This window comes from Gossypium hirsutum, chromosome A09 (assembly GCF_007990345.1).
Source record: "Gossypium hirsutum isolate 1008001.06 chromosome A09, Gossypium_hirsutum_v2.1, whole genome shotgun sequence".
Classification (NCBI taxonomy): Eukaryota; Viridiplantae; Streptophyta; class Magnoliopsida; order Malvales; family Malvaceae; genus Gossypium; species Gossypium hirsutum.
In genome coordinates this window covers 78202966-78347144 of record NC_053432.1, presented here as the reverse complement: position 1 = coordinate 78347144, position 144179 = coordinate 78202966, and the positions used below count along the sequence as shown (strand labels likewise).

Genomic DNA, 144179 nt, shown 5'->3' with positions numbered 1-144179 from the left:
GAATTAGGATCAAATTAATAGAATATGTAAGTATTAAGGACTAAAGGTGTTATTATACCAATTAGAAAAAGGCTTTTCGTTATCAATTTAACGGCAAAGGACCAAAACAAGAACAAATTCAAATATTAGTACCTTAATTGAAAATTTTAAAGTTAGGTGACCAAAACAGAAATGTAGACATAATTGGATGACCATTTTTATAATTTATCCTAATATTTATGACAGGAGGTGTGATTTACGATAAATCCTATGCTTACAATTGTTATTTGACTATTTAAGAGTTCCACTCTTAGTGTGGATTTGGATGGATTTGGATGGGCGATTGGGTGCGGTGCGGTGCGTTTAGCTTACTTTTTGTCTCACGCTACAGTATCGCTACAGTATCTAATCTCACCGCCACCGCTGTTTTTACACTAACCGCAGGTAAACGCACCGCCCATCCAAACTCACCCTTAATAAATTGTTAAAAGTGTTGTGTAAAATATTCTAGTAATAATTTAAAAGATTATTATGCTTTTGAAATTTCATTGATAACTATTAATATTTATAATACAATATCATAAATAAACGTGAAATAAGTTTTATTATTACTTATAACATAATAAAATATTTATATTATAAAATTATTGGTATCAAACACATTATCCAAATGCAAATTAGTATGCATATGAAACAAAATCTAACATTTCATATTTGGTTGACTTGAAAACTCTTCAACTTTAAGCAAATCTTTGAAAATTTTTGGGAAGTTAAAACATGAAAAAAAAATTTAAATTTATCAATTATCTTTTTAAAACTTTTCAAGTGATAATGTTTCTTTATTTGAATAAATTTATTTTTATTCTTACTATTTAATCTGTAATTAAACTTTCAAAAGAAAAAAATTTTAGTGAGAAAAGTGATCTGATTTATATATTGGACCTCAATTTGATGAGTGAGTTAAACATCGATCATATCTTGTACAAACAAATTTATAGTGTATTACTCTTAAAGAAAAGCCCCCACATACATCGATTACAATAAAAATTATTAGGCTTTTGAAAATATCAATTATAAATATTATAATACAAATCATAAATAAATGTGAAATAAATTTTACTATTACTTATAAATAATACAATATTTAATAATTATAAAAACCTTATAAATTTGTATATCGAATATAAATTTGCTTGCTATATAAATACTAAAAATTGTATAAATATTTAAATTAATATAATATAATATAATATTTTTCCTTTTGATTTTTTTTGTTTAAAAGTTAATTCAATATAAATTCAATTATTTTTATTTATTTCTAAATAAATTCATTCAACGGTAGTATTTAAATGAATTAAAATTATTATTTATAAATGTGATAGATTTTATTGTCACATAAGTTCATTTGATCAAAGTCTTTTAGATTTTTATTTATAAATACGATAAATATTATTATTATTATTAAAATATTTAAAATGAAAAATGTACTATAGTAAATAGCTAAGACTATTTAGCTCAATATTCTCTATATTGTACTTTAGTATATATTAATTCTTACTTATGATTTTACGCATTTATTTTTTATTTCATTAAATAATGTATTTTTATTTCATTTAATTAATATAAATAATATTATTTAAGTAGTTAAATATAATTAAACTATATTAACTCTTTTAAAATTACAATAATAAAAAACCTTTAAACCATAATTAAACTTTGAATGAAAGTAATAACGAATTTTATTTTTAACTTTTTAAAGTTATTCATGTTTTTTAAAAAATATTAAATTGATTTGTTTGATAAGAAAAAAATATTCGAGAAGCATTGACACTTTTTTACGTTAAAAAAAAGATTGTTTAGATTTAGAAATTTTACTCTTCTTGAAGTAAAATCTTAGATCCGTCCCTAAATATATATGTCATAAATTTAATACAAAATATAAAATTGATAGATTTCATTCAGAATAGATAAAACAATTTTTTTATTTTTGTCTGTTTTCATTTTTTTTAATTTAATATTTATTGAGAAAAACGTGGTAGGCAGTATAAGATGACAAATACATGACATTCAAATTCTGGACCACAATAAGAAAAATAATTACTGAAATCAGAAAAAAAAATGTCTTGTAGCTCTGGATTGAAGAAGAATTTAATTTTAAATAAAATAAAATATTGGCCTTAGCTATCTTTGAGTTAAAATAAATTTGATAATTAGGCAACCTTGGCCTTTTCCGTTCATGGTTAACAACCAATCCAAAATAGCTACACATAATGTCCGGTTGGAATTGGAAGAGGTAGGTTAGTAGGATTTTGGAATTTACTAATTCAAGCACTACCTTATTATTATATAATACAAATTTACTAAATGATAATAGTGTAGTTAATCATTATATTTTTTGAAATTTAGTGTTCTCTTTTCTACATTTAGTCTACCCTTTTGATTTAATAATTAAAAGTCAATTGATAACATTATCAAAGGAATTTCGGTCAAATTGGATTATTTGTCATTTTTAAAATAAAATAAAATAAAATATACTCATGTGCCAATATTACATGCATGAAGGCTAAAAACCTAAATCTAGGTTGTAAGGTTTTCAATTTTGAATTCGAGGTTGTAAGGTTCTTCAACACTATTTCAAAAACAAAGTGGAAATAGATACTTTTTGTTATAATAATTAAGTTATACAAAATATTGGGTAGAAATAAGCAGGGGTTTAGTGCGAAGAACTGCTGAGAATGGAGGCTTTGAGGATGTATTTGAGCTGAGTGGGGTTGTATTATATATGTATTGTCTCCTTTATCTTGGTGCTAGAAGATGGTATTTATAAAAGGAGGTTAACGTAATATAAATCCCAGTTATTAAGTGCTCTTCTCCATGGGTGCAAGTGGTAGAATGGCAAATCGTCAACTAGGAGCACTGTTAGAGCCGATGAGAGGAGACTATGTAAGATGATAGGTTAGAGCATCGTCGTCAGATTTTGAAAGTGATGCATTAAAGGGTGCTAACACAAACTCTTTCCTATATATCTTTTAGGGTTATGCGAGTATAAAATTATGTTTCTGTAATGTCACAGGGCCAAATTTCGTTGATAGCGTCAAGTGGTTCAGTGAAAGGGGATATAATAAAGATATAACACATTCTTCTTTTTTTTACTTACATGACTTCCTAGTCTCTCTAAATTGGCTATATGAGCAATTTTTTAATTAAAAAATACAACATAATCTGCTTTAAAAGAATTATTTTGACGAAAAGGAATTAACTTTGGAATTAAGACATGGAGAGATAAAATTTTAAAAGTGCACAAAGTATAGGGATTGAGAACATAACTAGACCTAATGATTACTATACAAAACCATATAAACAAATATCAAAATGCATATGAAATTATATAATACGATTATAATACAAATATATGAAACCATATAATTTATTGAATATGATCGTAATACAATTGAAAAGAAATTCAAAATATGAAAATGATGGATACAATTAAGTTTTAATGTTAAGTAATTAATTATTGGTATAATAGTAAATGATTTATATCACTATAATATTAAAAGGAAACGAAAACAAAATGATAAAATTTGAACTCGTAATATCTTAAATGTTGCTTATAAAATTTTAAATTTTAATCCAAATAAATCTTCTTGAATTGCTATTTTTTTATTTTAATATTGAATCTAAAAAATAATTAAAAAAATATCCTCCACGTTAAACGTCCAAACTCGAGATGTTGAGAGCAAATCAGAGTGTCGTCGAGAAAGTTAAGGCTACACAGAGGAGTTGGGAAAAAAAAAAAGTTAGCAAACGTGGATGCGTTGGATTCAAAGTCTAGTCCCCAGCAACCTTATAAATACACATCCCACCACATCTTGTAATGTAAAGAGTTTGGAGCTTTGGGTTGCTCTCTAAAATCCTGGGATGATTGCTGGTTTCCAATTACCTGGAAATTTATGTGAAAGCAAGCTCCCAGGCTTGGGCTTTAATTTCATTTTGGTCATTTGTGTTAGGGGGAAAGATCTTTGCTGATATATAAATAGGACAGGAAATTTGTCAGTGTTTTTCCTCGGTAGTACTAGGTTTGCGAGTTCAATATAATCTCACGCACATACATTTGATTATACGGTAGGGTTGAAGTTTCGATGGTTTTCTCAATTCTTCCCATAAAAGAGGGCACACTACTGCCTCAGGTTGGGGTTTTGGTTTAGGTACAGAGGGCTTTATGGGTCCGACAGTGAGGACTTAGCAGGTGATATTAGTGTATCTATCGCCAAATAAAACGCCAAAAAACCATTGGAAACCGGTTTCCCTGGCAAACCATAAAAGACAAATATCCAAAATCTTAATTTGTTAAAGCACCAACACTGCAATTCCCCTTTCGAGTAGAGCCCTTGTATGCAAAAATAAATTCTTAGATTCCAGTTTTTGTTCACTGTTTTCCCCCATTTGGAGCGGCGTTGGCGTTTCTTTCATCACACCTCAAAGTTATGCCGCTCCCTCCTCTGTCTCAGTCCATGTCTTAAAGCCTTCAGCTACTTCCAATTTCACTCATAAATCTCTTTCTTAGACCATAAAACATTTGCTTTACTTTTCATGCAATGGCAATTGATTGCGTTTCCAAGATATCCTCCATGCCTCATCATCCTAAAGATGAAAAAAGAGAGGAGCAAAAACAACTGGTTTTTGATGCCTCGGTGCTTAAATACCAACCCGACATACCAAAACAATTTATATGGCCCGACAAGGAAAAGCCTAGTGTTAATGCACCAGAACTCCAAGTGCCATTCATTGACCTAGGAGGGTTCCTTTCCGGTGACCCTGTTTCTGCAATGGAAGCATCGAGGCTGGTGGGCGAGGCATGTCGGCAGCATGGTTTCTTCCTTGTGGTTAATCATGGAGTGGATGCAACACTGGTGGCTGATGCTCACAGTTATATGGGTAACTTCTTTGAATTGCCACTCAATGATAAGCAAAGGGCTCAGAGGAAACTTGGTGAGCACTGTGGATATGCTAGTAGCTTCACTGGTAGATTCTCCTCCAAGCTGCCATGGAAGGAAACGCTTTCCTTTCGGTATTCAGCTGACAAAAACTCATCCAAGATTGTTGAAGACTACCTTGTTGGCAAATTGGGAGATGAATTCAAGCATTTCGGGTAAGAAATTCGGATGTTAACATTTAAAATTATTTATAAAAAGAAAAAGAGAGAGAAAAATTGCTTAATCTTTGAGCGTTTGTTTGAATTAGGAGGGTTTACCAAGATTACTGCGAGGCAATGAGCAAGCTATCTCTAGGGATAATGGAGCTATTAGCCATTAGTCTTGGCGTAGGAAGATCACATTTCAGGGAATTTTTTGAGGAAAATGAATCAATAATGAGGCTCAATTACTACCCACCATGCCAAAAACCAGACCTCACCTTAGGAACAGGGCCTCATTGCGATCCAACGTCATTAACCATCCTTCACCAAGACCGAGTTGGTGGTCTTCAAGTGTTTGTAGACAATGAATGGCGTTCAATTAGCCCAAATCTCGAAGCATTTGTCGTTAACATTGGCGACACCTTCATGGTAAGATTTTTCAAATTTTTGGACCAGTTAACCCCGTACCATACCCCCATATAATCCATATAATTCTTAACAAAACGGCGGTTTCGCGTTTTCAGGCACTTTCAAATGGGCGATACAAGAGTTGCTTGCACCGGGCAGTGGTGAACCGCCACATCCCAAGAAAATCTCTGGCTTTCTTCCTATGTCCCAAGGGTGATAAAGTGGTAGCCCCACCAACAGAGTTGGTCGACGCCTATAATCCCAGAGTATATCCAGATTTTACTTGGCCTATGCTGCTTGAATTCACACAAAAGCATTATAGAGCTGATATGAACACACTCGAAGTCTTCTCAAACTGGGTTCAACAGAGAAACAGCTGAACCCGAGTTGTCTTTACTGTCTTGGTTAATGTTGTCATTACAAAAACAGGCCATTCCATGCCCATGTCTGCCAAGAAAATGACATCGATGGGAGCAGAGAAAATTGATTGAAAACTTGGGATTTTATTTGCTACGAGTTAAAAGGAAGACCAAAAAGGCAATGTTGGAGGAGATTTGCTTCTTTTTTATTTATCTATTTTCCTATCTTTTCTTTTTTTAAATGTTCATGGGGTCAGCTGGCAAGCCTTTTTTTAGTGATGAACGAAAGGCACGACAAGGGATACTATAAGGAAGAAAGGAACCCAATAAAGATATCAATCAGCTTTAACTTTTTCTTCATCTCCATTATTACAATCATCTCTCCTCATGTAAAAACAAAATTAGGGTATTTAATTACCAGTTTTCCTTTTTCTTCCCCAAGCAACTTCATTTATTCCCAAAGGTACTAAATTTGCCTCATTGTACCAAAACTAGACTCGACCCTATAAAACGCTCGACCTTTAAATTTTGCATAGGTTTTTAGTGCCTTTCAAACCTTTCGGCTCACTCCATCAGCCTATCACCATCTGATTGCATAATTTGGCGCAAGTTCTTAACACCTTTAATACTTCTTTAACTCAAAAATCTATTTGGAATGGGTAGGCGGGTAGCGACAAGGAACATGTTTCATAGATGAATATGGAAGAAACTTAGGCAACAAACCTTAGCCTAGGTTACATACTCATTTGATTTATATGAGTTAGGTAAACACTGCAACATAACCTTTCTCATGATTTACCTACCATATCTACGTTCAAGAAATCATTTTTATTAAATAAAATATATACCTTTAGAACTAAAGGTATTAAGACTCAAGTTACCCTCTTAAATTTAATGGCATCTTCAAATCCAAAATTTGAACAAAAATATTAAGTCTCAAAAATAAGTTTGAACCAAAAAAAATTTTATTTAAAGTATGGGTTAAGCTTAGATTTTAATATTTTATTTTCAAGTTCGGTTTTCGCTCAACCCATTTTGTACTTTATAATATGATATTTTCCATTTCTTTATATATTATAATTTTTATATCATATTAAATTAAATATATTACACTACAACATAAATAAAGTTATTTATGTTTAGAATTTTAATAGATATATATACATATAATGGTAGTAAATATATATAATTAATTAATTACTACGTACTAAATAAAAATAATATTTTTAAAAAAGAATACGAACAAATCTAAATAAATTTAAATAAAATTTGTTTGAGTTCATCAGAACTTAAGCAATTATATTTACAGGTACAAGGATAGTAATAGATTGGGACAAAGCAAGAATTGCTTCATTCACTTCCGCCTCATGTTTGTATGTATGTTGAAAACATCCACGTCCATGAATGTCATAACCATGCTTCAACTCATTTCTTTTACTAATAATTTCGTAATTTAATATTATAAAGTTATATATTTATAATATTTGGCATATTTTAACCTTTAGCATATAAAATTTTTAGTTTATGTACAATATAAATATATAACATATTTACATATGTACGATTTTAGTATATTAAAAACATAGAAAGGATATATAAAATATTTATAAAACTAAAAAAAGTAATTTTAAAAGTTGAGAAAGTGTAACAAACATTTACCATAAGTGCTCCACTCCATTGTACCATCCACCTTAAAAAGGAAAAAGCCTCCTCACTAAGAACAGATCTATGCTAAATTTACAGAGCAGCTAAATTTTTATATTAGAATTTAATCGATTAAGTATTAATTTGATTAATATTATTATTATTATTATTAAAAATATGTCTAAAACATATTTAAGCATGTTTTTCTTCCAATTTAAAGAAATTATAAATCTAGAAATAGACGAGGTATAAAAAAGTGAGTTGAGTAAAACTCATATTATAGCAGGTTCAAAATCAAGCTCAACGAAACTAAAATTAAATAATTAAATTAGCTTTATAATGGATTTCAGCTAAACTAGTTGAGTAATGTGAAATTGAAATTACAAGCCCATCCCAAATCTCTGCTTGGTACCAGAAACGAAAATCAATTAAAATTACATGAGGATTGATTTTGGATTCCATATTTGTTGATCCAAAGTTGTAGCAGCTAGGCATCATTTAATATGAATATGAAGTTGTTGGGTTTAGAGAGGTATGGGTGGCTAAGGGTATCAAATAAATCCAAAGGAGGAACTGGCCCACCCATTGAATGATTAAGAAGATCAGGGTGCTAGGATCCATCCACGACTGCAAGGCTTTCACTCAATTTTGTATTCTTCTACACATATTTTTATTAAAATGTATATATATTGTATATCGGGAGATTTAGGAGATTGTGCAGAATGGAAAGAAATAGTTTCAATCTCCATCTAACACCCTCCATATCTCCCTTTACATTCACATCTATATAATTCATCGAGAAGCTTCATAAGTCCATTTAGTCCCTTGTTTCCAACCTAAAGATAATTCTTCCTTGTACCATCACTGTTGACATCCGTACCCTCCAACATACCCTAACTCTTCTTAATTTTCTCCATCTTAGCTTCCATGAAAAAAGCCACATCAGGATTAGTCTCCCTCAACACATGCCAAAGGTGACGTCTCACCTAGAGGTTCTCCACTTATGTCCATCAGTAGTTTTCCCCGAATCCATTCCTCCAGAAACTGAAGAAAATCGAGAGCTATGAGGTCACTTCTTCCCTTCCCTAATCTCTATGGGGCAATCCTCCTTTATCAAATCCCTATTTGGATCAATATTCTCCGATCCACTAATATCATAGGCTAGTTTCCCACATATTCAGCCCGAGATTGGCCCCGCCTGACGTAGAAAATCTGCATTTCGAAACAAGCCTTATATATTCACTTGTTCCCCTTCTTTACCTTTACCCAGTGATTTCCTCAACTCACCCAGCCATGGTCCCTCCCTTTTCTCCCATAACTAAAGGCTGGACGCCACCATTGCTCTTTTGGGGATTGCTTTAATAGATAGATCCTATCCAAACTCCAATTCTTTTTTTCCCATGGACAATCCTAGTTGGACAAAATCTCTCTGAATGTCCCAATCGACCACAAAAAAAGCAAAACAATGATAGCTTTTCATATTGGAAACGCACATAGATGCAACTTTTGTTGCCCAAAATAAGTTTTTTCCTCCTCATTAATAGATTCCTCACATCAATTCGTACTCGGATCTGCATGTAACCCCCGTAGCCTTTATTTAACGACTTCGTATCGTATTCTAAAAGTTGCCCCAAAAAATCCCCAAACTGCCTAGCCATCGTTTCTGACATTAATCCCGTTTGAAGGTCATGAACTTGGACCCAAAAATTAGACCAAAACAACGGCACAACCATGGGATCTTCCCTTAATCTATGAAAAAGCAGCAAATGGTTGTTAAACATCCAAGGGCTCTCTTCCAAAAACCTATCAAGATCAACCTCATAGTAAAACTGAAAAAGAAATAGTTTTTCCCCCAGATATGTAATTGTAACACCCCCGTGCAGATACCATAGATTAGCTAAGTTGTAGTCATAGCCTGAAGCTTACAACACTAGACGTCAAGAAATTACCCACCACACTCAGATCTACCACATACTCTTTTGATTCCTCCTCCAAATCTAAGTGTCATACTGCCTCTTCCCCATTAATAAGCGATAACCCCTCCAAACCTTCTTCCATTTCTCAATCGTCGCCATCAAGATCAACCTCTCGTCCTATGCACCGTGAAAACCGCTACCAAAAGATCTATTTTGATTCAAAAATGTACTATTAGAAGCAGACTCAAAACATGTTATTAGAAGTAGACTTGCAATTTGTGTATTAAATATTATAAGATAATATATTTGTATGGTAAATTATATATTAAAAGTATAAAACTTGTGAAAGACAATTAGTATGAATGTAACGAATTAGTAAGATTGTGAAGATATTTTATATAGTACTTGATATAAAAACTAAATTTAAATTTTTAAAAATATATTTATTTAAAGTATACATTATATTTTTTAATAAATTTTTTATTACCAAAGCTATGCTCATCAAGGCAATTAGTAGATTTTTTTTAGAACAATCTTATTACAAGTTTTGATCATATCTGCTTTTTTTGACACAATACCTAGAACTACCCATATCCCTCCCCAACCCATAAGTAGGAGGATAATGCGCTTCAGAGTGCTCGAACCCACTTCCTCCTGCATTGACAACAATATTCATGCCAATCGAATTAATAATCAATCGATAATAGAGAAATTATTAGATATACCAAATTTTCATTGCATTAAGATACCAAAAAAATACTAAGGCAATTATTAGGCAAAATTCCTAAGGCTATTTCATTATATTAAAAATACCAAAATTAACTTACACATAAAAACTTGATACCAAAATTAATGTGATATACAATATTATATTAAGATGCCAATTTTGTTGCTAATATGATATCATCTGTGAATAGATTTGTTTTTCATACAATTACTTAATTCTACAAGTTCTTTTTAAATTTTTTGTGCTAGAAGATTTACTTATAAATAAAATAAAATATAGATATTTATCTAGTATTTAAAAAAAACTTACTTTGGAATAATGAATCGAAGTTGTAGAGATCGAAATAGGACAATACAAGCAACAACAATGTTTTTCTTTTCACTATGAATAAGTTAATTAATGCCCTAAACTCAAATAAAAGAATGATTAATTTTGTCTTAACAATTTGTTTTTACCTTCCATCTACAAGAGAAAGTAACTTTCCCACCAATTATTAAGGAAATCACTTTCCATTGCTTGTAAGAAAGTAACTCCCATGGAAAAGTTACATTTGAAGGAAAGTAAATTAAAATTTTCATACTAAACACTAGAATTACATTCTAAGCAACTAAATTCCTTGAAAAATGATAACTTTCCATCATACCAAACGCATTCTTAGTAAATGTATAGGACTGAGATTATAACTTGGTGAGTAAGTTCAACTTAAATAATAACTTGTACAGTTGATTCGAAATGAATTATTCTCTATGCAATACCTTATAAATGTAAAAAATGGTTTGAACTACGTAACCAATTATTCTTTTCATCTCTATAATTTACTATTTCAATTGCATCTTAAGTTGGAACTTAACGTAATGACTTAGATACTCCTCTATTAGGGTAACCAACGTGGTTAGGCAAGACAAAACTTTTTGAGAAATCTCATAAAATTGTGGAGTTTAAACCTTCGAAGTCCTTTTGTAATTCAACTTATGCTACATTTGATAAGAGTATTATTTTTTACATATGTTTTAGTATATAAATTAGCAATAACCAATTCAATTGATAATAATTAGCTACTCCCGTAACTTATTTTTAGCAAAGGGAAGAAAATTTTTCTTTCCTATTTCAAAGAGATTTTATTTTTTACAAGATTTTTTTACTTATTTTTTTAATTTCAATTTTAAATTTGTACTAAGGGCCAATTTATCCCAATACTATTTTTTGTCCCCAAAAATACTTCTTAGAAACAATGCTAAATTAATCTTAACTATTCTTTATTTTATATCACCATTATAATACATATATAACAAATATTTTTTCCAATCATTACGCTAATAACTAAACGAAACATTAGGATTACTAAAAAGTGTTTATACATTAGTTTCGTATTAAAAACTAAGGCTAAGAAGTTGAGCTATGTGATAATTTGCCCGTGAAGTGTTGAGAATTAATTCAAAGTAGTGGGTTGTTTAGTTGACCAAGTATATCGGTAGAATATTTGTTAGTTCCAGATTTTCAGTTTAATTGAATAAGTTGTTAACTATTTTTATGTTAAGGTAGTTTCTTTGTAAGCCTATAAATATAGGCATTTATGCTTTGTTTTAGCAATTCAGTGTTTATCAATAATAGAATAACTTTGATGCATATTGTAATTATCTCTTTCACGTTTCCTTCTTCAATAAATTTGGTATCAGAGCAAGGTTCGATCTCTTAGGCAATTGAGTGAAAGTTAGGTTTGGGTCCATTGGGTATTTGAGAGAAACACCTTTTTGGGTCTTTGGAAAATACGAGAGGAGAGAGTGTGTGTTCTTGGAATAGTATCAGCTGGTTTTTTTTCCTCTCAACCACTCATACCCATTTTCAATGGTGAGAAATATGAGTGGTGGAGCATCAAGGTGAAGACATTGCTCAAATTACAAGAGCTATGAGATTTGGTCGAGTACGGGTTCGCTGACATACTTGAACCTGATGAAGAAGAAGAAAAAAGATTGAGTGTTTATCAATAATAGAATAACTTTGATGCATATTATAATTGTCTCTTTCAAGTTTCCTTCTTCAATAAATTTGGTATCAGAGCAAGGTTCGATCTCTTAGGCAATTGAGTGAAAGTTAGGTTTGGGTCCATTAGGTATTTGAGAGAAACACCTTTTTGGGTCTTTGGGAAACACGAGAAAAGAGAGTGTGTGTTCTTGGAATAGCATCAACTGGTTTTTCTTCCTCTCAACCACTCATACCCATTTTTAATGGTGAGAAATATGAGTGGTGAAGCATCAAGGTGAAGACATTGCTCAAATTACAAGAGCTATGGGACTTGGTCGAGTACTGGTTCGCTGACATACTTGAACTTGATGAAGAAGAAGAAAAAAGATTGAAAGAAACCAAGAAAAATGATTCTAAGGCATTGTTTATTATCCAGCAAGCGGTTCGTGACTATTTTCTCACGAATTACTATAGCAACCACATCGAATAAAGCATGGTTAAATTTGCAGAAAGATTATCAAGGTGATTTAAAAATTATAGTGATGAAATTGTAATCACTACGATATAATTTTAAAACCTTGATGATGAAGAATGTTGAATCAATTGCTGACTTTTTGTCACGAACAAGGACAATAGTCGGCCAATTACGTTTTTACGGCGAAAAAATTTTAGATGAGATAATTGTAGCGAAAGTTTTACGAAGCTTGACGATAAAATTTGATCATGTTGTGGTTGTTATAGAAGAATCCAAAGACCTTTCAGTTCTCTCCGTTGATGAAATGATGGGGTCTCTTGATCATGTTGTGGCTGCTATAGAAGAATCCAAAGACCTTTCAGTTCTCTCCGTTGATGAACTGATGGGGTTTCTTTAATCTCATAAGGCAAAAATCAACACATCAGCAAAAAAGAGCGAAGAGCAGGTATTTCAAGTGAATGAGACATTCATAAATCAAGGCGACAATGATCGAGGAAGAGGAGGATTTTGTGGTGGTCGTAGCTTTGGTTATGGTAGAGGCAGAGGCAGAGTCAGAGGAAATAATGATGGACAGAGGCAATATAATGAGCAAAGTAATATAAAATATGGCATACAATGTTATCATTACAACAGATATAGGCATATAAAAGCTGATTGCTCGTATAAGGATAAAAAAATTAACTTTGCAGCAGAAAGTAACAAGGAAAACAAGCTTTTTATGGCTTGTATTAATGATTTGTAGTTTGTGGGCAACGACTGTTTGAATCAAGGCACCAAATCCTTGTTCAATGTGCTTAATGAGTCACAAGAGATAAAAGTGCAGTTTGAGAACAAAAGGGAGATGCAAGTTGAAGGAAAAGGTACGGTGAAATTTTTTACTAGCCATAGAGAAGGAAAAATTTTGGACAATGTTCAATTTGTTCCTGATTTAGGATACAATTTATTGAGTGTTGGAAAACTAATGGCTGGTGGATATTCTGTCATATTTGATGATGATGCATGGATCATCAAAAACAAAAAGTCAAACAAATAAGCCCATGTCCATATGATTCCAAATTGGATGTTTCAAACATTGAGAACTTTGTTCTTGTTGCAAGTGCAAAGGATGACTAGAAGCTATGGTATTTAAGGTATGGACATCTCAATATTAAAGGTCTAAAATTGCTAAGTGATAAAAGTATGCTTCTTGGACTACCAAAAATTGGCTCTTTTGATTTATGCGAGGGGTGCATTTATGGAAAGCAAACTACAAAGTCATTTCTTAATGGAAAAGCATGGAGAGCTACTAAATGTTTAGAATTAATTCATACTGATCTATGTGGTCCTACGCAAACCGAGTCCTTGGGTGGGAGCCTTTTTTGTTGTTCACTAATGATTATAACCGCATAAGTTGGGTGTATTTTCTGGAAAATAAGTCAGAAACTTATGAAAAGTTCAAGAAATCCAAGGCTATGGTGGAGAACCAAAGCGGCTGCCATATCAAAGTTCTTCGCACATAATGAGGATGAGAGTTCGTGTCTAAAAAGTTCAATCTATTTTGTGAAGACAATGGCATCCGTAAGGTGTTAACAATTTCTTACACTTTAGAGCAGAACGGTGTTGCTGAGCAAAAGAATCAAACTGTTGAAGAGATGCAAGAAGCATGTTACAAGTAAAGGGACTCTCAAATTAGTTCTGGACAGAAATTGTGGCGACATTAGTCTATCTACTGAATCTCTCTGTAACGCCCCAAATTTCTGTAGTTTCGGCTTTTGTAAGTGTTGGGCTTGGAAGTATCTGAATTTTTGTTTCGAATTATTTTTGGTTTTTTTATTATTAGTTAATAAAGCCTGACTTGAGGTCAGTGGGCTTATAATGAATTATGGGTAAAAACTTAACAGAATGGGCCTGTTGGTCTAGTGGTTAAGTGGCAAAGGAATACGCTTAGGGTTAGGGGTTCGATTCCTTGCAGTGGCGATGAGATTATTTTTGCTGCAAGTTGCAATTATGAGTTGGGTTTTATTAAAATTCTGAGTTGTAGGCTTTAGGGAAGAATTAGGGTTTTCTTATTTTTTTCTAGTTAACAAAATAGTTTCTTTGTCGTTTCTTCCTCTTTCAAACCCTTGCTGCCGAAATTTTTTTCTTTTTTTCTTTTTCTTTCTTCTCTACTTTTCTTCTCATTTGATTTCCCGTTCTCTTTCGTTTAGCTGTGACATTTGCTAGTGGTTCTGACGATTCGGGATTAATCAAGGTTCGATAGATCAGTAATCGAATTCTTAGCAGCGAGGAAACACCATTCTTCGTCGAAGGCTTTGGAGTGCTCGTGGTTGGATTAGCAACGAAAACGAATCAGGTGTGTACTCTGATCGTGTAGAAAATGAGTTTTAGCGAAAGTCGAAAAGTGGCCTGTCGACGCCACACGGGTGTATGGTCTGCCAGTGTGGTAGCCTACGAAGCGAGACACGGGCGTATGACTGATTAGCCAGGCCGTGCGCGCGCCACAGAGCGCGACAGACACGGGCATGTGAGGTTAGCGAGGCCGTTTATGAGGCACAAGCTCGACCAATTAGGCCGTGTAGGCCTCACGGACGTGTGGGACTTTGGGCCAGGCCGTGTGATCCACACGGGCAAAGCCATATTGGGTCGTGTAGGCCCACATGGGCAGACCACAGGGGGCGTATGAGCCCAATTAAATTGAAATGTCCTGTAAGGTTGCACGGGTTACCTAAGTCAACTGTGACCTGATTGTAGGGGCGGCAAGCGTTACTTAGATCCCATACTTTGATTGATTACTGAATTGTGTGCAAAAGCATGTTATTATATGCATGTGTATCTATCTGACTCTGTATATCCGTTTTGCCATGATTTTGATAAGATCTGATATTTGTATATAAGCATGTCATGGTATGTATGTTGCATTGCATTGGATTGGGATTGTTTTGAAGAGAAAAAAGTATGAGAGGCGATTAGCCTGTTATCTAGTAGCTACGCTGTGTATATCTATTCTATACTGTTTTACGGTACCTTTTGGGGTGTAGGGTTGGATGGGGTGATTATATCCCCATACTTGGTGTGTAAGGTTGGGTAGGTCGATTCTATCCCCACATGGTGTGTTGGTTTGGTCGGAGATAGTGTACAGGGTTGGTGGGCATGTTTTCTGATATTTGATTTGTTATGCATGCGATACTTGTATGGCTAAGGCTGAACTATCTGTATTCTGTTATCTGTTTATATGCATGTTGTTTGTGGGGATGTACACACTGAGTTTGCGAAAACTCACCTCTTTGTTTATTTGTCTGTTAGGTAATCCTCAGCAGTAGATGGATCGGTGCGACGGAGGGCTTAATGGTGACCACTGTTGGACATTTATGGATTTTTAAGTAACATTCTATTTGTCTGCTTTATTTTAAATATTTATTTTCAGGATTAAAATGTCTTTGAACTTGAACTATTTTTAAGTTTATTTCTAGATTTTAAACTATTAAGCTATTGATTAATGAATTAATGATATTTTAGCTTCCGCGATAATGAAATGTGTTCACCTAATAATCGGTTTGGAGATTTCATGACTTAAGTAACGACAATAAACTGAACATTTTTAAGTTGCTAAGATTTTCTAAAAACACTCTCATGTGACGCCAATAGATTCGGCCATAACGTCTAGGCCGAGTTTGGGGTGTTACACTCTCACCAGCAAGGGATGTCACACTCTCACCAGCAAGGAATGTCATGAACAAAACTCTATATGAAGCTTGGTTTGGTGGGAAACCCAATGTAAGTCATTTAAGAATTTTTGGGTGTGTTGCTTATGCTTTGGTAAATTCTCATGCTCGTAAAAAACTTGATGAAAAATCTGAAATATGTATTTTTATTGGTTATTGTACTCAATCTAAAGCATATAGGTTGTATAACCCTTATAGTGGAAAATTTTTAAGTAGAAGAGATACAGTGTTTGATGAAAATGCAAGCTACGATATGACTATAAAGCAGATACAACAGGAGATTTCTTTTCCCATTGAAGATCCTTCATATAAAAAATAAGAGTCGGCACCAACAACATCTACAACACTTGAAGAGTCTTTTGAAGAACCAATTTCACTAAGGTGATCAACAAGGGTCAGAAGCCCGAATCTGAAATATACTAATGACACTTATGCATCCTGTCAATTTGCTCTAGTTGTTTCGGATCCTTTGTATTATGAAGAAACTGCTGATAAGAAAGAATGGCAAAAGGTGATGATGGAGGAGATGAAATCTATCGAAAAGAATGGAACCTAGGAGATGGTCAACTTGCCGAAAGACAAAAATGCAATTAGTTTGAAGTGGGTGTTCAAGAAAAAATTTGGTGTAGATGGAAGTATCCAAAAGTACAAAGCTCGTCTTGTGGTGAAAGGTTATGCAAAGAAATATGGTGTTGATTTCGAAGAAACCTTCTCTCTGGTAGCTCGGTTCGAAACGGTAAGGCTTGTTCTAGCATTGGCTACACAATTGCAATGGCATGTTTATCAATTTGATGTCAAATTAGCATTCCTAAATAGAGATCTACAAGAGGAGGTTTATGTAGCACAACCAGAAGGTTTCATAGAGAAGGACAATAAAACAAAGGTGAACAACTTGAAAAAGGCATTGTACAGATTAAAGCAGGCCCTTCGAGCATGGTATAGCAAGATCGATGGGTATCTTCAGAAGAAATGGTACATAAGAAGTGAGAATGAACCCACATTGTATGTGAAAAAGGAAAGTAAAAATGATTTCATCATTGTTTGTCTTTATAGTAATGATATCATTTATGCTAGTTCCTCTAACTATCTTATTGATGAGTTTAAGTCTCAAATAATAAACGAATTAGAGATGTCGAATATGGGTTTATTGCATTATTTCCTTGGTCTTGAAGTTTATCAAACTGAAGATGGAATTTTTATCTCACAAAGAAAATATGCCAAGGATCTTCTCAGTAATTTTGGCATGCTTAATTGCAAGCTTGTAGCAACGCCCATGAATATCAATAAGAAATTGCAGCTAGAAGATGAAGAAGAAATGACAGATGCAAGGAGGTTTAAAAGCTTGGTTGGAGGTTTAATTCATTTAACTCACACTATGCTCGATATTGCATTTCCTATTGGTGTTATTTTTAGGTTTATGCAGCAACCTTCAGAGGTTCATTATGGAGCAGTAAAATGGGTCTTGCAGACATTGCTGGAATTTTGGATTATGGCATTTGGTACTCAAAGACTTCAATTTTTAGATTGTATGGGTTCACAAACAGTGATTGGACAAGTTCTTTAAATGATAGAAGAAGTGTATCAACAAATGTTTTCACTCTAGGTTCAGGGATGATCACTTGGAGTTCTAAGAAGCAAGCTACAACAGCATTGTCAACCTCAGAGGCTGAGTATGTAGCAGCAACTGCAGCAGGTTGTCAAGCTAGTTGGCTAAGGAGAGTGTTAGTCGATCTTCAATAAGAGCATAAATGTGTAACAGAGATATTTTGTGACAATAAATCAACTATTTCCATGACAAAAAATCCAACATTTCATAATATAACAAAGCACATCGATATTCGTTATCATTTCATTTGTGATTTGGTAGCAAAAGAGGAGATATCTTTGGAGTATTAAAGCACCCAAGAGCAGCTAGCAAATGTGTTAACAAATGCTTTATCAAAAGAGAAGTTCAGCTATTTTAGAAGTCTTGGTGTCTGCAACTTTGAATTAAGGGAGAGTGTTGAGAATTAATTCAAAGTAGTGGGTTGTTTAGTTGACCAAGTATCTAGGTAGAATTTTGTTAGTTCCAGATTTTCAGTTTAATTTAATATGTTTTTAGCTATTTTTGTGTTAAGATAGTTTCTTTATAAGCCTATAACTATAGGCATTTATGCTTTATTTTAACAATTCAGTATTTATCAATAATAGAATAATTTTGATGCATATTATAATTGTCTCTTTTACATTTCCTTCTTCAACATGAAGATTTAATGAAATTTTATTAGGCTGATGTAAGCTCCTTAGACATATTTTTTTTGTTGGGCTTATTGAACTGTTATTCATTTTTTTTATTTTTTATTTTTTTTCATTGGACTATTATTCACTTAATGTGCTATATGATTATGCTTGTCAATTAAGGAAAAAGAACATTTTCAAAATTAAAAAAAAGGGGGTAAAGAAAATTTAAAATAGTGCCATCAAAATCTAATTTCTTGAAAAGAGGGAATTCTAAAAAAAAGTGGCTAATGGCTGAGGAAGGCAGCAGCATCAAGGCAAAGATCTAAACAACGATACGGATTTCGGATAATTTTGGGAAAAATCTTTATTCAAAAAAATTTATGGGAAAAATCTTTATGTTGGGACAGCGGTCTATTAAGATTTTTGAAATTTAAAGTAGAAAGATTAGCTTAGCTGTTTCGTATATTTTTGCTCTCTAAATACATGAATGAGGAGTGGTTATCATTATTTTAAAAAAAAAACCTGATTTTGGTTTGTAATTTAGAAGATGGGCACTTGCAATATAATAGTATAGATTTGATCTCAAACTACCACCATTAAAATAATAATTCCATTGAGTTGTCATATGTTATATTCCTTACATTTCGTGTAGTCTCTTGTGTGTTCTTGTTTTCGATTTTTCTCAATCACATAGAGTATAATTTTATGAACACATCAAATCAAATTTGGGAAATGATATTGTTTTAATTAAATTTTATTATTACAACCAATTAATTACTATTATAGTAGCAAATTACTTCGGTTGTTTAACTTCTTATTCACCATTCTTGTGACTTTTTAAAACAATATTATTCCATAAATAATAATTCATACAAATTTTAAAATAACATTATTTTCATAGTAATAAAGGTTACACGATCTCTGTTGTAGGCCAATTTTGACCTGTTTACAATCAAACCCGAATGGCCCAATAATTAAATGACCCATTGCCCGGGCCCGAATACAAATACCCAAAACCCAATTACAACCAGACCCACTATCCAAACCTTAACCCATCAGACCCACTTAAACCCATTTATATCAAAACCCAAACTAACCTAAACACTTAAAACCCAAATACCCCAAGCCCAATACCTACACTAACCCAAACAAAAAAAACCCAAATAGCCTAACATTTGGAAACCCTAATCCTTGCCCCGACTGTCAGCCGTTGTGCCTAGGCCAGCATGCCCATCCTTCTGTCTGTTGCCACCACCTAACCCCGTCCCATCGCCCGTATCACTTGCAAAATGAAAGGAAACATGCAAAGCACAAAAGAAGCAGCAGACAACACAAAACAGTAGAAAAATGTTGTATTTCATTCGGCCATAAAAGCCAACAAAAAACGAATGTAAGGGGGGGCATTTTCTTTTTTTTTTCTTTCCGAATATTCAAAAAAGAACAAAACAATACAAACACAAACCAATATTGAGAAGCAATCGAACAAGAGAAAGGTGATTTCTATGTTTCTTTTCTCTTTTACCACTGTTATTCGTTGATAAATACATAAAAAAATATGAACTTTTACCGTTTTTGAGGAGGTGATCGGAGAGATTAGAACCGAGAGGTTTCTTTCGACTTCCAGCAGCATTCGTGAGGTTTTTGGGGGCTACAACTACGGACCTAGGTTAAGGGGAGCAAAAGGGTTAAAAGGGGACGATTTTACACTTCCGACCGCCGTATACGGTGGTCACCAGCGACAGAAGAACGGCGGTCCGATCACCGAAAATCGTCCATGCCCAGAGCCCCTAAACTCTTTCCTCTCTCTTTTTTTTTTTCTAAAACACAACTGAAATGAAAATTAGAAAAAAAAAAAACTTGACTTTTATACTATTATTGAAACGACGCCGTTTTATACTATGACCCGCTACAGCTGGGATCCGCGTGTTTTTTTAAGGGAGGGGTTATTTGCGCGTTTAACCCCTCCACTTTTGTGATGTTTTGTAATTAAATTTTTTTCACGTTTTTAATTTGGCCCTGAAGATTTTCGCGCTTTACAATCTAATCCCTGTTGATGCGCTGCGTTTTGAGGGAGAGGAAATATTTCTATTTCAGTCCCCCCACGTTTCAAGCGTGTTCAAAATAGTCCTTAGTCTTTATACTTATTTCAATTTCACCCCAAATATTTTGTTTTCAGCTCAATTTAATCCTGTTTTAGTTATTTTACTATTTAAGTTAATTATTTTAGTATTATTATTTTAATATCTATTATTAATGTCATCACTATTATTAGCCTTAGTATTTATTTTAATTAACATTCATATATATATGTTTTAATATAGTATTAAGTTATCTTTATTTAACCTTTATATATATATATTATATATTATTAGCTTCTATGTTTTATTATTACTATTATTATTTTATGTATTTCTATATTATGTTAATTTTATATATCACATTTTACTGTTAGATATACATATTATTATGTGCATTTTAGTATATATATTCATGAAGTGTTGTTAATAGTTGTTTTTTTCATGTTATTGTTATCTTATGCATATATCATGTAAATATTTTAATGCTATATTATGCATATGTTTTTATATATATTATGTGTATGTGTCTTTAAATATTGCATTTTTATATAAGTTATGTATATACCTTTAATACCATATTATTTGTATATTTTTTATATATTCTTAAATACCATTATATTTATATAATTCTTTTTAATACCACATCATATATATATTTCCAATGCTATGTGTACATTTTATAATGTTATTATTATGTATACATTTTAATATAATTAGTTACACAATTTTGTACTATTTCGTTTATATACTTTCTATATTATCCTTATATTTATACCTATTATTTTCACTATATCACTTATTATTTCATTTTAATATTATATGTATATTTTTTATACATCTTACGTACATACATTTTTAATATTTATTTCATATATACGTATTTATCATATATGTGTTATATATTATGTATATATTATTATTTTATTTATATTTAGTATTAATCTTAGTACATATATTTTATTATACGTATATATATACTTTTTATATAGTATTTTTTCGTATTATTCATTGTTATACTTATTTCCACTATTGCCACTTATTATATTTATGTATTATTTGGTGTACATACATCTTTTATTATTATTATTATTATTATTATTATTAGTAGTAGTAGTATATAAATATATTTTCTATGTTATTAGTATTCCTAATGTATATTGTATATGTTCATTTATACTATGTATATATATTTAGTATGTATATGTTTAGTATTATTATGCGTATACTTTTCATTCCTATTATCACTTATATATTTTAATATACATATATATAGCAATATTAGTATTTTTAATATTATGTTTACGTCACTTCATTTATTGTTTATATATATTCATGATTTTATTTCGTGTTTAATGCTATTACTATCATGTTTAATACCATATGCATTATTATTGTTCTATACTATTACTATCGCGCGTATATTGTTAATGTTTTATATATTGTCTGTTTCGTATTTTCTTAACCTTTTCTTATTTGTCTATCCCGAATCTAGCATAGTATTTCATACCATAGTGCAACATTAATGTTAGTTCTCTCTTACTTTTACTTGTTCTATCTAGAAATATTTTCGTTCATGTCTTTAAGTTAATTTTGATAAATAAGGCAACGTACCGATTCAACGTTTAGTCATCGATTTCATCGCTATGTTGGGTGAACATCAATCGACTTGTGTTAAAACAGTATGTCCTTCTCAAAAATCAAAAGAATTGAAAATTCTCGTGTTTCAACCAGATCACGACTAAATGTTACATTGAACTCGTATCTTTGAAAATTAAGACAATACGTGTTTTGTAATATACCAATTTTGGGCGTCGCGAGGGTGCTAATACCTTCCTCGTGCGTAACCGACTCCCGAACCCTAATTTTTCTCTGGCTTTTGACGTAGACCTAAACTCGGTCTTCTTTTTATTTAAAAAATGAATTTTCTTTCAAAAGAAGATGATTCATTAGGTGTCCGATCACACCTAAAAAAAAAAGAATCGGTGGCGACTCCCCTCTTTATTTTAAAATCAAATTTTAGTTTGTCAAGTTTTCACTAAATCGCCACAATTAGCGACCAAGCAAAAATTTTTACGTCGCGACAATCTCAAATTGAAATTATTATAGGAATCATCAGAACACACCACAATTGATTTCTTTCTCTTAACATTCTTTTATAACACAAATTATTTAACGATAGATGTTGTAACTTTTATTTTGTTTGGCTTAATACATCATTTAGTATTTGATTTTAACTTTTTTTTTAATATGTGATGAAATTCAGCCACTAGTCAATACCATTAAACTTCGATCAACTTTTTTTCTTTTTATTTTTAAAATTCCAAGATTTTTAATTTTTATATTTTTAGGAATTCTGTAATTTTTTAGAATTTATATATATATTTAATTGTCTTATCTAATTTATATATTAAGCCATTTCATTGAAAACATGTGAGCTTTATAAGTAGAGGACCCATTTATATATCATCTATTTTAATTCTATATATCTAGCAAGTAACCAAATCAACATATATAATTTAATTGGTACTAAAGTAAGTAATTTAATTACTTTAAATTAGGTTATTAATCAACTTAAAGTGAGGCACTTAATTTTAGTTACTTTGGCACATAATTTTGGCATCCTACATAAATAATTATATTAAACTTATTGTTTTATGATTTTACATGTTATCATAGCTATTATATTATTTTTATTTATTAAATGTTTTGATATTTTTCTTAATTTGACTAAGATAACTAATTAAATTAAATTAGTCCGATTGATTGAAGTGAGAATTGGTGATCTAACCAATATCATAAAATTGGAGGAAGATTAAACTAGTAAAAATATTATAAAAAATTGGGTAAAAAAAACTTAAAGCTAATTTAAATATTTAATCTTGTTATAATTTATGAAATGAATGTTTGAGGTTGTTATTATTATTTTTTTATGATTTTTTCTGGTTTATTAATCATTTTGATTTTTTAATTTTTTAATTTTAATGATGAATTAAATTAGTTATACCAAAAATTAATAATCTGACGTATTAAAACAGTGCTAAAATGATGGACTAGTGTCTCGCTCATGATAGGCAACGCCTTTATCATTTGAGGTTTTCTTCTTATTGAATAAAAAAATAAGAATAATTAGTAATTAGTGTGGAAGGGTGGACCGACCAAAATAGCAATAGTTCCTAATGCCCGATCACGAATAAAATCCGGGATCCTGTTAACTTATAAACTTTGGGTTAGGGCCTACATCTTGCTTTTGACCTATCTCTTACATAGATTGGAGGGCATCACCCTAAGTTGAAAATCCTATATTGGGCATTTTCCAGACTTGAGACTTTTTTATTTGTTCTTTTTTTAAGTTTGAAAGGTGAAAATGAGTTTAGGTCTGGATGCATGCAACCCTTTCCTAATGGACAGCTTTTGCTTTGACATATATCAAAAGGCTAAACAGATCACTTAACTTCTCTCTCAAGCCATTCTCTTTTTAGAAAGTAGAATTATAGATGAATAAATTAATCAGAATTTTTTTGTGTCTTTGATTATGATAGGAAGTCAACAAACACAGGGGCTACCATCCCTATAATATACCAACCCAATACTCAGGACTCATAGTTAACACAATTATAGCTTCTACATATGTTCAACATGAATCTTGGTTGCTTAAAATTCAAATTATCTTTATTTGGTTGGGTACAATGAATGAAATCAGATTTGATTCTTTAAATGGATATAAATTAATACATGAACCCAAATCATTTACGGTTTACTTTGCAAGCATTCCATGCAATCATTATCCCTTGTTTCGTGTAATCCATGGCGGCAGATACATAAAAAATTAGCTTCAAGCATTTTCTTTGTCATTTAGCGGTTTATCCTGTAGTTGATTTGCCAGAAATCCCAAGTCAAGGAAAAAAACAATCATTCTGCCACGTGATGAACGTGTATAAATAATTTTATAATCGTCAGAAGGTAAAATGTTTGTTTCCTTTTCAAAGGTTTCACACAGTGTGAAGCGATGGGTAAAGTTAAGAAACAAAAATCCCTCTTAATGCTTAAAATGTTTTTTTAATAGATGCATGCCTTGAATTTCAACTTTTTTCATTTTATTATAAATCTTTATCATTTTGATTTGGTGCCATTGATTATGACCCAAAAATGCAAACACTTAATACATTTCTTTTTTAAATATATTTCAACTAAAATTTTCATTAGAAACAAAGGAAGCATCATCATACGACATGTCGGAAAGCATTGCTATACCATTTTTAACGCATCCAACACATTTGGATATATATATATAAATTATATGATTTGTATATGTTTTATAAATATAATTGTTTCCATATAGACTTGGATACATATATTACCTAAAATTCAATTACTTTTTTATTCATTTTTATCAACAAAGATGTACAATATTATTTTACCATAAAAAAATATTACAAGTTAATGCCAAAAACTATATAATCTCATCTACTCATATCTTTTCTTTTTAACACAATGCATAAAATTATTCAGAGCTCATAAATAGGAGGATATTATACTTTAACGTACTCGAACTCACGTATTTTTATATTGGCAACAATACCTATGCCAATTGAGTTTGTTGACACCAAAATTTTGTTTTCCCAACAACTACATGGTTGAAACCCTTAGATAATTGCTTCCATTTAGGGGTTGATCTCATATGCTTTTGTAGTATTGCATTTGTGGTTTTGTTGTACTAACCTTTGGTTACCTTACCTTTTAATAAATTTTTACTTTGGCTGAGAAAAAATAAATAAAAATGGTTGATGTTCCGAATACCAAAACTCAAGCGGATTTCTTCCCTCAAAATTTGCAATGAATAAAGAAAAAAAAGAATCTTTTCTGTGTTTAGTTTACTATATTAAAGTACATCCTCAACAAGAAATGGTTTTGTACAACATTATAGTAACATGTTTCTATATTCATGACATAAACAACATAAAATTCATACAAACTTTTCTTCTCTGCTGTCGGGTCTGAGACATGAATTAAAACTAATAAATACAATGTGCTATCTTCAACCAGGAACCTTACAATAAGGATTTGGATATCCATGCCTAAATATAATTTGAACATGTGGGAAACTATATATTGATGGTTTGGACCCTTTCATCTTATCTCTAACATCAAAATCTCTTGCATGGTTTTTCATCCTAACTTTTCTTTCCACTTCAAATGTGTAACATACCTATATCAAATAACTGTAAGAATATGTCTGATCGGAAAGCCAAAAAGAGAAAAGACAAAAAGGGAAAAAGTAATCTAATAATATGCTGTTCTTTAGCTCAATCATTAGGTTAAAAATGTTTCCTCTCTCTCTCCTTTTTCCTTCTTACCTGTAACCATTTCCTCCCCAAACAACCACATGCATTCCAAATGCAGAAATTGCAATATCTGCTTTACTAATAGTCAGCTTTGATATGCAATCAAACCAATACTAAATCTTTCTTAGCTAGCAATCTTATATAAATATTAAATATAGCACAAGTAAAATAATTAGCCATATATGAATGGAAGTTTAGTTAATCTCAGCAAAGAAAACTATCAGTAAGGGTTAAGCTGAACAATGAATAGAAAGAAACTTGACTAAATTAATGTGAAGGATATAACATATGTATTTGTAAAGAGAGTAATGATGAAATGATATTAGAATCATGGTTTAACAATTTGATTTCACGCCAAGTATCCTAGTAGCTGTGGTTGGACAACTATGACCCAGTACGGAATATCCCTAAGGGTGGATGGGGGAATCTAAATGATGGGGAAACATATAACAGCGCCATCATGAGATTGAGTGGAAGACAATATCTATTTAATTAAATGAATATTTAGTGTGAAGTACTTATCTCATCAGATAAAAAATATATAACAATGTGTGCTATACATTCCATAACACATCTTTTAGGGTGGGGGGGGGTAGAAGGATCTGCATTTGATGCACTTAGTGTAAAATTAGTGAACCATTTGATGCACTATCTGCATTTGACCTACATGAGATTCACTATAAGTGCATATATAACTCTCGGCACACCTAACGTTTCCAATAGTAGTAGTTTTTTACTATTATTAGATATGAAAAAAATGGAATTTTACATAAACATATATATATATAACTCCATTTAAATAACTTGAAATCTTGAATATTCTGTCAACCAACTATACAACTTGTGAAGATAATGCAATTTCATTAAATACAAGCAGCTGGAATTATATATGTTTGAAGTTTGAACAGTTAATAAAATCAGCTAGTTTCCTATCCAAATTTTATTCTCATCTTTTGGTTGAATTTCATTTTATTGACCTTAAGAAGCTTGCGATATATATAAACTTTCTCATATAATTACTTGTATATAAAATGAATGATTATTATTATAACTTCTTGAGCAACATTTCCACTTGTCATTAACTATGAATAGAATTTGTCTACAATATTCACTGCATAATTTCCTTGGAATACATATATATAGAAGCTGGTAAATATTGATTCTCTAGAGAAACAAAACAGCTCTACCTAGTAAATCAAATCTCGATCCTAACATAATTAAACATATTATGTTGTAATCAATCAACTTGATTGGGATTATATTCCAGCATAAAAAAGTGGATTAACTATGAAATTAAATAATCTGTTTGTCATTAACGTGCAATGCATGGAAGACAATTAATGTGTGCCTAGATTATCATCAGTTCATCACTTCATTTATCTGAAAAAGAAAGAAGAGGATATATGTGATAATAAAAGAACCAGATTTAACTCCACTCCTCTGGTAATGTGTGATGACAGGAAAAATAAATGTGAAATACAAATGTAGACCAAGACCATTATCATTTATGGAGATGTTGAGAGATGATCTAATAACAATATTAAGCAAAAAAAACCTCACAGAAAATGGGAATGTGTCAGATATACATATCATAATGGGTCATAATAAGTAGAGAAGAAAGATCAACCTCACTCAAATCATAATCTAAACGTGGGAGCTTTGATGGGAAAAACTCCATTAAAGACGAAGATATGGTTTAATAGCTAGTAAGTTTGAGACAAGGATGAAATTACTTCATTTAGTTTCTGCTCCAGATAAGGTACATGAACGCCTCTCAGATTGCTAACCTGTAACAGCCAAATAAAGAAATATGCATTTGGAAAATTAGCAGCCTGATAACCATGCAAAACCCCTAATTTAATTAACCTAGTAATCAGTCAGAATACCTCAGATTTAATGGTGTGGATCAGTCCTCCATCAATTCTGGTAGTGATACAGTTAACAACATCAAGTCCTTCCTCAAGCAGCAATTGTAGCACCCTTGAGATGGTCAAAGCTTTAGGTCCAACACTGGTGCTGATCACAACTTCAACCCCATCCAAAGATTGGCGAACTACAGCACTGCTTGGGAAGGCCTCGTTACAGGTCATCCCTTGCTCAAAACCACTCCAATTATCCGATGCCTTCTTTAACTCATCTCTCTTGGCATTCAGTCCATCGATCCTCTTCTGCAGGTCCTTTATATAACTCACTGCTCCATTCATATGATCTGATATTGCACGCTTTCCCTGAAAACCCCATGAAAGGTAACCCTAACTCATAAGTATATATATGCCAAACCCAGACAGCAGTTTCTTCAATTGCAGAAGAAGTAAGCAGATACAGCAGTGCTGCTGGTAAAAAAAAAACAGAAATGAGGGGGGGTATCAATTGATTGGAATACAAGCTGTTTTCGTACCTTGATGTACTCAAGAGGGAGAAGAGTTCGAAGAGAAGCATAAAGGGTGGACATTTCTTGCCTTCTTTGCCTCTCAATATCCCTGTGCATAGACTTTTTCTTATCATCAGCGTTACTATTTTCTCTCTTCTCAGTCGACAATAATTTTCGTTGGCGGCCTCTACTGCTGCTGCCACCCATGGGAACATAATCCAAAATCTCATCTTGTGGGATCGTGTTTTGAGGGTCGGAACCGGAAGAAAAGTGGAAGAACATCTCATCCATAATGGTTAAGTGTGAATGGAAATTATGAAAATTAGTGGGAAGCGAGGGAGGGAGAGTATTCTATGCTGATTAACTTTGCCCGGAATGGGAGACAGGGTTTTCTGCAAATAAGAGTGCAGGCAAAAGCAATGGAAGGGATACGTTTGTTAGGGTGTGAGATCTTAGATGGGGCCGAAGATGTCAAGATTCCCTATAGTCCTTAATCGGCTATAATATAAGATCACAAGAGATATGAACTGATATCTCCAGCCATATTATGTATACTCCCTTTTCAACACCGTATTTTATGTTCTACACCTAACCCCATTTTTTTCCTTTTTCATTTTTTTTATATAATATATAACCACAAAATATGTTAATGGATTTAATATCATCTCTTATGGATGTGTATCTTCAATTTTTAATGTCTCAACTTTTTTTAAAATAAGAAGGTATTTTTGTTTTTTTAATAATTTAAACTTAACAGCTCATTTTTATTATCACAACCAAAACTTCTTTTATATCAGTTCTTTTAATAAATATAATTTTTTTTACATGTATAGTGGATGGATCTTTAACTAATTCGGTTAAGTTTTAAATTTATTTTATAGTTAATTAAGTTTTAACTCAATTGACATCGAATATTATTATCAATATAAAAGGAAATAAGTTTAATCAAGTTTATTTTCTATTTTAAGAATTATAAATAATTTTAAATATAGTATTCAAAAATCATTTTATAAGCCTTCCATTATTTCTATTAAAATAAGAATACAAAATAATCTTGATAGTGATATTTCTTAATTCTAAATATAAAATGTGTTATACCACATAAGTACATAACCAATATCATAATATCGTCCAAAAAGATAAAAGATTTTATGAATAATAAAGACTCAATGTTTGTATGTTTTGAACCAGTTTTGACTTTTGCTAGCCAGTTGGACCGTATAATGTGAGGTTATCTTTTTATATTTCATTAATTTATTCCAACATTTCTCATGTCTCGTTTTTAATTTAAGGCCTGAAAGGCTTGCAGTGTAGCTTTTTTTTTTAATTTATTCTTTAGAGGCAATTACTATTAATTTAAAAAAATTATTGATAAATTTAGCATTTAATGTTTACAATTTTTAAATTTAATTTTTATTTTATTTTAATTAAATTTGGTTATCTTTTAAAAAGAATTAAATCGTTTTTTAATAGAAATATTGATCAAAACATTATATTTTTAATGATGTTGGTGCGCAAATCCACATATATTTTATATTAATATGACACTATTTGTTTTATATTCTACATCAATAAATAATTTAATAATTATAAAAATATTCAATAACAATTTTAAAAAAAACTCCAAATTCAAAAAAAATATTAAAAAATTCGAAAACTAATATGAAGTATAAGTGGATTGCCATACAGGCCACTGTATTTAAAAATATAATCTTTTAGTTAGCATTTCCCTTAAAAAAACAACAATTTGATTCTTTTTTAAAGGTTTATGATCAAATTTGACTCTTTTAAAAAAGTTGAGGGTAAATTAAACTAAAAAAGGACTAATTTGATAAAAATGTAAATGTTAAATATACTTTTTTTTAAATTACTTTGAAGTAGTATATAAGTCATGTCATAATTCTAGCTTTGACAATTTTCTAATCCCTTAACCTATGTTTGGACAAATATTATTAAGGGAAAAGAAATGAATGGAAGGTTAAAGAAAAATGTTAATATTATTGGTTGAATAGTTAAAATTAATAAAAGGAAAAAGGCATAATGAATATTAATATTTCTTGTTTGGATAAACGGTGGAAAGAAAAGGGAATAGTTTAATTTAAATAAATTTTAAATTTTATCATTTTTATAAATAATAGATAATAATAATAAATAATAAATTATAAATTATAAGAAAATACTAATATTCTTCATAGAACCATAATTAAAATATTAATCAATAATTTTTTTAAAAACAAACTTATCTGTTCAAATTAAAAAAATTATTAACCAAAGTAGTTTATTTTAATAGATAAAATTAAAGAAAATCACTTAAAACTCACTAAAATAAGACAACTAAACCTCTTGAGTGCAACCATGATTAACAAGTGAACTTTAAAAAAGGTGATTACTCGATTTATATATTACGACAAATAAAATTAATAAAAAATTAATTACTTTAAAATAAAATTAAAATGTACTTTTGTACCAAAATTATAATTAAATTATATTGAAGTTGAAGTAAAATTAAATATTTTAAATTTATATTTAATTATATGTCGATCTTGACATAAACTTATCAAATTAAAATTACTTTAAAAAGTTGAATTTGCTTAATTAATTGATACATGATAGTATCTCCAATGAAGATTGAAGTCATTCAAGAATCGATCCCTTGTAAAGCATTAATTGCTTGCTCAAGTCTAGAGTCCATAAATTATTCATAGGCATTTCCTTAGGATAATGAGCTGCCTCATAATATTGCTACTATCTTCAATCTCAAAGCTAAAGGTATAATATTAAGTAGAGTGAAATATATTTTTCAAAATTTTATCTCAAATTTCAAAATTGTTTTTGATTTAAATATTAAAAGTAAAAGTTTTAAATGTATGATAAATTTGGTTGAAAGTTTATTATAAACATTTTTTTAATTTATAAAAATATTTAAATAAAAAAGCTTTTATAATGGCTTGTCTTTTGGAATTTCTTGAAAGCGTTCTTTGCTATATTGTATCTCTGTGGCTTGAATTATCGCAGTGATGGGATTTGAAGTTTTTTTTTTTTTTCAAAAATGGTTTTCATTGTTAAGAGTAGAAGCAGCCCTTAAATTTCTTTAACAAATCGATCAACTTTTCTTTAAAAAAAACGTATCTAACTAAAATTTTAAACATAAAAAATAATTTAATTAATTTTTTTCAGTGAATTATAAGAAAAGGACAAAACTCTAACAATAACGTAATTAGCACAATTAAAACTCAAATCATATTTGAGATGGTGAATACCTTAACTATCAAACCAATATACAAGATTCGGTTATTTAAATTATTTTTCTAATATTTTCGTTGTTAATAGTTATTGTACTAAAGTCAATTGTCATGATGCTTATGTGGCATTGTAGAACTAATAAAAAATTGAAAAGAAAAAAAAAGAAACAAATCCAAATACAAAATGACACTGAACAAAAGATGTCTAAGTTATGTAAATTTAAAATTTTATTTGTTTAAGTTGATTTTAGACGTAGTTTTGTAAGTTATGAAATACTTTTATGAGTTTTGACCGGATTTCAGCCATAAAAACCCTTAGGCAGCACGAACTGTGAAGGCTTCCTGGGTTGGTCATTGAATCGGAATAGAGGCTTTTCAACGAGGAGTGCTTACGAAGCAGTGGCTAATTTGCGAACTGATATGACAGGTAAATTATGGAAGGTTGTTTGGCAGTATCGGGGACCTTAAAAAGTGAGTTCTCTTATGGCTCGTCTATTGTAACAGTTTATTGACGAATGCCGAAGGGTGGAGGAGGCATCTTACAGGGGACCAACAGTGCCCACTATGTGGCTCGACCGTTAAGGAATCGACCATGTCCTCCGTCGATGCTTCAGGGTGAGCAGTGTCTAGTCTAGGCTGGTCAAACAGGATAAATTAACGGAGTTTCTAAGTCTAGACACAAAAAATTGGGTACTTGCTAGCCTTCAGCATCCGACATACTTTGCACATGATAGCTTTGATTGGGATGTGAATTTTGGATTGATCTCCTTGTTAGGATCGTCCCGATTAAGCAACGAACAAGTAAAAATAGTAGAAGAAATTGAGAAGATGAACACACAAATTTAACGTGGAAAAACCCCTCAAAAGAGGATAAAAAACCACGGGCAAAGATAATTTTACTATAATGGCAAAAGAATGAAGAGTACAAAAGATGGAGATAAAAACTAAACCCCGAAAACCCGAAAAACAAAGAACCCTCAAACGTAAACACAAAATTCTCTGAATGTGTTATGAGTTCTAATCTAATGGGTGTCTCTGAATTCTAAGATTGTAAAGGAGCCTATTTATAGGCTAAATTAGTAAGTCAAATAAACTATACTAATAAATGCTAAATATATTATACTAATAAATACTAAATCTTCTAGAAAGAAAATATATTTTTGTTTAACTTGACTTGCAAGCAATCTCTTAGAATTTGGGTCACACAATTCTAACAATCTCCACCTTGACACGAATTCTTTCAATGCCATCTTTGCCAAAACCCGCCACGGGCCTATCTTGAACTATGCAGGGAATTAACTGAGTCGAATCTATGCTTAGAAGCTGGAAGACTTCTAGCCTTCGACTTGTGCACTGCCAAATCAAAACTAACCCGGGTCTGATTTTCACGAATACAGTGCCCTAACTTTTCAAAACCTGCATCCAAAAGAGAACCTCTCTTCAACGAAACGGTCATACCTTTTTCCCTCATATGACCAAGTTGCCTCCGCTTCAAATGAGTTGACTTTGACTCCGTAACGGACGAGGGACGTCCGATTTCACCGGTCACTGTAGAACCTTCCAGAATATAAAGACTGCCGGTTCTTTTACCTTTTAACAAAACGAGAGCTCCACGAGATACTTTAATGTCGCTCGACTCGATGTTGATTCTGCATCCTTTCAATTCTAAAATACTCAAGGAGATGAGATTCTTTCGTAAATCAGGTACATACCTGACATCTGAGAGTGTCCTAATCGTCCCATCGTGTATCCTAATTTTAACAGTACCAATACCGATTATTTTACTAGATGAATCGTTTCCCATGTGCACAACTCCATCTTCAACTGAACTGTATGTGGAGAACCATTCTCTATTGGGACACATGTGGAAAGAACATCCTGAATCTAGGATCCACTCAGACGTAAGCTTGGAGTTATCGCTCGTTGACACTAACAAGAAATCATCACCGCCTTCATCGACCAAATTAGCACCAGCTACATCTTCCTCGTTACTCTCAGCAGCTCTTTTATTTCGCAGTTTATAACAATCTGCTTTGACGTGACCTAACTTTTTGCAATAGCGACACCTTTTGTCTCGTTTCTTTGATGCTACCAAAACGGAAGCTTGTCTATCTACTTTGCTATTCAAATCAAACTCATTGTCGAGTTTGTCTCTACTCAACAAATGACCTTTCACATCTTCGAACGAGAGTTTGTCTCTGCCATAAATCAGGGTCTCCCTGAAAGACTTGTATGAAGAGGGTAAAGAGCACAATAATAGCATAGCTTGATCTTCATCATCAATATGAACCTCAACGTTCTTTAAATCATTTAAAAGAGTAATGAATTGACTGATGTGATCTTTAAGAAGCTCACCTTCGTTCATGCGAAACGTAAATAGACGTTGTTTCAACACTAAACGGTTAGCCAGAGACTTAGTCGCATAAAGAGTTTCTAACCTTTTTCACAAGACGAATGAGGTCTTCTCCATCAATACCTCCTGCAATACTGTATTCGCGAGGCACAACTGGATTGCAGACAAGGCCTTTTCATCAAGCTCTTCCCATTCTGTTTGATTTAGATTCTCAGGCTTTTTCCCTGTAACAACCTTTTTCAAGCCATTTTGAACTAGAATTGCCATTATCCGAACTTGCCACAGATTGAAATTTGTCTCACCATCGAACTTCTCAATTTCAAACCTTGTTGCTGCCATCTCTGACCGGGCTAATCTATGAAAGTTAAACTAGCTCTGATACCACTTGTTAGGATCGTCCCGATTAAGCAACGAACAAGTAAAAATAGTAGAAGAAATTGAGAAGATGAACACACAAATTTAACGTGGAAAAACCCCTCAAAAGAGGATAAAAAACCACGGGCAAAGATAATTTTACTATAATGGCAAAAGAATGAAGAGTACAAAAGATGGAGATAAAAACTAAACCCCGAAAACCCGAAAAACAAAGAACCCTCAAACGTAAACACAAAATTCTCTGAATGTGTTATGAGTTCTAATCTAATGGGTGTCTCTGAATTCTAAGATTGTAAAGGAGCCTATTTATAGGCTAAATTAGTAAGTCAAATAAACTATACTAATAAATGCTAAATATGTAACACCCCTTACCCGAGACCGTTTCTGGAGTCGAGCACGAGGCATTACTTGGCTTATCTTACCAGTTCGGAGCATAAAAACTAGGTTTGAAAATTTATTTCATTATTCTCAGCAAATCTGTCTAGTCGCGCAGCAGTTACTAAATTAATTATAACTTGAGCTAAAGAACTCGAAATTTAATCCCGTAAATTTTCCCTGAAACTAGACTCATATATCTACTCACCATAAAATTTTTAGAATTTTTTTGTTCAGCAAATTAGTACAGTTTATTAGTTAAAGTCTCCCCTGTGTCACCACCAGACTGCCCTGACCTCTAGTCACTAAAAATAAGTTTTCTCGCTATAGGATTTTCATATGAAGTTCTTACTTGTTTCTATAGAAAATAGACTCATTAAGGAATCTAAGCATGTAAATTTCAACTCATAACCATTTTTGTACAATTTGTAATTATTTTCTAAACTCAGATTAGGGGACTCCAAAAACAGTTCTGACCCTATCTTACTAAAATTCACATATCTTAAAATATAAATTTCTTTTTCCTACACCGTTATTTTTCCATGAAAATAGACTCAACAAGCTTTAATTACATATATCATTCACCCTCTAATTCATTTTATACTATCTTGGGTGATTTTTCAAATTCACGTCACTGTGCTGCCTGAATTCTGTTTCTTTGCAAAATTTTATCCTTTTATGATTTCCATGCATAATTTATCACCTAATCTTTCATAACAACAAACACCTTCATCCTTAATCATTTTAATAACCATACATCATCAACTACTTACACATCACTCATTATTCATATTATATCAAAAGTAGCTAAGTTTCTATACATGCCATACACAAAACAAAACGTCTAATTATACCAAGTTATTTCTTTGATAGTGTGATCGGCCTCCGACGTTTCCTTCGATCCCCGAGTGGCTAGATAAGTACTATAAGAAGAAGAAAATAAAGAGATTAAGCACTAGGCTTAGTAAGCTTACAAGCAAATAAATCACAACATTCAACATAATGGATAATTATGCATAATATCATCTAACATCATAAATTTCTTTACTTCTCAATTTCTATCTTCTTCTTTATTCCCTTACCTTCTTTTTTACCTGACCTTTTCGTTTTCATAAATATAATCTACTTTTCCTTTGCTGTTAATTCACTGTAATTTAACTCGTATCCTGACCCGTTGAACCACTCGGAATACTAGGGATACTAGGGCCGTTCCTGTCTATCAATATCCTGCCAATGCCATGTCTTTAACATGGACTTACATGAATTATTCCTGTCTCCAATGCCATATATAATATGGACTTACATGGCTCAATCCTGTCTCCAAAGCCATATTTCTAATATGGACTTACATGGCTCATTTCTGTTCTGTCCTGTCAACCCTAATATCCTAACATTCCTAGGGTTCAACCGGAGCTTTCTAACACTTTTCCTCTGTCACTTCACCTTAAATTCGACTTTAAATATTTTCATAACATAAATATATAAATGCTGGAAATTGACAATAATAATGTAAAATAAAAGAATATTGCATTTATTTACTGTAAACTTACCTTGATACAAAATGTGACTAAACTTTACAATTTAGTCCTTTACTTTTTCTTTTCCCCGATCTACTCCCGAATTTCGTTCTTCTTGATCAATTGAGCTTGGAACCTTAAAACCTTAAATTTCCCTTTTTCTTTTTCTTTCTTTCTTTCTTTCTTTCCTTCCTTCTCTGCCCGTTTTGCTCTCTGTTTCTTTCTCTGTTTCGTCTCTTCTATTCTGTTTCTTTTCTTTCTTTTTTTTCTATTCTTTCTTTTGTTTTATGTATATATATAATATAATATAATATATTAATAATAATATAATATAAAACATAATCATTACTATAATATAATATTTTTTTAACACATAAAAATCTCAGATTTTTATACTTATGCCGCCTCAACTTTGGAAAAAGGCATAATTGCCTATTTGGTCCTTTTAACTTTTCTTTAATCTATAATTAAACTTTTATCCCTATTGCAATTTAATCCTTTTTCATAATTAACTATCGAAACATTAAAATTTCTTAACGAAACTTTAATATTATCCTATTGACACTCCGTAAATATTTATAAAATATTTACGGCTCAGTTTATAATATCGAGGTCTCGATACCTCGTTTTCGACCCAATTTACCTAATAATTTCTTTTAAATCACAAAATTTACTAATTCAAAAATATTTCTAACTTCTTCATCGAATTTAGTGATCTCAAATCACTGTTCTGACACTACTGAAAATTGGGCTGTTACAACTCTCCCCCCTTAAAGAAAATTTCGTCCTCGAAATTTCTCACCTGATACAAGCTATTAAGTCAAATCTTTCTTCACCCCTTTCAATCGAAGTCCATAAAAATTAATCATAACTCATATCACTTCCGAACTCATACCAAAACTCTTTTTAGAAATTGATACTATGCCTGAACTTAACTGAGCAGCTCTGATGTTTTCTTGCCATCACTTTTTCACTAGTAGTATGACTACCAAGAAATGTCCAGTAATTGTCTGTCGAAACATAACTGAGAAACCCGAATTATCTTATTTAATACCTTTGAACGAAGATCTTGGAAACCCATCCAGCGATAAGAAAACAGATAATTTAAACCCATTGTGGAGACCCAAGATGTACTGATTCCATCACTGATTATAACTCAATTAACTTTTCAATGAATAACCCACTCTGATTAAAACAACTGAGTCGATTTTATCTATCAGATAATAACATTTCAGAATAATCCAATCTTCTTGTTGTCAAAACAATCCAGATATACCATATATCATAATCCTCTCGGAACACCAATCGAAAATTTCCACAAATAGCATTTAACTCAAACGAATTTTGACATTCCATTATTGACTTGTTGACATAATTTCAGAATTACCTGAGAAGTGAAAACCAAAATACAAGTTTGAGCTCAATCTTCCTCCATCTACACTTTTGCCGATGTCAACCCCTTTCACGAAAACTAGAAAGGAATTATATATAATAAAATATTTCAATCATTAACATCGAAGCTTTAAACTATACCGAAGCCACAACCATCAGATAGATTAAAAACCATAATGCCATAATAGAACTGACGTTCCAACCATATAGATAGAACAATACTTCAACATCAATAATGCACTCCATGTAGTCTAACTATCTCTGAAATGTATAACTCGGCCAACTTGTCAAGTGAATAATCCATACGGATTGGGATAAAATGAGCCGACTTAGTTAGCTTATCAATCACAACCCATACTGCATCTTTCTTTTTCAGTGTTAACGGCAATCCTGTCACAAAATCCATAGTAACTCTGTCCCATTTCCATTCCGGAACTAGCACAGGTTGCAATAATCCTGAGGGTACCTGATGTTCGGCCTTTACCTATTGACAAATCAAGCATCTAGAAACAAACTCTGAAATATCTCTTTTCATTCCTACCCACCCATACAATTTCTTCAATCATTATACATTTTTGTACTGCCTGGATGAATAGATAAAGAACTGTTATGTGCTTCCTGTAAAATCTTTCGAATAAGCTCATCATTCTTTGGTACACAAATTCTGTCTCTAAACATCAAACAACCATCAGAACCAATCCAGAAATCTGATTCTATGCCTGACTCACATTGAACTCTTTTAGCTTGTAACTCATTATCATCTTTCTGAGCTTCACAAATCTCTTCAAGAAATACCGGTTTAGCTCTAAATTCAGCTAAAATAGAACTATCATCTAACATGGCTAAATTGGTATTCAAAGCTTGCAATGTAAATAAAAGTTTCCTGCTTAAAGCGTCAGCAACTACATTTGCCTTACCTGGGTGATAATCAACCACTAACTCATAATCTTTAAGCAATTCTAACCATCTTCTTTGCCTCAAATTCAAGTCTTTTTGAGTCATCAAGTATTTCAAGCTTTTATGATCGGTAAATATCCGGCACCTTTCACCATACCAAGAATCACATCAAACTCATCAAATGGCAATAGCATGAGATCGGCCGGAAAACAGTAGCTTCTAATCATTAAAGGACAATTTCTACATACTTTATCTACTAATACATGCTTGCCTAATGGATTCGATACTTTAATCACAAATTTTGTAGATTCTATAGGCATACTTATACTAGGCATCAATTTCATACAAACATAAGAATGAGTCGAACCCGGATCAATCAGAGCAATGACATTAATATCATGTAGAGAAAATGTACCCGTAATCACATCGGGGAAGGATGCCTCTTCGCGTGCACGAATAGCATAAGTCCTTGCAGGGGCTCTAACATCTGGTCTCACAATTGAATCTCCAGAGGTACCTCTGTTACTTGCTCCTACTCCTAGTTGCCTCGGTGATCTGCCTCTAGTAGGAGCATTTCCGAATCTAGCACTCTGTGTTACCTCTCGGTTAGCCATTTCTGGACATTCTCGTACAAAATGATCTGGAGCACCACATTTATAGCAAACATTTTCGCCTGCCCGACAAGGACCATAATGAAGTCTACCACACCGTGGACACCCTGATCTACCCTGTCTGACATTACCTACACTCGTAGTCGATGTGGTCTGAGCCTTCGGATCCTTAAATTTGCTACCTCTATTCTGACTAGATTGCCCTGCCGAAAAGCTAAATCTAGTAGAAAACTCTTTGGGCCTCTTGGATGTAGCCTGAAATGATCTGCTCATCTGTCTCTTCTTTGTATCTTGTGTCTCTGTCTCAACTTTGCCTTTTCTTTTTAATAGCTCCTCTGCCTTACAGGCTCTCTCAACTAAAATAACGAACTCTTTTATTTCTAGGACACCAACTGACAGTCGGATATCATCATTTAACCCATCCTCAAACCTTTTACACATGATAGCCTCTGTGGACACACATTCTTGAGCATATTTACTGAGCCTGACAAATTCACGCTCATAATCGGTCACCGTCATATTGCCTTGTTTCAATTCCAGGAATTCCTTTCTTTTCTGGTCAATAAACCTCTGACTGATGTACTTTTTACGAAATTCTTCCTGAAAGAAATCCCAAGTGACCCTCTCTTTCGGTACAACTGATACAAGTGTCTTCCACCAGTAGTAGGCTGAGTCTCTAAGAAGTGATACTACACATTTCATACACTCCTCGGGTGTACAAGATAATTCGTCGAAGACTCTGATAGTATTTTCTAACCAAAATTCTGCTCTTTCTGCATCATCATCTTTTGTTGCTCGGAACTCTTCTGCCCCTTGTTTCCTGATTCTATCAACTGGTGGCTTTTCTCTTACCATTGTACCTGTGACTAGGGAAGCTTGAGCTGCATGGGTAGCCTGAGAATCATGAGGGGGTGGAGGTCTAACTGCCGGATTCGTACGAACGAACTCGGCAAACAAATCATTCAAAGCTCGGAAGAGAGCTTCTCGAGTCACTCCTCCCTGATCAACTATTACTGGCCTATTCTCAGATGGCGCTGCCCCTTCTGTGGAAGCAGGCGCATTACTTTCTACATCATCATCACCAGCTCGCCCGGGATCTATTACTATAAAACAAAATGTTTATTAAAAAAAATTGTCAGGAGTCGTCACACTATCAAAATACAAGTATGGCATGTATAGCTAGACTTTTTCTCACACTAACTGTTCCGAGAACCGACTAAACCTGCTCTGATACCAATAAATGTAACACCCCTTACCCGAGACCGTTTCTGGAGTCGAGCACGAGGCATTACTTGGCTTATCTTACCAGTTCGGAGCATAAAAACTAGGTTTGAAAATTTATTTCATTATTCTCAGCAAATCTGTCTAGTCGCGCAGCAGTTACTAAATTAATTATAACTTGAGCTAAAGAACTCGAAATTTAATCCCGTAAATTTTCCCTGAAACTAGACTCATATATCTACTCACCATAAAATTTTTAGAATTTTTTTGTTCAGCAAATTAGTACAGTTTATTAGTTAAAGTCTCCCCTGTGTCACCACCAGACTGCCCTGACCTCTAGTCACTAAAAATAAGTTTTCTCGCTATAGGATTTTCATATGAAGTTCTTACTTGTTTCTATAGAAAATAGACTCATTAAGGAATCTAAGCATGTAAATTTCAACTCATAACCATTTTTGTACAATTTGTAATTATTTTCTAAACTCAGATTAGGGGACTCCAAAAACAGTTCTGACCCTATCTTACTAAAATTCACATATCTTAAAATATAAATTTCTTTTTCCTACACCGTTATTTTTCCATGAAAATAGACTCAACAAGCTTTAATTACATATATCATTCACCCTCTAATTCATTTTATACTATCTTGGGTGATTTTTCAAATTCACGTCACTGTGCTGCCTGAATTCTGTTTCTTAGCAAAATTTTATCCTTTTATGATTTCCATGCATAATTTATCACCTAATCTTTCATAACAACAAACACCTTCATCCTTAATCATTTTAATAACCATACATCATCAACTACTTACACATCACTCATTATTCATATTATACCAAAAGTAGCTAAGTTTCTATACATGCCATACACAAAAGAAAACGTCTAATTATACCAAGTTATTTCTTTGATAGTGTGATCGGCCTCCGACGTTTCCTTCGATCCCCGAGTGGCTAGATAAGTACTATAAGAAGAAGAAAATAAAGAGATTAAGCACTAGGCTTAGTAAGCTTACAAGCAAATAAATCACAACATTCAACATAATGGATAATTATGCATAATATCATCTAACATCATAAATTTCTTTACTTCTCAATTTCTATCTTCTTCTTTATTCCCTTACCTTCTTTTTTACCTGACCTTTCCGTTTTCATAAATATAATCTACTTTTCCTTTGCTGTTAATTCACTGTAATTTAACTCGTATCCTGACCCGTTGAACCACTCGGAATACTAGGGATACTAGGGTCGTTCCTGTCTATCAATATCCTGCCAATGCCATGTCTTTAACATGGACTTACATGAATTATTCCTGTCTCCAATGCCATATATAATATGGACTTACATGGCTCAATCCTGTCTCCAAAGCCATATTTCTAATATGGACTTACATGGCTCATTTCTGTTCTGTCCTGTCAACCCTAATATCCTAACATTCCTAGGGTTCAACCGGAGCTTTCTAACACTTTTCCTCTGTCACTTCACCTTAAATTCGACTTTAAATATTTTCATAACATAAATATATAAATGCTGGAAATTGACAATAATAATGTAAAATAAAAGAATATTGCATTTATTTACTGTAAACTTACCTTGATACAAAATGTGACTAAACTTTACAATTTAGTCCTTTACTTTTTCTTTTCCCCGATCTACTCCCGAATTTCGTTCTTCTTGATCAATTGAGCTTGGAACCTTAAAACCTTAAATTTCCCTTTTTCTTTTTCTTTCTTTCTTTCTTTCTTTCCTTCCTTCTCTGCTCGTTTTGCTCTCTGTTTCTTTCTCTATTTCGTCTCTTCTATTCTGTTTCTTTTCTTTCTTTTTTTTCTATTCTTTCTTTTGTTTTATGTATATATATAATATAATATAATATATTAATAATAATATAATATAAAAACATAATCATTACTATAATATAATATTTTTTTAACACATAAAAATCTCAGATTTTTATACTTATGCCGCCTCAACTTTGGAAAAAGGCATAATTGCCTATTTGGTCCTTTTAACTTTTCTTTAATCTATAATTAAACTTTTATCCCTATTGCAATTTAATCCTTTTTCATAATTAACTATCGAAACATTAAAATTTCTTAACGAAACTTTAATATTATCCTATTGACACTCCGTAAATATTTATAAAAATATTTACGGCTCAGTTTATAATATCGAGGTCTCGATACCTCGTTTTCGACCCAATTTACCTAATAATTTCTTTTAAATCACAAAATTCACTAATTCAAAAATATTTCTAACTTCTTCATCGAATTTAGTGATCTCAAATCACTGTTCTGACACTACTGAAAATTGGGCTGTTACAAAATATATTATACTAATAAATACTAAATCTTCTAGAAAGAAAATATATTTTTGTTTAACTTGACTTGCAAGCAATCTCTTAGAATTTGGGTCACACAATTCTAACACTCCTGGTGCCTCTAGAACAGGAGGAACGAATTTATGTCCGAATTGGAGACAATGGAGTGGGATGATGTATGGCGGATTACCCATAATTGGTTCAATGCTTGTAGGCTGGTGCACTCGACTGAATTTGCAAAGGAGAGTGGTAATGGCTCGAAAGAGCTTTGGGCTATCCGTCGGTACCCGCCACCGAAGGAATGAGTGGGGCGTGTAACAACGAAACAGAGAGGGCATCGATAGGTGGCCTCTTGCGAGACCATAATGGAAGCTAAGCTTCGGGGCATATACGATGGCATGTGTATGGCTTGATTGCAAGGTCATTTAAGGGTAATCGTGGAGCGGCGAATCGTTTGGTTAAATTGGTAATGAGGCGAGAATTGAGGTTGCAAATGCTGCAACATCCATCGGAGGAACTGCTACCTGTGATGGAAGAGGATGGAGCCGAACATGCTATATAGTTCGAGCAATTATGTAGTTATTCCTAATTGTTCAATTTTTTGCTTTCTTACCATTTCTTTTAAATTTTAATAAATGTATAAAAATATAAAAAGTTTGTAATTATAAGAATCATAATAAAGAGAAATTGTGTGTGTTTGATATATTTTTGTAATCCAAAAATAACAAACAAATTATAGGATTGCAATTAAGAATAGGCTAGATTTCACACACGCTAATAAGATTTAGGAAAAACTATATTAGTAGTCACCTAATTATTAGTAATTCTTTTTGTCATCCAATTATGAAAAGTTATAAAATGGTTACTCAATTATTACTAAATTTTTTTATTGTCACTTAACTATTCATTTTTGTCTTTTTTGTCACAAGTTGGTTAACGGTAACAACTTTCTAACCCTCAACATTTACATATTTTGTAATTTGAGTGACCAAATTTTTGGGGCATTAAACTAAAAGAAATCATCCTCAAAATTTCACTTAATTTTTTTTAAAACCTTTAATAAAAATAAATGTAAAAAATAAAAAAATTTCTTTTAATGATTTGTTTCATATTATCTGGAAAAGATTTGAGAGTTCAAAACATTTTGAAAATTTTTACGAAATTTTTAAATTCTAAATTCAGAATCACCATTTAAAATTCCTAATTGACATGTATAGAAGACTACTTGCTAACTATTTGTACTTTGTTTAGACCTAAAATCAGCAAAACTTGTAGCTTTGAAACAAAAAATGTAACATCCTAAACCTAACCCAGAAATCCGATTGAATTCGAAGTGTTACATTGATTGCCGAAGCAACTTGTTTGATATTAGACATAAATTTTAATCATCCAAAGGCTATAAATATACTCAGAAAAGATTTTAAAAATAAAAATAAAATTATTTAATAAAACTCAATCAAATAATAAATAAGTTATAAAACATAGTCAAATTAACTAAATCCACCGAATAACAAATATTAAGTACATACAAAATTCTATACTATTCTAAATTTTTTTTTGCCTAAACTCATAATCATATTAAAATTCTAATTATAATTATGATACAATAAAAATTTTCATCTAATTAAACTAAATAATAATAATAACCTTCAAATAGTAATAATTCTTAAAAAAAAAAAAACAACAACAACAACGCCACCCTTATCCCACAATTGAAAAAAAAAGTTAATTACAAGTTTAATTTCCCATTAATTGTTAAAATTCAATTTAATCCTTAAAACAAAACTAAAATTCAATTTAGCTTCGAAATTAAATTAAAAATTCAAATAAATCCGAAATCCATAAAAATATTAAAAATCTAAAATTTATGTTTTCATTTCTGAAATAATATAAAAATGATTGGATGAAAATGAGCATTGAACACAATATATGGGGGATGTATTTAACCAAATAGTTGGAGGGGGTTACTATTATAAAATTCAGTGTTGGTAGTGGAAGTTCTCACTTTCAAGATAGCGTCGCCGACATCACATGAATAATATACAATTGTGCTTAGTCTTTGTTTGCATTACCTTTTTTATCTGGGTTCAAATTTTAGTGAGAGGTTGTTTTAGAGATGAAAAATTATTGAAAAAAGAATACAATTGAATAAACAAGTTAAAAAAGAGAATCATTCTTACTTTAGTTCATTATCTTACCTTTAATTATTATCATATTTCTTCTTTTTCCCCTTTCAAGTTAAAGGTAATTTCTTAATCAACCAAAATCATACCTTGATTTAAGTTTTGTTTAAAATCAAATCGGACCTATATGACTATAAGATTATTATTCTTTTTATTGATACTAAAATAAATAAATATTTATATTTATATTTATATTTAAAAAATAAGATAAAGAATACAAGAACACAACACTATAATTATCTTGCATATATCACTTGATCCAAATAATGAATGAAAATTTTAATGTATTATTTGGGTTTTTTTCCTTAATGTCTTATTTGATTATTTAATGTACATTTAATTATTACATAAATATGAAAATGTTTATTATAGCGTAAATAATTAGTACAAATTTAATTTAAAAGTTGAACGATGAGTAAAACTTAATAAATAAAAAATATAATGTCAAATTTTGTCTTTAACATTTATGCCAAATATTAGGACTAAAGTGTAAATATTTCAAAATCAGTTTAAGTTTTCTATAAACTTTGTTATAAAGGGATCAACTATTTAATGGGTTAGGTTTAAGGGAAGCTAGAGTGATGGGATTGAATTGACTTATATGTTTTATAAGTGAACACTTTAAAGAAAAAAGAAAAGTTGTTAAGTAGACTCTGTTGTGGCGTGTTATCATTCCGCCAAGTAAGTTCATACAATGTAAACATGGTTTAACTTTATTTTATTTTGATCTTTAATTGTATAATTAAAAATTTAGTTAAGTCAGATTTGGTTTGTTAAGTATATAAAGAAGAAATACTGAATTATGATACAGAGGAATGATAATGAGGTTACAAAATGAAAGCGTCCCGATGAACTTAGTAAAAGACTCGTACACATGGTTACATGTTATTACCTGATGATTTCGAGATTCAACATTTGTTTCGAACTCAAAGATACATGTGGCATAGATTTATCCTATATTGGTAATCTGATGTCGTTTTAAAGGTTTAGCCTGAACTGGTAACCTTACATGTATATACAACCCTGGCCAAGCTTTTATTGTGTCGATATACAACCCTGGCCAAGCTTTTATTGTGTCGATAAAGGTTTAGCCCGGATGGGTAACCTGACACCTCTGTACATGATTAGCTTGGACAAGCCTCTGATATGAAGTGTACCTATGTTTTGAGTTCTTTTACGATGTTCATCAGGTAATTTAAAACATGCAAGATGTGAAATTGGCGAGTCAAGGAATGAGGGGTAATGGAAAACTTGACTATTATAATTGGAGTTCACACCAGAAAAATGCATGTGAATGAGTCAGATATGAGGAGTGTTAGTACAACATGTTGCGTACTAAATATTTGGGGTGAGATAAAGTATACACACTTACAATGTTGACAAATTGTGTTGGTTGATAGGTAAATTATGTTTGCATATTGAATTATCACATAATTATTATGTGAGGTAAGTTAATTATTGAATTGTATGAGCTTTCTAAGTATTCTTAATATTTACGCCTGGGTTGCTTTTACCTTGTAGATTTGCAATCCAAAACATGTTGATCGGATTAGCAAGAAATTTACACTATCCGTCAAGTATTGCGGTAAACTTTTGATTTTGATTTGGTTCGTCTAAGTGGAGTGTATATAAACAATTGGTTATTTTGTAGGCAAATATGTTAAATTTTGAAGGAAATTACTTTGGACTCTCCAGATGTATGTAAATATATTGAACTCAGGTTCTATTATGTTCCGCTTTATAAATTTCACGGGACCTATTTTAGTGTGGAGTATTCGCGAGACAATTCGCCATTTGGGTGTGTGTAGGAAATTATAAATGAGATGACTGCCTTAATTTTCGTAATAATTGTGTCCACTAAATTATCGGCAATTTAGCCATCTACAAATTCAATACGCAGTTGGATGACCTGCAGGATCTGTCAGCCACATTTTAGTTTGCGGTACGGTCTGTCATGTATGTATGAATTAAGTGTTTGTTATGTGAACATCGTGTGGTAACATATTGTAGCTTAGGTTCGGCAACCGGACCGGATAAAGGGTGTTACAGTTAATCTTTAATGTATTTTTATATTAACTCCGTAAATATTCATATTTAATATTTATGGACTCGGTTAACAAAAATGAGGTCCCGAAATCACAATTTTCGATACCACTAAAAACCAACTCGTTACATATTAAGTTTCAGCTAGTTAGCTTCGAAGGTTCTAAGTGGGTGCTAAAAAAATAAAGGGTCAGCTAAAAAGCTAAAAATGATTTTTTTTCTCATTTCATTTCTTTCTTTTTCTTTTTTTTTTAATTTTTAGAATTAGAAATAAATTGACAAATTTTTAAAATATTGAGGGCTAAATTTAATGATTTTTTTTAGAATTCAAACTAAAATAAAAAATTTCGTAAACATTGAGGGCTGAATTTGTTGAATTTTTTATATTTAGAATCAAATTGATAGAATGTGTAAACATTTGAGGGCTAAATTTATTATTTGACCAATAAAAAAAGCCCACATCAGTTTTCCATCACTCATCTAATGACAATTAATGGAGAGTGACAAAATAATTAATTTCAAAAAATTTAGTGATTAAATCAAAAAAATTAATAGTTGAGTGACCAAAATAGAAAGAATATGACACCTTATACTAGACCTAGTTGTTGGATCCGAATATTAAATGTCACGTTCATTGCCAAAGCAACTTACTGTTCTATCTTTTTTTGTTTTTTTTTTTGAAAAGAAAACGTAGTGGTAAATTTATTTTATAAAAATTTCAGCAATATTTCTACCTATTTTACGTAAAACCTTGCAAAAATTTAAATTTCACAATATAATCATATTCAAATCATCTCCCAAATCAATTTTTTACACTTCGATTTCTCAAAACATACCAATAAACTAGATTTCTATGCTTTACTACTTCATCCAAAACATTAATTATTAAGTACTAGCAAAGAAAACATAACGAAAATATTCAAATTCAATTTATGACATAGTATTATATATATGACTAGGTACATGCCATTTATATCAACTATAAAATAAACTTTTCACCAACATTGTTTGAGCTGATCTTCGGTTCTTCGGGTGTTGTTGGAACAATCTATTGAATCTAACTACCTACGCACTGAAAAATAGACAAACCGTATGCTGAGCATTTTTTATACTTAGTGATGCTAATATTATATAAATCATTACATAAGTATTGATCATAAATTAAATGATAAAAATAAATTAAAGCATGAATATAAATATTATTAATAACATCACAATAAAAGAAAATTATAATATTAATAAACTTTAATATTTTGATATTGACAAATTAAATGAAGAAAATAAGTTTTTCAATTGAATTCAAACTCGTGTAATTAATTTAATTTGCACAATATGGAAATTCAAATAAATTTAAGTTTTGTTTTTGTTTTTGTTTCAATTTAGACCTTGTACTTAAATTTAGACTCATAACCAGATACCCGAATCCACCACCCCGAGTTGTTCAGCAACGATGGCTATTAGAGTAGTCCATGACCTTTTGAGAATTAGGACTGCCCACGACCCTCTGGGAATTGGGGCTAACAATAATAACAATGGACCAACTTGGCCTTTTCTCCCTTGACTCTCTGGGAATTGGGGATTCTTTGATATAAAGACTCTATGGCATATCAGCTATATCTAATTTAGATTAACTTAGTGAAACGGGGTAAAAACAAAATTTCATGATCCATTTCAATTCCATTATCATTTCAATTTCGTTTCATGTTCAAATCACATATCGCTTAATGTAAAATTAGGCTTCCAATTCAAAACATGTTAATCATTTTCTTGCTTAATCATCTAAAATCATAATACTCAAATCCAAATCATAACCATGAATTTACTAATTTGATCATATGAAAAACATAGTATTCATCCCGAAACATAATTTTATAAATATTAACTAAATTATTCAAACTCATCCAAAACTCATAAATATAAAATAAAATAAAATCAACATAACTAGCCATAGTAAACTAGATATTCTAAAGCTTTATGTAAAGAAAATAAGATATTAGCACAAATTGAAGTTTCAATCATTTTACTCCTTCTCTTTGCCTTTCTCCTTCAAAATGTTCATTTCGTTTTTAGCTACAATATGTGCAGTTTGATACGAAACAATGTCATTTATCCATTCTAGTACTAAAATTAATAAAAACAAACTTAAATATGCATGGTTAATCAAGTTAGTAACTTAAGTTTCCTAATCCGAAATTTGCATATCTTTCGACTTGATTATCCGTTTTCAATTCCGTTCACCAGAGTACTCATTGCTTCACAAGCTATCATTTAGCACCAATATTACACAAAGTGGTCAATATTCTCTACTTCCCCTTTAACATGACCAAATATACCAAGTAAACTTTCCATCCATTTTTATTTTCTTTTCACATTTTTAACATGCTAGAATTCATCTTCTAATAATTTTCTATCCAAAAATATATTTACTTCATTTAGGTTTTCTAAGCTTCCATCAATGTCCTTTAATTGTTGGAAAATTTGGATCACATATATAATAAGGATAATTACATGTTATTATTTGCTATCATGATAGTTAGCCCAAATTAAAAGTGATCTAATTTGGTTAGAATTTTATTGGGCTTTCAATTATTAAATAAAGTATAGGTCAAATATATGTAGATACTCTTCTAATCAAATTCTAATTAATGATGGGCTAATTAGAATTTGATTATAACTAATATGCTAAGGTTATAAATATTAGGGTTATGTTTCCCAAATTATACACAATATATCTTTTCTAATATCCCATCATTAGGAAAGAGAGAGTAGATATTCTCTGAATTTCTTGTGTGCTAATTTGGAAGATCAAATCCCCAAGTTTCAGAAATTTTCAAGGAATCCATAGATTCAGGTACGCTTCCGCATCTAGTTTTGTTCTTAATTTATTCTTAAAGATTTGACATGACAGATCCTGGTTTATTAAGTTATATTGTAGATTTATTTTAGAAATTCTAACATTAATGGCAACTTTCAAAATACTTGATAAAATAAAAAATTGTAGTATATATATATGTAAAGCAAGCTTCAAAGATTCAAAATCTAAAAAAAAATTGAAAAAAAAACCATACCTTATATTTGAAGTTGAAGGAAAATAATAGAAGTAATTTTTTTTCTCTCCCCCCTTTCTTTTACGTGAAAAAGACAGAAAGTTTGAACATCTTTCTCTCTTTTTCTCTTTTTTTTTGTGTATTATAATATTAATTATTAAAATATTATTACTTAATAAAATATCATTTAAAAGCCATCATAAAACTATTGATTTTTTAAGTCATGGTAAAATTACCATTAAGTCCTTTCCATCAAAATAAAAATAGAATAATTGCACTTTTACTTCTATATTTTTTTAACTTATTCAATTTAATCCTTGAATTAGATATTGAATTTTTAACTTAACTACATGCTTCTACTAATAATCCTTTGTGTTTTCATGTCTGACAGTTTCCTCTAAAAACGATTATAACTTCTTATACTACTATTTATTTATAGATCACTTATTTAAGGACTTCTACCATAAATATTCTTCTTCTCTCTTTATTTTTTTTTTAAAAAGTGAGGATGTTACAAAGAAAGTCATAGTTGGATGACTAGTTTTATAGTTTGACTTCATAAAAAATTTTAAAAATCAAGTAAAATAAAAGTTCATAACAATTCAAAAAAATGTATGGAGTACATGTAGATTGCAATGTAGGATGTCATGTTTAAAAATTCAATGTTTTAGTTAGTATTTCTGTTAAAAAAACAACAATCCAACTCTTTTTAAAAGATTAATAGTTCAATTCAACCTTTAAAAGGTTGAAAGCCAAATTAGCTAAAAAAATAGGGTCAAATTGATAAAATAAGTAAATATTAAGGGCTAAATTTAGTATTATATCTTAAAAAAAATTCCTCGAATAAATGTAAAAAATTCCTTTGCTTTGCTGAAAAAAGTAGTTACAATTTACCAATGAAATTAATTTAGAGTAAATTACACTTAAGATCATTAAATTATTAGTAAGTTTATATTTTGATTGCTTAATTTCAAAAAAATTACAAATTAATCACTCAACTATTAATAAATTTACAATTTAGTCACTCTAATAATTTAATATTTTTTAATTGAAAAAATTAAATAAAATATGCTATTAACTTATTTTCTATTCTCTAAACCAAATAAATTCTATCAATTAAATAATAAAAATTATCATTGTTTCCTAATATAAATATCCGTAAATATTATATACAAATATTTAAAAGAAATTATAATAAATTTGACTAACAATATAAATATCACTAAAAAAATTTAACATGATGTACATACGGATTGTGATGCGAGTTATCACGATAACAATGTTACAAATTAATATTTTAGTCAGCATATTAAAACATTATAAAATATTATATTTGGTGTTCAAATTTAAAATTGTGAGCTCTCATTGTAGGTTCTAATCATTTTTTTTACATAATGTTTGAAATTATCTATAGCCCCTTTCCTATCCATAAATAAGAGGATAATACATTTTAGTGCATTCGAACTCATGTACTTCTGCATTACCAACAATAGTCATACTAATCAAACTAAAACTCAATTTTAACAATTGTGGGCTAGTAATTAGCCATGTGTTTATTATAAATAAAAATATATGCTGATTTTTTAGTCAAGGGAAATTCTTTTTTCTTGATTTTTGTTGTGTGTTATAAATAATTGAAAAAAAAAGTGCCCAATTATATAAAAACGCCAAAGTTTATGCCACGTAATCACATATTTTTAAAATTATACAAGGGAATTAGCAAAAATATATCCATGATTGAAAAAGTATATTTTGGAAAGCAGATGAATAAAAAAATGAAAAATGATGAAATTAATATTAGAGAAATTAAATTTTTTAAAAAAAACATAGTACAAATAAAATATGTTATCTTAAAAATATAAGAACAACACAAAAACAATAACTTGGAAAAAAAAAACAAAAACAATAAGGAATTAAAAAAACATAGTACAAATAAAATATGTGCTTTTGGAAGTTGTTGAACTGTCTGAACGTAATTTGATGAAATAAAATAGTCAAAAGCAACAGCAAATTTGCATACGTGAGACGACAAATATACAGTAAAAATCATTAGATGTTTTAGGGAAAGATTAATGCAATTTTCCAGGATTTGGTGGTTGAACTTGAGCCGTTATACCAACAGTATCAACACACTATCATTATTTCTTTTTGGTGGAAAAGAAAAACGATATAAATATAAAAAAAATTAAACTAATCCCTCTCATGGTATCCTCAAACAATCTTAATATTATTCTTCTATCTTTAACTATCTTGATAAGGCCATTTGTGACTTTTTTTTTAGGAATATGTTATAATCTCCATACCCCCATGGATGCTAAGAGTTGATTAATTTTCTTAACCAAAATAAAATTGAAATCTCCGAATGATTTACTCTGAATGGCGTTAACAACTTCAAGATTATCAGTTTGAATTAGAACACTCAAAACCTTGATCAAATATAAGTGTCAGTCCATCCAATATGCCCCATAGTTCCACATTTAGCACATTACAACTACTCAAATATCTACTGAAGCCAAAGATCCACCATTTGTTTCGGTCGCACACTGATCCCCTAGTTGTAGCAAACTCATCATCGAACTTAATTGAACCATCCATATTCAATCGCACCCAATTACTTGTCAAAGGTAAACTAATAGTTATTCTTTGTGTCTTGGAAGTTGACGCTTTAAAGATAGAAGCATACTACTTTGCCCAACTGTAAGATTCTTTGATGATTGCACCAGCACCCCATAATATGTTCTAAAAAGTGAAAAGATTGGTTTAAATTTAAAATAAAAGTTAAAATATTTTATTTAAATTTAATTATATAAATATTAATCTTAATATAAATTATACCCAACTTGATTGGAGTTTGGATATGATTTTTAAAAAATTGATAGGATTATTTTGGATTACTATTTATTAAATAAAAATATTTTTATTAAATTTAATTATAAAATAAATATTATTTTTTAATAGTAAATAATGAACTTAGATCAAATTGAGTTAAAATTGGTGGGAAAAAAAAAAGCTTGAATAAAGAAATTCAAGTCATGTCTTGACTTAAGTTATGCACAAATCTTAAGGATTAAGTTTACAACAACAATTACACAAACAATTACAAGTAATACATATTCAAATTAATTATAATAAAAATGAAGCGTTACAGAGCACAACCTAACTAATATCTGAAATATATTTGGAACAAAATTAAAATAGTTTCGAGAAAGACTCAAACATAATGAAATTGAAGTGAATCCACATATATTACAACGCTTCAACCTTATTATTCTATCTTTATTCATCATTTGTGTTTATACATAACAATCATCCTAAGGTGGAATAATATAAAGATCACAAGTAATTTAAATATAAAGATGTAGAGAGACCTAACTTAAATATAAAGATCACAAGTAATTTAAATAATGTAGATTAAGCAGAGCATTTGATAAGCAGTATCGACAGTGCAAAATTCAAAGAGAGTGACGTCCACAAAATCCCTTTTTATAATATTACAAGTCTAACTCCCGACTTTTACTTCTCTCAAATGCCCATTTACTTTTAATCTTCTAATCTTGGTTCTGGGCTTAATTTGTTTTGGAGCCCCAATAGTTATGAATGTAAAAAATATGTTTATTTTAACTAGTAGATGGAACAAATACCACAATATTTTCCAGGCAATAAATCTCGAATCTGTTGGAATAATTTTGCTTTATAAAAAAAATGTGTTTAAGTTTTCTGTTTAAATAACTTAAGTTTGTAGAATATAACAATTTGGATAGTGAAAATGAAAGTGAAAAAGGCAATGGTAATAAATACTTCAATGGAATAACATATAGAAAGAGGATGTGATGGACGAAAACAAGGTAGAAGTCAGATTAAGCCAATACTACTTCACTATCTCTTGATAGTTTCCATTGCAGCCCACATATATTGAAGCTGCTTGTATCAATAAACCCATCCCTTTCCACAGCACCCAAACACTTAAAATTACGGATGTCAGAGGTCAAGAAAACCTCGTTTTGATTAAATTAAAATGATCAAAAATTAAATTAAAGCACTTTTTAGCACACGAGTTTATATTTAAAACCCTAGTAATATACTTGCATTTATGCATTGTCAATAAATCAAATAATATTACTTTTGATACGTAAAACATTGCACAAATTAAGAATTATTTTCTTTGGACGTCGCACCGAAGAATGACCACTAGAGTCTAGCTCTTGTCTTAGCAGCATTGACTATTCATTCAAAAACTCATTTCATGGGTTTGAATCATAAGTGATCTTATTTCTATCTGTGGTATGTGAGTTGACAGTAATTTGCTCTTATTAAAAATGCATGAACTAATTGTAAATATACTAAAAGAAAAGAATGACACACTTTCAAAGCTTTATCTTCAAACTTCATCCCACGATGCCTGAACGAGTAAAATCATAACTATTGAAGAGTTTTGTGTATGGAAAGATTTAAACTCATAACCTCTAGAACATGAAAGATGATGGGTGCAGGATGATATCACTTGCAGTAAAATGAGCCATCAGACCGCGGCCCAACCGCCCACATTCAAGGACAATTTATGCCAAAGCTTTGCTCTTAAAATTGCCAATAGTTCGGTCCAACTCAAAATTCCAGTCATTACTCACCAGTTTGATCTCTGCCATGAACGGATTGAATCTTCCTGCAATTGAGATAACAATACCATATAAAGAGAAACAAAATTGCGAATAACAAGATAAATTTCAAATGCTGATTTGATTGCTATTTTATTTTCGGTACAGTAGAAGTGTAGGAGTGAAAAAAAAATTGCAGATGCTAAAATGCGAACCTCATGCTTACTGAATGTTGTAATCAACACCAATAATGGAAGTAAAAATGATCACAAAGCAATAAGAAAGAAAAAATAAAAATACAGATTTTATTTGGAAAACCCCTATCGGGAAAAACCATGGGCAGAATAAGAAAAATTCACTATGTTGAAAAACACACAAAATGAGAAGTTTGATTACACTTATTAAACAACCCTATTATAATCAATGCCTAATAGAAAAAGTATACTCCTGTACGGATTCAACTTGTGCGGCATGGTCCTATTTTACCTATGGTGGAATGTTGAACTTTGGTAATCCATCACATCCATGGGTCTGAAATTGTGCCTTGAGACCTGCATCAGCCTCTCTATTTTATTTCTTTAACAAATAACGAAATTTGAGTCACACATCTCTAACACTAAATACTTCTGCCTTGAACCATAATTTTAACACATAATTGGTAATGGCAATAACTACGCAGCCGGTCCCTATGGTTCCAGAAAATTGTTAAAAACGGTAACAAACTAGTGCAAATAAAACAGAGAATAGAAGATTGATCGAGCATGAAACCCTCAATTCCATTACTTGTTCTTAAGCTACTAGCAATAATCTGAGATAAAATTAAGAAGAATAAAAGATAGGAGATGGAAGAAAAGATGATAATATCTAGGGCAAGAAAGAAACAGCAATAACATACCAAAGAATCAAAAGTCTGAACCTTCAACAACAAGCAATTTTAACTGTGTTATCAAGATGGAGAGCTTTACCTCTGCCATGTAATTCTCTGGTTTTGTAATGATAATGATTGCCTTTTTGCCTATGTTACTCAAGGTCGGGCGTGAGTATCGGATATAGATATGTTTCTAATACAACCATCTTCAATGTTTTAAAAGTTTTTCATGTATTTGAAGGAACCATTCTTATGTCAGAATATGAGTCAAACACGGATGGTCCAAGAAAAATCAAGAATCAGATCAGCATAGATTTGTGCCCTTGAATGGAATAGCCGCTAGCAAAACTTAGTTCCAGCAAGAAAAAGTAGAGAATTACCAAATAATAATCCACAAATGGTCATCATTTTTGTGAATCTAACAATATCCCATTGCAGTAATGCATGGTTCCTTCCCCTTTTATCTCATTATTAAATAAATTTAAGATGAGCACTATCTCATCAGTTACTGGCACAGGCCATCCTTCAACTGAGAATTCAAGAACGAGCCCATCAACTTCAATTAAACTACAGCCTGCAACTTCTTTTCTGATACCTCTTTCTTTCATTAAGGCTCTAATCCTCTTCGCATCATCAAATCTCCCAGCTTTGGCATATATTTCACACAAGTTAATATAAAATGCATGATTCCTCGGTTCCAGACCAATCAAATACTGTGCTACCCTTTCTCCTAATACTAAGTTCCCATGAATCTTACAACCTCCAAGTAATGCTCCCCAAACAAACACATCTGGCTCCATTGGCATACTTCTAACAAGCTCTCCTACCTCTTCAAATAACCCGGCTCGACTGAGAACATCAACCATGGAAGCATAGTGATGAAGTTGTGGTTCTACTGAATAAACACGCTTCATCATATCAAAACACCAGCGAGCTTTCTCTACCAGGCCAGAATGAGCGCAAGCTGACAATAACCCAAGAAATGTGACGTGATTAGGCTTCACTAGCACGGCTTCCATCTCTTTGAACGTGTCAAAAGCCTCTTTACTATAGCCATGCAATGCAAATGTAGAAATTATAGCAGTCCATGCCAAGGTATCCCTTTTAGGCATCTCTTTAAAAACCTCATATGCCCTCTCAACACTACCACATTTACCGTACATATCAACCAATGCTGTTCCAATCACCACATCACATTCAATATCGCTTCTCCTTAAGTAACCGTGTATCCATTTCCCGTGATCAATTGCACCAAGGTAAGCACAAGCTGAAAGTACACTAGCTATTGTAATTTTATCCGGCTTAGCCTTATCACTACTTGAATTCTGCATTTCATGGAACAATTGCAAGGCCTCTTTTCCCCTCCCACCCTGAACAAAACCCGTTATCATCGAATTCCAAGTGATAATATTCCTCGTCTCCATGCTTCTAAACAATTCTAATGCCATGTCAAGATTCCCACCTCTCAAGTACCCAATAATCATCGAATTCCAAGAAACAATATCTCTTTTCAGCATTTCATCAAACAACTTCCTGGCACTGTTCAAAAACCCACATTCCGAATAAAAATTTACCAAAGAATTTTGAATGTAAACGTCAGAAAACAATCCAAATTTAATGGCTTCTCCATGAATGCTACACCCTACACGACTATCAAGCCTAATGGCGCATTCCTTTATAACAAAAGGAAACGTAATGCAATCCGGTGAAATGCCATCAAAAAGCATTTGTTTGAAGAGAATAAAGGATTTTAAATTGTGTGTATTATCTGCGCCGCTGATTTTGGAAGCGTAGGCTCTAATCATGATGTTATATACAGAAAGTGTTGGGTTCTTTATGAATTTGAAAACACTGGTGGCGTAGCAAAGAGAGCCGGACTCTGAGAGGGCGGAAGCGAAGAGGAGGCGAGTAATGAGATATTCTTGATGGGGTTTGGGCAGCTTTGGAGAAGTTATGATGTGGGCATGAATTTGTTTGAGCTCTTTCAGACTCTTGAACTCTTCGATTAAGCGAAAGATGGTGTTTTTGAGATGTGGGCATTTAGGTTCCACCATATTTTAGTCCAGAAAATGGAATAGCATTGAGATTCAACGTGCACAATACGTAAAACACATTGTCTTCACTGCTTAAACTTCGCCTGTCGTCAACTGAGCCAAGGTGTAGTGGTAAAAGAGCTACTTTCAGATCCTGGTTTATCTGGATTCTGGAACCTGATACGTTTTAAATTTATGCATAAATTAATTTTAATTCGATATAAGTATACCTAAATTTGATTGTAATTTAACTTGGTAATTTTCCTCCCAAGGCTTGCAAATTTTTTTTAATTTAGGTTAAGAAATTCACAATTATTTTTTTATTGGGGTTTAAACTTGTTTTTATTAGTAAATGTTCGCACATAAAAGATTTGAAATTTTTTTTATTCAACTTAATCATTAAAAACCATATAATTCAAATCTCAATATGAATAAAATTGTCAAATTTATAGAGTAACTTACACTTAAAAAAATTCAAGCTTCAATGCAAGAAAAGGTTGCCAAGTTCAGTTTCAATATTGGAACAATTGCCAAGTTCCCAATCTAATTTAGACATGAAAAGAATTCAAACTCTTATTAAAAAAATGTCAAGTTTAAACTCAAAATAATGATTTATCCCATGATTTAAATGTTGTATAAAATTATATCAATAAAAAAAATTTGATTTTAAATAAATTGCACATATTTAGGGAAAATATATATTTCATTCAAAAAAATAAATATATAAAATTATATAAAATTAAATTAAATTAAAATTTCATATAAAATTATCTAGAATAAAAAATTATGTATAATATGAAAAAAATTGTTTTCAAAAGTTTAATTTTTTTAAAAACAAATGTAAGAATCTTAAAAGAAAGCTTTACAAGGATACTTGGTATCATACTAGAATCTTTCATAAAGCTTTTTAGACAAAATAATTGTTTTAAAATGTCGATTATTATCTTATACATTGTTATTTATAAGGATACATTGGTATCATACCATATTCTTACATTTGTGGATTATTATCATACCAGATTATTTTTTAATTATTTTTTTAATTATTATTTAGCTTAATACATATAATATATAATATTATTTATTAAATTCGATTAATTATCGCATTTCGAACTCAATTAACCATTAACCGTAATTCTAAAAAATCTTTAACTAACCTCTAATTAGATTAGATCAGTTAATTAATTGATTAATCGAATTAGATCAGTCGATTAATTTGATTTTAATTGAAGTTTAAACACCCCTACCCTTAATGACACTCCTCCTTGTGGAACTTTTTTCTCTACTAACTATGGATAAAATAATTATCTTTTAAATATTTGTGAAAATTTTAAAAAATTTATTTAAATTATTGAAAAGTAAAAAACAAATAAATTCGATTGATATTAGAATAATTTAATATCTTGCATATGATAAATAAATTTTAAATATTTATTAAATTAAATTAGATCAACCAATCAAATAAATTAGACTAGAAATCAACTGTTTCATCAGTCTAAACAAAAAGATTAAAATTAAATCGTGAATCATGATTGAATCATGAATCAATTGGATTAATTTATTTCTATTTTTAGCTCAAATTAGGAAAAATATATATAATAACTTACATATAAATTATATAAAATCAATGAGACATTCACCTGCAGATAAAGGTAGAGGGATTTAGGATTAATAAGGTTTGATATTTGAGTTTCAAAGTCTTACCGTATATTGATGTTATAAGAATTTTTTTTTAATTCTTAATTCGTTTATGTTGTAATAATTTTTTTAAGGTAATTGTATTGTAATACTTGATTCTATTTATTCATATAAACTTTCAAAACATATAAATATAAAATAAACTTATAAAAATATTTTACCTTCAAAAAATTATAAAAAGATTTTATAAAATAAAAAATAATATATATACAAGTTCATTTTTTATAATAAAAGAATTTATAAAATATATAAATATTTAATAAATTTTATAATTTTATAATATATATGTCGAAACCCTTTTTTTATTTTGAAAACAATGGGAATCAACTTTTAAAACCAAGTATGGAGTCGCCACCAACTTTTTGTTTAAGTGTGATTGAATCACCTAATAAAACATTTTAAAACAATTCTGGTTCACAAAAATTTAAAAATGGGTTCGGGAGTCGGTTACGCATGAGGAAGGGTTAGCACCCTCATTACGCCCACAAATTGGTACCAAATTGATTTGATGCTGTCCTTATATCAAAAATTTAAAAGAAAAGATTTTTCGAAATATATAAAAATGTTTAAATAGTTCGAGTTAGTGATCGAAAATCTTTCGTTTCAAAGATATGCGGTTTTATACCCAGTACGATTGGATATGATCCTTTACACCTTTAAGATGCGATCAATTTTCGACTTTTTGAAAAATTATAAAAGAGGTTATCTAAATATTTGGTTTTTCGGGAAAGTCATACCCAGTACAATTGAGCACGACTTTTCCAAATTCCCCAAACACTAGATATTGCCTTATTTCGAAATTTTGAATAACAAAAATTTAGAAATTCATTTAAAAACATGTTTACTTATTTTAAAATTGATGAAATATTTAATACATTGTAAAAAAAACATATGAAGCAATATACTCAAAATACAAATAACTTTGTTTAACAATATGAAACAATATACTCAAAATACAAATAACCTTATTTAATAACCATTGTAAAAAACAAAACTTTTAAGCATGGAAAATGAATAATTAATATAAAGTATCTTACACAATTATAACACAAAATAAAATGATGTACAAAATGTGCATAAAAAATGAAGAACTACATAGTATATATAAGTTGACACATTTACATAAAACTTGGGATATATATTTATTGAAATAGTTATTATAAAGTTCAAATCAAATTATATATAAAATATTTAAAACACAAATTTATTCAAAAGATGATAATTCACAAGATAATTTAAATAAAATATTAAATATGAAAGTATAACAATATATGATATAAAATAATATACAAAATTAATTTATGGAACCTTTGTATACAAATAAATATTGGCTAAAAAAAATAAAATAAGATTAATGATACATAAAATGAGGTAAATATATGAATTATATAAGTAAAATATATGTATAAAAAAACATGAGGAAAATATGAAATACAATAAATTATATTATTAAAGAAAAGTTCTTAAAAATATTATATACATAAATAATTTTAAAAGAAGATATATACATAGAAAAATATTTACAAAAAGTTATGTGAAAATAATAACCTATATCATAGTAAAAATAAATTAAAGTATACCATATACATGTGGGAAAATGTTAGAATTAATTATATGTCAAAATATTATTTAATTGAAATATGAATTATAGAATTAAACATAACTTATATACGTAATAATTTTAAAAACACAATTGTATGAGTTCATTTTAAAATATATATATATATATATATATGTATAAGAATATCTTAGCTTTAATAATAGATGCAAATTAAATATAAAATAAAAAATATGTTTATTAATAATAATTTAAATAACACAAAATATGTGAGATTTTTAAGCAAGAAAGATGTACGAATAAATTTGAAAGAGATTATATCATGTGATTTCATTTAAAAAATAAATATATATATATCATGTAGACCAAAAAAATAATTAAATTTATTCATAATAATCTAATGTTAATAATATCCATGGAATAAAACCAATTATTATGATGCATATACATGTACAATAACATATAACACATTACATAAAATAATTTACAACAATATGAAAATTCGATTATCCCAAATTACAACAAATAAATAACCAATAACAAATAGAACAATTAATATGAACATTGCAAATAATATAAATGAAAAAAAAACAAAAATAAATAAATAAATATCTACATATTAATAAAGTATCTCAAAATATATAAATAAATAAATTCAAATCCAAAACTATGATCAAAATCTAATGAATTATTTAATAAAAATTTAAAGTAGAAATGAAAAGAATATATTATAGCGAAAATATGCCTCAAATAATAAATGGGTTTGTATTTAACATGCATGAATTTACAGGGATTAATATTGGAATTATCCCCGATCCTGAAACACTGCATAGAGACAGGGTTAAAATGCAAGTTGATGCAAATTTTATGGAAAATTTAAAAGGAAACCTAAAACGGAACAGTTACAAGAAAGACTTAATCATAATGTAGTGCAAAAAAGGAGGGGTCTTCTGCATAAATAAACCATTTTATGCGCACAAGGATGGATCTGGGTCTCCCAACGAGTTAACGCGCGGGTTACTCTTTCCCCTTGAAACGGTGCCGTTTCAATATCAGGCCATTTAACCTTCCTTTCCCCATTCTTTCCCAAAACGCAGCAAGTTCTTCTAAATAAAAAAAATGCTATCAGCCCCAATTTCTTAGGGTTTCATTTAGCAGATGCTGCCAACTATAATTTGAGTCATGAAATCAATTTGCCACCTTAAGGTTCCTCCCTTGTCTTCAATTTCAATGAAGCAAAGAAAGTCCATGGCGAATTCACGAAGTAAGATCCCTCCCTTCTTTTCTTTTTTTTTATTTTCAAATAATGGAAGATTGAAAAGAAAAAAAAACAGAATAGAATGGCTCAACCGAAAGAATAAAAAAAAATTAATAAATAAATAAAATTCAAAATCACCTTTGCAACTCTGTTTTTGAAATACTTTTTCTAGTATTTAGTATACGTGTATTTGTATATTCTGTATGCGTAAAAAAATGGAGTACAAGACAAGGCTTTTTATAGCCTAGATTTACAAAGAAAATGAAATCCCATTTTCATCGCTGTCATCTTCTGTAAAATTTGTTATCACTCTTCTTGTGTGTTCTTTGCAGGTACGGCCGTACAGAGAGACCTGGTGACGTGGAGGCTGAACGCAAGGGTTTCTCGTGTGAGACCAACCCTGGTGCCGTTCCAGCTTGTTCCAGACTCTTCTGGAATTCACAAGAAGCTGAAACAATTTTGGGTATGTCGGGCTTCGGGCTTTGGGTTTAGAATTATTGGGTCATGGGTTAGGGATTTATTTAGGCTAATTTCTATTGAATTTTGAAAATTTAGAATTTGGGTCAGACATTATGTAATTGGGTTAAAGGGTTTTGGGGTGTTTGGTTAGAAAATGGGTTTATTTTATTTTTTGGCCCAAATATTTGTATTGGACTTTTAATTTTGGGATTTTTATTATTTTTGTTTTATTTTGGTTTTGGGTCTTGATGTAAGCCCGGGCAAAAATGGACCATTACAATATACTTAATCATTCATCAATTAACCGTCAATCAATACCGATAACGTGACACCTTTTCCTTGGTTTGGTATACAACTTTTTTTCTGGTGAAAAAATAATATTATATCAAATTAAAAATATCAAAAGTACTCATTGCTCTGTCTTGTTGAAAAATGCCTGAAACTTCATTAGGGACCGAACCAAACATTTGAAGACTTAAATTCCATGTAAAACCCAACTTGGCCAAGCAATCCACTTGAATTCCATTTAAAACCCAACTTGGCCAAGCAATCCACAATTGTAATATCTTCTCTAAGTATATGTCGCAACCACCATTCTTCTTCGGTTCTCAAAAGTCATCGTACCCTTCGAGCCACTGTGAAGCCTAAATCTTCCCCACTGTTAACAATCAATCAAGGCTTTGATTACATCTGAATTATCAGATTTAATTGTGGCTCGCTTGTAGATACTAAGAATAATTAATATTCCATCTAGAATACACTTAAAATACTTAATAAACCAAAAGAAGAAGATTGATCTAACAAATAAAAGGAGGTCAAAAAACGTTAAATTTGCTATGTTCATGGTTGCAATTTTATTTACAAAGACTGGGGGAAAAAAATAATGAAAGGACACTTTGTTACAGTTGCTGGAGAAATACATGGTAAAAGCGAAGATGATTATAAAGAACCCAAAAGTATGAAATAAAAGTGATGATCTGAAATGAAGTTTGTAAATTATTAAAAAGTCCATGATCTGAAATAAGTTGAAGTCCATAAAGCTCTTAGCCTTGATGGACCGTTGTGGCATTCGTGGTGCAGAAAGAGTGTGGTGTGGTGCAATCCTAAAGAAAGCCCTCAACCCCACGGCCTGCACTAACCTCTCGGTAAATCATGAGTGCTTCTTCCATTACTTGAGCTTGAGCCAGCAACTGAGCTCTTTTCTTCCCAGATGGATGCGTAGAGAGATAATCTTGCAGTGTTGAATCCTTTGCAACCTTTCCTAGTTTCTCATACACTTTGGGAGCAGTTCGAGGATCATAGCCAGCAGATGAAAGCAACAACAGTCCGATGTAATCTGCTTCAAGTTCCATCCTGTAAAAGATGATGATACGGGTTAAGCATTGAGAAGACCATGAGAATGGCATTTGAGTAGCAAGGACCTCGAACTCGGGGATGACTGCCAGAAATAGATATACGTGCAACAATGGGCATGTTGAACTTTTATATATTTTCTAATGCATTTGGAAAACATCATATCTCCATAATCATGTCAGATACTAAGGAAATAATAATTTTGACAAAAAAATCCATTTAATAAATAAAACTAACCTGACTTCACAAATGCAGAACCACACAGCCACAAATAAACCTAAAATATTTCAGTAAAAGAAGTGGATCAAGACTGGAAGCTTACAAAAGTTCCCAACTCTCACTAGATATTGGATTAGTACATGAACTCTTCTTTCTTATTCCAGGGAGAAGGCCCTACCATCTTCTGGTATTGGTCAAACCTATAAAGGCTTTCACAGAATCAGAGATTGGATAGTACTTTTTAAGGAGATTTTCAGGAATTTTTTAGATTTATCATTTCCTTTTAGGATCAAGCATGTTTATTCATACCCTTATTGTTGCGCCTTATCCATGCTATTCGGTCTCATCAGTTTTCCTAAAGTAATTTGTCCAACATTGCATCTGACACATAATTGGATATGGGTATGGAGGTATGATGCTCAAAGTATATGAGAAACTTGTAAGAAAAAATTGAGTGAACTCGGGTGAGATGTATCATATCTGATACTCACTCAAGTCCAGATAACAATAGGATCTTACAGCCTAGGGAAGATTATACTGTAGCATCAAACTACAGATGTATGCATATACACATATAAGCTATGTTGCCTGAACTCTGTTCTTAAAAAAGATATATTTAACACATATCCTGACACAGGTATAAGAATATGATCCCCTAAAGATCTTCCAAATACATGAAAAATATAAAAATTTTGAGCATACCCATTTCCGGTACTCACACCATGCCTCAATGACATATTTCATACACATAAGGTCAAAAAATGTACACATGCATTTAGCCATTATAGTTAGCGTATATAATCTTTCCTATCTTCCAAAAAAAGAACATAGAAAATATATACAAACCTCCGAGAGAAGGGGAGCCTAAAGAAAAGTGTTGACATTGTGTTGACCAGATCAGGCATAATGAACTGATAAAGTATCAATTGTAGAATGCCAAACCACAAATTCTTGGTTATTGTTTCGGCTATATGCCGAGCAACTGCATGCGCAACCTAATCAGATCATCACAATGAAAACATATCATTCAAACTCCAGCAGTGAGAAAATAACAAGCTGAACTTAAAAGCAATGTCTACCTCATGTCCAAGTATGGTGGCTATCTCTGAATCAGTACGAAAATGCTTGAGCAACCCTGTAAAGACCACAATCTTCCCACCGGGTAAACACATAGCATTAACAACAGGCTCATTGATGACCAAAACTTCCCAATTCAATCCTTCCAAGTGAGTCGTTGTCGGTTTCGACATCGACCCTTTCTCTCGACTTTCCTTCCTACTTTGTTGAACCCATTTATCATCAAGAATCTCATCTTGACGAGACCAATTGATTCCCAACTCTTCTTCCCTCCCACTGAATGTCGTCATTACGTCATGTTTAAGTGAAGTCTCCGGTGATGCATACTCCAAATCACTCCATATTTGATCATGGCTCAACCCTTTCTGCAATGAATCGATAATATCTTTGGCAATCAGTCTCACTCGAACGCTTTCAGGGTGAATAGCAGGCAATATCTTTCCCTTAAACTCAGCTTTGAGTTGCTCAAATTGAGTCTCCCCCAACTTTTTCTCCATGTCTTTAGACAAGAGCACGAAATGTTTTCGCTTTGTGTAAGGAACAGTTTCTAGGTTACCAAAGTATACAGTAATCAAAACCCCTGAACCAACCAAGACAACGATCAAAACATTCCTAGGATTTTGAATCCACCTTCGAGGACCCCGCGGCCTAAAATGGTGAACCTGGTGCCGATCCACAAAGTAAAATCTCTTGGAAACATTAGAGAAGGGATTATGATGATACCTAGTAGATATTCCGAGTCTTTGTGAGATAGAAGAATAGGAAGAGAACCCAGAAACCTTAGTAGATGAAATCCAAGAAGACCCAAAGTTGGGGAAGATTATTGATGAGGAATCCCGGAATGGAGATCTCGGAAGAGGAGTTGAAGTGAAACTAGTGCGCAAGCTGTTGATTAAAACCTTTACCCGTCGGCAACATGCCATGACCCTGATGTTGAAATTGAAAAATAGCACAAGTACGAAATACAAGTCTGTTGTGTCTTATTATTTTAATCTAAACAACGTTAAAAGAGGTCTGGAAGGGCATGGACTAATCTGGAATATTTACAGGTTAGTTTACTTTCAATGGTAAACTTAAGGTTCATACAGCTGTTTCTTTTGGTAAAATTATTTATTTCCAGTACGAAAAGTGATGTGCTCACTCAGACGTATCTCGTGACGGGCTCTAGACCTTTCGATGCCCAGGACAGGCTGACTGTTCACAAAATTTTAGTGCGGTATGATAGGCTCGGCCCAACCCGAAAAATAATCTAAAATTTTATTAAGTTTGGTGTAGATAAAAATACTAAAATTTAAATTCGATATGTCCATAATAAATTTTTTTATATACTTTTTTAAAAATATAATACATTAAAAATACTAAAAATATTAAAATAAATATTTCTCAACAATTTGAAAATAAATTTTAAAAAATTTTTATACTTAAATAACACTAACATATGTACAACTTTGCAAGCAAAAATCTAAAATAGTAGTAAAATTAACAATAAAATAAGATTTATACAATATCAAAACAATAAAAACAAAATTGTAGCAACATAATAGTAATATCATTTTTATTATTAGTTTTTTGAAAAAAATTAGGGTAAATTATACCAACAGTCACTCAACTTTGGGGTAGTTGACAAAACAGTCCCCTTAATTTCATTTCAGTCACTTAACTTTAAAAAATAACAAAATAGTCACTAGCGTTATAAAAAAGTGACAAAACAGTCACTGATTAACAATTTCCATTAAGACACTAGCAGGACTGCTGATGTGGCAAGTTAACTAGCTGATGTGGCCAATTAACTTGCCACGTTGTGAAGCAGCTGATCGGTCAAGGTTTGGGGTGGGTTTAAGGAAAAAATCTGAAAGGTTACGTTGGTTTAGGGCAAAACTGTAACACCCTTATACCATGTTCGACTCGAGGAACCTGATATAGGAATAGTACATTTGGTGCCCAAGTAATTCTTGGCTAATTACTATTATATTTGAACATAAAAACAGACAAATCATAAATTTAAATAATTTATATTTAAATCCATTACTACTACTTGGGACATACTTAATTTTTCCTTAAGTACATGTCATTCTATTCAAAATTTTAAAACATACCCCCTTGTTGCTTGAAGATGTGATGAGATGAAGACTCGTAATCTCAAATACAACTCTTCAAAATTTTTGTACCTAATCTGCGCACGGAAACAAACCAGTCACTAGCGTTATAAAAAAGTGACAAAACAGTCACTGATTAACAATTTCCATTAAGACACTAGCAGGACTGCTGATGTGGCAAGTTAACTAGCTGATGTGGCCAATTAACTTGCCACGTTGTGAAGCAGCTGATCGGTCAAGGTTTGGGGTAGGTTTAGGGAAAAAATCTGAAGGGTTATGTTGGTTTAGGGCAAAACTGTAACACCCCTATACCATGTTTGACTCGAGGAACCTGATATAGGAATAGTACATTTGGTGCCCAAGTAATTCTTGGCTAATTACTATTATATTTGAACATAAAAACAGACAAATCATAAATTTAAATAATTTATATTTAAATCCATTACTACTACTTGGGACATACTTAATTTTTCCTTAAGTACATGTCATTCTATTCAAAATTTTAAAACATACCCCCTTGTTGCTTGAAGATGTGATGAGATGAAGACTCGTAATCTCAAATACAACTCTTCAAAATTTTTGTACCTAATCTGCGCACGGAAACAAACCGTACGCTGAGTATACACCTATTGGTATTACTATAATTCAAATACTTAAGGTAAAAACAATATATATACACATTAAATCTTACCACTATTTTACCTTCAATAAATCATTCATGCATTTAAACTTTAAATTTATTCTAGTAATATATATTAAATAGATTTTCTTTATTTTAATTTATATATCTTCTTATTATACCAATATTCATTTCATGCATTTTATCAATAACCATTTCATAAAATCATTATTTCATATATTTCATTTTTATAATCTAATTCAATAACTTATTCTATTCCATATCTAAAACCTTACAACATTAGTCTTTCAATAATTATTTAAACCAACATTTTTCAATAAAAATAATTATAATTAATTCATAAGATTATATTCAACTAACTCCTACACTATTTGATTATTTCCAATTCATTCTATTTTCACTTTTTATTTTGATATCTCAATTTCAATTCACATTTCAATTCATAATTTCACTTTCTCATATTTCCAATAGTTCAATCGATCAATTCTTTTGATTTTCTCATTTCATTTATTCAACTGATTTCAATATCAATAATTCAATATTTTAGCAAATTCGTGAACTTAAGTTCATGCTTCAAATCTCACATCTTAATTCCATTCACAATTTAACTCATAATTTTTTTCTCATATTTTTAATAGTACGATCAATCAAATTTATTTAAGTTTCTCATTTCAGTTATTCACCCTATTAACAAACTCGGACTTTGACGGATACACGGATTCCAACCCAAACATACCAATACGGCACATTGTGCCTAATACAGTACATAGTACCTGATCAGTATACGACACATAAGTGCCTGAAACGACACACGAGGTGCCTGATACGACACACGAGGTGCCTGAAATACGACACATAAAGTGCCTGATATACGACACATAAAGTGCCTGATCGGCAAAGCCGATATATCTCGTACTCTTCCAAATCCTATGGCATGCGAATTATATCCGACTCAGCCCTACTAGTTAATAGGGATTTTAATTCTCAATTCACTTTCATTTCCATTTCAAGATCACTTTTCAATTACAATTTCACATTCAAACCAATATACAGTTCAATTATACATACACATTCACCATTCAATTCAATTCTCGTTCAATTCAAATTCACTTTTCTATTTTCTAATCAATAAACAATTCAATACCAATACATATTTCAAATAATCACATTTCGATTCAATTCAAACTACTTTTCAATCAATACACAATTCACATATTCACACATATTCATAAATTAATTCATTTTTATTTAATTCATATTTTTAATTCATTTTCCAATCAAATTCAAATCACCAATTACTTTTCAATCAATATACATTTTAAATACTCACATATTTTCTTCATTCAATTCAATTTAATTCAATTCAATTCACTTTTAGTTTCTAATCAATATACTTTCAAATATTCACATAATTCGTAATTCAATTACTTAATTCAAATCATTTTTAATTTCCAATTTGTTCACATTCAATTTCAATAGCCATAAATATTTTTGAATCGATTTCATTCAAATCAATATCATCATTTCAATTGCTTACCTAATTTTACTTGCCATGCATTTTAATTAAAATATAACAATTAATAATAAATATATTTAAATTATAGTAGTACAAATCCTGATTTGTTCGATTACTCCTCGATAACTTTTCCTTTCCTTTCGGTGCCAATGCCTCGGGTTCTTTGCTAACTATCAAAGCTTTAAACCTTCAAACCCTAGTTTTTTCATTTTTCTTTTCTTTCCTTTTCCTTTCTTCTTGTTTCGAATGGCTTCTGCTATTCTTTCTTGTGCTTTCTTTCTTTCTTTCATTTCTTTTATATCTTATTTATATATATATAATAGTTAATAATGATAATAATGATAATAATAAATATAATAAATATATTTTAATAACACATATTTTCATTATTACAATTGTCACTATCCAATTTATTTCTTATACAAAAATCTCACAATTTAATTTTATATCTAATAAATATCTTTTACTTGGTAATAATAAATAATAAATATATATTTACTAATTAAATATAAGTATTACAAATGTACATATATTTATTTTTACAATTGTACAATATCATCACCATCCATTTAGCAAAATTTTGATTTATTTTGGCAAAATTTTGATTTATTCATATAATATAATATTTTTAATTTATAACTAATATAAATTACCATATAATAAAATAATTATATACATTATAATTTAATAATAATTAAACAATAAAAATCTTATATTTTTATCAACATTTGCCGCCTCATTTATGGTGAATGGTATATTTCCATTTTGGCCCCCCTTTCTTTTTATTAATCTATAATTCTACTTTTACCCCTTATTCAATTTAGCCCTTTTTCCTAATTTCTCTTAATTAAGCTAAATTCAGTTAATTAAAGCCTAATTAAACACACAACTAGCCTCACAAATATTCCTAATAAATATTTACGAACTCAGTTCACTAAGACAGAGGCCCTATAACTCGCTTTTCCGGTGCCCGTGAATTTTGGGTCATTACAAAAACAACAAAAATTGGTTGTGATTAAGGGGAGGAGAAAAAAAAATCTGCAGAGCTTGATTCTCAGCAATGAAGCACTAAAGCACATGACTTAGTTGTCACGTTCTCCTTCTAAATACCTACTCTTCATTTCAAGATCCTTGACATACATCTTCTTCCTCTCCCCTGATCTCACAACTGCATCTCTGTTTCTCAACTACTTGAAAAAGAAACCATTCAGATCCATCAATTATAGTAATACCATTTATTATCTTTAGTTTTGGGCATTTGCAAAATACTTGGGTTTGTATGAATATTGGAAAGATTAATCAAGCTTTAAAAGTAAAACTAGATTGAGATTGAGTTCCTCAGGTAAACCATTACACCTCTACCTCAAATTAGACATGCAACTAACAAAATTGAAACAAAATGAAGTTTCAAAGAACAATAAACAAAGACTGATAAATTGGGAATATCAATTTATACTTTTAATGTTTCTTAGCAATGGGATCGTCTTTATCGACGTCAGTATGGGTCTGGCTTTGTTTGTGCAAATCACCACCGTTGACGCCAACCACATTGCCGTTACTACAAGGAGGTGACCAGTAAATCAGCCAAGAAATCATCATCGGGGACAAGTTGAGTCTCAACCATATGATCAAAATAATCATCCTCCATCAAAACCTTCTCGATCTCCCCTATTCACGAAGACACCATTGTTTCTTCATCAGGATTCTGGGTCAAACAAGGTTGGGGAGGTGGTTTCATTACCTATTCTGGTTCATTATCTAAGATATCCCTGAAATTGGGTAAGTCAGCCTCGAACAAAAGGGTATCCCAATTGATTTCCTCCATGAAAACCCAAAGATTTATGAAAGGGGAAATTGAAATTGATTTCCTCCATAAAAACCCAAAGATTTATGAAAGGGAAAATTAAAGTCTAACAGGATTTACAGAGGAGGGAACATATTTTTCATCTATTTTATCTCCAAGCATCTCTGTAATACCCTTAACCCGTATCCGTCGCCGGAATAGGGATTTGGAGTATTACCAAAATTTACAGATCATTTAATAGAAATTTCGCTTCACATAACATTCATACCTGAAATCAATCAAATTTAATCATAGTGTCTCTTATGTGAGCCATCGAAGCCCAAGATATATATATCGGGATTTAACCGAGAACTCAGAAATTTTTTTCGAAAATATTTAAATTTTTTTTTCAATACTGTAAGGGGTCACAGGTTGTGTGGCTAGGTCATGTGGTTCACACAATATTCAGGAAGTTATATTCATCAATTCACAAAATAAATAAATCCACAGCATTTTTTATACATATCATCTCTAGCTTAATAAAATTTTAACTTTTCCGAGTTCCTTTATTTTCATATGTATTTCTTTACTTTCCACACTCATTCTTTATGTATAACACACCGGTTATAAGCATACCATGCCATCATACCCACAAGCTAGTGCGTTTGGACATAACTCTTTTCAATTAATCACATGATAAGTCATTTCATAAGATATTGCATAACTTAAAACTTGCCACTCTCTCATGAGCATAAGTACATTTTCATTTGAGCGCTTACCCTTTCAACACATCATACAAAAATAAACATTTTACCATTTAACCAATAGCTTGGCACTTGTCTAAGCATCAACAGCAACACTTGTTAGCATACTTGAACATATTCATATAAATTCAACATAGATAAACTTATTTTCTCATCATATCACACTTGAGTTTATTGCTCGTCTCAACATACATAATTTCCCTTGTAACAACATATTAAATATAATTACGTTTTTACATATCATGATACATATCATTCTTTTGCTGTTTCTTTATAAACATTTATCATTCATTTCATTATATTAATATTTCACGTACCATTATTTCCATATATTTCAGGTATATACCGGTAATAATTCATTTCAAACTCATATTATTTCATATCAGAACTTTACCCCTTGAATCATTTAAATATCAATGGGTACACTTATTTCAGATCAATATCAATAATAACCATAAGTCTACCAATACTATTTTCATATCTCACTTACCAATCTTTGTCAAATTAGAGAACGTCTTACGGAATTGAGTCATTCGTGATCTGAAGCCCGAAGTTTAGCTGAAGCACATAAGTGCTAAACGGAAGCCCGAAGTTTAGCTGAAGCACATAAGTGCTAAGCGGAAGCCCGGAGGCTAACTGAAGCACACAAGTGCTAAACGGAAGCCCGAAGGCTGACTGAAACACACAAGTGCTAAACGGAAGCCCGAAGGCTGACTGAAGCACACAAGTGCTAAATGGAAGCCCAAAGGCTAACTGAAGCTCACCAGAGCTGAATTGAAACCCCAAAAGGGTTAACTGAAACTCATATAAGTTAACGAAAGCTCGTAAGAGCTAAACGGAAAGCAAACACGAGAATTCACAACGAATGCTGAATCTCGGTTTACTTGGGTAATTTACCGTCAATTCATCTTTTTCACTGAAAGATTGTACTCATTTCCTGCATTCCGTTCCTCCGAAATTCTCAGTTTAATTTCATAACTTTTGTACATAATTTACTTATTTTCAACAATTAACATATATAAATATTAATCACCATTCATAAAATAATATTGAAATTTAATAATATTAACAAATGGTCACTAAATTTAGTTATATAAACTCACAAGTTCGATTTTTGTATAATAGCGATAATCATAATTTCATAATAAATATTCCAAATAAAATATTATATCGTTTCTAATTCAACACTTATCGATTATAATCGGGCATGTGATCAATTTATACACGAGTCATTCATATATTTTTTGTATATTTTCCTCCTCTTCCTCTCCATCCACATCCTTAGTATAAACAACACACTTGTAGGTAACATTATCCATAATTTTGACTATCTACTTATGTGAATATTCAAGCTGTCCATCTGTGTCATAGTTACTAAATTATTTTTATCTTGAGCTACAGAAGTCCAAATTAAGATCCATAAATTTTCCCAGAAACTAGATTCACCTATCTTCTTACCATAAAATTTTCATAATTTTTGGTTGGGCCAATTAATACAGTTTATTCATTGAAGTCTCCCCTGTTCTGCTGTCTGACAGTTCCGACCCTTCTTCACTAAAAATTAATTATCTCCTCGTACAAGATTCAAATGATGTTCCCGTTTATTTATCTTGAAAATATACTCATTCAGGATTCTAAATATGTTAATTTAAGCCCTTAATTATTTTTATCCAATTTTTGATGATTTTACAAAGTCAGAACAGGGGAACCCGAAATCATTCTGACCTTGTCTCACAAAAGTTATTGTATCTCATAATTTACAATTCCATTGTTTATATAAATTTTTTTATAAGAAACTAGACTCAATAAGATTTAATTTCATATTTTATTCATCCTCTAATTCCATTTATACAATTTTTGGTGATTTTTCAAAGTTAGACTACTGCTGCTGTCCAAAACAGTTTTAGTGCAAAATGTTGATTTCCATTTTGCCCCAAATTTCACAATTCATACAATTCAGTCCTTGCTCAATTAACCCCTCAATTAAGATAATTTTCTCAATTAATACTTTTCATAAACATTATAAGTTATTTCATAACTATTGAAATTCAGAATTTCCACATAAAACTCTAACTTCAAACTCTTTTACAATTAGGTCCCAAACATTCACTTTCTATTCAATTCTTACAATAAAATAAACATATAAACAATTTAAAGCTCTAATTCCATGCCAAATCATCATATACTTCCAGCACATATGTATAGAAACTTTAATTTTCTTTCATAGAATCAAAAACTAATGATTTCAACAAGTGGACCTAGTTGTAAAAGTCACAAAAACACAAAAATTTCAAGAAATAATCAAGAATTGAACTTAATTGGAGTAAAAATATGAAAAACCAGCTTAATAGAACTCCTCCATGGCGTTTTTCTGATGAGAATGCAGAAAAATAAAGAGAAATCTAGATAATTCCACTTTAGTCCTAGCTTTATTGCTGATTTCATGCCCTTGCCGTCCAGCCCAAATAGACCTTGGGTCTATTTTCCTTTTAAAACCTCTTTCTTTTATCAATTAAGCTATTTAATCATTTCTCACAATTTTGCATTTGATACAATTTAGTCTTTTTTGTTCAATTAACTATCAGAACTTTAAAATTTCTTGACGAAACTTTAATACTAACATATTAACACTCCATAAATATTTATAAAAATATTTATGGCTCGATTTAAAATTCTTGAGGTCTCGATACCTCATTTTCGATTCTAATTATTTTAATATTTATTTTTTTAGTACACTATTCACTATTTCAAAATTTTTCCTAACTTCACATTTAATTTATACTCACTAAATTAATAATATTTCCTATTCATTTGTCGGATTTAGTGATCTCGAATCACTGTTCCGACACCACTAAAAATTAGGCTGTTACAATCTCCGTTTTTTCTCTTCTCCTTTTTTTTCTTCTTTTTTTTCTTCTTTTTTTTCTTCTTCTCTTATTATTCTATTGTATAAACCCTAAATTGCTATTGATATGGCTGTTTAAATTGTTGCTAACCGGTCAGCTGGACGGTTAATGACACCAAGCAAGCTGTCAACTGCCACGTCACTTTACAGTTACGTCTGTAACGGAAAACGGTAAAAAAGACTGTTTTGTCACTTTTTAAAAGTTGAGTGACTGAAATGAAACTAATGTGACTGTTTTGTCAGCTACCCCAAAGTTGAGCGACTGTTGATGTAATTTACCCAAAAAATTATTATAGGTTTTGATTGTATCTATTCTTCTTGATACAATGCTTAGAACTACCCATAGCCCCTCTCAATCTATAAATAGGAGGATAATTCACTTCAATGCATTCGAACCTACATCCTCTTACATTAGGAACAATATTCATAATAATCGAGCTAAAACTCAATCTATATATATTTTTATTTCTAAATATAAGTGTCTATTTAACGAAAATATAACCATCAATATTTATATATATATAAACTGAATATATTTGACTGAAGCAAGTCTTAACATATATACCAGTTTTAATGCTAGCATTGCATTGGATGACAGATTTTTTTTGGTTAATATCATACCAGAAATCTGAGATGTTAGTATTTTAAAGGGAGAAATTTCAAATTAAATTTAAATATATATTTAATTATTTGTATTTAAAGAAATAAATATATTAATTTATTTTTATATTAGATAAACATTATTATTTATATATGTAATATATAAACATAAATTAATGTTATATTAATAATTATGTCAATAAATTATGGGAAAGTGATCAAATTAAAATTATATACATAAAATTGTATATTAAACAAAAATTTATATATGATTTTGAGATTTATTCCTATTTTAAACAATTATATACCTTTGAGAAGTTAAAAGAGACCCACCGTATTTGACGGACTTTCAATTTAAGTCTTTTTCATTTTACAATTTAGAGGTGAATGTGTTCATGAGTTGAGCCAGGTCAAATTTGGTATGAGTTTGGTTTAAGCATAATATTAACATGTTTATACTTACTCAAATTTGACCCGAGTTGAAATTAACATTTATTGTGTATAAAAAATGTCTTGAAATTATTTCTGTTAATTGTAATTTAATTCCAAATAAAATATTTTATTTACAAAATCATAAATTTTTTAAAAATATTAACTCTGTTAAATAGAAAATGATATTTTTAAACTGTAAATGTTAATAATATTTCAATAAGCTTTATTTAAATTTTTGAATAATTAAGAGGTTAAATTGATCAATTTAATAATAAAAAGACTAATCAATTAGCTATTTATATTATAAGGACCTTTTAGATACATTCACCTAATTTGTCCAGTCGGTAGGAAGAAGAAATGAAAAAAGATAATTCGAAAGAAAGAAAAAATATTCTCCTTCAAATTGAAAAAGAAAAATGAAAAAGATATTCGATCATAAACCGTCAGGATGTTCCCACGTGGCAATCTAGAAAGAACCAAGAAAGAGGGAGGCAGAGTGCCCTCATCGTAGAGAGTAAAAGGACGTAGTAATCAATCCATAACCTGAGGAAATCGTTATTCGCCCTCGCTTGACTTTCCAATTGCTCGCCGTCGTCTTAGTCAACCGAGTTGTAAAAGGAAAGAAACCAGCCGCCGCCACCACCACCATTACCTAAAGCGTTAAAAATGGCGGAGCAAGCTGTTAAGCTTCGGTGCCAACGAATCGGCTGCAATGCTACCTTCACCGAAGACGATAATCCCGAGGGTTCCTGCACTTTCCACACTTCCGTATTTATCTTCTTCTTTTTTTCTCCATAGTCTGTGGTTGAGTTTTTAATTTAGTGGATTACATCGTATTAATCAAATTACATGAATTGACCAATTAATTCATAAGCCCAAATCAAAATTAGGTATCTATTCAATCTATTGTTAACTAAATATTACGTTTTGGAATGCAACAATTTGATTATTCCCCCTCCCTTGGGTTATATTTTAAGATTAGGTTTAATTTGGTTAAAATACTAAAGAAACCCTAAGCTGCTTCACTTTTCTTAGATAGGCCCTTATTATGCTTTGATTTGTACGCAAATTAGCTTCTATTCAAATGAAATGTTGATTTAGATTGATGTTTTATTTAGGTATATATTAAATGTTAAGCTTATTTGGTGTAAATAAAAAGTGATCATCTGGGTGTAATGAATAGGGTGACTTATCGAGATAAAGTGGTAAAGTTCTTAGTCCTTTTATTACTTTCAACCTTTGTTTTATTTCTCTTGCACAGTTTACTCTTGCATTATGATGGTCACCTTCGCGTTTTTGAATTTAATGTATTCATAAAGACACTATAGTTACCCATAGACTTGGTTAAATTAATGTCTGCTTTTTCGCCCGATTTCCCTTCTTATGGTTAAAATCATGAGGTTTTCTGTTTCCTGTTATAAACAAATTTGTGTTATACCTCCCTTCCTTGCGGTTTAAGAAATATATCGTGGGAAATTTTGACATATTTTCGATAGTGTGATTATTTTCAGCTGCTATTTATAATTTTTTTCCCCTTCCTAGAGTCAGGGTTTGTTAATCATAGACAATAACTACTTTGCAGTGCCCGTCATGGTTAAGTATGGATTTTGGCATGTTATTAAATCTTGTGAATCCTCCTGATTTTTCTTGTTGTTGTTGTTGTCTTGCATGTTGGCTTGGTTCCTGTGCATGGGCGGATTTATGCAAACAGGGTGTAAGTAGAAATTATTAAAATTAAATAATTTTATTCTTTTCAAAACATCTTTTGCACCTTCAGTTTTAGCTGATAATGCAAACTTAAATTCCTTTTCCAGCCTATTTTTCATGATGGAATGAAAGAGTGGAGTTGTTGCAAAAAAAGAAGCCACGACTTTTCTTTATTCCTAGAAATTCCTGGGTAAGTACCTCTCATAATTCCTTTAGGTCTTGAGCTATAATTTGTGCTTTTTTGAGCAAGTAATATAGAAAAGGATTGAATGTTTGGGGTCCTCTATGGAGGAGGAAGTTCACTGCTCGATAAATTTAATACATTGATTTGCATCTAGCCAATATCATTTTCTTTAAGTTTTCTTTCTATTTTTTTTTTTAATGCAGGTGTAAGACAGGTAAGCACACAACCGAGAAGCCAGTGTTGAATAAGCCAGTAGCTACTAAGACGATTCCAACTTCTAGTCCTGCTGTTACTCTTTCCACCAGTGCAACATCAAAAGAATCCTGCCCTAGGTGCTCTCAGGGTTTCTTTTGCTCCGATCATGGTATTATCAATAGCTCTTCCTCTTTCTGCTTTGCTAGACGATAAAAAATTCTTGTTATTTGCCATATCGAAAAAATAAAAATAAAATGTTATTTAGGTCTCTTACTGTCATGAATATGATATAAATAGGGTACAATGTATTCCTTTCCCTGACGCGTCAAGTGGGTTAAGTGAAATTTCCAGTGCATCAATTGTCCCTCTCCCCAAAGAAAAAAAGAAAAAAACATAGTGCATCATTGTTCTCTTATCTGTGGCATGTCAATTTTGTCTTGAGAGATTGGAACATCTTTGGGGTAGTAACTATGTAATACTTGCCAGAAAAGAATCTGTTGGGAGTCATTGGTTTGGACCATTGTTTCTTTCAGAACCTGATTATGATTGATGGTTGGTCTCCAAGAAAAGTGGAACTTTTAGAGGGCCATGTTGATCAGTTTTGAGGTTTACAGTTTGCAAGCAATAATACCCGATTATTTTATGTATCTTACAAGGTGAAGTCTTCAGAAACCTGGATATGACTAATGGTTGACTTCCAAGGAGCAAAACTTTCACTAGGTTATGTTGTTCAGCTTTGGGTTAAAGCATTTAGGCAGTCCCTGTAAGTCAAATTGCAATTTAGTCCCAGTACTTTGGAACTGAGTAATGTAATCCTTGTAGGTTTGTTATTGGTGCAAAAAAGTAAGATTGATACAGTGTTTATGGAAAAACTATCTACATGATGACGTTGTTTTCTCTTTATTTTGTAAATAATCTGATGACGTGGATTTCTAAAATCTGAAAATAGAGAACCTCAGCATTTAGATTGTTTTTCCATTAACATTGTTTTTTAATTTTACTTGTTTGCACCAATACCTAACTTATAAGGATTAAACTTAGTTTTATATTATATAGTTTACATTGTACTTTTACTATTTCTCTGATTGCTTAGGAGCTTAAACCTCAGTTTTAAGGTTTATTTTTTGCAAGCGGCAAGTGATAATGTCTGAATATTCTGGGTCTTAGAACCTGAAATCATTAGTTATCCTTTACAGTAGAGAAAACTGGTGATTTTGTTTAAAGTATGTTGTTATAGTATCGCATGCAGAGCTGAAAGTTATATACTTTGTAGGTTCACAGCCCAAAGTACCAAACCCTACCCCAGCTGTACTGGCTAAGAGCAGTGCGGATGTTAAGGAGTCTTCTCCTCCACCAAAGAAGATAGTTGACATAAACCAGCCTCAGACTTGCAAAAATAAAGGATGTGGTAAAGTTTTCAAAGAAATAGAGAACCATGAGTCTGCATGTAGTTACCATCCCGGACCTGCTGTTTTCCACGATCGAGTGAGAGGGGTATGCTATATAATCCTCCATTACAATGAAATGTTGCTATTTATTACAAAATTCTAAAAAAAAAATGTTGTCAGCATATCCTTTTCTTAAATTACCATACATCATTCACTTGAATCTCTTTGCAGTGGAAGTGCTGTGACATTTATGTGAAGGAATTTGATGAGTTCATGACCATTCCACCATGCAAGAAGGGATGGCACGATGCCGATCCAGTGCCCTAAGTCATAAGCATGAGGAGGAATAAGTTCCTGTCTTCTTAAAGAGGTTTCCTTTATCTTCTTTCTTTTTCCCCTATTTTTGAACGGACTCTAGGTTATTCAATTACTTACCGCAAGTGTAATCTAGGATATGCAATTATGAATGTGTTGGAAATGTTCTTTTTTGCACTATCTTGCAACCAAAACATTTGAGACTGTTTATTTGTTATTTGTTTGATATGAACATGCTATGGATTCAAAATGTGATATCGGAGTGGTTGATGTCTACAACCCCGAAATTCAAAGAGTTTCCGAAAGGGTTCAGAATTTTGTGCATATGTTTGAGAAACTTTGAAGGACTTGAGTACGATATCTTTTTTTGTTCTGTAATTAAGGTTTTAACCAAGGACTGTGCTATCACCAAAATCCATTTTGCGTGCTAATGCCACATAGTTTTTGTTTTGCATGTTTCGGCATTTTTCCCACAGGGTCGGTCCAGCCAACCAAAATTAAAACACTAAAATAATTCATTTATGATATCATGTTGCGTGTGTTAATGGATGCGAGTAGAGGTGTGCATGGGCTGGGTTTGGGCTGAATTTAACTAAAAATTTCAGTTCGTTCGTTAGGTTTGGGCTCGGCTTGGCTTGAAAAATAGGTTTAAAATTTTATTCAAGCTTGACTTGAATAAATTTTGTTAAAATTAGAATTTGATTTGGTCTGTCTATATTAATTTTTATATTTTAAACATCAAAATAAATATTTTTCAATAAATTGAAAATAAAATTTTAAAAATATGTATATTTAATTAACACTAAGATAGATGTAATTTAATAAGTAAATGTTTCTAAAATAATAACAAAACTAACAATAAAGTAAGTTTTATACAATATCTAAACAATAACAATAAAATAATAGCAATATAATAATAAAATGGTAGTAAAATAGGGACAAAATAATAAGAAAATAATATTTAAAAAATAGTTAGTGAATTCGAGCGTGGCCCAGGCAGAGAATGCTTTACCCGAGGTTCGGTTCGTTTTTAAATGGGCCTTACTTTTTTGTCTAAACTTATTTTTGGAGCTTATATTTTTGTCCAAATCCTCCCATATTTTGGGTGGGCTTTTGGGCCGGGCCAGACCTATGAACAGTCTAGATGTGAATTTGTGAAATTTATTTAAATAAATATGTCACTTTTGATATCACACTGTGACGGAGTTAGGAGGCAGTTTAACTCTCAAACAAAAGAAATTTCTTAAGGTATCGAAATAAAATAAAAGCAAATACAAAAGATAAAAAGCACGAATCAAGCAGAAAAATCACAAGAAAATAATAGAACATTTGAGTAAATATTTTAAAAGTATTTTGTTATTTCAAAATGAGTGATCACAATGAGGGTTAATAGTTGAGCTTTTTTATTTTGACAGTATAATTTAAATTATATTGATAATCGAGATTAAAGTCAATTTATAAATTAAGATTTTAAGGGATTTTTCAAAATCTCTAATTATTACTTTACATATTTACCCTAATCCTCCAAGGCAGCCTAATGAAACTTTAAAATGATAGGTAAAAGATTAGATGATATTATATTAACGTGTTTGATTCTTGAAAGGTGTAATATATATTAATTCTCTTGTTATGTGTTTTATACGTGTTAAAATATAAGCGTAATTTATTAGTAGTCTATATTATTCTTAATATCCTTAGTTTTTATTATTTCTTAAAAATATCTTATTTTTTCTTAAGTTTTGATTAAATAACTAAAATCATAATATCAATTGGCTTCACTAAATTCAAGAAAGTGCTGAATTACATGACTTATAAAATTTCATTGAAAATTCAACAAAAAAAATTTAAATTAAAGAACATACAAAGCAAGACAAGTAGTAGTAAAAACAAAAACAAAAATTAGCAAATAATAAACTATATATAAAAGATAATAATTACTTCGTGTACGTAACTTTGGGGTTTGAGGAGACAGACAATCTTTAGTAATTTTCTTTATTTTAGACATGGTTTGTTGAGTGAAGGTAAATTGAAATAAAAATAACTAAAGTTGAATAAAAGTGGTGCTTGGTACACAGCTTGACATGAGAGAAAATTGATGCTCAATCAAAGTCATGTGAGTTTAATATGTATGTAATGTTACCAAATATCTAGTTACGTGTGATAATTATATTATAAATTATTTATTATTTTAATTTCAAGCAAATCCATGAATTCATAGTATTTTATATGATTATTTTAAAATAAAATTACAATATGTATAAGATAAATATACAAATTGCATTCTCTCGTTTCTTTCTTTCTTTCTTTTAATTTGCCTTTATCTGTCGATCATAAATTCACAAAAGCAATTCTAATTAACAATGTTTTCTTATTTGTGATCTAGTTTCACTTTTAAATTAGAGAAAAAAAATTAATTATATAATATCATTATGAAATTATATTATTTGGTAATTTATAATTTTTATTCAAAATATTATATATTTGATTTTTTAGAAAAAATTAAAAAGATAATTTAAAATATTTAAATATTTTGTGATTAATATAAACATAAGCGAATAAAATTAAATTGAGTTTCATTAAAATAAATGGAGTCAACTTGATTGTTGTCATTAAAATTTAAAACTTAAAAAATGAAGCTTGTTGAAACTTAGAGCTCATTCCCAATCAACCATATTGAGCAAACTCAAGTAATTCAATCTTCATTTTAAATTTGAATGAATTCAACTTTCCAACCTCTGGGTGATAACATAAACTAAGCACTATATGAGAGTCAAAGGAGGATCAGCTTTACTAGTTTGCTCAATTTTAACATCTACACAAATATACAAAAACAAATGTTGTGAACATTTCAGTTTTCATACATTTATGCTCTTTCGTAACTTTTTTTTTTCTCTGGAAAGCATGTCAAAAGCTATCAAAATGTTTAACACTGCTATACATTGCTATTTTCTCCAAAATTCTTTCTTCTCTTTTCAAGCAATAAATACCGCAATCATTTAGAAACAAAGTATCCACTGTTCTCAACAAAAAACTTGCCTGCAATGAACCCGCTTTTCTCGTGCAAGAAAAAGGCCAATATGACAACCTAATTTACTCGGGGTAACTTTACATTATGTCCAATCTCAGTCTCCTGTGACAAGAAACAACCCTTTACAATATTGTTCAACTACATGCATCAAAATCATAAGGTTCTTGTTCTTAAAATGCTCTACTTAATCAAACATTTACGACAAAATGTGCATATATATATATGGACAAACATGTCAAAGATATCCCATCTAAATTCTAGCTAAAATAAACCATAAATCAGAAAGCTGTAGGCTAATGAATTAATTCAAGACTATCATCATATTAGTTTTCAACGCTCAGCCCTTTACCCACAACCAACTTTAAGAAAGGCATTTTGTGATTAGGACTTCACATTTCTTTGATTACTCTTTTTTTTTTTTATTAGTTTGGCTAATGGAATTTATACAAGGTAGTTTCAGTTTCTATGAAAAGTACTTTAGAGTTTACAATCTAATCTGCCTTAGACATTAAGCTGCCAGTGCTTGACTTATTTCTTGAAATTCCAATAACCCAAAATACAGTCATTACTCATCAAGACACTGCAGAGACCAGATATCTGACCTGTTTCACATGCAAAAATTTTAGCTGCACTAGAATTCTAAAACTCGAAACAGACCGGGTCTTTTTTACCAACAGGCTAGTTGTAACCAATCAAGCTAAACTAGATACACTTGCATCAATTTAGCCAACGCTTCAATTATTTTCAAATAGAAGTGGGAAAAGCTGTTGGAACCAAGATGTTATAGCAGAAAAAGAGAAGAAAACCCATAGGTCAAAGTTACTGATAAAAGTAGGGGGAAAACCGAGCACCACAAATCTGACAGGGTAAATTAGGCTATACCTGCTAATGTTCTCTTGTTGCCCAATTACAGCATTCCTTTCTCTTCTACACTGGTACTGCATCCTTCCATTCCTTTGCAATTTTTCCTTGGCCACTTTCATGATCTACAAATTGCATATTTTGTATTCGAAGTTAATACAAGAACAGGAGGAAGATGTATAAAATTACTTCAATCCTGTGATCTAGCGGGTGCATGCAAACATCATATAATGTACCTGACATTGCAGAAGTAAAGTACCTGGCTCATTCTCTTTCAATCCCTTAATTCAACAAGTGCAAGAACTAAATTAGTATTCAATTTATAGATAGGTTTAGGTTCAGAAAAATGAAGATTTTGAGGGAACCAACCTCAGAAAGAGCTATTTTTTCTCGAGGCTTTTCACCAGGATGGACTTCAGCTGACAGCGTGAGCTGGATACATATCATGCAAGTGAGCGGTGAAGAATTATTACAACCAAATCAAGAGCAGATTGGGAAATTCTACTAAGGATGGTTAAGGTGTGAATTATTCCAAAAACATTTTAGGAGGTTCATTTGAAGCTATAGGTTGTTGTTGAATAAAGCTCGGAAAAAGTACGAAGTAATACCTTATTGAATAGTTCTACTGGTGCTTCATCCGGAAGCTTCATTGTGGCTGTTGTTTGGTTCATATTCTGGAGGACACCGTTTTCACCTTTACTAGAAATTGCCTGAAAACCCAACAACATGGTTCGGCATGTGATGATTGTTTTTAATAAAATATCTAAATAACGAGGACAATCAATATATTCGCTTAACCTTCTTATTAAGAGCACAAGCTTTAAATTTGTTAACAGCTTCATGTTTCTCCTCCTTTAATGAACTGATGGGCTTGAAGCTATGTACGCAAAGCAAAGGAAAAGAGGGCTACTTCAGCAAGCAAAATGAAATCATCTCAATGGTTATATATCAAAAAGTTTAATTTTGGCTATTAACCAAGTGATAGTTCACCACATGAGAAAAAAGAACATCAAGCACTAGAAGGAATGAAAGCTTTGTAGAAAATAACTGAGTGAAGTTAAAAGCCAAAGTGCCATTACCTTCTGAGGCCTGTGTTTTCATTTCTTGAAGTTGACACATAACTAGGTACTTTCATTGCCTGCAACCGTAGTCCCAAGGATTGAAAAAAGTAATGACATGTGGAATCCAAATAGAGTTAAACTTGAGAAAACACTTAAATAGAATACAGGTGCTGTATGTAAATAAAATTTTAAATAACCCACATGATTAGATGCATGCTGCCTGGCTCTCTCGGATGTCCTCAGATGAAACAACTGCAGCAATGAAACAAAGTAAATCTGTGTCATAAAGTTATCCAGAAAAGGTTCATGCAGGATATTTCTCAAGACAATGACAAGAAGGGCAACCCTAAGAGGTAGCAAATTAGTAAGTTACTGTGGCTATCAATTACCTGAAACTCTGGTGGTTGAGGCAGGCTTTTCTTGGGAAGGGGCAATGAGGGAGCCTGAAGAATCTATCAAGTCCAAAGAAAAAATTGAGATTACACATTCAACATCAAAGGTTCCTGAAACTTATAACAAAATTTAAGTTCCAGAAAAAATAATTTTTAAGTGCTAAAAGTACCAACCTTTTTGTTTAAGGGGAGTGCTTTAAACAAATGAACACTTGATTTTGCATTTTCATCTGACTCTGCCTTACCTTTAGTCCTGAAATCATCACCGTTTGGCTATCAGCATTTTAGGAAAGCACAAAAACATAAATCTCAAGATGAATGGCAAAAAATGATAGGAAATCAATTGTACCTGTGTCTCTGAGCCCTTCTTGCTGTTTGTAGTTCTGGTTCTTTCGGAATTGTGACTTTAGGTTTAGCATGCAAACTACCATCAAGGGATTGGACCTGGACAACAAACTCAAACTTGTAAGAAAACTGAAAATGCTGATGATGTTAACTCAATTGTTATTACAGATTATTGTCCCTGCAAACACGCACAGGAGGTGATGGCTTCTTTAAATAAGCCCATAAGTAGTTAGCTGAAAAGGAATTTACACTTGAGTATTAGTCTAAGTAATAAAAAACACTTTCTTAATTCTACAACATACCTTTTTTGGTTTCTTGTGCACAAATAGAGATTGATGCTTCAGATGAGCAGCCTGTTTCACAAAAATTAGAAATTATGGAACATCCTATAGGGCCAAAATCTAAACTCTAGCAAACAGATTTGAGCTATATATGATGACAGTGAAGTAACATGTAATATCAAACCAAAAAAGAAAGCAGAAACAACTGTATATACCACGATACAGACACGTATGTAAAAGAAGGGGAAAACAATATCATAAGCCAAATTACAGCTCGCTTTACAAAATATTCTTGGACATAAGATATACAAAGAGTATATTGCTTTCCCAGAATCCCTATCACTTCAATTTTGACCTGCCTGATTATTTCCATTTTCAACATCACATGGAAAATTATAGAAGGTAAACTCAGACATTCTGACATTATTTATAATGATTGGCCTGGTTCCAGAACGATTATGAATCACAGAGACCCTTTGAACCATAATACAGGAAAAATGAGGTCCAATCTTATATTAGATAAGTGAGAGTACCTTGCACAGGTAACCAGCTTCCAGCTTTTGTCGTTTGGTAGCATTGTCTTCATGAAAGGAATTGCTCTTATCAAGCCTGTCAGCAGACTTTAATAACCTGAGTAGTAAACGAACCGACAAGTAAATACCCTTTTACTTTATTATGACTCCAACAGAGAATTAACCGTTGAATTTGGGGCCAAAATTCATATAAAAACAGAGTTCTAACTACCGATGGCATCATATAATGGTATCCAACGACAATAGAGTAACACCTTTTCTGATATTTATTGGAAATAACCATTCGAGATTGGTTTTGCTTTGCCAAGTAACTTGCTGTAGGTCTCATCAAAGTTGAATTACGAGATAGAGATGCCTTGCTCCGAGAATTAGTTTTAGCCGTCGGATTACCTTCGCAATAGCTATTACATGGTTCTAATTCAGAAGTAAAAAGGGGGGAAAAGAAGAACATTAGTGCATTGCAAATTAATTTTTTTTAAAAACCCTTGTTCAAACGGAGATCATATTTAATCGATCCTGCCAAAGAAAACTAAAGTTACAAAGAAAACTAAAGACAATAATATACCTCCATTATGTTCATCACAATCTGTTGAATCATTGCCAAATTCTCCATCTCCATTCATATCATATCTCCATTTCAACTTTATTACAAAAGCTGAAAATTAAAATATCTTATAAGATTATTAGAAGACTTCACAATAAAAGACTTCATATAGCAAAATGAATTGATTAAAAACGAAGAAGAAAGAAACACATGAAAAGGCTTACGCGAAGGCGGATAGCTTCCAGCTGATTCGAACCAGAGTTCGGCTTCTTTAGCCTCACAATCAGTTTCTAGGTGATTGAAATCAAAGCATCGCGGTGCATCAAACTCGTAATCAAGATCAAAACATCTTTCACCCTCAATCGATTCCTCGATGGAATAAAACTCCTCCTCACCGATTTCATCAACCATTTTTTTTTCCTTTTCACAAGAATCCTCTCTGCAAATCCGCGGCGCTTAAAATCACAATTCAAATATTCCTTTTCTCTGTTTCGGCAATAATGTTATTACCAAATCTTGGATAATATTTTACTTCTTTTTCCGTCTCTTTCCTTTTAAAAATCGGAGCGTATTGATTTGTTTCTTTCCCAAGTAACCAACAAAAAGTAAAATAAAATAAATAAATGAAATTGTGAAACCACTTTCTCTCTCGAGCTTGGTTCGAAATTGAGAGAGAAAGCTCGTAAGTTTCAAAACTCCATTGAATTGGCCTTTTTCCCCCTCCTCTCTCTGTGTTTCTAAAAAATGCGAGAGCAAACTAGAAAAGAAAAATAATTGATTGGTTGATGGTGTAGAACCCTAACTTTTAATGAACAGAAAAAGGGTTTTTTTTTGGTTTGTATCATCCAAATTTGCTTCGTTGTGTCGAAGTGAACGGCGAAAATATCGGATGCCGAAGGAAACCATGAAATGGCAATATCAAACCAATGTCCTTTTTATAGAAATTCAGCCTCCAAAGTTTGGAATTGGTGGGGTCCGCCATCTGTTCGATAAAAACGGAAATTAATTTGGTGGATAATGTTGTTTACGCAATTTTATGTCGAATCATTTTTAGCATCTTTGAACCCTCTAATCAAAGTTATGAGCCCAAACAACATCTAAAAGTAAAAAGTGTATAATTATGACAACTTTTTTTGTTTTTTTGTTATTAAAATACTTTTTTATTAGTATAGTTCGTCTCTAGCTTCGAGTTCGGTTATTTTTTTACTGAATCATAAAAAAATATTTAAAAATTATAATATATTCTTTTTTATATATTTGAAATTTATTTTTTTTAAAAATAATCTTACTTTTAAAATTTAAAATTTACAAAATATATTTATTAATACTATCAAAATACTGATGTGATATTTTGAAATTAAAAAAAATTCATTTATAATTTATATAACAAGAAAAAATAGTTGTGATGAACTTAAAATTTAATAGAGAATTTTAATACTATTAATATTTCTAAAAATTTTATATCAATATTTTAATCAAAATAAAGTATTTGGGTAATATTATAAAATTTGAAATGTCAAAATTAATGCATAGAGATTAAAAGTCAGTTTAACATTACTTTTGAGAAGTACTTTTGAAATAAAAATATTGCGAAATAATAAGTTTTTAAGCTTTTTAAAAGTATTTTTGAGACAATAAAATGTTTTGCAAGAACATAAAATTTTAATTTTTACTCAAAAATAATTTTTTAACATAGAAGTACTTTCAAGACTTAATGTTAAATTAATCTAAATAATCAAATTTGAAAGAAGTATAATATAGAAGAGGAATTAAAATTGAAATTAGTGATTATATTATTTAGTAAAAAGAAAAAGTAATGGACATGTGTGAAGAATGACCTTAGAGCATTTTTTTTTCTTTTTATACATACTAATAAGATTATTCATATCATCATTAATCATGAATATTTAAAACAAACAAATATTAATTTTAAATTTATCCACATAGTTAAGTGCAGCAATTCTAGTTCAGAATTATGAAAAGAAAATTATATTTAAAAAATTTAAATTTCTTGTTTAAACTCAATCAGATAGTGGGATCAACTTAATAGCTTGTTTATTTAAAAAAAAAACTAATATATAAATATATATTTTTTATCATCAATAAAATACTATTAATATTTAATAGTAAATCGAGTCTTGTCTATTTGAATTAAGAATGATTTTGTCCAAGCTTCAATACATCCATCATGGGACTACTATGTATCTAATACAGTTGTGTTGGAACTTTTTTTTTTCTTAATTTTCTTTTGATTAAATGATGGGTTATTTAAATGTGAATTCAAATATGCTTGATGACAGATTTGCACATTAGTTTTTTAAAATTTATCACAAAAATACTTAATAATTGAAAATTGTTTACTAGACAGGAAAATATGATAAATATATAATTAATGATTTTTCACTATATTTTAATTATTTACATTATAATAATATTTATTATTTATTATTTTTTAATCGAATTAATTTAACTTATAACACCAATTAAATCAATTACGTTATACTTATCATAATTAAATCAATTATTTTATATTTAATAAGATAAGATACGATACAAATTGAACTATTTTATTATACGAAAATTAATGAAGACATAAATTTCAATAAATACTTTCACAATTAATAGAACCTTTATCATTTTTGACATTTTATTATTTGGGGATTGGCTAAATTAGAATTTAAAATAAATTATTCTAAATGAATAAATTTAGAAAATTGATATTTATCTCAATGTATAGAATTGAAGCTAAATTTCAAAAATTAAAATTTAAATGAAGCTTGAAGGCTTATATAACTACAGACGGTCCATTTGTTTCCATTTTGTGGGTGGGGAGTAGACAGCCTATAAATAACCTTTTGGCATATTATAATTTGGAGCAGACAAATAGTAAACAAAACTCATAGACACAGGACGCTCCCCCCAATTCAAATTCCGCACAATGCTTACACTCTAGCTTTTGTCATTTTATAATTTCCAAATTTATTTATAATTTAAAAATAAATTATTGTCACGCACGCACAAATCACGTAGGCTTTGAAGTCAACTTTGAATTTTAAACATGCTTTTAATTTGACACGTGTATTTGCTTATGAGGATAATCATCGTATAATAAAAAAAAACATTAAAAATAAATATATTTGTGTTAGAAAAATACCCAACACCCACTCCAATGAAATGATAATTTTACAGTAGACTTTGAGTTGTATTCCAGATCATTGTGCGCACTACAATACTTAAACAATTTCCAAATCCATACCCGTCTTTAAAAACTAGCCCAAGTCATGGAATGGTTCATATTTTAAATTTAGAATGCTTGGTTAAATGCGGACATCGTTTGTCTTAAACTTAATTAAATGTTGGTTTAAACAATACATCAATGTTTAACGTTTGGTTTTATTATCATCGTAAGATTAAATATTGACATGTTTGTTATCATCCTACTTTTATTTTTTATTATTATAATAACATTCAAGGTATTATATAGATTTAATCATGGTTTCTGAAATTTTATTTTATTTTTTTATCTTTGACATAATTATTTTCATAATATCATTAATAAATCTAATTGATAACGATGCTGATGATGTGAACATCGTTAAGGTTGATTTTGTGCTTCTAATGTTGGGTTCTTTTTTAGGCAAATTTGGTAGAGTAATGTTAGGTAGGATGGGTTCTGCTCTGGTGGACAGCTATTTTGGTGGACAGCTATTCGTGTTTCTAATCCCTCATTTCATGTTTGTTTTATAATTTATATTTGAAGTTTATAATTTTCTCTTTTTAACTATATTATCTTTAAAGTTGAAATACACATTTTTTCCTAAGAATATAATATATCTTATTATTGCATCTAACACTCTTGTTGGCAAATTTTTTACGTTTTAAAATAAAAATAAAATTATTTCAATAGAAAATAATTTATACTATTATAAATTCAACAACAGATTTCATTTTCATAAATATTATTAACATTAATTACAGTTTTTAATAAATTATTCAAAACAACCTTAAAAAATAAATTATTCAAAACATACAAATTATTAATTACTTATTATATTCTCCACTGAGTTAAGACAGTACTTATATATACTAGATTTTAGGTGCCTTGCACTTAAACATACATATATTTTTTTATGTGATAAAATATTTTTTAAATCATGTACCTAATGTAAGAAATAATTATTAAAATAATTAAAACATATAATATTCAAAAATAAATATTTTAAAATCATAAATTATATAACATTCAAAATGAATAATTTGAAATCAAATTTTAAGTAATTGAAGTTATATATGTTTAAAAGATGGACATGTCTATTATTGAATCTTCATTTTTAATCTATGTAAAATCGACATAAATAAATTAGTTACATTATTAAGTAGCCAATATTAATTTAAGATATAAAATATATTGCTTATCAATGTTAATAATATTCTGTTTTTTAGATGGTACGGAAATGACAATATTTAAGTATTGAATATTATTTATATTGATAAATCTTAATCATAATTATATGTACCCATGATACTAATAAACTAATAATTAATGAAAAAATATTTATTATTAATATTTAATTATTCTTCTATGCTAATCTCACTTGTATAATTCAAAAGAATAAAATTTCTATTCTAAAATAAAATAAAATAAAATATTATTTATAAAATTTTTATCTATTATTAATTAATTAATTAATTATTAATATTGCTTGAATCTAAATTTTAAATTGTATAATTCAAAAAAATACAAAAAGAATAAACTTATTTTACAAATGTGCCTACCAAAATAAAGCAACTTCAACATACAGGACTATTACTCCTAAAAGTTTACAATACATAAAGCAATAATACAATGTGTAGTGCGAAAATGATGAGATAGGCTTGATGAAGAATATTATACATTATTCTTGTACATGGATCTGACTATTCAGTCTGCCTGAAAAATAAAAGTATTTAAGTAAAATTATAAACTCAAATAATGAGTTTGGATAATAAAATAATACTTGTTTAGAAAATTGATCAGGCCTGGGTAGGGGTTTTCTGGTTTGGCTCAATCCAAATTTACAAAAAAAAATGTTATTTTCCTATTGTTTGTATATAATTGTGTTAGTAATTAATGTATAGAATTAAAATTCCCTGTATAAAATTACATAAAATCAAAATTAATGTATAGAATTTCACATTAAAATATAATTCATGTATAGTTTTGGGATTTATCCCTAATATAAAAAAATGAAAAGCTCAATAATGCTCGCGAGCTGTTCGAGTAAAGTATTATTAAGTTCGAATTCAACTTGATCAATAGTTTGATTGGCTTGAGCTCAAGCTCGACTCGATAATTACTGAATTGAATTTAAATTTTTTTATAGTCGAACTTGAATAGCTTGTGAGTACCAATGTCTTATTTATACTCCTAGTACTAAACACCTTAACTAAAACACTAATTCAATACTTGATTAAATTGATGTTACAAGTTAGATAGACAATACTCAAATGAGAATTTACCACAAAAGTTATCTGTTAAAAATAAATATTATTATTGATGATTTTATTTTTATATATTTCTATATAAAATATATAAAAATAATTTAAATATGAAATAATAATAAAAACCCAAATGGTGGGACCGTAAAAGATAAACATTAAAATCCCAAAACCCTTAATTTTGCTACCTTTTTTATATAATATTTTTATAAATATATTATTTAATAATTATATTTCATCAAATAAATACACATAATAATTTCTTAAAATAAAAAAAAATCAAATTTAAATTTCTTAACTATAGCTAATATCGGACCCTTGAAAACAAATCCGTAACGAACAAGTGCTTTCTAACGGTCCATTTTCCATAAACGCCTGCACAGCACACAATCTCTCTCTTTCTATCAACCTTTGATTTCATAATTTTTGTTGCAAATCAGAAACCACTTCAAGCCTCTAATTCTCGCGTATTTTTCTGTAAGCCTTGCGTTTCTATTTTCTAACCCATTTTTTATTTCTTCTTCATACCAAACAAACACAAAGCTTTTGAGAGAAGCAATATTTAAAAAAAAAAAAAAACTGTTCGTCCCATTCTCTTTTTGTTCAGGTTTATCTTCATCTCTGCACCTTTTCTTTTTCTTTTCTGTTTTCCTTCAAATTCTAACTTTGCTTGGCTGACGAGGAGAGCTTAAAGTTTATATTTCATGTTTCTCATTCTTCGTCAAAATGGAGAGTTCTTGTAATTGCTCATCCTGAAATATTTGGTGCTCAGTAACTTAAAATTTTACTATAAGATCATGATTTAGTGTGTGTTGTTGAGAGATAAACATGATCGTTGATAAAACTGTTTCCATTAATCTTTACGTTGGAATTGATTTCTTGAAATATTGGCTGACAATCAAATTTAGAAAACAGAAAGGAAAAAGAAAACATGAGGAGAGCTGAAGATGGAGGCTAATTCTTGTAATAATGTTGTTAATTTTGATTTTTTTTTTGGTGATTATTCACTGAATATTCTAGAATAAGATAAAAATTTTGTTATTGACTGGTAAACAAGGTCCTTGAAACTTTAAAGCCATGGAGCTTACAAATGATTTTTATAATGAGATGTTGATGGAATTGGGTTAGTTGATGGATGAAACTAGGTTATCTTATCGTCATGGATCCTATGTCATTTTCTTTCCCTTTTCCTTGGCATGTTCATGCGAATATTCATTTGTAATCAACTCCTAGTTTAATGCTTAATTTAGAAAAAGAAAACTATGGAAATCCAGACCCCTGTATACTGTGTATTTGCCTAAAATAGTAACAGAATGTCTTAAAACAACCATTATATCGAATTTGGATACTGTTGTTATTGACAGATTCTTTAATTTCAACTTATAGTAGTCCAGAACAAAGTAATTACATGCTACGAATTGGAGTCAGCAAAACAATAATTATCCATTTTCATGTCCCAATGCAAGCTTAAAGCTTCAGCTTATATACTTGGTGAATGCAATTTTTTTTTCTTTCTGTTGTTTCATTGTTCTTGCTTCTCATTCTTACTGATAAAACTGACCTGAACCAGTATTGGCCATTTTTCACACTTTTATACATCAGCCGAACTTTCAGTTTTCCATTTTTAGTCTCCTGGCTTGCATTACTGTGTATGATTTCTGATTTGAAGATACTGGTTTTGTCAGGAATTATTAACATGTCTACTCAGCGAATTGATCCACTTGTTCAAGTGGAAACAACCTGTAGAGCCCTTCTAAATGAACTTCAGGTATTGCAGATCGTTCCACAGAAAAGATAACTTAAAATCTTTTATTTTTGTCCCTCTTGACAAGTTAATTCTCAGTTAAAATATGCATCTTTCTGCTTCTATTCTAAAAAATTGAACACTAATCGAATATATATGCTTTCACGGTTCCTTGACAAACAAAATTAGATAATCTGGGAAGAAGTTGGGGAGACAGATGCTGACAGAGATGAAATGCTACTTGAGCTTGAACGAGAGTGTGTGGAAGTATACAGAAGAAAGGTAGATCAGGCAAATCACTCCAAAGCCCATATAAGACAGACAATTGCCGATTCTGAAGCCGAACTGGCTGCCATCTGTTCAGCAATGGGGGAGAGGCCAGTGCATATTAGGCAGGTCAGGAATGAAAGGATAATGAACCCTAGATGAATAGTTTCCAATTAGATTGAACTATTTACTTATTTTATGGTTCACTTTTTCAGTCAGATCAAAACATTGGCAGCTTGAAGGAAGAGCTCAGGAAAATTCTTTCACAAGTGGAGGAGATGAAGAAAAGGAAGGAAGAAAGAAGAAATCATTTCATAGACGTTCTGGACCAAATAGAAATGATCAGAAATGAGATAAATGGATCCACCGAATCAATTTCCTCGGAAACAGTTGTGGATGAAACTGATTTATCCTTAATGAGGCTTGAAGAATTGCATAGACAGCTGCATGAACTTCTGAAAGAGAAGGTCCACTTTTTTTTCTTTTTCCAATTCTTTATTGTTTCCACCTCATGAAAACTCATGCTTATCTTTTGCTCTCTGACTGATCTTTCTCTTGTGCAGAGTAATCGTCTGAAGCAGGTTCAGGACCATCTTAACACATTGAACTCACTCTGCTCAGTGATGGGTATGGATTTCAAGCTTACAGCTACCGAGGTCCATCCTAGTTTAGGTGAATCTGAAAGATCGAGGAGCATTAGCAATAATACACTCGAGCAGCTGGGAACAGAAATAAATAAGTTGCGGGAAGTTAAGATACAGAGGATGGAAAGGGTAAAAATAAACTTTAGTATTTTGCATACCGCAAAATCCGGGGCCTCTCCTTCTCTTTGATTATAATAGTGATCGTTTGACCCTTTACAGCTACAAGATCTTGCAACTACCATGTTGGAGTTGTGGAATCTGATGGATACACCGATTGAGGAGCAACAGAAGTTTCAGAATGTTACCTGCAATGTAGCTGCTTCAGAGCATGAAATTACTGAACCCAACACTCTCTCTGACGATTTTATCAACTATGTAAGTGATGGATGTTTAAAGGCCAGTTTAGCTGAACTTCAACTATGTAAGTGCTTTACTCTGGATTAACAGAGAAATAAATATGCTATGCTGTGCAGGTTGAGGAAGAAGTTTCTAGACTGGAAGACTTAAAGTCGAGCAAAATGAAAGAGATCATTCTCAAGAAGAGAGAAGAGCTAAAGGAGATCTCTACAAAGACGCACTTGATTCCTGACACTCATTTAGAAGATGAAATTGAAGCTATTGACTCAGGTACATGCTAATGATACATCACTGTCATCATACCATTTGTACTTATTGCACCAGCTTTTCCTAGTGTGTGTCATTCTTACTTTCTTTATTCAGGAGTGGTTGATGCTGCAACTATACTAGAACAAATTGAACTTCAAATTGCCAAGGTTAAAGAGGAAGCTTTTAGCAGAAAAGAAATACTTGAGAAGGTTGAGAAATGGTTGGCAGCATGTGAGGAGGAATCTTGGCTTGAGGAATATAACAGGGTGAACGTTTTACTTTTTGCCATCTCTTCAGAGGTTCTTTTTTTTTTTTTATATATTCCTAAAATGGTAACGTTGCTTCATTTTATGTTATTCCATAGGATGAAAACCGATATAATGCCGGAAGAGGTACTCATCTTACACTGAAGCGCGCCGAGAAAGCTCGTTCCTTGGTTAATAAACTTCCAGGTATATGGTACATTTAAGATAAATGGTTGAGAAATAAACTTGGTTTTGTTGTTAAGATTTCACATCATCCATCCAAAATTTTTGAGGCTTCTTGCGAAGTGTTTCTTTTTCCTACCTGTTTGGAGCAGAATTAGTTAACACAGTGCTGAAGCTTTCTTATATCATATTAATGCAGGAAGGGTGGAGGCTTTGACTTCAAAGATTATGGCATGGGAAGAGGAGAGAGGGACTGAATTTTTGTATGATGGTGTGCGTACTCTAATAACTTACCCCCTTGGGTCTTTATGTTCCATATTTGCTTGCACTTTTGGTATCTAACTGTAGATCTAGCAAAATTAGACGACGATATAGAAACAAAGACGTGATGTGAATATAAAAAATATTGAAATCTATACGATACAAATTATTAACAGCTCAGAGTTTGTTTAAAATATCAAACACAATTATGACAAGAAAACTATAGACAAATTCCGAACTCTGTCTAACTGACCCGTTTTACACTATCCAGACTTCTGTTCTTTCAATGCTTGAAGATTATGCTAATTTACGAGAGGAGAAAGAGCAAGAACGCCGTAGGCTGCGGGTAAGATAACTAAACTTATTCCCTAATCATGGTGCACATGTTAATAATGTTCTACCGATTTAGGAACCTAGACTATATGCAAATGGGGACATTTTCCTAGTTGAAATTGATCTTTAGTCATTTTTGTTGTTCAGGACCAGAAGAGACTTCAGGGACAACTAATATCCGAGCAAGAGGTACTCTATGGCGCAAAACAAAGCCCACCAAAGCCGCAGAGTGCAAAAAAGGGTTCCAAGCAGTGTACTGGAGTTCCAAGCACTAAAAAAGTCGCCTTGGGAGGACCAATGCTTCAAGCTCATAAACTCGATTCAGTCAATTCCCCGAGGATTTCTCAAACACGTTCTAATAAGAAAACTGAGTTTATGTTACAAAATAACGCCATTCCAGCTTCCCCAGCTTGTAAGTTCTCTGTCCATGCTTGTTACAATCAAGAACATCTCAACTAGACTTTGATCATGTATTCATGTGTCATATTTGTGTTATAATTGTGTTCATGTGTCAAACATTGGAAGAATTTTATATACCCAAAACCGATTTATAGATTCATTTCACAGTTTGACTCTATAGCTGCTATTGAAGGTTGTATATTTTTATATAAAATATGGCATGTTAATAATAATTTGTGTTAAATATATATTGATATTTTTGTATATTTGTCCAATACTTTATAGTCATGTAATTGTGCCATGTTCAAAATTAACAGTCCTAATCTCAACTCTAACCAACAATCAAAATTGTACCAACTACTAAAGCACCTTCGGTTCTTTCAAAATTTGTTCATTCTTTTAGGTATTAAAGCCTGACACTTTCACTATTTGCAGTTAAGAGAGACCAGGACATTGCCGATGCTCCCTTTCGAAAGCACCCATCAAACGGCGTAAACACTAATGAAATAGAATCACAACTGGTTCGTAAGCCATTCTCGCCCATCTCCCCCCCAGTATCATCAAAAGCCAATATGACAAACAAGCTTGAAGATAACGGTGAAAGTAAAACTTTACAGAAAACAATTCCGACCAACGATCCATCCAACAACACCATGACTCCCTTGAAGACGATTTCTTCAGTCGACGAAGAGAATAGGAAGCCAAAGGCAATGCATTCAACAGCGTCAGTTCAAATGCAGACAGACATAACACCACCTCCAACGTTGCAAACTTCACTAGTCGAAGAAACTCATGAAGAGATGGAACAGTCGTTTGAAGAAAAGAGGCTTGCTTTGATGCATTCGGATAAACAAATTCCATCAATGATACAAGTATGAAAGCTTCAGAAACCTTCTTATTACTTGATTTTTTAAAAATTTTCACTCTCTTTGATGTTTATAATTTTGACTGTTCTGCTGTGAATGTATAACTGCGAGCCTGAACGTGGACGAATTGCAAGCTTTTATTATCCCAGTATTTTCGTCATTGAGGTTCTTTTTAAAAGAAAATACCTTGTTTTCCCTTCTTTTTTTGGTACATTCTTTTATCCAGTCTTAAAGGTTACAGTAATTATTTGGCTTCTTTCTGACTTTGGTTCTTGTCTACTTAATCTAACCATAATCCAATCTCATTTTATTAGTCCGAAAGAAAACAGCAAAGGAAATACTAATAAGACAGGGATAATAAAATAGAATAGAAAAATAGTATGGCCTTTTGGATAATGATGAACCAAAGGAAGAGATAAACTTATAACCACAAATCTAATTAGAAATGGCAAGCAAATACATCAATAAAATGAAATTAAAAGAACAAGAACGAAGAAAATAAAATTTGAACAAAAAGAGATGATGATGATGATGATGATGATGATAAATATTTAAACGAAGACAAACAAAAGAAGAAGAAGAGATGGATAATTGGTCCCCCAACAGGTGGTTTCTCTAAAGACAATCTGGTTGAAATGATGGCATACAACCTTTTCAAGTTGATCCTTGACAAATCCAGAAGTGGAAAACTTCTTCTGAAGAGTTATTGTGAAAAAGAATCTCAATAGAAAAAAAAAAAGAAGAAGCCATGAAGCTGTATGGCCAGCCCTATTTATAGTCTCCAAGTAGTAGAGTTGAAGCTACACCAAACTCTCAAGGATAAAAGTAGCATTTATCTACTAGAGTTTAAATTAAATCTACCATCAGAATTTTAAAAGAAAACAAAAACTATAACAAGTCAAAATTCGTCAATTTAAATAAGGAATTTTTAAGTTATTTACCACTTTAAAACTGTATAGGTTGTGCCAAGACAATAATAAACAATCCAAATGAACTAATTTCCTCTTAAATGTCTTCACATCTACTTCTTTTGCAGGCTTACTAAAAATGTTCATTTAGCTTTACTACTCCTTGTAACCCAAACAACATGGAACTTAGTTTTCAATGCTTGGTCCTTCCAATCTCCTCTCTTTAAAAGTCTTTTAATACACATTTTGAAATAAATAAATAAAATTTCCCTTATTTTATGAAGTAAAAAAAAAATAGTTCCTACAGGGTCAGAATTAAGTGTACTTTTTTAGAACTGAAATGTAATTTTTTAATTTTAGTAGTTTATATATTTTTAATTTTTAAAAGATTAAATTAAAAATTTGTAAAATTTAAAAGTGAAAAGTGAAATTTTACATTTTAAGGGGCTAGGGCCCTTGTCACCCCCCTCAATGCCGTCATTGATTGTAATGAACTTGAATTTAACAAAATAAGTTTAACATTGATAACAATTGGATGTGAATTTTGAATTAATAAAAGTAAAATGACTAAATTCGTAAAAATAAATGTATGAGAATTAAATTCCAAATTTCCGCATAGTACATGGTCTTAAGACATATTTTAACCGTTTGAATAATATTGCTTTTGCATTAATACATGAAGCAAAACTATATTATACTTATGTAATTGTTTAACTGAGTTGGTGTCGCAAATTAACTTGACATCGACTCATTTATAAAATTATTTAAAAACATATTTTAATAAAGAATTCAATATTAGTACAATGATACTTTTGTCTTTTACTATTTTTATATGAAATATTTAAATACAACAACTAAAAATGCAATACACATGAACCCAAGTCAAGCAAATGCTTAATAATAAGCACTTTATCATTTTACTTATAACACAATAATTAAGTAATTAGGTATTAAAAATTAAGTAATTAAGTATTAAATTTAAGTTAAAATTAAATACGAAATATAATTTATTTATTTGATAAATGTAAAATTTAAAAGTTTTGAAATAAAGTATTTAAGAACTAGTATTAAAAGAAATAAAATAAAATAAAATATTGAATTTTTTTACATTAATTGATAAATAACTCATTATCTATTTATCAATTTTTACATTTTTATTGTTAAATTCTATAATTTATTTTTTATTACAACTTATTAAACATAATTAAAAATTGAACTAGTGAAAATATTAATTTTTATTTGGTTTAATTTTTTAATGGTTTATGAAACAAAATTTAAATATGAGACAAATACTTTTACAAAAAAAAATTGTACAAATAATTTAATTATTAAATAAATTAATATATTTTAATTATATTCAACGAAAAACAAAATTAAAAAGAAACCACTTAGAAACTAATTATAATAATTTAAAAAACATTATTTTAAAAAACTAATTAAAAATTTGATAAAAACCCTAAAGACAGAAAAACGCCATATAAAACTGATAAGAAGGAAGGAAGCTAGGGTTAGTTGTGCGCCTGCCTTGTACGTAGTAACAGTAGCGGGAAAGAGAGAAGCCTCACCACCGCTGCCGCAGCCACCATGGGTCGTATGCACAGTCGCGGGTATCCTCCTCCTCCTCCCTGTTCCTCCCTATCTATATATGTGTGTGTGTTTTCTGTACATTGTTAACATTTTCCCTTATTTTTATTTTTTGCAGTAAGGGTATTTCAGCCTCAGCTCTGCCTTACAAGAGGACCCCGCCAAGCTGGCTCAAGATCTCTTCTCAAGATGTGAATACTTGAAAGCCCTTTTCTGTTCCCTTGATTAATGAAATGCCCATGAATGTTTTCTAACGGTTCAATGTTAATAATGTATTCAGGTTGAGGAAAACATTTGCAAGTTCGCAAAGAAAGGCTTGACCCCATCTCAGATTGGTGTCATTCTCCGTGATTCTCATGGTATTGCTCAAGTTAGGAGCGTTACTGGCAGCAAGATCTTGCGTATCCTCAAGGCTCACGGTATTATATTCTTCTTCACGCTTGGATCTTATTATTCACTCATTTTTTATTTCTTGTCTCTGATGGCTGCAAATTTTCATTTTTATGCCAAGATTGAAACAGTGGGTTGCTATTAAATTTATTGTTTTCATGTTAAGGTCTGGCCCCTGAAATTCCTGAGGATTTGTATCACCTTATCAAGAAGGCAGTTGCCATCCGCAAGCATTTGGAGAGAAACAGGAAGGACAAGGATTCCAAGTTCAGGTTGATCCTTGTTGAGAGCCGGATTCACAGGCTTGCTCGCTACTACAAGAAAACAAAGAAGCTTCCCCCGGTCTGGAAATAGTACGTCTCTAATCTCTTCCTATTTTCCCCCCTTGTATTGGTATTGACATAGCGATTGTTTGATATATAGTGATTTCTTCTGCTGCTGTGTATTTGGGTTCAATTTTCCTTTACATCCTCTCTAGGTCACACGCTGAGCTTTCTTGCAATCTATGTCCAGTTTCTGAACTGGGATTGTTTACTCTATTCCTTCATTCATACCATTCTTGGCTCGGTGTGTTCAATGTAGTATGTTATGATGGTGCAAGGGATGAACCTAAAGAGTTGTCACCATACTTTGCATAATTTCATTACAAAATGGATATTCTGCACATTGTATATCTAAGGCCATAGCATTAGACCATAAGGAGCATGTTAATTTGTCCTCCATTTGTTTCAATTGTATTTCTTGTGCCATTTTTTGTTATCTATTACCATGTATGTTTCTTCCTATATATCTGGCCTGTATATATATTATGTTTTCTCCAAAGCTTTGAATTGCAATATTGATTCCCACATCTCGGTTTGCAGCGAATCTACAACAGCCAGCACTCTCGTTGCTTAAGTTAGGCATGTGGGGTGGTGCAATTTTGTGGGAATCCGGGTTTGATGTTGATGCTACGGTGGAAGCTAGATTGTGTTTTGTTGTTCTAGTGAGATGTCCTGATATAAGACTTTAATTATAGCTGTTAAAATTTTTGTTATGCTTGGAAAAGAAAGTCGAAAACTTGTTTTACTTATGAGATTGTACTTGTTTTCTTTTCGTCCATTTGAAATTTTAAGCAAGAAATCTTTGAATTTTGAAACCCTAGTGCACCCTTTTCCTATAAGGGTTCTCGAAATGGAAAGGGTTGGTGTTTGAAGAGGCATTTTTGTGTTCAACATCGGTTCTGTTCAAAACCTTCACATGGACTTTGGTTTTAAAACAATTTCTCCTTCATCTCCTTCAAGGTGCTGACATGCTATGTTGAACGTATAAATTATTTGTTGTAAACTAGCGTAGTTTGTACAATTTATGGTATTAATTTATTAACATAATTTTAGTGTATAAATATGAGTTTAATATATGGACTAAAATTGGAAAATGCATACATTAAAAACTTGTTAAGACGTAAAATAGTTTCATTATGATTTTAGGTTTTTTTTTCTATGTTAAGTTTTAATTTCTCTAATTTAATATAATCTGATTTTTTTTTATAATATTGTTGTTAGTAGGTTAGTTGCTGACATTAGAATAATGGTGTGAATTATTGGTCACTGTTTGCATAAGTTTTTAGTTATAGAATTAAAAAATAATCATTTTATAGTTATTGATGTTATTGACTTATTATAATATTGTGACTAAGTTGTTCACTCTCATTCTTGTTCACCTGCGGGGTTTTCATTTTAGATCAAATTGAATTATGATATGGTGACTTAGTTGTTAACCTGGGCATATTAATTTCAGTTGTGGAGTTTACTGGGTTTTTTTTTTTTTTTTGATAATTTAGTGAGGGGAATGGAATTATTTAGGATAAGCTAAATTCTGATGCCTATAGTATAATGTTTTTACATGGGTTAAGAGGTGTTTGTCTCGGTTTTTATATTTTTTTATATTATTTTTTGTTAATTGCATCTTACATCTCTAACTTATAATATTTATTTTAAATTAGCCTGTAAATTTTAAAACTTTCTAATTATATTCCCAAACTATTAAGGTCTTTTGATTACAAAAATAGTTCATTTAACAATTATAAGACGTTAAATTTTATGTTACATAATTTAAAATGAAAATTTTGATGAAAAAAATGAATAATGTAAAAGTGGTTGTAAAAATATTAGTTTTGAGGTTTTCAAAATTTTTACAGAAGTTTTATTGTTCACTCTAATTTTTTTTTACTTTATTTTTAGGTTTAAATTTTAAAAGTTTGCAGTAATAGTTTACTTTATTTATTTATTTAAAATTATGTCACAATAAGGGAACCTAATTGATATATTATTGATAATTTGAATATGTAATTAGAACGTTTTTAAATTTTAGTACTGATTTAAAATGAAAATCAAATGGAGATGACCTCTAACATTGATCACATTATCCAACAAACTATTTCTAAAATGAGTAGCATCATATGTCCCAGGAGCTTTTAACACAAACTTCCCAGATAATTTTTCTTTGATCAGCATCAACTTGAAGCAAAATTGAATCATACCCATATTTACATTTATAAAGTCGTTAAGTTTCAATCCACGGACGTATATGGGGCTCCCATTAATAGCTCCACAAATGTTGGGGAATGAAGTCAGCCAAGGGACTAGCCACCATGTTGGTGATTTTCGTTCAAAGAAGAGTGTGAAGCGAAGGTTTTAGTGGAGAAGCCATGGCAGAGACAAGAAAGGACCATGGCTACAGCGTAATTTGAGGGAAGGGAAAGATCCAAGGCGGGTATAGAAGGCTTGAACTTCTCGGCCATGGTGGTGAATACCTGGTAGGAGAGTCCGTACAAGGACTGCCTCTAAGTGTCATGGATTGGGGTGTCCATGGACCAAATAATATGGTCCGTCAAGAGAGTGTGAAAAACCGTGACGGGGAAGTGGGAGGAAGACAACGGAGGAGGGGATTTGATACCATAAGCAAGAATGTTCCATCCATTGATGGAGGAAAATAGGGGTTTAGTTGGATGCGAAGAAATATATCAATTTTGACAATGGATCCAAAGCGTTATGTTATATCTCCTTTGCTTCTTGATGCAAATATTTTGGTAAGAGAAAGAAATAAAAGAAAATTCAAAAGAAAAAAATTGAAAAAAAATAAAAATTAACCATATAATTTGACATAAAACTCTATTAATCTAGTTAACAGCTCAATGACTATAATATAATAAATCAATAACGATAATGACCATATTCATTATTGGACGGGATATTTATATAGTTTTGTTTATGCAGTTGAGGGGGCAATGATGAGAATCCACATAGAATGAGAAACCGTCTTCCCAAGCTAGTCTTTTTAGATGCATCACTGATGTTACTGAACACTTGGGTCCTTTACTAATCTTTGAATCATGGGATGAACATAAAGCAACTCATTCAATTCCTTAATGCCAAATAATGCATAAAATCAAAATATCGCAACATAATCTTTAGGTTACAAAAAGGAATGAAACTATAAAGCCACCCAACAGATTAGAATTTTACTTCCATTATGGGAAAAACACCAACTATAGAAACCCTACAACATTCATCCAAGCTTGAGATTGATCCAAGCAAATAAGGTCACATCAATCAAAAGTCTCTTTCAAATAAACTAAAAACCTTGTGAGGCCAAAAAGCAACAGTAAGGCACATTTAAGAATCTGCAATGGTGACTTCTACCTCAACACCGGGTTCAATGGTGATAGATGTGATCTGCTTCACCACGTCAGGGGAGCTGAATAGGTCAATAACTCGCTTGTGAACACGGAGCTCAAACCGATCCCATGTGTTTGTTCCTGCAAAGCCAAACAAATTACTCACGTTACATGAAACCCTTAGCATGCTTGACTACATAGGCCTGCATGTCGAAACCCTAGCTATATGGCTAACATACACAATCAAAAGATATAGTTCCAAACAACTACGTCATATTCAACAGTAAACCAGTGGACATCCAATTAAAAAGAACACATATATAAAATCCATTATGTAGGACAAACAAAACAATGTGTACCAAATGGTAGTCCTTAAAGATTGTTCCGAAAAATATAAAAAAAGAGGATGGTTCTAGAATTCAAATGGTAGTAGACAAGCATATACAACATCATCAGATGTGTTTGAATATGCGTTGAGCATGGATAATTAAAGAAAAGCATCATAAATCATCAGAGTCAGTCAGATGCAAGGCAAATAAATACCTTCACCACAGGGAGACTTCCTGGTCGTGATGTGAAGAACCTTGGTGGGCATTCTTACTGGTCCCTTAACCCTCAGTCTCTTATCCTTTGCACCGCGAACCAAATCAGCACAAACTACCAATCAAACAGAAACACATTGAACTAATGAATTCTGTAATCAATTGAGTCAATATCCATTATAAATGAAGCCATACTACTCTCATCAAACAAAAAAATTTGTACCTTTTTCTAGGTTTTTCACATTCTTAGAGGAGAGAGTGATCCGGATCTTGTGAATCTGCTCTTGGGGCTCCTCCAAACCCGGCTTGGTAGGCTTCATCGCAGCATACGCCATTGCTACTAAACTGACTTCTGGCTTCTGGTTCAGAACAATGAATTACAACAAACAAAATTTCTCATCACAAACTTAATTCACAAAGTTTACAGTCTTAAAACCATTGAGTGTGAATCACAACATGAGATTGAATCACCAAATTCAAACCACTTCAAGCTAAGAATAAAACTTTCCCATATTCCTTACATAACTCAAGCCAAAATTATCTGAAACAAGTAGGAAAAAAATCTATATGCAACAGAGATCCTTGTATTGCATAAATTGAAAAGGTTTTAGGCTAAGATTAGTAGCCTTTTATCCTTTTACTGGTTTAATTGAAGATCAAAACTCGAAAACCGAAAACATAAAACCTGATGGTAAAACATTAAATACAGTAGAACAAAAACAAAAAACCATGAGGATGAAGAAAAACAATCCGAGCCTCCATTGCAATGAAAGCCTTTTCATATATGTGTGTATATATATATATATACAGATTTAACATAGGAAGGAAAATATGAAAAGCGAGGGGGAAACCTGTAAGAGGTGAGAGAAGGGAAGTGAAAGCCGCGGCCTCTGCTGCTTTTTTTCTCGAAATGAAATGGTGGGGTGCTGCTGTGCTTTGTGCTTTATCAGTAGGGTTAAGGTTTTTCGAGAGCAAAAGCTGTTCTCCGGGTCGGGTTGCAGATACTTGACCCACGACGGAATCAATTTTTTGTCTTTGAGATATTGGATGGTATTAAGTTAAATTTGGTGTAGCAAAATTTGATTTAATTTGAAAAATTTTAAAAAAATTTTAAATTTTGAGTTAATTAAATCGAGTTATGAGAATAAATTTGAATAAATAATTCAAGTTTCGAGTTTAAATCGAGTTGAATTTTACAATTTGGATAACTCGAATAATAGATTGCTGTAAATATCCTTTTAGTCCCTATCAATTTTAAAAATGAACAAATTGGTATTTCTCTCAACAAAAATTTAAAAAAAAAATCAAAATATTTATAAAAATTCCAAAATTTATATTTTTAAAATAATAAAATAATTTTAAAAAAAAATCTAAACAATATATGAAGAAAGTTAAAATTTTCTAAAATTTCTAAAATAATAATTTTGGGACCTAAATAAGTTAATTATTGATTCAAGTTTATCATACTAAAGTATCTTATTGTTTTTGTTATTTAATTTTGAAAAAAATTCAAATATATATAATTTCAAATTTATGTGCTTTAACAGGGAATTAATTATACTGTTATAAGATTTTTATTTGACATATTTAATTTTTTAATTTAACTCAAACAATTTCACTTGATTCGATTCGACTCGAATTTTATTTTACTCAACTCAATTTGAAAAAACTTCAAATTGAGTTACGATGATAAAATAGGACTTGTCAACTCAATTAACTTAAATTTTTTTTACTAAATTCGATCGAATACTCAACTCTAGTTTAAACATAGTGTTTGGGTGTCATTTCAAGAGGGTTTTTGGTCTTTTTTAAATACTCAAAAAGGTCTTAAATTTGTAAATTTATTCGATTTCAATTAAATAAATTATTAAAAGTTTGTAAAATAAAATAATTTAAATTTTTTAATTTAATTAGTTCAGTCAGCTTTATTGTCTTAGTTAAGAGTGATTTGCAATTCAACCGGTTCAACTTTTTTTTCGAGTCGATATGTGGATTGAATTCAACCATTCCAATTTCATCAACTATGAGTTTTACAATTTTTTTTTTTTGAATTGTCTAAGATTAAACTATCTGTCCAAGTTGAAATTTACTTAAAATATAAGAGGACTTGAAGAAGAATGCAAAGCTTAAAAATTAAGTTTTGACATAAGTTTAGACCTGTTTTTATTTAAGTACAATATTTATATTTACAAAATTTAAATATATAGAAGCCTAATCCAAGTATTATCAAATGGAAAGTCCAAACCCAATGCTTAATAAATAAAACCCAAGCCCAAATTTGATTTCTACGAAAGTTGAAACTATTTTGCCATCAAACAATATTTCCTGCAACCATTTCTATTCTATCATTTCCTTTTGTTTCCATTCTATTCTTACTTCAATTGGGGCATTATCTTAAACGAAACAAAAAAAATTGTGTTATTATCTTTCTTTTATCTATGATTAAAATGGTGCTTTATCAAAATAAATTGAAGAGGGGTGATTCTGTTAGGAATTATAAGATTGATTCCATGTTTGGGCTTTCATATGGCTCATCATGCTGTTTGCCTTGTGACTTTTGGGTCCCGTGGAGACTTGATTTTCTTTTGTCCTTTGTGGCTTGGTCTCTTGAGTTTATAGGAACTTGCTTTTGGTTAGATTTTTATTGCAACTGTTGTTTGAGATTTAGGGTTGTTTCCACTGCTATGACGACAAGGATTTGAAAAAAGAAACACCACGTCAAAGTTTTGATCACCTGATGACTAATAACGCCGAGGTTACATGTTTGAGCTTACTTTTTATCTCACGCTACAGTATCGTTACAGTATTTAATCTCACCGTCACCACTGCTTTTACACTAACCGCAGGTAAACGCACCGTCCATCCAAACTCACCCTTTGTTTAGTATATGATTAAGGTCCTTTCTTGATTTCTCCGCTTTGTGAGAATGAGTTTATTACTTTGATGATGACCTTTTTATTGTATGGATGAAAAGACCTTTTATTTCTTTATGATTCATGAATGTAAAAAAAATCAATACCATCTTCCTATTGTTGGATATGATTTTTACGTTTGTTGCAAGAATTTTTCAATACGTGTTCAAACACATAATGGTTTTCACTTTGGGGATTGGTATTTATGAATTGTATAAAATGAATTAATAAATAATTTTAAAAATTATTAAAAGTAAATATTAATTAGAATATTTTTTAACATGTGTATGGAGGGGTGAATAATAATTTCACCCACCAAGAACCTTCCTTGGCTACACCCTTAAATTTATGAACATATACTTCAAATATAAATATTTTTATTGTAGAATTCATATTTTAATTTAATGGGAATTGAAGAAGAAAAAAAAAGGGGAAAATAATATTTATAGAAGACCTATATTCGAACAATGGAAAGATTTGGGTGTGGATGCTACATCATCAACAATAGTTATATTTGACATGAAAGCTTTCTTAAGTCTTTTCACTTTTATTGATCCCCTGTAATCATAAATAATTAATCTAGACATAAAGCTTAATGAGGTCTATTAACGAACACATAATGCCTCTTTTCATTGTTCACATGCGTGCACAAAGGCAGGGCAGTCCCTAATTGGTGCATGCTAAAACTTGCCACCCATGTCAAGGCAAATTCATCCCTAATATTTCACTGAAACCACTAAATCCCAAGTTCCCATCATCGTCACCAGCATCCCCCACCAACCATGAAAAACAGGTCTCCTCCTTTGAAGATGTCCCAATTTCACTATATTCTTTCCACCAAGAATCAGTGCCATGGAAGTTCTCCGACAAGTCATGGAGAAATGCCTCTGACCATATCAAGTTGATCGAGGGGTCATCATCGGACTCCCAAGATGATCTCCATTCGTCGGTCCCAGTTGGAAGGCTGAATTCATGGGCACAACTTTTCGACAAGTTTTCTGGTTGATTAGGATCAAGATTTGGCTTGTTTTCAGGGGTGTCTGGTTTTTGTAAAGGCTCATGTGTGGCAGGATCGATCCCCATCTTAATAAGCTTCTTTTTTATATGGGTGTTCCAATGATTCTTGATCTCATTATCAGTTCTTCCAGGCAATCTTGCTGCAATTTTGGACCACCTAAGGAAAAATCAATGCCATTTTAATGTTATTTCTTTTAAATATAATACACTGTTTTTACTTACATATAAAACATATTTAAAAATGACAAATTGCAATTAAATCTGTCAATCAAATTCAATACACCTATATCTTCAATTAAAATGTCATAATAGAAGCAGTATAAAAATTAATAGAAATTGTTAACTTTGTAAATCTTATCTAAATTATACTCTCTTTTTTTTGGAATCAATTCTCTTTAATTTAATATCTCAAACAATAATTAAAAACTCACACTTATGCGCAAGATGAAACCAAGACCACATTGATCGTGTTTCTACTATTTTATGTTACGTATATATTATATATGTTATCATTATCATCAGATAATAGGACCCAAACAAATAAGTGAAATTAATAGTAATGAAATTATGAATTGCCCATACAGTTACGTAGCTTTTCAGGTCTTCAAAATAAAAAAAGCAATCGAGGAAAAGAAACCTATTGCCAAGGCGCGCATGGAGATCAATAACAAGTTGCTCTTCATCATGATTGAGGAGACCTCGTTTCAAGTCGGGCCGGAGGTAATTTGTCCAGCGGAGTCGACAACTCTTGCCGCAGCGGCGGAGACCGGCGAGCTTAGGGACTGCCCGCCAGCAGTAATAACCGTGAGTGCGCATGAAATTCACTAATTTTTTGTCCTCCTCAGCTGTCCAAGGACCCTTCTTCACCCCTAGCTTGTCACAACAAGGCTGCCTCCCCGTCCCTCTCATCTTACACCAATCAACTCCAACCATGCCCAGATCCCCCCTTACTCACCCGCCTTTATATACTATCATTTTCATCTCTTTTTTTTTTTGTGGTAAATCATATTTTAATTTCGGAATCCTGAGCAGCCTCACGGTCTTCTTGCGCGCGTGTGCTCACTGGCTTTCTTTTTCTATTTAGTCTCCTATGAATATCAAAATAATCTAACCCATAATATATTTAATATATTTTTAAAGCATTACGACTAGTATAAATTTAAATATAATTATAAGTAGCAAATTATTATAACACAAATCATCTGAATAATCACTAAAATCAAACTATTATAACACAAATAAATTTAAAATTAGTACAATCCAAAACTAAAATCAACAAATTGAGTTAACTAGTCTAAACTTACATATGGAAATTATATATGATGAAACTCGAAAGCTCACCCATCTAATTGTCATGGTAGATCTCAAACTTTGATGACTAACTAAATCAAAGCCTTATTAACATATTCAATAAATTTGAATTTGATCGAAAAATACAAAAATATACCATATGTTAAGTAAAAATATAATATATGGTTATTTAATACATATATTACATTTGTATTTAAATTTTATACTAATTATTTTTTATTTTATATTTAACCATTGTAACATAAATATATTAAATAAGCTCTAAATTGTAAGTATTTTTATTTCGATAATTAAAAAAAATATATCTAAAAAATTGTGTGACCAATTAAATAATTTATCTTTTAATTTTCATTAATAATTTTTTATTTAAAAATTTAAGGTAAAAATAATTTTTTTTAAAACTTCTAGGTTAAAAATTTTTAAATAATTTTTTAATAGCACGATGAACTCTTAAATGTTTTTTTAAATAAAAATATTTTTAAGACGTAATATTTTTTAAATTTAAACACATAATTCTCTTAAGTTTTTAAAGATAAATTAAGCTCAAGTGATAGAAAATATATTTAAAAATTTTAAGGTTAAAATAATTTAATCAGAGAATTTAAGCATGTAATACCTAATTAAACTTTTATTTCGAAGTAAATGTTGATTTATGGTTAAGAGTTTATTTAAATATAAATTAAATATTAAAATGATTATTTGGGTAAAAAGGCTTAATTTTTTTTTCTTTTAAACTTATAACCTTTAAAAAAGTAAACTAATGTAAGGCTTATTAAGATGCTATAAATTTAAAACGGTTTTACCTAAATAAAAAAGTTGGAAATATTTTATTATTTTTGCTCATTTTCAATTAAAAAAATACCAAATAAATAAGAGAGTGCGAATCACGCTCGGAAAAGAAGGGGAAATATGTGTGAGGCCGAAGGGGAGGGGCCAAGGGATGAGTTGATGACAGAAGGCTTCTACCAGAACATGATGTCACTCTCACTTTACTACTTTCCTTTTTTATACGAGTAACACATCCCCAGTATATCTAAATTATTAAATTATTATTATAAATTTTATTATTAATGATTTTTTCAAAAAAATAAATAAAATGTTTAGTTTAAAATTAATAATAACATATTTGTAATATGTATGAGTGAAAACTTTTGTATAATAATATTAAAATGTAAAAAAAAATCAAAATGTAATATTTGTTACAATTAAAATGTTGAACAGTCAAGCTATCAATTTATCAGTATAAATTACTCAAACAATCTATTTTATTCAATTGAAAAAATTATTTAAAAAATTAGTTCAATCAATCCATATCAATTTTCGAGTCAACTAATCGAATTGCTTCCTTTTGATTGACACTCGATTTAAACAACATTAGCTATGATAGTAAAGTTAAGGTTTTATACATGTTGATGATATGAGTTTAAATATCATCATTTGCACTTTTTATTGGTTTTATTTTAAATTGAAAAAAAATAAAATTAGCATGTATGAATATAACTATTTTAAATCTGTATAATAGTAATTTTCATAATCAAATTGTTGTCTGTAACACCAATTCAATTAAGAGTTTAAATGATATATAAATTAATTAATTAATAATTTAAATTTAAATTTAAATAAGATTCAGAGATTTTAAAAATAAATTTTAGATTAAAGATAGTAAATGAATATGATAATAATTAAATATCAATACTTATGGAAGTATAAAAAATTATTTATTTTATACAATTTAAAAAAGTTAGATATGATTGAACTCACACTTACAATCACAATAATATCAATTTCAATCAATTTATTTTATAATTTTTTAATAATCTAACTAAGTTATTATATTCATGAATAATTTTTTTGATAAATTATAATAACAAGATAAAATTCGAACAATCAATATAATTTAAACTCTGAGGTTGTATAGTTAAAAAATAACCAAGATTTATGATAATTTTTTAATTAAGAAATTAAAAAGTTCTCGAGCATGAAGACAAATTTTATATATTTAATATTATTAATTGAAAGTTCTCGTGCATCAGTTAAATCTGTTAAATGAGGAACGTATTTATTCATTCAATAACGTTCCTACTTTTTGAATGTCGGTTCCGATAAAGTAATTAAGCATTAATCACATGATTTACAATTTTTTATTTGAAAAAAGAAAAGAAAACAAAATTAACAATTTAATTTCAGTTTAATTACAACTGATCCCTGCATCTTTCTTACTTGAGCATATCACCAGCTATTACGTCAGCTCCCCTTTAACTATAATTTCTTATTAAAATCGTAATGATTTTATTCATTTTGTTAATATTCAGTGTATTAAAATATCTTATCTTAAAAAATAATTTCGTTTTTCAAACCTCATATTTTAAAAAATTTTTATACCAACTAATGGACTTCGTACCAGTTTAAAACAACTTAAGATAAAAAAAATCATAATAAACTAATTAGTTGAATTAATGACGTAATATTTAAGTATTGGCATCGTCATATATAGAAATAAAAAAGAGACGAGGAAACTCTGTGAAGCCCCTTCAAGTTAAAACAAATGAGTTAAGTGGGGAAAGGGGTTAATCATTAATCTACATATTTTTATTTTTATTTTTATTTTTTGAAAAAGTAACATAATGGTGGAGGGGGAAGTTTTTGAGTTAGTCCAGCAAAGTGTGAAGCCAGAAAATTTTTTTAATAGAGATTGGATGAAATTTTAATTTTGTATAGTTTATATCTTTATAATTTGTAAATTATTAAATCAATTTTTATAATTTTAGGGGGGTCAAAATGCAATTTTACCTTTACTAATTTAAAAATTTTAAAAAATTTAAAGAGCTAAAAATATAATTTTACATTTTAGGGGGGCAGGGCTAGCTGCGCCCCTGAGTCCAGCTTGAAACGACTAGGAGAGCATATCTTGTTTGCCATGTAATGAACAGCACTTTCCTGATTTGCTTGCCTGACACATTTTGATATTGATGATCCTCTGTTCTTACAAACTTTTTAAGTACATATGTATTGTTAATGGCCTAAATTCAAAGTTATCGGAACAGTGGTTTCGTAACCACAAATCTGATTTAAAGAGAAATTTATTTTAATATTTTTGCATGAAAATTGAAATGATAGGAAAATCGTATGAAAATATTGATAGAAAAATTTTACCGATTTAGTGGTTAGTTAGAAAAAGAAATTATTGAAGAAGTTGGGTAAAAACAAGGTATCGAGACCTCTATTTCGTAAAACCAAGTCAAAAATAATTTTATAAATATTTATGAAATGTTAGTAATGTGGTATTAAAATTTCGTTAGGAAATTTTAATGTTTGGATAGTCAATTAAATGAAAAGGACTAAATTGTAATAGGTGTAAAAGTTGCTAGAATGATTAAATAGCTTAAGAGTCTAATGAGAAATGATTTAAAAGGCAATTAGACCCAAAATTTATTTGGGCTGGACGACAAGGGCATGAAATCAGCAGGAAAATTGATAAATTAAGGGCAAATTGGAATATTGCAAAATTAACTAAATAAAGCTAGGACTAAATAGGAAATATCTAGATTTCTCTTTATTTCTCTTCAATTCCAGCAGCTAAAAACGCCATAGGAGGGTTCTCTAAGCTGGTATTCCATAATTTTTGCACCAAGTGAGTTAATCATTGCCTTTTTTCTTGTAATTTTGTGTTTCTAAGACTTTTACAACTAGGTCCTACTATTAAATTCATTAGTTTTTGATTTCATGGATGAAATTGAAAGTCACCATGGTTGAGTGATATAAGTTTATGATGAAATAGAATGAAATTAAAGCTTTAATTTGTTTATGAGATTGTCGAAACCATCCCTTGATTTAAAAAATTTTAAATTTTAAAAAAAAAGAGGGGGAAATCGACTTTTGAAAAACAAATGCAGGGAGTCGCCACCGATCTTTTGTTTTGGTGTGATCGAATCACTTAAAAATGAGGTTAGTCTAATAAAACATTTTTGGTTTATTAAAACAATGATTTTGGTCTACGAACTTTTGAGAAAACGGGTTCCGGAGTCGGTTACGCATGAGGAAGGATTAGCACCCTCACTACGCCCAAAATTGGTACCGAATCGATTAAATACTGTCCTTATGTCTAAAATTAAAAAGTTTTTGAAATGTGGTTCTTTTTTATAACGTTTGAGTAATCCGAGTTGGTTGCCAAAATCTTCTTGTTTCGTTGTCCGAAAGTTTATAATTCGAGAATTACAAAATGATGCTCAACTATTTAGTCCAACGAAAAATCGAAACCCAGCACAGTAGGGTATGATTCCTCGAATTTCCAAACATTGACCATTACCTTACCTTATAAAATACGTGTGAAATTCCAAGGAGATATTCGATTATTTTGGACAAATGAAAAAGCGCAACCCAGCAAGATAGGGCTCGATTCTCAAATCGCCAAACATCGAACATCGCCTTCATTTTAGAAGATTTTAGAAGATGTGAGTGAAATTCCGAAGGGATCTTCAATTGTTTCGATCCAATGAGAAAGCGCAACCCAGCACGACAAGGCACGATTCTCAAATCGCCAAACATTGAACATCGTCTTCTTTTAAGAATTTTAAAAGACATGAGTGAAATTTTGAAGTAATATTCGATTATTTTGAGCAAATGCGAAATTGCAACCCAACACGTTAGGGCACGATTTCGCGAATTGCCAAACATCGAATCTCGTCTTCATTTTGAAGAATTTTTGAATGAATGATTATAAAGCTAGCTTAAGACGTATTAATTCAATTTGAAATAAGACGACATTGATCACGAAATTTGGGTTTTATAAAACCACATTTCAAAAATCAAGTGGAAAACGATGAATGGGGTAATATGTGTATGCATAAAAATACGACAATGGAAAAATGAGGATAATACAATTTATTTAATCAACTACAAGAACTTAAATGACTAAGCATAACTAGCTTGGAAATATAATTCAACTTCAATCATGCATGGAGAACAATTAGCTTGACAATAATGAATACATAAAATGCAACGACAGTATACATGGCATAATAAAAATTATTAGAGGTACCAAACAAAATGCAAACCAAAGAAGCAATATGGTATAAAACTATTTCACAATAATGACGAATAAATGGACATATAAAATATAGGTTGAAAAATTTGTATAAAACTAAGAATATATATATAACCTTTTTTGAAACCGATATTATAGAATGAAAGTTTAGGTCAAATTGCATGTAAAATATTTTAAATACAAATACATTTAAAAGTTGACAAACTACATGATGATTTAAATAATGTAATATAAAAGAATGAGAATAAAGATATATGACAAGATTTAATACACAAAATAGATTTACGAAACATGTGTACATGTATAAAAATAGTATTTAAGTGTGAAATCTTAAACCAAAACAATGTGTGGTAAAATGTATTCTTAAAAAGGTGACTTATGTACGTAAAAGAAAGTATATATATATATATATATATATATATATATAGAGAGAGAGAGAGAGAGAGAGAGAGAGAGAGAAATTTAAGAGAATTCATAAAATAACTTTAGTATGGGACTAAATATGTACATAGAACTAAATTATTAACCATTTATGAACAAATATTCATGAAACATTTGAGCAAGTGTTACATAGATATTTTAAATAATATAGTATAAAAATGAACTACAAAATGGTGGTGAAAAATATATGAGAAGATTATTAAAATAGTTCAACAAATATATAAAAATGTTAAGCACTTTAAAGTACAAATATTATAAATTACAAATTACGAACCTTGATTAAAAAATGTACATGAAACATATATAGAATATTTAAAGAAATATCATATAAACAGCGAAATAACATGATAAAAAGAACCTTGAACTCATTACACAAAGAAGACTATAGGTATAAAATCATGGATATAATAAAGTATATAGATCAAATATATGTACCAATATATATATAAGTACAAAAATATTTTAAACGATATGTAAAGCGTATGTATCAAACATATTAAAATAAAAAACATATGAGTCTAATTATGTATAGGTTAAACACGGGTGTCCATATATATATAGTAGTTTTAGAAAGTATATTACGTAGGGTTACATAATAAAATACAAGAATAAACTTAAAAGAAATTGTATACATAATAACAATATAAGGTTGATAATAGATATATATGAAATCAAATCAATTTTAATGCAAAGTGTAAATATACATGTATAATAGTGTATATAAAATATGAAAGTATAGTTACTTAAATTACAATAAGTAATGAAACAAATAAGACGATATATACAAATAAATAAACACAAGTAACATAAAATAAAACATGAAGTGAATTTAGAAAAACCTAATTAAAATCACATTAAAAAATGGGCCTGAATGAAATCACATTAAAATAAATGGATAATTTAAAAATATAGTAAGATATAAAAATAAAGGACTAGCGCGCCACGCACACGGATTCTCAGGGATCAAACGGGGAAATACCCCGCTTCCAAAACGCTGCGTCACGACGCATACCAGATTGCAAGCAAATGTAAATTAAAGGGCCAAATTAGAAAATAATATAAAATGCATCAGGTGCCATTGAGTACTCGTGTAAAATGGGGGACCTCGTGTACAATTAACCTTCAGAGACCCAAAACACGCGGATCTAATCTCATCTGGGTCGGGTCATCGGGTTTGGCCTATAAACGACGCTGTTTTGAAGCCATTGTGAAGGGCTTTAAACGACGTCGTTTTATGACGTATATAAGAAGAAAAAAACTAAAAAAAAACCTAATCAGTTCATTATTTACCAGAAATGAAAAAAAAAGGGAAAAAAGACAACAGAAAGCTCTAGGGCTTCCTCCTATTCGGTTCGTTAAGAACCCATCGTCCGATCACCATCCCACCATTGTAATCGGTGGATGGTGTGAAGGGACTCTCTTATCTCTTCCTAAACCGGGCCTCAAGGCCTATTTCCATTGCGAGATCCCATCTTAACTCCAATCTCGACAAAGGAGAGAGATCCCGATGGCGCAACTGTGAAGGTAAACCCATTTCCTCTTTCGTTCTTATGCTAAAGTGTGATATGCAGGAACAAAGAGAAACAAAGAAAGATTGGAAACCCAAAAAAAATAGATCTGAAATCACCTTCTAATATTGGTTGCTTTTGTATTCAATATGCGTTTTTTTGTGCCCGTAAAAAAAAGAACCCCCTTACAATCAAAAATCAAAAAGCTTTATAGCCAAAATCAAAATGAAAATAAAAATAAAATACAATTTTCTTTTTCTGTCCTATTTGCTGCTGTCGCTCTCGTTTGTTTGCAGGTACGGAGAAGGCCAACTGGCGTGCGGTACTGCGTACGGAGGTACGGAAAAGCCTTGGAGGTTGCTGTTGCGGCGCTAGGGTTTCTACCCTAACTTGTGTTCTTGGGCCAGGGTAGTTGGGCTTAGGAATGGGTTTGGGTTTTGGGCTATTGAGTTGTATTAGGTTTAGGTTTTAAATTTGGGTCATGTAATTTGGATTTGTAGACTCTTAATAATATTTATTGGGTTTTTATTTTGGGATTAATTTTCAGTTGTTGGGCCCGGACGGATTTGGGTCATTACAGAGATGATTTTATTAGGTAATTTCAATAGAAATTGATTTTTAGGACCTAATTGTGAAAATGCTTGGAATTAAAGTCTATTGCTGAAATTTTGATTCCTAAAGGTTGTAAACTAGTTTAAGGTGATAGAATAAAATGTTAATTGAGAAAAATCAGCTCAATTGAGAGGCTAATTGAGTAGGGATGAAATTATCATTTATTAAAAGCTTAAGGGAAAAATGGTAATAAACAGCTTGCACAAAAACAGTTTGGACAGCAGCAGTAGACTAACTTTGAAAAATCACCATAAATTTTATAAATCGAATTAGAAGATGAAAAAAATATGGAGTTAAATCTTATTGAGTCTAGTTTCTCATAGAAGAAATAATGTAAGCAATGGATTTGTAAATTTTGAGATATAATGAATTTTGTGACACAAGGTCAGAATGAATTTAGGTTCCCCTGTTCTGACTTTGAAAAATCATAAAAAATTTAATAAAAATAATTATGGGCTTAAATTTATATGTATAGAATCCTGAATGAGTCTATTTTTAATATAAACAAACAAGAACATCATTTGAATCTTTATGAAGAGATAATTAATTTTTAGTGAAGAAGGGTCAGAACTGTCAGACAGCAGAACAGAGGTGACTTTAAAGAATAAATTGTATTTATTGGCTAAACAAAAAATTCTGAAAATTTTATGGTAAGAATATATATGAGTCTAGTTTCAGGTAAAATTAACTGATCTTAATTTGGAGTTCCGTAGCTCGAGTTATAAATAATTTAGTGACTATGACTCAAATAGACAGCTTTGAATAAACTATAAATAATAATAGTTGAATTATAGAGAATGTTGCATATGAACATGAAATGTATTAAATTGATAATTAAATTTATTTATTTAGATCCAGAAGATTCAAATACAAAGCTAGATCGAGGAAAGGAAAAAGTTCGGGATTAGTAGATTTTTTTTGTTTACAAACAAGTATCAAGGTAAGTTCGTGTAACTTGAATTATATTCTTAAATGCTTGAAATGTATGTTATTGTTGTGAATATAATTTGAATGTTCATTGTATGAAAATTGATGAAACATTGATATATTTGATAAAAAGGGGGAAGAAATCGCGGTTGAATGAAAGGAAATTTCGATGGACCTTTGAAAAGGAATTGACGGTAAAAAGGATCTAGCCCGGACGGGTGATCCTATCCTAATATAGCCCTCCCGAAGAATATGTGGAAAATGGATTTAGCCCGGACGGGTAATCCGAATTAGGGTCTGAACTTAGCCTGGACTGGTAATTCAGATCCAAGCTCATTAAAGTAATTGTCGTTGCAGGGATTTAGCCTGGACTGGTAATCCCGACAATACTCTATGAGTTTATATTACAGAGGATTTAGCCTGGACTGGTAATCCTGCTGTAAGGATGAGGTTCGCGGGAGTGTGCTCTCTGAAATGGAAATGTGCGCACATGAATATGAATTGACGGACCCGGAATTGTACACTAAAAGCGTACCTCTGAAAATTCATCGAAATTCCGATAAATTCAACGAGATAAATATGGAAAAATAACAAGGAAATGGAAATTATGATATTGATGAGCTCATCAATCATAGTATATATTATTGGTACATGGAAATTATTGTACTAACTTGAATGTTGAGTTTGTGCATGTTAGGGTAATAATGCATTGAATGGATATAGGAATGTTTATTGTATTGTATTGAAAATATTAGGTAAGTATAATTCTTGTTACATGAGCTTACTAAGCACGAAGTGCTTACCCCGTTTTCTTTTTCCCTGTTTTGTACTGTTAAGAGCTCGGAGGTCAGATTTGGTCGGAGGCACATCACACTATCAACCTCAGGATTTCGGTATGTAAAGAAACTTTATTTTGGAAATCAATGGCATGTATAAGCTAATAAAGTAAATGTTAACGTGAAATGAATGAAAAGTTAGCCGTTAGTATGGTTAACAAACCTGGTTTTGGGTATGTGATGACGTTATTTTATAAATATGCATGAATTTATGTTGAATTGGATTGGTTGATGTAGATTGTTTTTGGTTTAAAATTTCAGGGAAGGTTAGATATCTATAAAGGGGTTATATTGAGTTAAAAAAAATTAATTCGTAAACTCTGGTAATACTTGGTACCCTATTCCGGCAATGAATACGAGTAGGGGTATTACATTTATTGGTATCAGAGCTACGATTTAGCCAGTTCTAGGACTGATGTAGCAAATACGGGATTAGCTATACATGCCATTTAAATTATTATTAATAGTGTGATATCTCCTGACCATTTAAAATGTGTTTTTTTATAGTAAATGTCTACTGACCAAGCTCAATCTGAGGAAGCTGGGAGTCATGCTCCGGCTTCAGTACAAAGAGAAGAAACTAGCAGTAGAAGGCCTGAGACAGAGGGTCGAGGGGAGGAGGCAAAAACAGCCATCTTTTAAATGATGAATGAATGGTTTAGTCTATACTTAAGAACTAACCCTGTAGTGCAGCAAGTTCAAGCTCCCCCTCCTGCTCCTCTACTGGTTCCCGAAATCCCACAGGGTACAGGTACTGAATCTGTCAGAAAAGGGAAAGCTCTAGCAGATAAAATTTGAAAATATGGGGCTGAAGAATTTCGAGCAGCAGTTGATGATGATTCCGAACGGGCTGAATTCTGGTTAGAAAACACTACTCGGGTTTTGGAGGAATTATCTTGTACACCAGAAGAATGTCTGATATGTGCCGTCTCACTGCTAAAGGACACAGCTTACCATTGGTGGAATATTAAAGCTTCTATTGTTCTGAAAGAAGAAATTACATAGGAATTCTTTCAGACCGAGTTTAGAAAGAAATATATCAATCGGAGGTTTCTTGATCAAAAGAGAAAAGAATTTCTTGAACTGAAACAGGGTAACAGATCAGTATCTGAGTATGAAAGATAATTAGTTTGATTGAGTAAATATGCTCGAGAATGGGTACAGTCAGAAGCTGAAATGTGCAAACGATTCGAAGAAGGGTTGAATGAAGACATTAAGCTACTGATCGGAATTCTTGAAATTCAAGAGTTTGCTACATTGGCAGAGAGAGCTTATAAAGCAGAAGAATTGAGCAAAGAAAAGAAACAGACTGAGAGGGAACCTCGAATTTTTAGTAAAGGACCGATGGGAAAATTTCAGTTTTCTGCTTCAAAGAAATTGAAGAAGTACCAGGATCGTTCTACCTCAGCCACCAGGTATTCGGGTAGAGAGCGAGGTTCTCAATGCACTAATCCAAGACCTTCTACTCCATCAGTGACCAGTGTTGGCAGTGTTGGCACTCCTAAGCCGAGATGCCAGTACTGTAATAAAGCTCATTTTGGTGAATGTCGATTAAAGAGCGGGGCTTGTTACTGATGTGGTTCTTTTGACCATTTCTTCAGAGATTGTCCAGAAAGGGGTGAAAAAGAAGCTGAACAGATATCGAAGCCGAGTAATCCAGTTTCGAGAGGTAAACCACCTCGACCATCTGGTAATGTCAGTGGTAGCCGAGGAGCAACGAAAGATATTGCAGGCAGGTCTAAAGTACGAGTATCTGCTAGGACATATGCCATCCGTGCCAGAGAAAATGCCTCAGCACCTGATATTATTACTGGTACATTTTCTTTACTTAATACTGATATTATTGCATTGATTGATCCTGGTTCTACTCATTCATATATATGTTTTAAACTTGCAATTGTTAAAAATTTATCAGTTGAACCTACTAAATTTGTGGTTAAAGTCTCGAACCCCCTGGGCCAGTCTGTGTTGGTGGATAAAATTTGTAAAAATTGTCCACTGATGGTAAGAGGTTATTGTTTCCTAGCTGATTTGATGTTACTGCCATTTGCTGAATTTGACGTGATATTGGGCATGGATTGGTTAACCCAGCATGATGCGGTAGAAAATTGTAGACAAAAATATATTGTACTAAAATGTCAGAATGGTGAGTTGCTCCGGGTTAAATCTGATCAGACAGAGGGGTTATCTGATGTGATTTCAGTAATGGCAGCACAGAGGTAAGTCAAAAAAGGGTATGATGCTTACTTGGCTTATGTACTCGACACCAATGTATCTGAGTCAAGGATAAAGGCTGTAACGCCCCGTACCCGAGACCATTGCCGGAGTCGAACACGAGGTGTTAATAGACTTAATTCATTACTTAAACAGCTCATACAATTCATTTTAAAATTTTCAGACAAGATGGCTAACTGCATCATAGTCGCTTTAAAAATCATATCTCGAGTTACGAAACTCGAAATCCAATTCCGTAAATTTTTCCTGAAACTAGACTCATATATCTATCTACTAATTTTTTCTAGAATTTTTTGTCAGGCCAATTAGTACAGTTTATTAGTTAAAGTCTCCCCTGTTTCGGGGTTAGACTACTCTGACCTCTGTGTATTACGAATCAGATATCTCCCTCTACAGAGCTTCAATGACTATGCCGTTTGTCTCTAATAAAACTAGACTCAATAAGGAATCTGTAAATATAAAGCATGACTTCTAATTATCTTTGTAAAATTTATGGTGAATTTACAAAGTCAGAACAGGGGATCCAGAAATCGCTCTGGCCCTGTTTCACAAAAATTTAAACATCTCATAAAATATAACTCATATACCTGTTTTGTTCCATCCATATGAAAATAGACTCATAATTCTTCAATTACATATATTATTCATCATCTAATTGTATCTCTACTATTTTTAGTGATTTTTCAAACTCACGTCACTGGTGCTGTCTGAATCTATTTTATAGTAAATTTTACCTATTTCATGGTTTCCATGGATTAGCTAGCAATTTAGCATACATAACACCAAATATGATCATGATTAGCCATTCCAATGGCTAATCATTACCAAGCATTTCCATACCACTCAATAACCATATCATAAGACCATATATACAAAATGATTATAATGCTATACATGCCATACTCAAAATATACAAGCCATTATGCCAAGATGGTATACGGATAGTGTGAGCGAGCCTTCGACCGTTCCCGATTTCCGAGCTGGCTTGTCAAAACTACAAGGAATGAAAAGGAGGGAGTAAGCATAAATGCTTAATAAGTTCACATGCAAATAGCAAGTAACATAACCATATAAGCAAACATAAAACATCATTTGCATAATCATCACCAAGACATTCATATCACATTTTCATTTATCATCTTACGATATTGTTGTTATATCGATTTTTCAACCCGAGGGTTAAGTACATACCTGTTCAAAGTATCCATTTCACAACACTTACCAATACGTCCCTTTCATCTTGAGTATTCCTCCATTTCAGTAGAACTTTACCCGTTGAACACATCGGAATATAATTCGGATACATGGAAAGTTTGCACATAAGTGCCACATATGTAGCCAAGCTACCATGTAACCCGCCCATAAGTGAACTCGGACTCAACTCAACGAGCTCGGGCGTTCGCATCCATAAGTGAACTCGGACTCAACTCAACGAGCTCGGATGCCTAGTTACATCTCTCGAACTCGGACTCAACTCAACGAGTTCGGACATTCGCATCCATAAGTGAACTCGGACTCAATTCAACGAGTTCGGATGCTCAACCATCCTAGTGACATGTCACTTGTATCCTAATCTATTCCTAAGGTTCAAACGGGCTTTTTTCCTCGATCTCACATCTTTGCCGTCTTCCACGGAATATCGGAACCGATACTCGGTAATAGTTCATACTCATCAAGTAATTCACATAATTACATATTATTCAACAATAACCACAGAACATAACGTTTCATGATAATAATAAGCATCATATCATATAAACAACATTAAATTCCTTAAAACAACAATTATGTTACTACATTTACACATGAACTTACCTCGTATGCGAAAATGGCTACTTTTACCATTTCGTCCACAACTTAGTATTTTCCCCATTTTAGCCCGAATTTCAGTTTTCCTTACTCTATCATTTAAAATATAGTCTAATTAGGACTCACATTATTCAAATTGACCCAAAATCATATTTTGGAAAAATTACAATTTTGCCCCTAAACTTTTGCATATTTACACTTTTGCCCCTAGGCTCGGGAATTAAACTTTATTCCTTATTCTTATGTTTTATAACATGCTGATCATTTTTCCCTTCTATGGCAACATCAAATTCTCACTCTAACATGTACTTATGACTATTAGGTATTTTTACCGATTAAGCCCTTTTGCTCGTTTTCACTTAAAACCGAGTAGCACAAGTTGTCTAACATAATTTAAAACCTCATATTCTATCATAAAACACCAAAATACACAAATTTCACCTATGGGTATTTTTCCAAATATGAACCCTAGGTTGAATTATTGCTAGCATAAGCTTAATTGAGCTACCAGGACTCCAAAAACGTAAAAATCATTAAAAACGGGGCTTGGAATCACTTACTATGGAGCTTGGAAGCTTGAAACAAACCCTAGCTATGGAGAACCCTTGAAATTTCGGCCTAATGAAGAAGATGGACAAAAATTGGCTTTTAATTTTGTTTTTAATTCATTTTAATAACTAAATGACCAAAATACCCTTACTGCTAAACTTTCCAAAAATTCCTTCCATGTCCTATTTTTGTCCATGAACTTAAAATTGGTCAAATTGCTATTTAAGACCTCCTCATTAATATTCCAAAACAATTTCATACTAAAAACTTCTAGAATGCAAGTTTTGCAACTTATTCGATTTAGTCCCTACTTTCAATTTAAGCACTTTAGGCATAGAATTTCATCACGAAATTTTCATACAATCATGCAATCATATCATAGACCTTAAAATAATCATAAAATAATTATTTATATCTCGAATTTTGTGATCACGAAACCACTATTCCGACTAGGCGCAAAATCAGGATGTTACAAAGGCATTGCCAATAGTATGTGAATTTTTCGATGTGTTTCCAGAGGAATTACCAGGGTTGCCACCAGAAAGAGAAGTGGAATTTTTCATAGATTTGATTCCGGGAACTACTCCGATTTCCATAGCTCCGTACCGAATGGATCCTACTGAATTAAAGGAGTTAAAGACACAGTTGCAAGAGCTTGTTGACAGGGGTTTTGTCCGACCGAGTCATTCACCTTGGGGTGCTCCGATTCTGTTTGTGAAAAAGAAGGACGTGTCTTTAAGACTATATATCGACTACCGGCAGCTTAATAAAGTAACCATAAAGAATAAGTACCCATTACCCTAGATTGATGATTTATTTGATCAGCTGAAAGGTGCTACTGTGTTTTCAAAGATTGATCTCCGATCAGGTTATTATTTGTGCCAAAAACAACCTTCAGAACCAGGTACGGACATTATGAGTTTCTGGTTATGCCGTTTGGGCTAACTAATGCACCTGCAGTATTCATGGATTTGATGAACCGGATATTCAGACCGTACTTAGATAGATTTGTAGTAGTATTCATTGATGATATTTTGGTTTATTCTCGGGATGAAGAAAAACATGCAGAACATTTGAGAATTGTGTTGCAAATTCTGCGAGAGAAGCAGTTATATGCTAAATTCAGTAAATGTGAATTTTGGCTCCGAGAAGTGGGTTTTCTTGGACACATTGTATCTGCCGAAGGCATCAGGGTAGATCCAAGTAAAATCTCAGCTATTGTCAATTGGAATCCACCAAAGAATGTATCTGAAGTTAGAAGTTTCTTTAGTTTAGCTGGTTATTATCGGAGATTTGTACAGGGATTCTCTATGATAGCTTCTCCGATGACTCGATTATTGTAGAAAGATGTAAAGTTCGAGTGGACTGATGAATATCAGTAGAGTTTCAACCGATTGAGAGATCTACTAACGAAAGCACCTGTATTAGTGCAACCTGAACCAGGTAAAGAATTTGTTATTTATAGTGATGCCTCATTAAATGGTTTAGGTTGTGTCTTAATGCAAGAAGGTAAAGTAATGGCCTATACTTCAAGACAACTTAAACCACATGAAAGAAATTACCCAGTATATGATTTTGAATTGGCTGCTATTGTATTTGCACTGAAGATATGGCGACATTACTTGTACGGTGAGAAATGTCACATTTATACTGATCATAAAAGCTTGAAATATTTGATGACAGAAAGATTTAAATTTGAGACAGCGCAGGTGGCTTAAACTGATAAAGGACTATGATTTGATTATTGATTACCATCCGGGTAAGGCTAATGTTGTAGCTGATGCTTTGAGCCGGATGTAACACCCCAAACCCATATTCGTTGCCGAAACAGGGTTACAGAGTGTTACCATTACATACAGAACATTTACAGATTAATTGAAACATTACTATTCACTTTCTGAGATCATATATATATAATGACCTTTATTTGGGCCCTCGAAGCCCAACATGAAGGTTAAAATCAAGTTGGAGCTCAACTGATTTCTCATAAAAAAATTTCGCTTAATTTTTTTTTAATTTTACTTGTGAACAGTACCCACAAGCCCGTGTGATTAGGCCTTATGGATTCCACACACCTGTGTGGCTTGGGACATGCCCGTGTCCCTTGTCCGTGGAGCTTTTTGTTTATGACATCATCATCAATTTAGGGGCACACGGCCACATTGCACGCCCGTGTCCTAAAGTCGTATTCCATATATGGCTGAGATACACGACCATATCTCTGCCTGTGTGGTCAATATCTAAGCTATTTTTCAAGCATTGGTCAACCTTAATCTCTTACACACTTATACAAAATCAAAAGCATATAACATGGTATTCATTTAATGATTAAACATTCTCAATTAAACTAAAAACATAGCATTTGTATGTCATCATACATGTGTCTCTCATACTCATTTTACCTTGTCTATTATGGTACCACTTATACTTTTATACCATGATTATCATCTTACCAAATATTTTCAGCTTAATCATCAAGCATTCATATTTTATTTTTATTTTTATTTTTTGAAAAAGTAACATAATGGTGGAGGGGGAAGTTTTTGAGTTAGTCCAGCCAGGGGCGAAGCCAGAAAAATTTTTTAGGGGGGATCGGATGAAATTTTAATTTTCTATAGTTTATATCTTTATAATTTGTAAATGATTAAATCAATTTTTATAATTTTAGGGGGGCCAAAGTGTAATTTTACCTTTACTAATTTAAAATTTTTAAAAAATTTAAAGAGCCAAAAATATAATTTTACATTTTAGGGGGAGCAGGGCCCATGCCAGCAGCCCCCCTAGCTACGCCATTGAGTCCAGCTTGAAACGACCAGAAAAGCATATCTTGTTCCATGTAGTGAACAACACTTTCCTGGTTTGCTTGGCGACACATTTTGATATTGATGATCCTCTGTTCATACAAACTTTTTAAGTACATATGTATTGTTTATCAACAGGCTCTTTTATCATTGTATGATTAGAAGGGCAACTGAACCATGTTGAAGTTGAGTTTATATGACAAGTCAAGGTGGTGAAGTCTTTATAACAATGCTCTTAGTTGAGGAAGAGGTCATAATCTTCACAATGTTGTTGAGGCGATATATGTTATAACCATAGTCACACTTGATATTTGACTTTTTTCAATCATCTTTTTCCTCGTATGTAGCTTGAGTTTTTTCAACTTTTAACATGTAGTTAGCGACATGTTTAATGCGATTTATATTTCGTTTTTGCTTCTACCTAAAAGAAGCATCTTTTCTAATCTTTTGCCATTTTCGATAGATATTGCCAAGAAAAAGGCAAAAATAAGGTTGTTTCGCTTAGTTCAGTAAGTGTTTGGAGTTTAAATGATCTAAAGAAGTGTGCTTTTTTTTATAGTGAAAGTGAAACTATATTCATAGACAGGGGCGAAGCCAAAATAATTTTTTAGGGGGGTTGAATGAAATTTTAATTTTTTATAGTTTATATCTTTATAATTTTTAAAGGATTAAATCGAACTTTTATAATTTTAAGGGGTTTAAAGTGTAATTTTATCTTTATTAATTAAAAATTTTAGAGGACCTAAATGACAAATTTTCATTTTAGGAGGGCCGGGGCCCATTCCAGCCCCCTAGAATCGCCTCTTCTCATAAGACAAACATGTAAGTTGGTTCCTTTTTTCAAATTTATGCTAAAGAGTTGTTCATGCAATAATTATTTAACGCATAAAACATATACCAAATAAAAATTCAATACATTTTAAGAAATAAAATTAGAGATTTAAAACATACCATTTATGAAGGATGTAACCATGATTGAAACTTTAAGTCCCTTAATCAAAAGCTTTAATTCTTGACGCTTTTCTTTTTTCTATCTAATTCTTTCCACATAATTAGTAGGCCAATTTTATATATAATATGCGTTTAACATTCTCACTCAGTTCACTAAATCGATTATGTAAAAGTTGATATTTACATAAGATACCGTTAATATTTATTAAATTTGCCTTTCATTTTCATAGCTCCATGAGTTACAACAAGAGCTAAAAGTTGTCCATCTTGCCTCCTCCTCAATTTTTCCTGAGTGCACTTGCTAGTTAGCTCATTCAAATTCCATTGCTCGTGTTATAGTTATTCTTGAATGGAGCAAACTGAGGAAGAGTTATTCGTGTTATAGTTAGCTCATTCAAATTCCATTGCCAGTTTCCTTTACTTTGATTTTTTTGCTAATGCACTTCAGTGTCAATTTAGTGTGTTAGCTGGATGATCTATATATCAATTCGAGTCCGAGAGATGTTAATAGGGGTCATTAGTAATAAGCTTGACAACTTATACTAAAATTAATTGGTATGATTGCTTGAGATTTTGAATATGTTCATATATGAATTGACATGAGAAGCATGTATCTTATTATGCAAAGCAAGTGAAATCGAGCCCTAGGAGCGAAAACGAATGTGAACAAGTCGGTAGACTCCAGAAACGAATTGAATGGTAAGTATAAGGTGAGTGAAGGAATTGATCATGACAAATTTATTGAAGTAATGGCTTTGATGAACAGTGAGTTAGCAACCATTAGACATGTATTAGCAACTTAATGACCCGCTGATTTAAATAATAACTTTTAAATCGTTTAATGACTAACTTAAAACTTTTTGAAATTGTGTGACAAAGTATAAACTAACTAATAGGCAAGTCATCCTAACTATAATGCTATGGGCCTTACTACTTCAAAAATCGCTCGAGGGCCACGTTGGGTTCGGTGGAATAAATCTTCTGCAAGGAGTTGGCTTTTGAATATGAATGGAGTAGTCAAATTAAGATCCCAAATGGCTTCTATAGGTGCTCTCTTGCGAAATGAAAATGGGAATTGGATTGGAGGTTTTATGTTGAATATAGGTGTGATTGGTAATGTCCATGTTGAACTTTCGGGGTGTTGTGGGTCTGTAACTAACGAAAACTTTAGGTGTAGCACATTTGACTGTTGAACTTAATATTTTATTAGTGATTCAATTCTTCAAGAAACCTTACGAGAATTGCCACCCAATTGACCATTTAATTAAATACTACTTAAATACTATAAATGAAGGTTAAGTTGTGGAGATTTGCCACATTTAACGTGAAGGTAACAAATACCTCGATCACTTAACAAATTAGATCTAGGATATAAATGTGGGTATGACACATTTAAACAAATTGTTGTTGAGTCTTATACCCGCTCCTTCTGATGCTTGTGGTAAATGGGTAGTTGGAGTTTAATTTTTTATAGTTCTTTTTTTTTTTAATTCCTAACTATAATTTATGATATAGGTATAAATAAATAAAAATTGAATCGAAATGGGGCAGACAAAATACCGTTGCTCACCTGGCCCTTTACTATCCTTGAATATGTTATGTTAGCCTTCAAACAGGCACAAGGGGAAACGGAAAACTATAAAAAGACGGGAAAAACAAGGAAGAGAGGTCGCAGTTCCACCTCATCTTCTTACACCTCTTCAACCCAGTTTTTTTTTTTTAATCAAACAAACAAAATCATGAAATTAAGTTCATCACCACTCTCTACCATTCGCTTCCTAAATTTCAATTCCCCCTTAATTATATCTCCTCTTTCATTCAATTTTCCCAAAACTACCTTCACCCATTTCCCTAATTTTTCTATCCATACTACAACTTCTTCTCCCGCCATTACTGCGGATGAATCCCAACTGGCGCCGCCCAAGCTCCCGCCTCACCTGCCCTGGCTCATTGTCGGCCTCGGTAATCCCAGCAAGAAATACAACGCCACTCGCCACAACGTATCTATATCTTCTTCAAAATATCCTCCTTTAGTCTTTTTTTTTTCGCATTTAAATTTTTTAGTCCTTTTTTTTTTTCTTTCAAACAGGTGGGCTTTGAGATGGCAGACGCCATAGCTGAGTCTGAAGGGATTTTTATTAACAATGTTAACTTCAAAGCCCTGTTAGGAAGAGGTTCTTTTCCTCTATTTCCCTTTTCTGACCCTAAAAGAAAACTTTGGGTTTCTTCAATCCTTGAATTACTTTCTCTGATGTTAAATTTACGGTCTTTAGTATGCCTTGAACTATTGAATATTATAGCAATGGCTCTTTGCTACGTACGCATTTCTTGGTGCTTCATGGAATTAGCAATGGGCATTATAGGATCCCTCGAATTTGGTTTTGGAATTTTTAATTTTTACATTGATTTGATTCTAGTTCCGCGCCACTGACTTTGAAAATCAGAATATAGCAGGTTTAAAGGGTATATTTGATAATCGGTACTTTCTTCTCGGTACATTGTAATCACTACTTAGATGTAATAATGAAATGCTTAATCCAGTAGTGTAGTAGCATGGTTCTTATATTGGAGAATTTTCACTTTACTAATTTTCTGCTTTAATTTGCTTTCTCTATTGAATATGAATTTGCGATTAAGATATTAAGACAAAATAATGGAATAGAAAAGAGAGAACAGGGCGCGTAGAATGTAGATAATGGAAACTTATTAAATCATGATGCCATTCCTCAATTTACTTTTGATTTAGATGATGGCAGACAACAGAAACTACAATTTTTCAGTAAATTCTTAGCTTCTTTTTTCCTTTTTGAAAGGTGCATGATATAAATTATGCCAGAACCTTTATCTTAGCTTCTTCAGCATAAGTTTAGGCATCAATATCGATGTCTCTTCTGAAAGCCTAAGACAGAGATATATGTGAAGCTGAAGATAGCATGCTTGGCAAAGTCTAGAAATAGAATTACACATGGTTAATGATTAATTCTGTATAAAGATTCTATGTGTGTATATACATGTACAATGAGGTTGTGTCTAATAGATGTAAAAGAAAGTTAAAAAATAAATCTATCCAGTTCATGAAATTCATGTTGCAAGCTATAATAGGTAACTGAAAATGCCCTACTATACAATATTTGATTGGAGATAGTTACTGTTTTCCAGGGTTTATTGGAAATGTTCCAGTCATGCTTGCCAAACCACAAACTTTCATGAACTCAAGTGGTGAATCTGTAAGTGGCCGTTGGACCTACAAATTGTCCTTGAGGGTCAAAGCCTCTCATCTGAACGAAATTACTATAATTCTAATTGTCATTTCATGTTTTTTCAATATATTTTGAAGGTTGGTTCCATTGTCTCGTATTACAAGATTCCATTGAAGCAAGTACTCGTGGTAAGTTTCTTTCTTTGATGTGACTTAATGCTATTCTTTCCCTCTCTTTCTACACTTACTGTTCTCCACAGGTTTACGATGATTTAGATTTACCTTTTGCCAAATTGAGACTACTTCCAAAAGGCGGACATGGAGGACATAATGGGTATTTATTCTCTGCTTTCTTATCCTATTAAAGTGAATATGTTAAGTGTAATAATTGGCAGTATGATATGTTGGTCTTTTCTTTTATTCTAGCATGAGAAGTATCATTGACCGTTTAAAAGGGAGCCGTGATTTTCCTCGTCTAAGAATTGGTATGCCGCTAAGAGCACTAAATTAATACCTGAAGTTCTGGTAATAGCCTTATATGCTGGTTTGTTAAATTTGTTGAACTTCTCTAGGCATTGGGCGGCCTCCTGGGAAGATGGATGCTGTTAATTTTGTTCTTCGCCCTTTCAATAAGCAAGAACATGAAGAGGTATGCAAAAATATATTAAACAACAATATATAGAAGTAAAAAAGAAAGAAGTTGGCAAACTGTTTCATGGTTATGTCTTTGTTTTTATCATTCAGCTTGAGTTTACATTTGAACGTGGAATAGAGGCTGTCCGGATTCTTTTACTTGAGGTTTCGATAAAAGTGCTACATTTGTCAACAGCACCAAAGCAATGGAACAACTTGGTTAAATTATAGCCCTTGGTGGTTATATCTTTCGTTTAAGGCAAGTGCATTGAGGTAATTTACGGAACTAGAATGTAATTACAATGAATTTTTAGCTAGAAACTTAGGTTAAAATTTTCGAGGATGGAAGCATTCAAGTAAGTGGGTAGATCTTTTCCTGAGCTTCATTTCCTTTTAACATAAAAGAAAATTTTAATTCTACAAGTAGGGCTCAACTTCTGTCATGTGTCCTATATTTTTAATACTTACTATTTATTTTATTTTTTGCCTGACCACGTATCAAATAATTTTTCATATTTGTAGAATTGGTAATAATTTCAATGTTCCGGAATAGGAATAGAGAGCAATAAACATGGCTGCCATGCAACTAATTTTCCTTTTTTGAGGTGACACATGTTTTATTCTTTGCCATCTACTTCATGTATGGAATTCCCTGAAATGTTTTATTTTTTATTAGTTTCTTTGTTGGAGGAATTCTGCTTGAGCTACACATTTCTATTATGACAGAAAATTCTACTGAGTTTTTTTTTTAGTTTATGCTTTGTGGTCTCATGAACTTTTTGTTTATTTTTTATTTAAGCTTCTTTTTAAAGCTGACTTATATTTTGGGTTGTATGTAACGATGGTGGGTATCCAGGAGAATCGTTTAGTAAAGAAGTCGAACTATAGAGATTCAAAGGATGACAATCTGAGAAGTGAGGAAGGAGATGCAAAACCAGAAAATTTACTTGGTAAATAGGCGAGCAGAAAAATAGCCACGACCCATTGAAGCAGTCAAATTTGCATTTTGTTTTAGGACTATGTTGTTGGCATCCAAAGCTTTATAAATTAAACATCTGCCATTACCAAGCTCCTGCATATCAATTTGCAAAATTGGGTGTGTTGAATTGAGACTGTAGCATTAGAAAACAAATTATTGGATTGTTAGGTGATCTGCCTAAGGGATAAAGGAGGTTGAATGCAACTCTTTAGAATGGTCATCCATTCCCATTCATTTTTCTGTGACAATAAGTCTTTGTTTTTATTGGTTTCATGGAATGAGATTACTTGTATATTATGAATGAGAACACAAATTATCGAGAAGCTATGTGCTAACGTATAACATTACTGCAATTCTTTTTGTCATACCGATGTTAAGGATTAATTTTTCTTTTACAGACAATTTTCCTTTTAATCATTTTAAAATAAATTATATATTGTGGTGAAGCACGAGAGACGGTATTACTTTCAATTTGTACATGTATTAGAGTGCTATAAAACATAAAATTGAGACACATGGTATATGCATTGGCATAGATTTGTACATTTATAATTGATGGGGTTGTGGGCTGAAGAGAAAGAGTAGTGACATTGATAATAACGCAAGTTGTTTAAGTAGACAAATTTCATAAGGAATGGGGTACCCAATCCATGCAATTCACACTTCAAATTTTCATTTTTATTTGGCTCAAGTAGTGAAGAGAAAACAGAAAGTGAGCGCAAGTAAACAGATTTTGTACATTTTTGTGTGTTCAAAATAAGTTTAAATGTTAAAATATAAGTTTTCATTGAAATTTTCTATAGATCGTTAAGCAATGATATGACAGTTAACGTGAAAAGACATTGCCCATTAGATGTCATTATAAATTAAAAATTAGAGGTGTGATTATAAAATAATTGTGTTTTCATAAAATTTAATACGTTTGTTGTATAAATCTGGACACTTAAAAGTGAATTTAAGTTGTTGTTGTTTTATAGTGTGGTGGTTAATTATATTTCTGGTGTTTAACTGGAACAATAAATGAAGGATGTGGTGGTGTGCATTTATGAATGTTGTTGAAGGAGATATGAAGATGGTGTTTTTCAGTTTGTTCAAAACTTTGGCACACATTTAATGAAGCATTGAAAGGCACCAAAAATATGGTTAAGGATGATAAATATGAATATGAGTGTGATGTTTGGAAACTGCATGTCCACCCCCATCTTCACAATTTTGCCATACATAGTGGTGCAAATTCTGGAGTTGGGAGTTTGTTTTGTCAGCTGGAATTCAAAATTGCTTCTTAGATCGAAATTAAAATATATAAAAAGAAAATGGTAATATGAATATAAAATTTATTTGATGGAATCCAACACATAATTTAGATTCGGCAATACCTTTAATAGTATTTATTATGGATTAGGACTACAAGTTGGGTTGAAATGAATTTTAGACACCAACTTCTCTTCCCAATCAAAATTTCCAATTATAATCAATAAAAATTGACATTTGTTCAATTGAGTATTTGTATTGTAGTAAGCACTAAAATTTAAGTTACTTTAAAAACTTTGAAGTCCCATTAAATTAAAGATGAGATTCAATTAAATTTTTGAAACTTTATATAAAATATAAAATTCTAATTTTACATTAAACTAAGAAAAATTTATTTAAAACAAAATATGTGGCCACAAAAAATGGTTGAACTAATAATAAGAAGAAGAAGAAGGATGGAAGAAATGAGATTGGTTTGATTGAGAGTGATGTGTAATAAAAATAAAAATAAAAAGGATTTGTTTGAAAGAATCCAAAGTATATATTGGGAGGTTTGAATTAAATTCACAAGCATCTCATTACACCAAAACTATATGCATGAATACACAACTTGAGATGATTTACCATTTATATTTTTCAAATGAATATGACGAGATAAATAAATAAATAAATAAAACATAAATTTATATAATTATATTACATTTAAATAAAAATATATGATTTATCATATTTTGTAATTTTTATCGGAAATTGCTGACATCAGAATTTTTTAACTCAAATATGGGCTAAAGTATTTAAGCCACTTAAAACATCAGAAAGAAACTCAAAACAAATGTTGTTAACAAAATAAATTATTTTGCTATTTTAGTTCTATACCTATATTTTTGTATTTTGGGTGTTCACTTGGGAAAAAGAAAACCATTTTTCTTGTCAATGTTGGCTTAATTGTAAGTTTGAAATTTTGGCAAATTTAACATCTACTTTGATTTTGTTTTTCTTATGTAAGGGTTTTGTTTAGTTTTTATCTACATTACGATATATTTGGATTATTAATTTTTTAATAATATTTATTTAAATTTGTATTCTTTGTAATGTAACAATAAAAGTCTTCAAATTTAAAAAAAAAAAATCAATTAAATTCTTGCCATTTTTTTACATCTAATTGATCCTTTGAATAAATAAAATTGGATAAATGGGCCCTTTGACTAACATTGACTGTTTCAACATTGATATGACAATTAACGACGTTAACATGAAGCTCGTTAACAAAAAATAAAAAAATTTTAAAAAAAATATTTATTTATTTTTACTAGAATGAACCTGGATATAACTTAATTTCTTTTAAAAAATTACAAATTTGTAAAACATTATTAAAATTGATAACAATATTAAATAAAGTTCAAAAAATATATAAATTACTAAAACCCATTGAAAAATTAAGTCCATAATGAATCAGGATATATGGTTGTCTGGATTCAATGTAAATTTAGACAACCTTGTGTCTAGATTCATTCATTCAAGACGATTTTTTCTAAATTATATAAAGATAAATTATTTTTCTTTAAAAATTGATATGTGTATCAATGTTTTAATTCTATTGGACATATGGTTGTCAGCAGTTATCACTAACATCGAGCACCAACTTAGTGCCATTAACGGCCACGTCAACAATGCAAACGGTCAACATTAGCCGAAGGGCCTATTTGGCCAGTTTTATTAGTTCAAGGTTGAATCGGGTGAAAAAATCGCAAGGGGCATAATTAATATTTTCGAAAAAATTCGAAGTACTTTTAAACCATTAAACCTAATTGGACTAATGGCTGAAACAATTAGAACACCCATTCTTGGCTCAATTGATTAATTGTGAGCTGACCAATAATTAAATAATAATAATTGATTGAATTAAGGGTGTGCAAATTTTGGGTAAAATCGAATTAATTCGGTTAACCAATCGAATTTAGTTAATCAGTCGGTTAACCGAATCAATTCGGTTAGGGTCGGTTAATAATTTTTTAGAAGTTTGGTTAACGGTTAATTAACCGAAAATTTATATTTTTTATATGCATTTTACATATATTAAATTCGGTTAATTTGATTAATTCAGTTAATTTTTTATATGTTTTATACTTGTTTTAACAAAAAAAATATAATAAATTTCAGTTAATTCGGTTAATCGACCAAATTAACCGAAAAAGTTCAATTCGGTTAATTTTTTTTGAAAATATTTCGGTTCAGTTAACGGTTAAAGTTTAAAAGCGTCAGTTAATTCGGTTAATGATAGTTTGGGTCAGTTAATCAATTGAACACCCCTAGATTGAATCGCTAATTTTTTTCCCGAGTTTTGATTTGTTTATTGGTTCACATCGCTCAATTAGTTACTAGCGGTCAAATTGATCTAGTCCAATCACGAAATATTTATTTTATAAACTTTCTTTAGCGCATTATTCATGGTCCCTACCAATTAAAAGTAAATACGTCATTTTTTTTCCCACATTATATGTAAAAAGAGATCATAGATGATGTAAAAAAATATTTATTTTTAATTGATAGAGACCATAAATAATGTGATAACAATAATTAGATATTTTTTTTCAATGATAATCCTAATTATAATCGCACTTATCATTGTACCGGTAATTAAGTTTTAACATTTTTAAAATTAAAATGGTTATATTAAATCAATAAAAATATTCAAACAAGTTGACCGAAGATCCCACGAAAGACTCCTGCTTTTCATCGCCCCATAGCCATATACATTAAAGCAGATAAAACTGAAAAGCAGCTTCCTAAATATCTGGTTTCGGTGACATTTTACCCCTTTCTTCGTATGTCGGTTTATTACAATTAAATATGTGTGCCTCGTATTCATCAAATTTTCAACTACTTCTTTTAATTTTTTTTGTCTGATTTAAAAATAGGATTATTTTATTTATTTAAATTTAATTATAAAATTTATAAATATTAGTATTAATATAAATAATATACTTTTTATATTTATTTTTGGTAACAAAGTTTGACATTTTTTAAATGTGGTATATGTCTTATATTTTGCAAAATTTATAAATTTTAATATTTAAAGTTAACAATGTTAAGTTTTTAGTGTTTAGTTCAGTTTTTGTAATGAATTTGATGAGAGTTAATTACTAATATTATTAGGTTTGAATTTCATAGTTTTGTTAATAAAATAAATTTAGTATTAATTATGAAGTTTTTAAATTTTAATTTGTTAAATATTGTTGATACAAGAATAGGTAGATGATTAAGATGAGTGTAATTCACCCTATTTAGGATAGATTAGGGAGCCGCCATATAGAGTAGTTAAAATAGTAGGAAGTAAAGAGGGAATGTGAGAATATGTGGCTTGGTGTAGGATGGGAGGAGAAGAGGTGTAAGTCGCTTGGTCTATCCTCAGGCATTAAGTTTTATATACTTGTGATCCCTTATCTTGAGGTGTCACGTGTTGTGTTGCTATTAACAAGTCAGGGGCAAGTGGCTTGGTGCCATAAGCTTAGGTAGACTGACATTTTAATGTGCCTTAGGTCATCTCAAATGAGATGTAATAGTTGATACTTAATGTGGCGATTAATGAGCGAGTTCGTTGGTCAAACAAGTTATAGGTCGAGAGGCTTTTACGAATGATGCTCTTGGAGAGTCTATTCATACAACTTGAGGACTTGGTTGTCCTAATGATCATAGCTAAGTTTAACAAATACAATCAAGGATTATGATTTTCTTTTAAGTTTTAAGGTTAATTTAATGAAACTTAATTACTAATATCATTAGTTAAAAATTTACTTTCATCAAATAAATTTAAAACTTAAATTAAACACTAAAAAGATAATATTATTATTTTATGTTCCAAATAATATATTAAAAAATAAGTTAGTAAACCCATTTTAAGTTGAATTAGAGCAAAAAGGATTAAAATTGTTTAAGCTAACTCTAGCCTAAACACACACCTATTCCAAACCAACCTTTTGGCTTTTACACAAAATTTAATAAAGATAAAATATTTTTTGAGTGAACATAAAAATGATAATAGCAAAAAACCAAACATTCCAACATCAATGTAGGCCTTGATTGACGTGAGGACAGGCATTGTCTCCCTCATGGGATGTTCCCTTTACGCATTGCTTACCTCCTCTTCTACAACAATATATCCTTTTCCCATGTGCAATGGAAATCCTATTTTAGGATTTTATTATAAAACCTATTTTTATGTATTAATAATAACCTAATTATTTAATATATTTGACAGTGAATAATCACGCCATTAATTGTTATTTAAAACTAAAAAGTAAATAAATGAGATAATAGTCAAATTTTTAAGGAAAAAAAACTTTACAATGGATCATATAATATTTTATTTGGTATAAAAGAGAGATTAAACTAATGTACTAATTTATAGAAGATTACACTACATGAAGAAGATCTTCATGTAGTATTTGAACGATTTCATCAGGTGGTTGCTTGAATATATTTTTACTCAACGGTGTTGAGAACGTCATCTTTATCAATAAATCGCATAATGTTAATTAAATAAAGAGGACATGAGTTCTATTAAAATTAAGCATATATTATTTTTTAATTTATAACAAAAAATTTATTGTTTAACTTTTTAACTACATGGAAAACCAAGAGCTCTGTCCTCCTATTCTATCTATCCATGGGATGGAGGGTGAAGACCTTTGGTGTCTCCTCTAGGGCCTCATAATTACTAGCATTTTGGTAAAAAAAAAACTTGTGTTATAACTTAGCATCCTTCTCCTCCAAAACAACCTCCTATTTTGTGTGAATAAAATTTTTACAATCTTTAGCTAAACACTTTATTTCATCTCATCCGCTTGATTGAACTTCAACCAATTTAATGTTCTTAGCAATTCGAAGGCCAATCATATCATTTACCTCATGGGCTCTATTTTATTTAATCAATTTGGCACATGTTTATGTACAAACATAAGCTCAAACATGCTAGAAAAAGTTCATGACAATGGGTTCTGAGCACTTTTGCTACATGCTAGTGTCACGGGTTGAAAGATCTAGCCTTGTGACACTAGTACCCATAATCATCTAAGACAACATTGACAAACAAGACAACTACTTTTATTATTGTTCCTACTATCACGAGATTTCTCACCTTTATCACATATTTGAGAATTTTTTTCATTAATATCTTTTGAAACCAAATATTAAACATATTTATAATTAAAAGACTCATGACCAACATTATCCCCTTGAATCGTTGCTTTCTTCTTCATTCATTATATTATTTTTATAAAGAAATTCAAGCAAGTTTAGTGTTGGTCTTAAATCATAATTAATTTTGACATCATTATTAGAACAACTCTTTTTCTTCTCCACTCTTATTCAAATTTGATTTTTGATTCAAAATTTTTATTTTTGAAGGTGTTATTAGATATTAAAAAAGGTAACATGAATTAGTAAGTTAAGGGAAAGTTTTCCTATAATGAGCAAATGATATGTGTATGAGCTGTTATATGCTTTACATAGGATAAGATAAATCTTAATAATAGACGAGAAAGCATCTTGAAAATAGAGTTAATAATGATTTGTTTCATGTTTGCTTTCGAAACCATATAATAACTAAAATATTATTATGATACTAGAGCATGAATACTCATAGTAACAACATATCCTTATCATCCGTACATATCACGTCTAAAGAGAGTTAATAAATTATTTAAATATGCACTAATAAAATATAGAATAAATTTAGTCTTAACATTTATTTATTTTAATTTGTTTATTTTTGGACAGAAAATTTAATTAGACTGTTAAAATTTTAATAGCATTGATGTGGTCATCAACATAGCAATCAACGTATAGTTCATAAAAATTCAAAAAAAATATTTTAAAAAATCAACAAAGTTTAAAAAAATTATAATTTTTTTAAATATTTATCCATATTAATATATAAAATGCCACGTCAATGTCATTAAAATTTTAATAGTTTAATCAATTTTTCAATAAAAGACAAACAATTTAATTAAAATTTAAAAGTTTAAAGCTAAAATAACTCCTTTTAGAAAGAAAAAAAAAGATGAATAGACGTTAGAAAATAAATTTATATTTATTGCATTATTTAATTACATATTGTGAGAGGAAATTGGGAGTAAGAGTTATGCTGTAAAAGGAGAAACAAGGGAATGAGATATTCATCTTTCACTCCAAATCTGCCTCAACATATTGTTTTTATTTAATCTCACTTTTTCCTTTTTTTCATTTCTTGTTCACCATTGATGAATCTTTATGCCAAATCCACCTAGACATAGTTCTGTTCTTCTCACTCACTCACTCTTTCTTTTGAAAGATTACTTTATTCACTACTGATATCACATAATGTAGGTTTGATATAACTGAATTAGTATTAAAAATGAATCCAACACCAAATTAAATGTGAAAATAACCTAAATAAAAGAAGCAAAGATATAGCTACTTTAGTAAATTTTAAAAAACAACATTTCACATTTTTAAAAATCACCCACTAATCATAAATTTTGATAACATACTTCAATCAATTTTAACACCACCTAAAATAAACTATCCACTCTTTTTTCCTATTCCATTTTGTAATTATTAAAAAATAAAAATCTTTTAAAATTTTGAAAAATATGAAATTTATAAATATTATAAAAAGTTTTAAGAAATTGATAAATTTTGAAAAAAAATTATTTTTTTAAATTATTAAAAATATAAAGAAGTTCAAAAAATTATGAATATTTATAGAAATATACAATATTATTTTGACCAACTTAGAATCAAAAGCCTTCCACTTTTCTGTTTTATTTTTAACTTTCCCCCACCGCCAAACAATTTTTTTCCCCGTTAATATAACATTCCACCGAAAAGGAAAGAAAAGAAAAACATTGTCATTCGCATTTTTCATTATAAAAATCAATTTTATTTACAATTTACATATTATAATTAAGATATTTTAATTAGCAATAAATACAATAGGTAAAGTTTCAAAATTCAGAACATTTCTTTTCACTCGACTCATTATTTGAGTAAGAGATGATAATAAATTATAAGGTGTAATGTGGTGCTTACTTACTTTGTTCCTTAATCATATGGTTGGAAAAACAAAACATATTTCATAAATATTTATTTATCTTTTTAAAAAATATTCACAATAAAAAAATAAAAAATAAATTATATGTAGAGATGGTAAATACCCTGATTAGGAAAAGGAAATGAGAGCACACTTTAACCAACGATTCAAAATACTAAATTTGAGTAGGTGAAAATTGAAAGGAGGGAAGAAGTAATAATGGAGGTTGGCTTGGTCTTGAGTTGGACATTATTGCCAATTGGCTTTTTTTTCACGTGACAAGCAGCGGCCGCACCTATCCCATTGACCAAAGACCCTAAATTTACATAGTCTTCCATCTCCATTTCACAACCAAATTTGTTGGGTAAAAATATAAAGTTGTATAATTATTTTGAAATCGAAGCACGCACCCCAAAAATAACATTTTTTTTATAGAAATAATAAGTAAAAGTAGATACCATTCTCTTAAATTATAATGTAGACTGAAATATATTACATATTTAAACTAACACCTTATGTAATTTTTTTTTTTATAAATTTATTACCTATTTTTCATTCACCATGATCTTTTAACAATTTCAACCCCAATCTTATTCATTTTTATAATGATATTTTTTACATAATATTTTATTTGAATTGTGAGTGTAGTTCTGAATTTAATAACAACAATAATTTAGTAGTTTAAATGAAAATAATTGGGAAATTGATTTGAAAATTTGGACGGGCGGGAAATGGATATGGTTGACGAAGGTGAGAGCGGGAGCAAAGCTAGTGTAGAATCTTGTACGCGTCATCTAAATGAATGAAACGACAATCTATTAATGAAAAAGACGCCTGCCGACAATCACGGAACGGGTCCCACACTTGCCTTCACTCCACTGCAACTGGGACCATATGTAACACCTACTTTGTATTTACTTAGTATAGGAATTTGATTAACATGGTAACCAACTTAATATCATGATTTACTATACAAATACAATGCCACTGAACTGTAAAAACACACTATCAGATTTAATTTCTAACAGAACCCTAATACTTTCTTCTTCTTCTTTTTTTATAATTTATTCCAGTGGGACCCATCTTTTTCAAACAGAAGCCCCTCATTTAATTACCAAACCTAGAAAAAAGCAGTACTAATATTACAGTAGCAATAAGTAAAAAAGCCCCTCATCTTTTCCTTTTTGTTACCAGAGATAAGAAAAAGGGTGATTATTAAATTAATTAGTGTCGTTAACATTTACGAGAAGAGAAGCCAACCCTATTATTAGCAAGGTCGAAGCTAACACGTGTCCCTTGTTGTTGCACGTTCCCAATAATAGACATAGACGACGACGTAGGAGCAAAAGCGAAGCAAAACGTTCCCGATGAGTCCACGGGGATTAAATAATTTTTAGCCGGTAAATCAAGTGATTTCCCTTCCCCGAAATGGAACGCCACCGTTGGCACCTTCACGCTGCTCTTCGACGACAAGTCGTAACACGTGTCGAACAACGCCACCCCACTCGCGCTCGGCAACCCCTGTGTCTGTTTCACAAACGCGTCTCGCAGCGCGTTATATGCCTGAGTTTGCAGCCGAGTGATGGCAGTCCCGCAGTCTATGATCACTCCTCCTTCTCCTGCCTCGTTGATTTCAAAAAGCCCCGGGGAAATGTTGACCGCTTGCCCACCTACGCTGAACCCGGTGAGACCGATGTAATAAAACGTATTCACCTTTCGGCTCTTCATTAATGGAGCGATCACCGAGTCGGCCGGTAAACCCGAGTTGAAGTCCAAAGTCGACGAGCCGGTCGAATCACGATCCACTAAGCAGTAAGAGAACGATGTCGCTTTAATCTGGGATGTTAAAGACAAGGGTCCACCCCCGAGTCCAAGCAACCCCGCCGCTCCAACAAACAAGCCTTCATTATCATGGCCACAACCCAAAGCCACTCCATTCATGTTACCGGAGTTTCCAAACGACACTGTCTCGGTAACGAAATCACCCACCGTGTAAGATCCATCACCGTACGAGACTTGGTATAGGCATTTCCCGCTACGGCAAGCGGAAACTTCAAGAGAAGAGCACTGTTTTGATTCGCAAGTAACCGGGCTGTAAGTGGAGGACCCGGATGGGTTAAATATGGGGTCGGATTGTTGGTAACATTCGTTACAGGGCTCACACTGAATCCAGTTGATATCACTTCCAGTATCAAGAACCATGTAGTATTGTTTAGCCGGGTTACCGACTCCGACCCGGGAAAAGTACTCTCCACTCCCTTGGCTTGTTCCGGAAATAATGGGGGTAGAAAGTGCCTCAGCTTGGATCTGGGTAGGGAGTGGGCGGAGCTGGGATTTCTTGACTCCATTGAGAGCGAGTAGAAGCTTGGTAGAGAGAGAGTCGACACGGGCGGAGTCACGGTCTAGTCGGGATGCGACAAGGGCTTTGTAGTCGGTGTGGTGGGTTTTGTGTACGGAGCCCCTAGAGTGAAGTGGAACAGAGAAAACAGCAGCAGAAGTAGAAGAGTTGAAGAAAAGGGGTTGGGTTTGGGTCTGAGCGAAAGCTTTCAAAGATTGTGGGTCGAAGGAAAGTATATGTTGAGCTTGTGAAAGAGAGGAAGAGACATCGAGTGTAGTCGTGGTTGTTTGGGGAGAGAGACGAGCGAGGGTGGAAGTAAACAGAAAGGAAAGGAAGAGGGAAAAGGAGAGAAGGAAATGGTTGGAAGAAGCAGCAGCCATGTTTGGGGTTGTGGAGTGAGAGATGAGGGAGCAATGGGTTTTATTTATTTGGGTTGGGAGGCAGGTCACGTCAGGCTTGTTGGCTGGCAGACCATTAAAGCAATAAGCTCAGGGCGAAGCTTTGAACCCAACTCTCCATTTCCATTTCCTTTTCCTTTACCTTTTCCTTTTATTTCGTCGTTAAAACAAAAAACAAAAATATACAAAGGCACGTGGTCAGGTAGCTTAACCCTTAAGGCTGACTTTGGATTTTATTCTCTCTCTTTTATGTTTTCCAATGCATTCATTGTAATAAATTAATGGATAGACGATGCACACGTATTAAAATGAAATTTTTAATCGAAAGACGCTTAATCTCAATAATATACTATTTTACATATTAATACAAAAATGTTTTAAATAATTTACAAATGATGAGCCCTTGGGTAAAGGGATTAAAGACTGTCTCAATCCTATTTTATGAACTCACCTCTTTCTCCTTCAACATTGTTTTGATATTTGTTAGGGTTAAAAAATGCTTAGTAAATAAGTTGATTTAACTTTCAACTTTTGAGTATAATAATTATAAATTCTACTTTGGACTAATTCATGTTTATATTGAAAATGTTAAGAGTTGTTAATTTTTTGTGTGTTTAAGTCAAGATTTGGGATTAAGAAACCTAATCATTAGAATTTGACTCTTTTTTTCCTCTT

The 144179-nt window shown here is 31.2% G+C and overlaps 12 protein-coding genes and 2 long non-coding RNA genes across 22 annotated transcripts; 7 read left to right on the top strand and 7 right to left on the bottom strand.

Annotated features, from left to right (window-relative positions):
* Positions 1–3705: 3705 nt before the first annotated feature.
* On the top strand, positions 3706–6236 carry LOC107930190 (gibberellin 20 oxidase 1-D). Its single transcript, XM_016861776.2, has 3 exons — positions 3706–5131; positions 5224–5545; positions 5641–6236. The coding sequence occupies exons 1-3, from the start codon at positions 4578–4580 to the stop codon at positions 5902–5904; spliced, it is 1140 nt and encodes a 379-aa protein (XP_016717265.1). The 5' UTR covers positions 3706–4577; the 3' UTR covers positions 5905–6236.
* A 19344-nt stretch (positions 6237–25580) lies between these two features.
* LOC107930214 (transcription factor bHLH126) lies at positions 25581–28883 on the bottom strand. The gene is made up of 4 exons (XM_016861807.2): positions 28347–28883; positions 27835–28176; positions 27682–27735; positions 25581–25812 (listed from the first exon to the last, which is right to left on the bottom strand). Exons 1-4 carry the CDS (start codon positions 28608–28610, stop codon positions 25642–25644), a joined length of 831 nt encoding a protein of 276 aa, XP_016717296.2. The 5' UTR covers positions 28611–28883; the 3' UTR covers positions 25581–25641.
* Positions 28884–53923: 25040 nt separating this feature from the next.
* LOC107930202 (pentatricopeptide repeat-containing protein At5g66520) lies at positions 53924–58009 on the bottom strand. Of its 2 annotated transcripts, XM_041076964.1 has the most exons (3): positions 55446–58009; positions 54967–55031; positions 53924–54548 (listed from the first exon to the last, which is right to left on the bottom strand). In XM_041076964.1, exon 1 carries the CDS (start codon positions 57400–57402, stop codon positions 55753–55755), a length of 1650 nt encoding a protein of 549 aa, XP_040932898.1. In that variant the 5' UTR covers positions 57403–58009; the 3' UTR covers positions 53924–54548; positions 54967–55031; positions 55446–55752. The 2 variants fall into 2 exon arrangements, with proteins under 2 accessions (XP_040932898.1, XP_016717282.2); XM_016861793.2 differs by lacking the exon at positions 54967–55031 and having other exon boundaries at positions 53925–54548.
* Positions 58010–61691: 3682 nt separating this feature from the next.
* Positions 61692–62654, top strand: LOC107930273 (uncharacterized). Its single transcript, XR_001693004.2, has 2 exons — positions 61692–61901; positions 62228–62654. It is a non-coding gene; the product is annotated as an uncharacterized lncRNA (long non-coding RNA).
* Positions 62655–63152: 498 nt separating this feature from the next.
* On the bottom strand, positions 63153–66082 carry LOC107930217 (mitochondrial metalloendopeptidase OMA1). 2 transcript variants are annotated; one of them, XR_005901310.1, is made up of 4 exons: positions 65006–66045; positions 64773–64921; positions 63945–64126; positions 63523–63707 (listed from the first exon to the last, which is right to left on the bottom strand). XR_005901310.1 is itself a non-coding variant. In XM_016861811.2 (3 exons), exons 1-3 carry the CDS (start codon positions 65924–65926, stop codon positions 63458–63460), a joined length of 1320 nt encoding a protein of 439 aa, XP_016717300.2. In that variant the 5' UTR covers positions 65927–66082; the 3' UTR covers positions 63153–63457. The 2 variants fall into 2 exon arrangements, 1 of the variants encoding a protein (XP_016717300.2); XM_016861811.2 differs by lacking the exon at positions 63945–64126 and having other exon boundaries at positions 63153–63707; positions 65006–66082.
* Positions 66083–76080: 9998 nt separating this feature from the next.
* Positions 76081–79783, top strand: LOC107930282 (cysteine and histidine-rich domain-containing protein RAR1). Its single transcript, XM_016861901.2, has 6 exons — positions 76081–76507; positions 77451–77453; positions 77554–77636; positions 77834–77994; positions 79099–79319; positions 79445–79783. The coding sequence occupies exons 1-6, from the start codon at positions 76406–76408 to the stop codon at positions 79538–79540; spliced, it is 666 nt and encodes a 221-aa protein (XP_016717390.2). The 5' UTR covers positions 76081–76405; the 3' UTR covers positions 79541–79783.
* Positions 79784–82292: 2509 nt separating this feature from the next.
* On the bottom strand, positions 82293–87479 carry LOC107930286 (protein TPX2). Of its 2 annotated transcripts, none has more exons than XM_016861904.2 (16): positions 86798–87479; positions 86595–86684; positions 86284–86443; positions 86030–86126; positions 85518–85568; positions 85220–85314; positions 85045–85123; positions 84868–84930; positions 84680–84730; positions 84497–84555; positions 84216–84294; positions 84026–84127; positions 83787–83849; positions 83654–83698; positions 83439–83542; positions 82293–82658 (listed from the first exon to the last, which is right to left on the bottom strand). In XM_016861904.2, the coding sequence occupies exons 1-16, from the start codon at positions 86982–86984 to the stop codon at positions 82634–82636; spliced, it is 1350 nt and encodes a 449-aa protein (XP_016717393.1). In that variant the 5' UTR covers positions 86985–87479; the 3' UTR covers positions 82293–82633. The 2 variants fall into 2 exon arrangements, with proteins under 2 accessions (XP_016717393.1, XP_016717395.1); XM_016861906.2 differs by having other exon boundaries at positions 82631–82658; positions 83677–83698.
* Positions 87480–92371: 4892 nt separating this feature from the next.
* On the top strand, positions 92372–97742 carry LOC107930191 (65-kDa microtubule-associated protein 3). 4 transcript variants are annotated; one of them, XM_041076963.1, is made up of 14 exons: positions 92485–92658; positions 93737–93819; positions 93985–94191; positions 94278–94529; positions 94626–94835; positions 94926–95081; positions 95180–95333; positions 95427–95578; positions 95677–95764; positions 95940–96013; positions 96273–96347; positions 96482–96746; positions 97169–97254; positions 97351–97742. In XM_041076963.1, exons 2-14 carry the CDS (start codon positions 93748–93750, stop codon positions 97609–97611), a joined length of 2052 nt encoding a protein of 683 aa, XP_040932897.1. In that variant the 5' UTR covers positions 92485–92658; positions 93737–93747; the 3' UTR covers positions 97612–97742. The 4 variants fall into 4 exon arrangements, with proteins under 4 accessions (XP_040932896.1, XP_040932897.1, XP_016717266.1 ...); XM_041076962.1 differs by having other exon boundaries at positions 92372–92528; positions 97169–97742; XM_016861777.2 differs by having other exon boundaries at positions 97169–97742.
* Positions 97743–99969: 2227 nt separating this feature from the next.
* LOC107930160 (40S ribosomal protein S13) lies at positions 99970–101682 on the top strand. The gene is made up of 5 exons (XM_016861740.2): positions 99970–100114; positions 100210–100282; positions 100372–100510; positions 100648–100834; positions 101345–101682. Exons 1-5 carry the CDS (start codon positions 100092–100094, stop codon positions 101376–101378), a joined length of 456 nt encoding a protein of 151 aa, XP_016717229.1. The 5' UTR covers positions 99970–100091; the 3' UTR covers positions 101379–101682.
* Positions 101683–103883: 2201 nt separating this feature from the next.
* On the bottom strand, positions 103884–105710 carry LOC107930161 (40S ribosomal protein S20-2). 2 transcript variants are annotated; one of them, NM_001416031.1, is made up of 4 exons: positions 105533–105710; positions 104905–105040; positions 104683–104796; positions 103884–104280 (listed from the first exon to the last, which is right to left on the bottom strand). In NM_001416031.1, exons 2-4 carry the CDS (start codon positions 105014–105016, stop codon positions 104138–104140), a joined length of 369 nt encoding a protein of 122 aa, NP_001402960.1. In that variant the 5' UTR covers positions 105017–105040; positions 105533–105710; the 3' UTR covers positions 103884–104137. The 2 variants fall into 2 exon arrangements, with proteins under 2 accessions (NP_001402960.1, XP_016717231.2); XM_016861742.2 differs by having other exon boundaries at positions 104905–105037; positions 105533–105698.
* A 2313-nt stretch (positions 105711–108023) lies between these two features.
* Positions 108024–109580, bottom strand: LOC107930174 (protein ODORANT1-like). Its single transcript, NM_001327312.2, has 2 exons — positions 109248–109580; positions 108024–108767 (listed from the first exon to the last, which is right to left on the bottom strand). The coding sequence occupies exons 1-2, from the start codon at positions 109541–109543 to the stop codon at positions 108293–108295; spliced, it is 771 nt and encodes a 256-aa protein (NP_001314241.2). The 5' UTR covers positions 109544–109580; the 3' UTR covers positions 108024–108292.
* A 6897-nt stretch (positions 109581–116477) lies between these two features.
* LOC121206252 (uncharacterized) lies at positions 116478–117454 on the top strand. Its single transcript, XR_005901309.1, has 2 exons — positions 116478–116930; positions 117211–117454. It is a non-coding gene; the product is annotated as an uncharacterized lncRNA (long non-coding RNA).
* An 11729-nt stretch (positions 117455–129183) lies between these two features.
* LOC107930176 (peptidyl-tRNA hydrolase, mitochondrial) lies at positions 129184–132768 on the top strand. Of its 2 annotated transcripts, none has more exons than XM_016861759.2 (9): positions 129184–129634; positions 129724–129808; positions 130794–130861; positions 130972–131022; positions 131094–131167; positions 131260–131318; positions 131406–131482; positions 131578–131725; positions 132323–132768. In XM_016861759.2, exons 1-8 carry the CDS (start codon positions 129233–129235, stop codon positions 131695–131697), a joined length of 936 nt encoding a protein of 311 aa, XP_016717248.2. In that variant the 5' UTR covers positions 129184–129232; the 3' UTR covers positions 131698–131725; positions 132323–132768. The 2 variants fall into 2 exon arrangements, with proteins under 2 accessions (XP_016717248.2, XP_016717247.2); XM_016861758.2 differs by having other exon boundaries at positions 131578–131739.
* Positions 132769–141703: 8935 nt separating this feature from the next.
* LOC107930242 (protein ASPARTIC PROTEASE IN GUARD CELL 1) lies at positions 141704–143790 on the bottom strand. The gene has a single exon (XM_016861832.2). The coding sequence runs from the start codon at positions 143484–143486 to the stop codon at positions 142002–142004; it is 1485 nt and encodes a 494-aa protein (XP_016717321.2). The 5' UTR covers positions 143487–143790; the 3' UTR covers positions 141704–142001.
* Positions 143791–144179: the final 389 nt, after the last annotated feature.

Coding starts and splice junctions, on each gene's coding strand:
- LOC107930242 (XM_016861832.2), bottom strand. CDS start 143,486: ATGGCTGCTGCTTCTTCCAACCATTTCCTTCTCTCCTTTTCCCTCTTC.
- LOC107930202 (XM_041076964.1), bottom strand. CDS start 57,402: ATGGTGGAACCTAAATGCCCACATCTCAAAAACACCATCTTTCGCTTA.
- LOC107930160 (XM_016861740.2), top strand. CDS start 100,092: ATGGGTCGTATGCACAGTCGCGG. Junction 100,115..100,209: donor GGTCGTATGCACAGTCGCGG/GTATCCTCCTCC, acceptor TATTTTTTGCAG/TAAGGGTATTTCAGCCTCAG. Junction 100,511..100,647: donor GCGTATCCTCAAGGCTCACG/GTATTATATTCT, acceptor TTTCATGTTAAG/GTCTGGCCCCTGAAATTCCT.
- LOC107930286 (XM_016861904.2), bottom strand. CDS start 86,984: ATGGTTGATGAAATCGGTGAGGAGGAGTTTTATTCCATCGAGGAATCG. Junction 85,315..85,517: donor TGCACAAGAAACCAAAAAAG/GTATGTTGTAGA, acceptor TTTGTTGTCCAG/GTCCAATCCCTTGATGGTAG. Junction 84,128..84,215: donor CTTGTGCTCTTAATAAGAAG/GTTAAGCGAATA, acceptor TTGGGTTTTCAG/GCAATTTCTAGTAAAGGTGA.
- LOC107930217 (XM_016861811.2), bottom strand. CDS start 65,926: ATGGCATGTTGCCGACGGGTAAAGGTTTTAATCAACAGCTTGCGCACT. Junction 64,922..65,005: donor CCACCATACTTGGACATGAG/GTAGACATTGCT, acceptor TGATCTGATTAG/GTTGCGCATGCAGTTGCTCG. Junction 63,708..64,772: donor AGGCTCCCCTTCTCTCGGAG/GTTTGTATATAT, acceptor CATCTTTTACAG/GATGGAACTTGAAGCAGATT.
- LOC107930214 (XM_016861807.2), bottom strand. CDS start 28,610: ATGGATGAGATGTTCTTCCACTTTTCTTCCGGTTCCGACCCTCAAAAC. Junction 28,177..28,346: donor TCCCTCTTGAGTACATCAAG/GTACGAAAACAG, acceptor TGGGGTTTTCAG/GGAAAGCGTGCAATATCAGA. Junction 25,813..27,681: donor TGGAGCAGAAACTAAATGAA/GTAATTTCATCC, acceptor TATTTGATATAG/GTATGTTACACATTTGAAGT.
- LOC107930191 (XM_041076962.1), top strand. CDS start 93,748: ATGTCTACTCAGCGAATTGATCCACTTGTTCAAGTGGAAACAACCTGT. Junction 96,014..96,272: donor CTGAATTTTTGTATGATGGT/GTGCGTACTCTA, acceptor TACACTATCCAG/ACTTCTGTTCTTTCAATGCT. Junction 96,747..97,168: donor CATTCCAGCTTCCCCAGCTT/GTAAGTTCTCTG, acceptor CACTATTTGCAG/TTAAGAGAGACCAGGACATT.
- LOC107930174 (NM_001327312.2), bottom strand. CDS start 109,543: ATGGTTGGAGTTGATTGGTGTAAGATGAGAGGGACGGGGAGGCAGCCT. Junction 108,768..109,247: donor CATGCGCGCCTTGGCAATAG/GTTTCTTTTCCT, acceptor ATTTTTCCTTAG/GTGGTCCAAAATTGCAGCAA.
- LOC107930190 (XM_016861776.2), top strand. CDS start 4,578: ATGGCAATTGATTGCGTTTCCAAGATATCCTCCATGCCTCATCATCCT. Junction 5,132..5,223: donor GATGAATTCAAGCATTTCGG/GTAAGAAATTCG, acceptor TGTTTGAATTAG/GAGGGTTTACCAAGATTACT. Junction 5,546..5,640: donor ACATTGGCGACACCTTCATG/GTAAGATTTTTC, acceptor TCGCGTTTTCAG/GCACTTTCAAATGGGCGATA.
- LOC107930282 (XM_016861901.2), top strand. CDS start 76,406: ATGGCGGAGCAAGCTGTTAAGCTTCGGTGCCAACGAATCGGCTGCAAT. Junction 77,995..79,098: donor TTTCTTTTGCTCCGATCATG/GTATTATCAATA, acceptor TATACTTTGTAG/GTTCACAGCCCAAAGTACCA. Junction 79,320..79,444: donor TCCACGATCGAGTGAGAGGG/GTATGCTATATA, acceptor ATCTCTTTGCAG/TGGAAGTGCTGTGACATTTA.
- LOC107930161 (NM_001416031.1), bottom strand. CDS start 105,016: ATGGCGTATGCTGCGATGAAGCCTACCAAGCCGGGTTTGGAGGAGCCC. Junction 104,797..104,904: donor TGTGAAAAACCTAGAAAAAG/GTACAAATTTTT, acceptor TTTGATTGGTAG/TTTGTGCTGATTTGGTTCGC. Junction 104,281..104,682: donor GAAGTCTCCCTGTGGTGAAG/GTATTTATTTGC, acceptor TTGGCTTTGCAG/GAACAAACACATGGGATCGG.
- LOC107930176 (XM_016861759.2), top strand. CDS start 129,233: ATGTTAGCCTTCAAACAGGCACAAGGGGAAACGGAAAACTATAAAAAG. Junction 131,023..131,093: donor CATTGAAGCAAGTACTCGTG/GTAAGTTTCTTT, acceptor TGTTCTCCACAG/GTTTACGATGATTTAGATTT. Junction 131,319..131,405: donor TTTTCCTCGTCTAAGAATTG/GTATGCCGCTAA, acceptor GAACTTCTCTAG/GCATTGGGCGGCCTCCTGGG.